At 44.1% G+C, this 101,350-nt stretch overlaps 1 protein-coding gene across 1 annotated transcript; it reads left to right on the forward strand.

Moving 5' to 3' along the window:
- The first annotated feature begins 10,877 nt into the window (after positions 1-10,877).
- On the forward strand, positions 10,878-98,255 carry GRHPR (glyoxylate and hydroxypyruvate reductase). The gene is made up of 9 exons (XM_030194366.1): positions 10,878-11,000; positions 29,450-29,580; positions 32,048-32,120; positions 43,555-43,671; positions 54,639-54,727; positions 60,795-60,899; positions 62,107-62,242; positions 78,871-79,001; positions 97,881-98,255. The coding sequence occupies exons 1-9, from the start codon at positions 10,921-10,923 to the stop codon at positions 98,000-98,002; spliced, it is 984 nt and encodes a 327-aa protein (XP_030050226.1). The 5' UTR covers positions 10,878-10,920; the 3' UTR covers positions 98,003-98,255.
- Positions 98,256-101,350: the final 3,095 nt, after the last annotated feature.

Consider the following 101,350-nt stretch of genomic DNA (forward strand, 5'->3'; position numbering starts at 1 on the left):
TATGGACTTTTTCCTCCAGGAACTTGTCCAAGCCTTTTTTAAACCAAGATATGTTAACCTCAAGTTAACCTCCCCAAGCCTCTCTCTCTCTGCCTCCTTCCCCCACAAGCCCTGACATCTTCCCACCTGTCTCAGCATCTCTTCCTTCTCTCCCTTCAGGTCCAGCATTGCTTCCTCTCTCCTTCCCCAGGCGGACCACCAACCTTGCCTCTGTGGCTGGCAGCATTAAAGACATGCTACCCCAACTGGTTTGAGCCCCTTCCCTCTACCATATCCCATCTGCTGGAAACAGAAGCTGTGTCACAGGAAGCGGGATGTTGGTAGAGGAAAGGGGCCTGCTTCAGCTGGAGGCAGTGTGTCTTCAACGCTGTCAACCATAGAGGCAAGATTGGCAGGCTGCTTGTGGGGGGGAGGAGATAGTGAGAGATGCCACACTATGGGAAGGGGAGAAGGAAAGGGAGAGAGAAAGTGATGCAAGACTGTTAGATAGGGAAGCAGCATACAGCCAATGTGTGTGAAGAGGACATTTAGGCATGTGAGCTGGAGAAGGACCCAAATGCATGTTACTTGGCATGTCTAAAAGTGAATTAGATAGTTCTGGAATACATGCGTTCCCCTGAACTGTGTGGGATTCCATGAAACTCTAATTTATATGAGTACACAACGAGGCTAATATTCAGTCAGTCTTCTCTGCATAGAATATTCAACCCAAATTCACATGAGCTGAATATCCAGTCAGAAGTTAAATAGAGAAAGTTGTAAAGTAAAGCACACAAAGTTGTTCAGTTAACTTTAGGCCTATGATTTGGTTAGCCTAAGTTACCTGGGTACCTTTGGTTGATTAGTGCTAAATATTAGCTCTAATCAGCCAATGTGAAACTGCACCCAAGAACTCTTCCAGGTAATATATGTGTAGGCAAGGATTTGCCTGGAGAAAATGTGGCCAGTGAGCAAGGGAGGTGATTAGAGTGGGAGGGGAGGAATTTAAAGGCTGGGGTTTATACAGAACTCCAGAAGTTAGCTGGGGAAACCTTTTGAATATGGGCATCAGTGTGATTCTTGCAATTGCTTATTTTTATGGAAGGCATTTTGTTTCCTAATGTCACTGCATTTTACCAGCCGAGAAAGATCAGCATTTGTTTCAGTGCTCTTTTACAGTGTGTATTTTATACCTGTTGACAGAAAAAAGAATCTTAGTCACTGTGTCTGCAGCTCAACATGATCATGTATATTGTTGAACATTGATGCCACAGACAGTATTTTATCTTTTTTAGAATGTGACCTTTTGCAGTTTTGTCATTTTCTTGGATGGGTTTATTCTGTTTTGATTTACTGTGCATTATACAGTGTAATTTTTTCACCAGCATCTCAACTTTGCATTTGTAAAAGAAACTGATGTCAAAGAAATAAAATGTGTACTCCTTTAATCAGCCCTATTTATTTTCAACTACCGCTGTTCTTCAAAAGGTGAAAGAATAAAGGCTAGGGCCCACAGTACACTGTACATCCTATATCAATAGATGAATTCAACAAGAAGTCTACAGTCAGAGCCTTTCAAAAAAATCACTGAGGTCTGGGACAGTGGAAATTAATAGGCCACAGAGCCCTAGAGCTCATAATTAAAAACAAAACAAAAGTAGCAGACATAGGGGCTCTTTTACTATAGGCCCCGCCCAGCACATCCCAGGATGCACTGGGCAGGGCAGGGCGCTGCCATTATGTAGGCAGCGCTGCAAGAGGAAGGAGTGCTACTCCCTCCTTCTTAGGTTCCGGGGAGGGTGGAGGGGACCGCTAGACCACCAGGACGGGTGTGTGTGGGGGGGGGGGGGGGGGTGTAGCCCACTGGGCCACCAGACCTCCAGCCCCCAGTGTTGCTGTCCTGGGAGGTTTTGGGGCTGGGGGGCACTAGGCCAACAGGGCAGGCCTGATGGTTGCAGCCCAGGCTGCCTGACTTGGATGAGTGGTGGAGGATTGGAACAAAGCCTTAACCCTAGCAACAGCTCTGAGCTGGTGTAGGGTTAAGGCGCTATTCTGCCCCTACGATCAGAGTACTAGTCCGGTGCTAGTGGCCTCTAGCACCATATTTACCTTTGATCATTGGGCCATAGAATCCGAGTTTAGTGTGTCTTAATGTGGGATCATTCTCACATGCTAAGCTCAGATTCAACGCAGCAGAATTTAAGGCCTTTTTATTTTTTGGAGGTCCCATGCTAATCTTTCCATTAGTACATGGGCCTTAAAAAACATGGGTGCTCCTATTTAGGCGGTGCTAAATGCTCCCTCTTTAACAAAACATTACACAGTTAGCTTGTGCTAATGCGAGTGCTCTGTCTAGCTGGTTAATGCTTCCAAACCCGTTCTCCACCCATGACATACTCCTCCTAAAAATATTTAAAAAATAAATAACACATGCAAAAAAAGGGGATATTACCACAAAATATTTTCACGTGTTCTGCAGTGTTTTCTCGCACATTATCAGGAGCATTTTCAAAAGAGAAGGGCGCCCATTTTCCGACACAAATCGGGAGATGGGCATCCTTCTCTCAGGGTCGCCCAAATCGGAAGCCGATTTTGAATGTCCTCAACTGCTTTCCATCGCGGGGACGACCAAATTTCCTGGGGGGGTGGGGGGGTGGGGGTGTCGGCAGCATACCGAAGGAGGGCGTGCTTAAGAGATGGGCGTCCTCGGACGATAATGGAAAAAAGAAGGGCGTCCCTGACGAGCATTTGGCCGACTTTACTTGGTCTTCTTTTTCATGACCAAGCCTTGAAAAGGTGCCCGAACTGACCAGATGACCACCGGAGGGAATCGGGTATGACCTCCCCTTACTCCCCCAGTGCTCACCAACCCCCTCCCACCCCCCAAAAAAATTTAAAAAACATTTTTTTCCAGCCTCTATGCCAGCCTCAAATGTCATACCCAGCTCCATCACAGCAGTATGCAGGTCCCTTGAGCAGTTTTTAGTGGGTGCAGTGCACTTCAGGCAGGCGGACCCAGGCCCATCCTCCCCTCACCAGTTACACGTGGTGGTAAATGTGAGCCCTCCAAAACTCACCAGAAATCCACTGTACCCACATGTAGGTGCCTCCCTTCATCCTTAAGGGCTATGGTAGTGGTGTACAGTTGTGAGGAGTGGGTTTTGGGAAGGTATTGGGGGGCTCAGCACCCAAGGTAAGGGAGCTATGCACCTGGGAGCAATTTGTGAAGTCCACTGCAGTGCCCCCTAGGGTGCCTGGTTGGTGTCCTGGCATGTGAGGTGGACCAGTGCACTACGAATGCTGGCTCCTCCCATGACCAAATAGCTTGGATTTGGTCGTTTTTGAGATGGGCGTCCTCGGTTTTCATTATCGTCGAAAACCGAGGTTGCCCATCTCTAAGGTCGACCATCTCAACATTTAGGTTGACCATCTCTTAGGTTGACCTAAATGTTGAAATTTGGGCGTTCCCAACATTATCGAAATGAAAGATGGACGCCCTTCTTGTTTTGATAATACGGGATGCCCCGCCCCTTCGCGGGGATGTCCTCAGAGATGGTCGTCCCCGTTCGATTATCCCCCTACATGTGTGACTTAGGGCTTATTGCCCTTTAGTAAAAGGGCCCAGTAGAAACTGTTGAGGCAGATTTTTAGCTGTAGAAGTATGCAGAAATTTAAGGAAAAATCAGGTAACCAAATTATGTATGTTCAGTTGAATCAAGACTGAGAGATACTGTGGAGTGTTAATCTAGTGACTTGCCCAGAGTCACAGGGAGCTGCAATGGGAATTAAACTAAATAAATAAACATACATTTAATCGAATGATTAATTGCAATTCAAATTTTAATTGAAATTCAGCAGTTTATTTTTATAGACTAGCAGGTTTCAGGATTGACTTACAGTATATATAAATCCCTATAAATATATTTATGTTGATATTTATAGGGCATCCAGGATGCTAAATATTAAAATGATTCAAGAGGAATGGAAAGTGAGTTTATGGTGGATTTATTACGGAATGGTGCAAAACCAGACAAGCATGCTCAATACTGTCCAGTGCTGTGATGAGGTTGATACCTGTCATGAGAACATAAACCCTGTTGCACTGAGGCAGACCAGTGCTTCAGTGATCCCAGCATTCCCGCTCTGATAGTGGCCAGTCTGCAATATAATCCAGCAGATGGCCTCCAAGGAGGGCCCGACGCCAGGCCTTCAGAGGGCACCGACAATCACCGCGAACACGGGAACAAACATTTTTACCGTCCCACAGAAAAGGTAAAAAGTTTTGTTTCCACAGTAAAAAATCTCTTCCTCCCCGCAGGTCTTAAATACAGGATCCTGTAGCCATCAGCAATCACAGTCAGAGGCCATCTCCATGGCCTTCCTTATGCTGCGACGCATCCCGTCCTCTCTACTGCAACTTCCTGTTTAGCATCAAAACAGGAAGTTGCAGTAGAAAGGAAGAAACTTTTTAAGGTACTAGGAATATTAGATTAATATAAAGAGCCTTAAGATTATATGGTATACTGTGTGATTTACTTAGTGTTTGCTTCTCAGATAATTAAATGTAATTAAAACTCTAATGAAAACTCCCCTCTTGTTATCCTAATTAGGATAACTAGTCTGACTATAAGTTACTACTATAAATGAAGATACTTGAACGTGCTGTTCACTGCCATTGCCTCGACTTTCTTTCATCTCAAGCTATTCTTGATCCACTTCAATCTGGCTTTCGCCCCCTTCATTCAACTGAAACAGCGCTTGCTAAAGTCTCCAATGATCTGTTCCTGGCCAGATCCAAAGGTCTCTATTCTATCCTCATCCTTCTCGATCTATCTGCTGCTTTTGACACTGTTGATCACAGCCTACTCCTTGATACGCTGTCCTCACTTGGTTTTCAGGGCTCTGTTCTTTCCTGGTTTTCTTCTTATCTCTCCCAGCGTACCTTTAGTGTATACTCTAGTGGATCCTCCTCTACTTCTATCCCACTGTCAGTTGGTGTACCTCAGGGATCTGTCCTGGGACCTCTTCTTATCTCCATCTATACTTCTTCCCTTGGTACTCTGATCTCATCCCATGGTTTTCAGTATCATCTTTACGCTGATGACTCCCAGATCTACCACTCCACACCAGAAATCTCAGCCGAAATCCAGGCCAAAGTATCAGCCTGCCTGTCTGACATTGCTGCCTGGATGTCTCAGCGCCATCTGAAACTAAACATGACCAAGACTGAGCTTCTTATCCTTCCCCCTAAACCAACCTCTCCTCCTCCCCCATTCTCTATTTCTGTGGATAACATCCTTCCTGTCTCGTCAGCTCGTAACCTTGAGGTCATCTTCGACTCCTCCCTCTCCTTCTCTGCACATATTCAACAGACTGCTAAAACCTGTCGTTTCTTTCTCTATAATATCACCAAAATTCGCCCTTTCCTTTCTGAGCACACTACGAGAACCCTCATCCACACTCTTATCACCTCTCACTTAGACTATTGCAACTTGCTTCTCACAGGTCTCCCACTTAGCCATCTATCTCCTCTTCAGTCTGTTCAAAATTCTGCTACACGACTAATATTAGGCCAGTGTCGTTATGCTCATATTAGCCCTCTCCTCAAGTCATTTCACTGGCTTCCTATCCGTTTCCTCATACAGTTCAAACTCCTCTTATTGACCTATAAGTGCATTCACTTGTCAGGCTTCTTCCCTGGAAGCACGGGTTTGTGAGCCCTTGGACCACTACCGTGGAGCGGCAGTGGCAGGCAAGATCACCTTCCAAGCACAGACGAGGCAAGGCTGGACTGGAACCCCGGACTGGAGTTCTGCACTGGAATACACAGGACTGGAACGCACCGGACGGGTGCGCACTGGACTGGAACCCACTGGACTGGTACACACTGGAGTGGAGCCCACTGGACTGGAACACATGGGACCGGAACCCGCTGGACAGGAACATACTGGACCTAGGCTTCACCTACGCTTAGCCACCGTTCCCCGAGGGTTGAGCCCTCAGGTTCGAGCAGCCGGCAGGGCTTACAGGAAAACCGGAACTAGCAAGCGGGAACAACAGGAATTAGGATACAGAAGTGCCCCCAGGCACCTAGGCGAAAGCAAGGCAGACAGGCAGGGAATGTCTGGGTTCCGGCAATAGTCAGGTCTGGCCACAGGCAGAGGATATCGGGGTTCAGGCAGAGAGTAGTCAGATACAGGCAATGGTCAGGTCAAGTAGCAAGACTATGGTTGGAGCTCCAGTAGCAAGGAGTACTGGCAGCGGACAGGACTAGGGCTAAAGCTCCAAAAGCAAAGGAAAACACACACGGGAAAACCAGAAAGCTAAACACAAGAAAACTAGTAAAGCTGTACACAAGCTAACAAGAAAGCTATGTCCAAGCTAACTAGTCACAAGCTAGAAACTCACACTAAGCAAAACACAGGAGAACTAGTAAAGCTGAACACAAGCCAACAAGAAAAGCTAAGCCCAAGCTACTAGTAACAAGCTAGAAACTCACACTGAAGTGGACCAGGTAGTAGTGCACAGAGCACTCTAACATACCAGGGACCTTAGACGATGCAAAGGCAAAGGCTGCAGTCTCTAAGTGATTAATAAAGCCCTTCAACAACCGAGGAGCAGCTGCAACCATCAGTAAGCAACTACGGAGGCTGTCCAGGCACAAACAAGAGAGACATGTCCGGCAGCTTGGAAGAACCGGACCGGACTGGGCTAAAGTCTGGAATGGGTAGGAACAGCAAGACAAACTATGGCAGCCACTGGCTCTGGCCACCAGCGGGTGAAAGGAGCACAAACCATGGAGCAGGAAGAGCGCACACAGAACAAAGACTTAGAATACCTAGGTGCAGCACAAAGGAGCAAATAGAGCCAGGCTGGAGACAGAGGTAGAGCTAACTCAGGCAGCACCCCCAGGTGCAGTAGAGTGGAGTAATTAGAGTCATGCTGGAAGCAGCCAGCACACAGAAGGAAAACTACTCCAGAAAGGATAGGCAGAAGCCAGCTTAGAAGCTGACCCCCAGAAATAAGGTAAGTCTGAGGGTGGTCACGGCCACAGACGTGACACACTCTGCAGCTCCTCAGTACCTCTCCACTCTCATCTCTCCCTACATTCCTCCCTGGGAACTCCATTCACTGGGTAAATCTCTCTTATCTGCACCCTTCTCCTCCACTGCTAACTCCAGACTCAGTTCCTTTTATCTTGCTGCACCATATGCCTGGAATAGACTTCCTGAGCCAGTAAGTCAAACTCCATCTCTGGCCGTCTTCAAATCTAGGCTAAAAGCTCACCTTTTTGATGCTGCTTTTAACTCCTTTACCTTATTCACATAGGCGCCCAGTATAAGAGGCTTGGGGAGGCTAAGCCTCCCCAGCCGCAGGATCGGATCATCAGCTGTTTCGGACCGACGCCGACACACCATCAGCCCAGTTCCGCCCACCCGGGGCTCGCCGCTCAGGCTCTCACACCGGTGCGCCGAATCGTCCCTCCTGTTTTCTTCCCATCGCCGCGGTCCAGCGGACATGCAGCTCATGACCTGAGTCCTGCCTGACCACCACAGAAAACTCACAATCGACTCATCCCTGCTTCACACCGGACACAGCCGCACCGATTCGCATTAAACCGTCTGGTCTGGCTTTACGTCGATTGTAAATTGGAATCGTGTGCTGTCACTGCTGTGCCTGTGCAGTGCTTCTTTCTTCGCCTCAGGCAGCCAATCAGCCTTCCCTACGAGCGCTCGCTCCTGTGACCCTGTCCCATCATGATGCACTTCCTGTTCCACATAGGCGGGAACGCACAGGAGGGGCCTCACTGAGTAAGGAAGGCTGGTTAAGAAGAGTGTCTGAGTGAGATGTTCCTTCCCACTTCCTTTCCAGACCCAGAAATTGGCACGCAGTGCACGTACGTTGTGTTAATATATGGCCTAGCTTTAAGGCTACCACTGGAATAGTGATGGCCAAAGCTATGCAGCCAAGAACAACTGGAAAAAATACTGACTAGGCCAAAGAACAAGCAAGTGAATTAATATTTGAGAATCTGCAAAGAGCAGGTCTGAATAATGACTTCTGACACAAATTGGTACAACTTTTAAATCAAATATAGCACCTGTAATGAAAGATCAGATGAATAAAATGGAGCTTATTAGTTTTGGTATACAATGATACAGAGGTAATACAGAGTTCATGAAATGGTATGAAAGGTATGAAAAGTATGAAAAGTATTGCAGCCGGAAGATGTGAAACTGTTATCTCAACGCTTCCCAAAACATGTTGATAATTAGCAGTAGCTGAGAACGGAAGGAGGTGGGCACATCAGATAGCAGATCGCGTGGGAAAGTATGATCTCAGAAAGTGAGAAAGATTAGGAGCAAGGTATCTCACCATTCACTTCTATGGAGAGGATAGAGTATAAAAGATGGGAGATTTTGGCTTAGTTTGAGAGTCTTCTCCGAAGCTTCTGTCAGACGGCGAAGCCCTGTGCGGCTGAAACCAGAATCTGATGTCTGTATTTGTATCAACTTGAAGACCTGTGTTTGGGTAAGAAATAAAATGTATCTATCTATCTAAACCTATCTCTGTCTTTATTTTTATTGATTCTATCTTCTCTTTACCTTACATTTAGCCTACAAGGTAGATCATATACAAGTGACACTCAGTCTTTGCAGAAACTTAGACAGATGTTTAATAAGATTTATGTGGGAACATAAATGGCCCAGAGTATATCTAGATCCAGAAAACAAACAGAAAGCAGTAATTATGGGAATTAGTTTTCAATTACGGCTCCTAATGCCACCCCAGAATAGACCTTGTGATTGGGTGACAATGGAGGTCAGAGAAACTATACAGAATCTGTTATATGAAATAAGTACCTTTAGTCCCCCGTATGACAGAGTCAGAAAGAGGTCTATAAGAAGAGGTAATTAAAAACAGTTGGAAGGTTTAAGACAAGTCAAAATAAAAAAATAAATATTTTGTTTCATGCAGATCTCTTTTGTTTAAACATAACTAAATGGGATATAAGCCCCTAATGTTTTTGGTTCCTATATTTTGTTTGTGATGACTTATACTGTGCCAAAATTGAAATTTGAAAACTGTTATCTCTATCTGGTCGTTAATAAAAGGAGCTCATTGTGAATTTCCACCCTAAAAGGATGTTTTGTGGCTGTACATGACATGAGAATTGTGATATGATCCCTTGTTTCATATTGTTGACGGTCTGTGATGTTGTCCGTTTGGGTGGTATATGGTGTATTAGGGTCTGCCCAGTCCCAGTGTAATATTTATGGTACAGTAAGGTTCTGAGTGTGTTTTTGCACAAAGTTGTGCATAGTGTTTTGCAGTTGAGCGATTGTGGTTAGTATATGCTTTGAGCAACCACTTTATTCTTTGACATATGATACATATCTAATATCTAAATTTAATAAAAGGTATTAATTATGACTTTTATTTTTATTTTTTTTTCTGTGTTAGACAATTATGGATTTAAGCTCCACCCCTAACCACGCCCCCTTTAGCCTCCCCAAACAGTTGGGCCACCCACTGCCTATGCTTATTCACTTGTCTAGAACCCTTATTTTATCATCCTCACATTAATATTCCCTTATACTACTACTACTACTATTTAGCATTTCTATAGCGCTACAAGGTGTACGCAGCGATGCACAAACATAGAAGAAAGACAGTCCCGGCTCAAAGAGCTTACAATCTAATAGACAAAAAATAAAGTAATCAAATCAATTAATGTGTACAGGAAGGAGGAGAGGAGGGTAGTGGAGGCGAGTGGTTACGAGTCAAAAGCAATGTTAAAGAGGTGGGCTTTCAGTCTAGATTTAAAGGTGGCCAAGGATGGGGCAAGACGTAGGGGCTCAGGAAGTTTATTCCAGGCGTAGGGTGCAGCGAGACAGAAGGCGCGAAGTCTGGAGTTGGCAGTAGTGGAGAAGGGAACAGATAAGAAGGATTTATCCATGGAGCGGAGTGCATGGGAAGGGGTGTAGGGAAGGACGAGTGTGAAGCGATACTGGGGAGCAGCAGAGTGAGTACATTTATAGGTTAGTAGAAGTAGTTTGAACAGGATGCGAAAACGAATAGGGAGCCAGTGAAGCAACTTGAAGAGAGGGGTAGTATGAGTAAAGCGATCCTGGAGGAAGACAAGATGGGCAGCAGAGTTTTGAACCGATTGGAGAGGGGAGGCCAGCAAGAAGCAGATTGCAGTAGTCTAAACTACTCGTTTGTCCTGTTTCTCTGTAAGCTCTGTGGAGCAGGGACTGTTTCTTCATGTTCAAGTGTACAGTGCTGCGTATGTCTAGTCGCGGCGCGCTATAGAAATGATAAGTAGTAGTAGTAAATAGGTGGGAAATGTGGGATACAAATGTAACAAATAAATGTATTTTAGAAACTTTGCTATATAGAATGAACTCGAATTACCACAGGACACTGGGGACTTTGCCTATAGGCCTAGTGTGCAATACATAGTAAAAAAAAAAAAAAAAAAAAATGTGTAAGGAGGAAACACGGAGTTCCTTTCCTCCTTCCTAGATCAATTTAGGCTCACCACCAGTCAGGTTTTCATGATATCCCTGACAGGCATGAATGAGACACATTTGCATATAGTCTCAAACGTATGCAAACACTTGCGTATTCTTTAGGGATATCCGGAAAGCCAGTGCAGTTTTATTTCAGAAATTTGTGGTTGTTAACATTTTGCCCTATTCTTGTTCAGATCAAAGCTATCATTCTAGTTATGATAAAGAGCCGCGCTTCTTGCTGCAACTGCAGATTAAAGAGAGACAGTGCAGGCTGGCTCGAAAGGATCGTATTGCAGTTGGAAGGCGGGTCCCGGGGGGGAGGCTGCTGTAGAGGCCTCTTATGAGCCCGCCGGTGTTGAAAGCGGCCAGAGCCGTCCTACTTGCTTCTCGGGCGACGATCGGTGGTGCAAGTGCAACAACTATGCAGCAGCAGCTGCGGAAAGTGTTCGTGACACGGCGGATCCCGCAGGAGGGGCTTCGGGTGCTGTCCCAGGCCGCAATGTAAGGAGCCTGCGCTTCCCTGCAACCCCGCATTGCGGGGGCAGTGGCTTTACTTTCTGCCCTGTAGTTGCTGTGACAGTTAATGGTTGTCGGTTCTACTGGCAGGCTCTGCTTATTCAGCGTTCTATAATATATACATATTTTATATGTGACTTTTCCTGGCTTAAAAAAGGGGATGTGTTGACTAGAATGCTAATCTGCACAGGTTGGAGAGGGAATGCGAGTTACTGGCCTGCCTCTCAAGAGTAGAGGCCTTTTGATGTATCCAGGAAGACTTGTTTCTGAAGTTGCGCTTGCACCTCATGCTTGCTTTCTTCTGGGAAAAAAAATATTTTATTTATTTGATATATTTGTTTTGTGTTTACTTACCGATGTCTTGAATGCTTCTTGGTTTAATCTGACCAAGAGCAATAGCTCTGGTAATGTTTCTGCAGTTCCTGCAAGTTGCAACAGTTCTCTGTCATTCTTAATTCAACCAATCCATAGTGTTTGCATTAGTTGATCCAGTCACTGACTATCGAGAGTCTAATTAGGGTTTAAATTTAGTAAGTGAGCTATTGTGTTAATGCACATTGTTAATAAATAGGGCCGTGCATGTTAATTCATAATAGTATGTGGTATCATGTTTGAATAAATCTAGCTCTTGGTTTTAAGAATTTCATTTTGCCTAAGTGTAGATTTTTTTTCCCTTTGACCTCTTGAGTTGCTGTAAGTGCTGTTTGTATGATTCATGCATAATGAAGGTCAGCTTGGTAATGTTTTCTGTGTAGGTTGGTCTTCGTTTTTTTTAACTGATTGTATGAAAGCCAAAAGGCAGAAGTGAACAAATATCTTGATTACTGTATTAATAATATATTTTGTCACTTTAATCTTTATTGCATTTAAATGAAACATCCAACCAACTTTTGCACAAACAGGCAGAGATAGTTCCAGACTCCCCTGTCCACAGTATATATCAAAGCAACCCTTCTTCTCTAACCCATAACTTACCTGGTTCTTTATTCTAAATAACAATAGCCTCCTAGCTCCTCCCCCAATCAACCAGCAATACTCCCCCCTGGCATATCTACTTTCTGTTCTGGATCTCTCTCTCACTTGATCTTCCCCTAACTCCATCTGCCGTCCGTCCGGGACAGTGACTTAAAAACTTCCATTCCCCTGCCACTGGAAACCAGATTTTATAAAATACTAAAGGTTTTCCTCTCTCATGGAACAGTTCTGCCATTACCGGTGCAACCTTTTCCCTAAGTGCCTCTTGCAGGAATCCATCTTCTCCCGCCATCTTCCCTCATGATAAGTCTTTTAATATATGATCTATATAAAGGCTAACATTCCAAATAACTGCTGGTGTACAATTGTTTACTTGTACACATTAACCCAATGACCACATTATCTACAACTGACAGTTGTTTTAATATCTTTTTGTTGCCTATCCCTTTCTCCCCTTCCCAGTCAACTTTCCACTGTTCATTCCTTAGTCATTTTCTAAGGTTGTTAAACTTTGTTATCTGTAGTATTTTGATTTTGCTGCATACTTTGCCAACAAAATTAAAAGTCTCTGCCAGGATTCACAGGCAATCCCACCCAGTTCCCAACCAGTCAACCAGTGGTGCCCAAACTCACACCCGTCTGACAGAAACAGATGGGACGTTTTTAACCCAGTGACAGAAGAGAGCCTTGACAAAATCCTAAGAGACCTTCGACCAACCACCTGCTCCCTCGATCCCTGTCCATCAAAGATAGTTTAGCAGGTAAGTATGGGCCTCATAGAAGGCGCCACAAAAATTGTGAACACCTCTTTTTCTAATGGACAGCTACGAACAGCATTAAAAAGGGCAGTAGTCCATCCTCTGCTGAAGAAAAACAACCTTGACCAGGACCCATCTGCGCCTCCCGGATCTGACCTTATGACAGAACCTGAAATACGCTTCCTCTTTTACCCCTTTTTGTTTTCATCCCTCTTCCAGCCATCATTATACATTCTTCCTTAATTACAACACACTATCCCAATTTACACCCTCTTCCCATTCCCTACCTCTACCACCTTCCTCCCTTACCCATCTTACTTACCTACTTTTTATTGTTCACCTTTTTTATATACTACGTTCTGCTGTTCTATCCATTTTGTATTCTTGTAAACCTGTTATATTTGTAAGCCGCATTGAACCTGCTAATAAGTGGGAAAGCGCGGGGTATAAATGTTACAATATAATACAAAACCTGAAAATTACAGGCCAGTATCCAAAATCCCGTTTCTACGGAAACTCATAGAACAAACAGTCTGTGTTCAACTTAATGACTGGTTAGAAAAGAGAAACTGGCTAGATCCATGTCAATCTGGATTCAGACCTGGTTATGGTACAGAAACGGTCCTTGTATCCCTACTAGATGATCTTCCCAGAAACTGAGACAAGGGATTCGCCTCGATGTTAGTACTGCTTGACTTCTCGGCAGCTTTTGACACTGTGGATCATGATATCATGCTAGCACGACTGACAGAAACAGGTATCAATGGAACAGTGCTTGCTTGGTTCAGATCCTACCTATCAGACAGGCAACAATCCATAATGTTTGGCAGCAACTCATCACCACCATGGACACTGACCTGCGGGGTACCACAAGGATCGATAGTGTCACCTATTCTGTTCATTATCTACCTCAAGCCACTAGCTGAGCTGATTCGGTCAGTGGACACTCAGTTCTACATTATGCGGATGATGTGCAGCTACTCATACCCACTGAACCTGACTTACCTACAGCCTTGAATAAACTGATTACCTGTCTAACATCAATTCAAGAATGGACTAAACACAAGAAACATTGCTTGAACCCAAGTAAAACCGAGCTTCTCTGGGTCCCTAACACAAGTGGATACATACTTGACATCAAAATCCCTTTTGGGAAGTATGAACTCTCCCTTAAATCACAAGTCAGGAACCTTGGAATACAGTTAGATTCAACACTTACACTGATTCCCCAAATCCAAGCAACCTTCAAGAGCTGCTTCTACTATTTGCGACAGCTACGCTGCCTCTGTCCTTACACCGAGAAGGTAAATCTTATCCCAGTTGTACATGCCATGATAACATCAAGACTGGATTACTGCAATGCACTATACAATGGTCTGACTACAAGGGCCTGCATCAGCTCCAGTTGATTCAGAATGCAGCAGCAAGACTCATAGAAGGTTGCAAGCGACGTGACCATATCACACCATTTTTTGAAAAACTTCATTGGCTACCAGTACAATACAGGGCTAAATTTAAAACTCTATGTCTGATCTTCAAGGCCCTGAAAGGAAATGGCCCTGAGTACTTGGAAAAAATAGGATGATCCTCCACACACCGCCAAGGACACTAAGGTCCTCCCAAGGACTTTCACTAACCACACATTAACAGGAGGCACTTAAGGGGCAACTGATTATCCTGGAGGTATTTTTTCACACTCGGGCCAAACACTTAATTCATCCACTCAATGAAAATTGGCCTCATGACAGTGGCGTAGCCAGACGGCCAATTTTGGGTGGGCCTGAGCCCAAAGTGGGTGGGCACAAAATTTTCTCTCTGTCTCTGCCCCCTTCCTCCCCGCACTCTCCTCATCTCCCCTGGCACCTCCCAATTCAAAATATAATTTAGCTCATAAAGATCCCCAAGCTCTGTCAGCTGAAAACTTCCTTCGAAGACAGCCACAAATCCCTTTTACCAAGTGTAAATTTTAAAGGCCCTCTTTGCGCCCTAGGAATACCCTTCTCCAGGGACAAAGGGTCTGTGCTTCCACAATCTGTTGGGCCGCCTGCCTAAATTCTTTTGATATTCCATCCCAGTGATATTTCTGTTGTGCAGGCACCAGAAGGTGTAACTCTAGGATAATGTCCATGACCATGGCCTTCTGTCTATCAGGATCTAAGTGAATCCTTGGTCATCTATGTACCCACATGTATTCTATTAAAATGCAACAGTAATTTATATACACACTAAGTGTCAGTTGTGTATGTGGCTTAGTTTGTAGTATCAATAACAGGTAAAGAATAGTTGAAAATAAAGACAGAGATAGATTTCAGAAAGAAGGCTTTATTCTTACCAAGTTTTCAAGTAAGTACAGACATCAAACAGATTCTGGGTTCAATCGCATAAAGCTCTGCCGTCCGAGAAGTGTTGGGGAAGGACTCCAACTCTCTCTCAAAATCTTATCTCTTTTATAGCCCCAGGTCCCAATACAAGTCAATTGTGAGGTACCTTTTTTTCTAATATTTCTCAATTTCTGAGATCATACTTTCGTATCCGGCCAGATGTTCATCTGTACCCATTTCTTTTCCGTTCTATCTATTTCTAGAGATTGCCACACTTCCGTAAATGTCAACATGTTTTTGGAACAAGTTGTTTTTCTCGTTTACTAAAATATCTTTATATTAAGATCTCAGTTTCACATCTTCCTTTTGTAATACCTTTCATAACATCTTATGATCTGTGTGCCATCTTATGGAAAATAAGTCCCATTTTAAGAACCTCATTTTATTCCTTTTACCCATTATTCTTTCATTATAGGTGCTATATTCAATTAGAAGGTTGTACCTGGTTGTGTTAAGACTCATTGTTCAGACCTGCTTTTTGCAGATTCTCAAATATGACATCATTAGCTTGTTATTTGGCCTAGTCAGTACTTTTTCAGTTGCTTTAGGCTGTGTAGCTTAGCCCACCACTATTCCAGTGGTAGGTCTGAAGCCAGGCCACATATTAACACAAGCTTGGCAGGCAGCAATAGCAACAATGCCTTGAGTCACCGATGCTGGCACCCCATGCATGCTTAGTTATCGGTGGCTCAAGGATGTTGCCGCCATCTGCCAAGCTTAGTAGAAGGGAGTTTTAGCTGCTTTTAGAGGAGGTCCTCAGCTGATGTAGGTTGGGGATCCCCACCAGCTACAGCAAGGGTCGGGACTAGTGTTAGACATGCTAGGGCCCAGACTCTCACTAAATACAGAACAGGGGATCACAAATTAGAAATAAAAATATGTAGACAAAAATTGAACTCGGAACCTCGGCATGTTACAGTGGAGAAATAAAATCAGAAATATATTTCTTTTTTCCTACTGAACACAATAAAATGATATCCGCTGTGCACATTTCTCAAGCTAACAAATTTCAGTTAATAAATTCAAAATAAAATGTCTTTCCTACCTTTGTTGTCTGGTCATTTTATTTTTCTATTATGTTGGTTCAAGTTTCTCTTTTCCACTTTCCTGTCTTTCTGTTAATTCTCCTTCAAGCAGCTGCTATTCATTTGTCTTTTCTCCACTCATTCCATTCCCTCACTACACTGACATATTGATGTTTGTTTCATTTTAGCTCTTTCCTATCTTTTTTTTTCTTTCCTGCTCTCTGTCTGTCCACTCAAATTTCATCTTCTAATCCTTTTCCTTTTTACTTTTCTGATACCTATCTGATTTCCATCTCATTCTTTCCAGGGCGTTTTCTGAGGGGGTACTTGGGGGTAATGAGTACCGGCACCTTTTCCATTGTCTGCTAAAATTGACCCATGGACCCCAAGATTTAATGAAAGAGCTCAGGCTCTACACACCAATTCTGCCTTGTCATAGATTCTGTGACTGGTTGCAGGGGACCTGGCTATTGTAGGGTGGGTCCCTCAGTGATCACCCCACCCCTGAAGGGTGGCTTAGCATTTGAGTACCGGCACCTTTTTTGCTAGAAAAAATGCACTGCTTCTTTCACCCACTAGCTCCCTATTCCCCATCTCACTCCTTCTCCAGCCTTCCATCTTCAATCTACTCCCCGTAATCACTATCATCCTCTCGTTCATTTCCTTACCACCCCCTTGGCCTTCCACATGGTTCCACCATCCCAGTGTCTGCCTCCTTCCAACCCTTCTAGCCCAGCATCTGCTCCCTCTTTCTCCTCTCTCCACCCTCTATCCCCTCCTAGCATCTTCCTGTCCTTTCTCTCTTTCCTCTTGCCCCTTCCCCCAGGGGCCAGCATTTCTCCCCCTCTTCCCTCCCACCCACATTCCAGCATTTCTCCCTCACTGTCTTCTACCCCTGGATCCTACATCTCCCTCCTTCTTCCCCCTCCTCCGCCCTCATGTTCAACATTGTTCCCTCTTTTCCTCTTCTCTCTCACCCTTGCATCCCAAGTCTAACATCTGTTTCCCCCCTTACAGCATCTCTTCCACCACCATGAAACATTTCTCCTTCATCCCTCTCTCCCCTGTGCAGTACATTTTCCTCCCCTCCCTCCCAGGTCCAACATTTCTCCTTCTTTTGTCATTCACCCCTCCTTCCCTCCCCACCCTACCCTACATCCAGCAATTATCCCTCTCTCTCCCCCCATATCCCAATAATGATCCCCTTTCTTCTACTCTCCCATGCATGTCTCCCTCTCCTACACCCCCCTGCATCTCTCCCTCCCCTCCCTAACAATTTCCCTCACTCCTACACCCCCTGTGTAGCATCTCTTTTCTTTCCCTCCCCTCCACTCCCATGCCCAAGCAGCCCAACAATTTTATCCTCTCTCCAACCCCCCCTCCATGCAGCATCAGGAGCATCACGGCACCGCAGCACGTTTCAAAGGGTTGCTGGCAGCATGTAAGAGAGAATTGCTGCAGTGCTGCTGATGACCCAGAAGCCTTCCCTCTGCTGCGCGGATTTCAGGTCAGACTCAGCCAGCAGCAGTGATTCTTACACGCTGCCAGCAACCCTTTGAACCGGCGCAGCAGAAGAAGGAAGGCAGCTTCGGTCCCTGCATTTTTTTCTTCGATCGTCGCCGGCAGCGCTGCCATTCACACAGGTAGCTTCGCTCCCTTCTGCCGCGTCCATCCGGCCCACTCTGATGCACTTCCTGTGTACGTAGGGCCAGATGGACGCAGCAAAGGGGGGCGGAGCTGCCTGTGTGAATGGCAGCGCTGCCGGCGACGATCGAAGAAAAGAATGCAGCGCTGGCGGGGAGGAGAACGAATTTCTGCGAGCAACGTGGGCGGGCGGGCCTGGACGGAAAGTGGGTGGGCCTGGGCCCATCACACACAATTTACTTTTAATCACGTTTCTGCTAAAATCTCTAGGAGTTTCTGAATGGTACACCAGTAAGGGCTTCACTTTACAATCACCACTAGCATTACCACACAACAAAAGAGTCAGCCTATCTTTCATAGGCTTATGTCCTGGCAGTGTCTTTTCCTCCTGTGTAATGAACGTCCTCTTTGGCATTTTTTTCCAAAACAGGCCAGTTTAATCACAGTTGAAGACTGGGGGATGAATCCTTCAGCCTCTACGTAATCTTTGAATTCGGACACAAATGTTTCAGCCCCAGACTTGTCCGAACTTGCACCTTCGTCGTGCCTAGTGACACTGTGTATACCAGTGTGCCTTTTGAGTTTTTCGAACCAGCCTCTGCTGGCCTTAAAATCACTAAGTAGACTAGCACTCGTCCCAGGCATTTTCTTAATGAGATCAGCATACAACAGTCTGGCCTTTTCACGTATTGCTACCTTTTTCGCCACAATGGAACTTATCGTGGATGACGACTTCTCGTACATGCGGCCGATTTCAGCAATCTTAACACCGTTCTTGTATTTTTCAGTGATTTCCTTCGTTAACTTGATCGTGTTCCTGGCCTTCTTCTTTGAAGGGCTGCTGGCTGTGGAAACTTTTTTTGGCCCCATGATGGAGCTAGGGGTGATGATCACACAACGAGAAAGAACGCCACAAGAGAACGCAAAATTAGAAGCGTGGGCACACCGACGAAATCCGAGGCAACGGACGAAAACCGAGACAAAATTTTCGAAGAAAAAACCAACGAAAACTGAAAATGACAATAACCAAAGTCAATGAAAACCAAGGTTTTACTGTACAAATTACTCCTCCTTGGATACAATGAAGGAGCTCGCTCAATATTGAGGTTGCTTAGCACTCACTGGCACCCACACATTTGACAGTGGTACATTCTCAGACAATTCCTTTATCACTTCCAGCCTCATTAGCTTAACTCTACTGCAGTGTTTCCCAAGTCAATCCTGGAGTACCCCCTTGCCAGTCAGGTTTTTAGGATATCCACAATGAATATGAATGAAAGAGATGTGCATATAATCAGTGTATGCAGATCAATGTCATGCATATTCATTGTGGACATCCTGAAAACCTGACTGGCAGGGGGGATATTCCAGGACCCAAATGGGAAACATTGCTCTACTCCATTTGGCCGCTAGCTGTATAAAATCATCAATTTCCACTTGTACCCAACTTGCTCTATAAGTCAGCCATACATGGATTGTCCATGTCTTCTAGGTACAAAAATTCATTCAGTTCGTCATCTTTTTCCTGTTAACTCCTTCACAGACCTGCCTTGGTTGCAATGTCTTTAATGAAACTATGCAAAAAAAAAAGTCATCTAAGAGTATCGTTGTCATGAAACGCCTAGCCGCCAGCTTGGGGCTACCCCGCGGCCACTTAGAGGGTCTATCCCCAGCACAGGTCAGATCAGCCTGCACCTAATGCTTGTGCTCTAGACTAGCACCCTCTTCCCACTGACTGGGTCACAACCACCTCTGGGTGAGTCTCCTGCTCTCAAATTATCCCTAGTGATTTCTATGTTACTGGGGCCACACTCCCAGTGGTCCCACAGTTCCCAGGAAACTTTTACAGACCCAACACACAAACCACCAGGATTCTTTATCAGTCCAGACAGTCAGAACGAACAAACAAATGTGTGTATTCTCACTCTGGAGCAATGAACAAAAAAATGTGCAATTAGCATACAAAATCAGGTAACTGAAATATGGATGAATTATAACACTAACTGAACATCTGTATACTTACTGTCTAAACAGTACCTGGGAAGGTCAGAACATATAATTGTTCACAGAGCCTTAGCAAAAAGATCTTTCTCTTTCTTTTTCCAGGCTAAGACTGAAGCAACAGTCATTACTACTAGGTAATTTTCAAAACTCCAGTCCAATCAGAGCCCAAAACAGTCAAGTTTCAAATAAAAACTGGTTACATTACTACAGACACTTCCTATTATCTGTGTGCCAAATAAAGAAAGACAAATCAGTCCTCTGTAACTGCTTTAAGCATAAGCATGCACCATCTGCTGGCCAAACAGGAGAAATAATCTTCAGAACATAATGCAGGACAATATCCAATACATTTTACATGCTTAAAGCACACTTTCTTCACAATCATATTCCGTGATCAGGTTCTTAAATGTCTTTAGCTTCGCCCTGCGACTCCAAGACTTGCTTTAGAACATGTACGTTCTCTCTTTATGCTGGCATCCGTCTTCAATCTTTTAAGTGCCTTCAGCTCATTCAGTCTACATAAGTCAAGATGCTCTACAATGCATGCTGTTTTGACCATGTTTACCCCTCTGCTTAAGCTTGAACACTAGCTTCCAGTTGCTGCACGTGTCACTTTTAAACTTCTCACTTTGGTTTACAAATCATGCTCGTCCTTTGCTCCTGACTATCTCAATAATCTTCTCATCCCTTACACAATCACAGATCTGGCTGCCATCACCCTTAAAACTTCATCTCTTCGCACTCTATTGCATTCCATTTATTGGCTTAGAACTGTGGAACGACCTCACACTTTACATCAGAAACCAATCAACTCTCAGCATTTAAGAGATTGCTCAGATCTCATCTGTTTACTTACGATTTTGGTCCAACTAGTTGTGTATCTTTTTTTTTCTTCTCCATTTCTCCCCTTTTCTTTTATTGCATTGTAAATCACTTTGAAGCCTAGGACAGGTCATATGGCGGTATATCAAGTGGAAATAAATACTTCCTGATTTGTCCAGTCTCTGAATTCCTGATTTTCCATCCCTAGAAGAATGCACTATTACTTTGAACTGACAGCAAAGATCTTACTCTGGGGTGACATTTAAGTATGGCAATAAACTCTGCCAGAAGTTTCTTGAAAGCTTAACCAGAGTATGTCCTTTGATTTTTATTGGCAGCTGACCTGAGGCTGCATACAACACCAAAAAAACTCGGAAACATTCAAAAATTAAGCATTCCATTGCTAGCAGGTAAAATGACTGGAATCAACCAGCCAGTCAGTATACCTCATGCTACTACCATATTATATTTCCTTATGTCTGATAATCTCAATTTCCATATTCTCCCATTGATTCATAAGGGTATTCATTCTAGCCGCCTTCTCCCTACCGTAAAACTTACTCAACAGCCAAAACAATACTTTATTTTTTTTTTCATAGAAACAGAGAAAAATGAAGGCAGAGGAAGACCATATGGCCTATCCAGTTTGCCCATCCATGTCATCTACTATCTTTTCCTTTCCCCTATTGATTCTACTTACCTGTCCCAGGCTTTCTTGAATTCAGCTAGTTTTCATCTCCACCACCTCCACAAGGAGGCCGTTCCACAAATTCACCAACCTTTACATTTTTTTCTGAGTTTGCCCCCTTTCACCTTCATCCTATGCTGCCTCATTCCAGAGCTTTCTTTCAGTTGGAAGAGACTTGCCTCCTGTTTATTTATGCCATGGATGTGTTTAAACATCTCTCACATCTCCTTTCATTTGCCTTTCTTCCAAAGTATACGTATTGAGATCTTTAACTCTGTCCCCATACACTTTAGTAGCTGCCCTCTGGACTGACTCCATCCTGTTCATATCTTTTTGAAGGTGTGATCTCCAGAATTGTACTGAATACTCTAAAATGAGTTCTCACCAGAGTCTTGTACCTTCACCTCCTTTTTCCTACTGGCCATTCCTTTCACTGTGCACCCAAGCATCCTTGTAGCTTTCACCATCACCTTTTCTACGTGTTGAACTTGGGTGACCAGTCACATATGATTACACCCGAATCACGCTCCTCTTTCCTGCACTAAAGTTCCTCGCTCCTTAAACTGTTGCGTTACTAGGGTTTTTGCATGACTCTGTATTTTTTAGCATTCAATCATAGCTGCCAAATTCTGGATCATTCTTCAAGCTTTGCTTACCCTATTTGCAGATTTTGGTATCATCGGCAAAGAGGCCCTTACCAGACAGCCTTTCAGCAATATCACTCACAAAAATGTTAAGGGGACATGGGACTTGATATACCACCTTTCTGAGGTTTTTGCAACTACATTCAAAGCAGTTTACATATATTCAGGTACTTATTTTGTACCAGGGGCAATGGAGGGTTAAGTGACTTGCCCAGAGTCACAAGGAGCTGCAGTGGGAATCAAACTCAGTTCCCCAGGATCAAAGTCCACTGCACTAACCACTAGGCTACTCCTCTACTTAAAATGAACTGGCCCAAGAACCCATACCTCAAATCCATGACCCTTTGCAGATCATAGCTTGATCTGATATCAGAATGGGGTAAATCTTCAGATTTTTAAAGCACTTCTTCCCTCCTCCTCGAATATGTATTTGTGTAAGAAACAAATATAATCTTGTTCGCTGTTCTCCACATATCCACCAGGTCAAACCACTGGAAACAACTTTGGAGTTCATTTCCTTTCCTTTCCCTTCCTACTCCTAAACTGTCCAGCTCGCTGAAACCATAATTCATATCCTTACCAACTACTGTCATCCCCTTTCTTCAACTCAAATTCAAGAAACCATTCTTTAAAAATTTCCCCCTTCTTCCCATTTTGGACATAGAGGTTAAGTACTGTAATTTCATCCTGGTCAATATGCCCAGGACCCAGATTCCCCTCCCCTCTATCAATATTGCCACCCTTGTTACTTTGAGCTAACGCAGAAAAATGCACCTCACCTACCCATCCTCTTTTAAGCTTCATCTGCTCCTCAACACTAAGGTGAGTCTTTCCTGCAGTAAGGCAAAGTCTGCATTACAGACACTCATTCCCCGATGCTCAGAATTAAGCACAGGGTGGGAGGAAGTGACGTCAGCGTTGCAAATGGTGGCTTGAAACGATAGCTCCCGAACCAGCAACCGCAAAGCTTTAATTATAGGTGCGATCTGCACCACGCTGTAAGGCGAACCCTGAAGGAAAAGCGGTGTGAAAGCGGAGCGCAGGGGACGATGACATCTGGAAGCGCCAAAACAGCTGATTTGCAGGCATTTGCGTTTAAACGCAAAGACGCCAAGACGATGCAGCAGCAGGAAGAAAATGGCGCGAGTCAGAGGACCGACCACGAAGTCTCGGCTCTCCTAGAGGGCGGAGTGGCGGACGCACCACAACAAGAAGTCTGGGCAAAGCTCTGCAACTAGTTCCAGGAGATCCGCACAGATTTAAAAGACCTAAAAGAGGTACGCCAAGATATAGCTGCTTTAGGTGCGGAGCTTCGGGGAGAAATGGCCGAACTAGGCAGCCGCGTGGTGGAGTTGGAGGCGGGCCTAGAAGAAAATGTGGAGACGCTACAGACACTAGAACAACGTGTGCAAGGCCAGCAGGCAGAGACTCAATACCTACTAGACAAAGTAGAAGATCTAGAGAATAGAAGCCGACGAGCTAACATTCGGGTGCGGGGCGTACCCGAATTACCGGATTATGTGAATTGCGAAGTGGTGGTACAACGCATAGCGGCCCAACTGCTCTCGGAGCCGGATAGCCCACTAGACACGGAATCCATACAGATTGAGAGAGCACATAGAGCGCTGGGCGGTCGCAAAAATAATGCGCCAAAAGACATAGTGGCCTGCTTTAAAGACTATAAAACAAAAGAAGCGGTGATGCGGAAAGCTAGGGCGGCTGAACCGATCGAGTGGGATAGCTATCCCATAGCAATTTATCATGATTTGTCATCCACCACCCTGAAGCGGCGCAGCGAACTCAAACCCCTAACAAACCAACTGAGAGAAGCAGGGATTAAATATAAATGGCAGCATCCGTTCGCCTTGATGTTTTACAAAGAAGGCAAACAATGCAGAGTGGGGTCGATTGAAGAAGCACAAGACTATTTGGCGGCTCATGGATCAGATGAGGCTACTACAGCTCCGCAGAAAGCAGGTCAACCAAGGAAAGAAAGGCCGAAATGGCAGCGAGTGTCCCAAGGAAGGGGGAGACTGAGACGCCAACTATCAGATAAGCGGATGACCCCATCGGCGAGCATGGGATGACCATTTGACTATAGCCCTATGGGATGATTGCTGTTAACAAAAGACTGGAGTTGTTTCACACTGAGGTTAACTAGCCCTGTGGTGCAGAGTGATGGTATGCTGAAGGTTGCTGAGTTATTGACGTGATTTCCTCTTTAATGGACATGCCAATATTAGGTAAATTGGCATGTCAAACACAGATGTGGGGGGCGGGAGGGGGGGTTGGGAGGGGAAAGGAGGGGAGGGAGAGCACTAGGTGGTGGATATATAGGTGGGGAAAAAAATAGAATGCCATGTCGGTATGCACGTATGTGACGATGAATGTGCGAGGCCTAAACACCCCCCAGAAAAGAAGGCAGGTGTTCAGAGAGATGCTGCGTCTGAAAGCAGACGTGGTGTTTCTTCAAGAAACCCACTTAAAGCGAAGCCATGAACACTTGATGAAGCATAAAAGCTTTCCAATTATACAGTATGCGTCGAGTCTAGATGGCAAAAAGACGCGGGGGGTGATGGTGGCAATGTCTGGTGCTCACCCATGGTATATACATAAAACAATAAGGGACAAATTAGGCAGATATGTATTGGTGGTGGCATCCCTATACAGTATATTCTATACCTTGGTATGTGTATATGCTCCAAATGAGGGACAGGGAGAATTTTGGGAGGAACTAGAGGAACTCATGCAAAAACACATACAGGGACAGCTTATGGTGGGAGGTGACCTGAATCTCACGATGGACCCAGCTAGATAATTCGGGGGGAAAGGTGACCTATGCCAAAAAGGATAGAGTGGCCCTTAAGGGGTGGATGATGAGATGGGGGCTAAAGGACCTATGGAGAGAGAGACATGGGCCAGTAAAAGACTTTACATATTATTCACCAAAATATAATTCATATTCTAGGATAGACTACTGGCTAGGTGAGGAAGCAATAAGGGATAGAGTGCGTGATGTGGAAATTGAACCAAGAACTTGGTCAGATCACTCCCCGGTAGTTCTAACCATGAGAGTAGTAAACGCGCCTAAAAGACAGTGGCAATGGAGGATGAATGAAGCTCTCCTATTAGACCCGCAAAATATAAGTACCATAGAAAACTATATAACAGAATACCTTAAATTTAATGACACGGGGGAGGTACAGCCTATCAGCATATGGGAGGGGCTTAAAGCAGTACTTAGGGGACAGCTGATATCACTTCAGGCCCACTGTAATAAAATCAGGGCGGAGCGGGAAACCACTCTCAGGAGAGCAGTAGCAGATCTGGAAAAAGCCCATAAAACTGACCCGGCAGATAAGAAAAAGGCGGCAGAGCTGCACGAGCTTAGGGCGCAATTAAATGAACTACAGTTGTCAGAAATAGCAGCGCAAATGCAGCAAACACAGCAAGAATACTTTGAGTTTGGGAATAGGGCTAGCAGACTACTCGCTTTTAAGCTTAAAAAGAGTGCGCAACGGAATGTCATTACTGGCATAAAGGATGCTTTGGGAGAACACCACACTCAAACAGAAAAAATACAGGAAATATTTTGGGAATTTTACACCAGGTTGTATCAGTCAGAACAGACAGCATCTGAGAATGAGATAGCTCAGTATCTGAAGGAAGCTGACCTACCTAAAATGGCCTATGAGGAACTGGAAACACTGTCAGGTCCTATGACACTAGAAGATATAGAAAGGGCAATCGCAGATCTACCCAATAACAAGGCCCCGGGTCCAGATGGGTTTCCTGTCAGGTTCTATAAAATGTATGCCAAATGGTTGGCCCCTGTGTTGCTGAGGGTGGTGACCTCCCTAGAAACGGCCAGAGAATTACCATACTCTTGGAGAATGGCAGAGATAGTACTGATCTTAAAACCTGGTAAGGACCCGCTTCATTGTGGATCATACCGACCGATTTCGCTCCTAAATACTGATTATAAGATATTCACTAAAGTGCTGGCTAAGAGATTACAGGGGGTAATGCCACGCTTGGTGCATGAGGACCAAGCGGGCTTTATCGAGGGACGGCAGACATTTGATAATATTAGATGTCTGCTCCATATTATTCAACAAGCGAGGGAAGAAGAAGCTCCAGTGATTGTGTTCTCGGTGGATGCAGAGAAAGCGTTTGACCGAGTAGAATGGCCATTTCTGTTTGCGGTCCTAAAACAGATAGGAATAGACGGAAGATTTCTGACTTGGCTTCGCCTGCTATACTCTAACCCACTGGCAATGATTAAGATAAATGGTACACGTACCAAGCCGCTGTCTTTGAGCAGAGGTACACGACAGGGGTGTGCGGTCTCACCACTGTTGTTTGCACTATCAATTGAGCCACTAGCCAGGATGGTTAGACGCCATCAAGAGGTACGGGGAGTGGTCAGAGGTAGACGTGAGCACAAGATCATGCTGTTTGCAGATGATATCTTATTAACCCTTACACACCCAAGACAATCACTGGAGCGGGCGATGGAGCTCATGGATCACTATGGGCGCATGTCAGGCTTTAAAATTAATGCAAACAAGTCAGAAATCTTAAACCTCACGACGCCTCCAGGCGAGGTAGAACAAATACAGAGGGCTCACCCATTCGTTTGGGCAGAGAAATCCATCAGATATTTAGGAATCCAAATTACTAATCAGGTAGAGACAATGTTTCAAGCAAACTATCCCAGAAAGATAAAGGAGTTATTTGAAGAGTTAGACAGATGGGAAGGTCTAAACATATCATGGATGGGCAGAGTTCATGCAATAAAAATGATGATACTCCCCAAACTACTATACCTGTTCTTGGCCCTTCCAATACCAATTTCCCGCTCATTTTTCCAACAATTAAATAGGAAAATGTTTGCGTACATTTGGCGGAAGAGGCCGCCCAGGGTGCGCAGGTCGGTGATGTTCCAACTCCCGGCCATGGGAGGCATGGGTGTACCAAATTTCTATCTATATTATCAGGCTGCACAGTTGAGGATTCTAGCGGAATGGTACCCTGAAAATAATAAGAAATGGTTACACTGGGAGAGAGCATGGCTAGGAACCCGATACTTAGGAGCTATACTATGGGCCCCGGGGAAAGACCTCTGGGCAGCTATCAGAAGGGCTCCGGAGGGGATAGGTCATCTCTTACATACCTGGTACCACATCCGAACGCAGACATTCCCAGACAGGAAATATTTCCTACAAATGGCTATCTGTGGAGCTCCAGGATTCCCACTGGGAAAATCAGAGAGTGTGTATCAAAGGTGGGCTAAGCAGGGACTCCATAAAATAGATCAGATATGGGATAAGGGGACAATACGGGAATTTCAGGATCTGCAGGTGGAGTATGGATTGGAGGAGAAGGATTTGGTATACTATCATTGCTTGAGAAATTATATACACAAGACGAGCGAGGGAAGAATTAGAGTTGGCTGAAACAGTGCTCGAGAGAGCGATCAGGGGGGGAGGAGGCAGGGGCGGTGTGACTAGGCTTTATAGGGCCCTGCTGCTGCTCTCAACTCCCCAGGAATATTATGTGAGGAGATGGGAGTCGGTGCTCCAAACTAGCTTTACGGATGAGAGATGGCGGAGTATGTATAGATATTTGTTAAAGCCATCTATAGCACAACCCCTAATTGAAAATGGGTATAAGATACTATACTGGTGGTACTACACGCCGGACAAACTCCAGAGAATTTACACGCACATGTCTGCAGACTGTTGGAGAGGCTGTGGGATAAAAGGGACGTTTATGCATATTTGGTGGGAATGTCCAAAAGTCAAGGTGTATTGGGCACAGGTGCTGGAGATGGTTCATACAATGGTTAAGGTGACATACCCTAGTCAGGCAGGATATTGCTTATTACACCTTCGGCCCCCGAAAGTCAGGATACCATGGCATAAATTAGCGATCCAGTGTTTTGTAGCAGCTAAAATTATGCTAGCGAAGGCCTGGAAGCAGGTCGAACTACCAGGCATGCAGCTGGTGGCACGTAAATTAGATTATATATACCAGATGTCCAAGTTGACGGCAATTAGAAAAGGCCATGTTAATTTGTTTCAGAAGATATGGCTCCCATACGAACAGAAGAGAGAAGTGCTTTTGTCACTACCATAGTGCGGGAGGGAGGGGGGGGGGGGGGGGGGAGGTTGCTTTATCTGTAACTGTTTTGAATTGTATGAGAAACCTTATGTCTGAGACTTGGCAAATGTTGCTGTTTTTTTTTTTGTTTGTTTGTTGAAATTGAAAGCAATAAAAATATTTGGAAAAAAAAAAAAAAATTAAGCACAGGGTGCTGGAGGCCATTAGCGCTCTACTAGCACTCGCATTTACCTACGCAGAATGTTTAGAGGCCCAGAACACAGGAACAAGCGCGCGTACAGTTGAACAGCCCAAGTAGCTTGCTAATGTAGTCAAGCTTATGTAAATGAAGTTATTTTGTATTCCTCCCCAATGCTCAGAAAAAAGTGCCTGAAGCAAAACTTCCTTACTGCTGCAAAAAAATAACGCCAGGTTGGAGCAGGGTGTTGGAAGAGAGGATTTCTCATGATTCTTTCTGCAAAATCTGCGAGTTTTGAATGCAGAGCCAAGCAAAAATACACATTTGGCATCTGTTTCCTACGTCTAAATATAAGCGTCCAAACTAAAAAAAAAAGTAAAAGTCTTATATTTAGGCCACAGAAAACGGACGCCAATGTGTGCTTCATGCTCAGGTTTTACCAGGTGCATGCGCACAGGAGTCGAGCTTCCCGCGGAACTCTTCTGCACATGCACCAAGTACAATCCTCCCGCCAAACTCCCTAATGCTTAATGCAGTGAGTGCACCTGTATTTGCATGTCATTTGCATTGAGCATTAGGGCATTGTTCTTCTGCACTGTTCCGGTGATAATTTTACAGAGCTATTCAGAACAGAGCAGGAGTTTTGAGCATCAGGTCCTCAGATGCTTAAGAATCTTTTTCCTTGTAATGAACCTGTTGATTCTTCCTCGTTTAATAAAACTTTTTAAACAATTTTCATCCTACCATATAGTACTCAACATCAAAGTCTTGTCCATCCCCTCTTGAGATATTCCTCTCTTCTTAGAGATCTAGAGAAAGGTACTTTCACAACCCCATCCAAACCACAACACACGGGAAACTTTTTTTTTTCTTTTGTACCATGACTGAGGGATAGTTAATGTCTACATTTAATGCAGTCTGTGCTGAAACCCTTTCTGCATTGCTATCCCATGGTAAAACTATATTACGCTCTCATTAACCACTTTGGAAGTTTTCTGCATGGGCCCCTCTGTTTCTATGGACGTTCAAAGGCTGATGGTTCTTGCAACAATTTCTGTTCCTAACCATCCTGCATACTTGATCCAAGTCTGACTTGTTTTGAAAGCACTTATATGGGCAAAGCATAGCAGCCTTGTGCTAGGGTCTCTGTTTTCTGCACAGTTTAATTGTGATTTCTTTGTCTCATTAGCTGTGATATTAAACAGTGGAATTCGGATGAGCCTATACCACGAGCAGAGCTACTGAAGGGAGCTGCCGGTGCACATGGACTTCTCTGTCTTTTGTCTGATAAAGTGGACAAGGAAGTTTTAGATGCAGCAGGTAAGTGTATATTTAGTGCAAGGCTATATTTTACCTTTTTTTTTATTTTTTCAACCTGTCCAAAATCTCTGCTTTCCCTGTATTTTCCCCACACACTCACACATTTATTCTACTTCTAGAACTCTTACTGCCTTCTTGGTTTGCCATTCTCAAGGAGGTTTAATAAGACAGGTGACAGCATGAGGTCAAAAAGTTGAAGCCGTCTCCCCCACACAGCCGCCTTATTGGTGTACCCTAAACAAAGTAACAAAAAACCACTGGAAGCCCACTGGCAAACAATAATATCAATCCAAGAAAACAAGTGGGTAAAAAAGTGGGATAACAACATTAACAGTGGCTACCACTACAGATGTAAGAGTTGTTAACAAAAATTGAGAAAAGATCTCAAATGCCTGTGCTTATTTAACGCTGAAGTATAATACAGCAAAATATAGTTACAGGACCATCAAGCCACATCAGAACCTAATTGAGCTCCCCTTGGTGCCATAAAGTAGCCATGGCCACATCCTGATATATTGATACAATATAGGAGTCCCACAAAATCTTCTCCTTAGTTCTAGCAGCCCTCAATACCGCCTCCTTTAGCTTATAATTCAGGAAGCATGCCACAGTGTCATGCGCTACATTGGACTGCTGTCTCCTAAGGGACCTGTGCGCTCGTACAATTTCCACTCGTTCAGATAAGAGATGCCTAGTTAACATTTGAACTACTTGCTCACAATAAATGTATTCCAGTCTTTCAGGTAAGCCATGGACTCTTATATTACAGCGGCAGGATCTGTTCTTCAGATCCTTTACTTGTAATGCCAGCTGCTGCATGCTTAAGTCACTTCTCCAACTAGTTTATCCAGTGACAGCAGGGCTTCGGAGTGGTCTTCCAAACATTGATCCATCTCCTCCATTCATCAACCCAGGTTGGCAATTTCCTTCTGCAAATTGACTCCCATTGAGAAGAGTTAAGTATGCACTGCCTTAATACTAATTTTGATTTCCCTCAGCCAAACTTTGATTTCCCCTGAGGAATTAATGATGACATCTTGATTTGATCCTGCAGTTCCTACCTATGCTATTTCTCCACTCACTGCAGGCAGGTCCTCCACCCTGCTGGTGATCTCCACACACAGGGCCTGCACCCCTGATGTGTAGGAGTTCTATCTCCTCGTAGGAGATGTCTCAGCAGATTGTAGAGGTAATTTTTGTGCAAGATTAAATCATTCACTCTGCCTGTTGCTTAAAATAGCCAGCCAAGTGGAGTTGGAGGGTGAAGAACTACAGGCTCAAGAGGCCATCTCTTATGGTGACATCATTTTCTCTTCCGGTGAGGGCTTTTTTAATTTTTTAATTTAATTTTAGTTTTTACACTTGTCGCCTTGGTTCAGGATGAAAGAGCTTTATGAGCCACTTGTCAACCAGGCATAGAAGCTCCCCTTATATCCAGGTGAGGGGTAAGAACGTTTGACACAGGGCTAGTGACGTGCTTATGATGAAATCACTGCATCAATGTGTTCTTTTTTAAAATTGTGCCAAGGATTCACAATAACCAAGAACTCATTTAAATCTGTAGCAAAATTTCAGACAAAATGGTTGTTAACCTGCAAAGTTTTCATGATTTAGTATGTTGGCCTTAATATCTAATTCAGGACCCCTTTTATGAAGCTTTGGCAAAAGGGAGCATGTTTTTGACGCACGTGGAGGCCCCCTTTTTACCTCAGCCATTTTTTGAGGAAATGGCTATGCGGCTAGTGAAGCACTTGCCTTGCAGCCATTTCAAGGGGGAGCCCTTAGGGTGGCAGTAAGGGCTCCAGTGCTAAGCAGGCAGTGCAGTGCAGGCAGTGCTGGATGTGATGGCATGCTGGGGGTGGGAACTACCGCTGGGCTGCTGCAATAGCCAGGCAGTACTTCCTTTTTAGTGAGTGGTAAGCCTGCGTTGGGCTTACCGCCACTTTGTAGGGACCCTCAGACATTGAATATATGGGGCAATGTCTCTCTTAATAGGTTAGTTTTGTGCATACCATGACAGTTAATGAGCCCCACCCTTAAGCCAGGATATATGGAGTATCTCATTCTCTCAGATTTACTCAGAATTATGCGGCGGGGGTACTTAGTATTTCAGACAGGTTCCTCTTTGCAGATGATCCAGTTTCCCATTACCAGGTCATCTATTCACTGATGTTTTAAAATGGAGATGTTGGAAACTTAGAAATATTTTAGCTAAAGAGCAAGTGTCTCTCTCCAACAACTCTGAACGATCCAAAGGTGTTTAAGAAAATACTATTATAAAAAAAGAAAAAAGAAAAACACGTCTTGACCACTGACGCACGTAGCACAGGAGAGTGAACTCTACTACCTTCAACTCAATGGAGAACATCAAAAAGCAACAGTAGATGTATTTACCTTACGTTCTCAGTTAAAATGTAACCTGTCATTCTCATTATTATTGGTAAAGGTCCTCATTTCTGTTTTGCAGGGCCAGATCTTAAAGTGATCAGTACTTTGTCTGTGGGGTTTGATCACCTTGCTTTGGAAGACATTAAGAGAAGGTGAGTTTGATTTTTTTTTTCTCTCAACTGCCTGACTGGGTGGCTGGGTTCACATGAGACTCTGCAAATAATACACTTTTTGCTTATTTACAACCCAAATTTTTAGTGACTTCTGCGCAGTCTGTATTGAGGCACCAGTCCTCAGTTTTACTTTGAACTTCTTTCTTTTATTTTGGCTGGAGAAAAGAACTTTAATCTTCCCTTCATATTGCAAATAACTCTCCTCATGCCCTGTGACCGGTACTGGATCTATAGTTACATCTAACCCTCCTCCTCCTGGACAACAAAGAAAAAGCCTATAGCAACCTGCTTCAATTGGGACCATCCAAGGATATCATAACCAGAAACTATAAAGTTCATACCTACAATCCGTGAGTTAAAGTTTTATTTTAACCACATAACTATTTCTAAAACTCTGAATCTGTTAGATTTCTTAAAACTAAAGTCAACCATCAGCCCCTACATTAAGTTTCCAAAGAAATTCACATAGAAGAGCTAAGTACAGTCATTTGTTCTCTATTGCTGGAAGCCTTTGATCTTTGACTCTCTTTACTTGTGAAATAAACTGGATTTACAACTACATAGTAACATAGTAGATGACGGCAGAAAAAGACCTGCACGGTCCATCCAGTCTACCCAACAAGATAAACTCTTATGTGCTACTTTTTGTGTATACCCTACCTTGATTTGCACCTGTCCTCTTCAGGGCACAGACCGTACAAGTCTGCCCAGCACTATCCCCGCCTCCCAACCACCAGCCCCGCCTCCCCACCACCAGCTCTGGCACAGACCGTATAAGTCTGCCCAGCACTGTCCCCGCCTCCCACCACTGGCTCTGCCACCCAATCTCAGCTAAGCTCCTGAGGATCCATTCCTTCTGAACAGGATTCCTTTATGTTTATCCCACTCATGTTTGAATTCCGTTACCGTTTTCATTTCCACCACCTCCCACGGGAGGGCATTCCAAGCATCCACCACTCTCTCCGTGAAGAAATACTTCCTGACATTTTTCTTGAGTCTGCACCCCTTCAATCTCATTTCATGTCCTCTCATTCTACCGCCTTCCCCTCTCCAGAAAAGGTTCGTTTGCGGATTAATACCTTTCAAATATTTAAACGTCTGTATCATATCACCGCTGTTTCTCCTTTCCTCCAGGGTATACATGTTCAGGTCAACAAGTCTCTCCTCATACATCTTGTAACGCAAATCCCATACCATTCTCGTAGCTTTTCTTTGCACCGCTTCCATTTTTTTAACATCCTTCGCAAGATACAGCCTCCAAAACTGAACACAATACTCCAGGTGGGGCCTCACTAACGTCTTATACAGGGGTATTAAAACCTCTTTTCTGGCCACACCTCTCTCTATACAGCCTAGCAATCTTCTAGCTACAGCCACCGCTTTGTCACACTGTTTCATCGCCTTCAGGTCCTCAGATACCATCACCCCAAGATCCCTCTCCCCATCCGTACCTATCAGACTCTCCCCGCCTAACACATACGTCTCCCCTGGATTTCTACTCCCCAAATGCATCACTTTGTGTTTCTTCGCATTGAATTTTAATTGCCAAACGTTAGACCATTCTTCTAGGTTCCGCAGATCTCTTCTCATGTTTTCCACTCCCTCCGGGGTGTCCACTCTGTTACAAATCTTGGTGTCATCCACAAAAAGGCAAACTTTACCTTGTAACCCTTCGGCAATGTCACTCACAAATACAGTGGGGGAAATAAGTATTTGATCCCTTGCTGATTTTGTAAGTTTGCCCACTGACAAAGACATGAGCAGCCCATAATTGAAGGGTAGGTTATTGGTAACAGTGAGAGATAGCACATCACAAATTAAATCCGGAAAATCACATTGTGGAAAGTATATGAATTTATTTGCATTCTGCAGAGGGAAATAAGTATTTAATCCCTCTGGCAAACAAGACCTAATACTTGGTGGCAAAACCCTTGTTGGCAAGCACAGCGGTCAGACGTCTTCTGTAGTTGATGATGAGGTTTGCACACATGTCAGGAGGAATTTTGGTCCACTCCTCTTTGCAGATCATCTCTAAATCATTAAGAGTTCTGGGCTGTCGCTTGGCAACTCGCAGCTTCAGCTCCCTCCATAAGTTTTCAATGGGATTAAGGTCTGGTGACTGGCTAGGCCACTCCATGACCCTAATGTGCTTCTTCCTGAGCCACTCCTTTGTTGCCTTGGCTGTATGTTTTGGGTCATTGTCGTGCTGGAAGACCCAGCCACGACCCATTTTTAAGGCCCTGGCGGAGGGAAGGAGGTTGTCACTCAGAATTGTACGGTACATGGCCCCATCCATTCTCCCATTGATGCGGTGAAGTAGTCCTGTGCCCTTAGCAGAGAAACACCCCCAAAACATAACATTTCCACCTCCATGCTTGACAGTGGGGACGGTGTTCTTTGGGTCATAGGCAGCATTTCTCTTCCTCCAAACACGGCGAGTTGAGTTCATGCCAAAGAGCTCAATTTTTGTCTCATCTGACCACAGCACCTTCTCCCAATCACTCTCGGCATCATCCAGGTGTTCACTGGCAAACTTCAGACGGGCCGTCACATGTGCCTTCCGGAGCAGGGGGACCTTGCGGGCACTGCAGGATTGCAATCCGTTATGTCGTAATGTGTTACCAATGGTTTTCGTGGTGACAGTGGTCCCAGCTGCCTTGAGATCATTGACAAGTTCCCCCCTTGTAGTTGTAGGCTGATTTCTAACCTTCCTCATGATCAAGGATACCCCACGAGGTGAGATTTTGCGTGGAGCCCCAGATCTTTGTCGATTGACAGTCATTTTGTACTTCTTCCATTTTCTTACTATGGCACCAACAGTTGTCTCCTTCTCGCCCAGCGTCTTACTGATGGTTTTGTAGCCCATTCCAGCCTTGTGCAGGTGTATGATCTTGTCCCTGACATCCTTAGACAGCTCCTTGCTCTTGGCCATTTTGTAGAGGTTAGAGTCTGACTGATTCACTGAGTCTGTGGACAGGTGTCTTTCATACAGGTGACCATTGCCGACAGCTGTCTGTCATGCAGGTAACGAGTTGATTTGGAGCATCTACCTGGTCTGTAGGGGCCAGATCTCTTACTGGTTGGTGGGGGATCAAATACTTATTTCCCTCTGCAGAATGCAAATAAATTCATATACTTTCCACAATGTGATTTTCCGGATTTAATTTGTGATGTGCTATCTCTCACTGTTACCAATAACCTACCCTTCAATTATGGGCTGCTCATGTCTTTGTCAGTGGGCAAACTTACAAAATCAGCAAGGGATCAAATACTTATTTCCCCCACTGTATATTGAATAGAATCGGCCCCAGCACCGATCCCTGAGGCACTCCACTACTCACCTTTCCCTCCGAGAGAACTCCATTTACCACCACCCTCTGGCGTCTGCCCGTTAACCAGTTCCTAATCCAGTTCACCACTTCGGGTCCTATCTTCAGCCTGTCTAGTTTATTCAAGAGCCTCCTGTGGGGAACCGTGTCAAAAGCTTTGCTGAAATCTAAGTAGATTACGTCCATAGCATGTCCTTGATTTAATTCTCCGGTCACCCAGTCAAAGAATTCAATGAGATTCGTTTGGCACGACTTCCCCTTGGTGAAACCATGTTGTCTCGGATCCTGCAACCTATTTGCTTCTAGGAAATTCACTATCCTTTCCTTCAGCATCGCTTCCATTACTTTTCCAATAATCGAAGTGAGGCTTACCAGCCTGTTCCCTATCACCACTTTTGTGAAGAGGGGCCACCTCCGCCGTTCTCCAATCCCACGGAACTTGTCCCGTCTCCAAGGATTTATTAAACAAATCTTTTAGAGGACCCGCCAGAACCTTTCTGAGCTCCCTCAATATCCTGGGGTGGATCCCGTCCGGTCCCACTGCTTTGTCCACCTTTAGATTTTTAAGTTGTTCATACACACTCTCTTCTGTGAACGGTGCTATATCCACTCCTTTCTCACATGTACTTTTGCCATTCCATCTCGGTCCTGCTCCTGGATTTTCTTCTGTGAAAACAGAACAAAAGTATCTATTTAGCAAATTAGCTTTTTCTTCATCATTATCTACATAGCGGTTCGCAGCGTCTTTCAGTCTCACAATTCCCTTTTTTGTCTTCCTCCTTTCACTAATATACCTGAAGAAATTTTTGTCACCCCTCCTTACATTTCTAGCCATTTGTTCTTCCGCATGCGCTTTCGCCAGACGTATCTCTCTCTTGGCTTCTTTCAGTTTCATCCGGTATTCCTCCCCGTGTTTCTCTTCTTGAGTTTTTCTGTATTTCAGGAACACCAACTCTTTAGCCTTTATTTTCCCAGCCACTTGTTTGGAGAACCGTATCGGTTTTCTTTTTCTCTTGTTTTTATTTACTCTCCTTACATAAAGGTTTGTGGCCTTATTTATAGCTTCTTTCAGCTTGGACCACTGTCCTTCCACTTCTCGTTCATCCTCCCATCCCATCAGTTCCTTCCTCAGGGGTTCCCCCATTTTACTAAAGTCAGCATGCTTGAAATCCAGGACTTTGATTTTTGAGTGGCCGCCCTCCACTTTAGCCGTCATATCAAACCAAACCGTTTGATGGTCACTGCTGCCCAGGTGGGCACCCACTCGGACATTTGACACACTGTCCCCATTTGTGGGCACCAGATCCAGCGTCGCTCCCTCCCTCTTGGGTTCCGTCACTGTTTGTCTGAGCAGTGCACTTTGAAAAGCATCCACGATCTCTCTACTTCTTTCCGATTCCGCAGATAGAACTTTCCAATCTACATCCGGCAGATTGAAATGTCCCAGCAACAGCACCTTTCCTAACTTATGGATATCTGCAACCAGATCTTTATCTAGATCATCCAATTGTGTCGGAGGTCTGTAGACAACACCCACGTGTACAGAGGTTTTATCATCTCTTTTTAAGGTGATCCATATTGCTTCTTCCTTTCCCCAGGTCCCTGACATTTCAGTTGCCTCGATGTCATTTCTCACATACAGAGCTACTCCTCCACCTTTTCAACCCTCTCTATCCTTCCTAAATAGATTATAGCCCGGTATGTTTGCATCCCATTCATGAATTTAGCCATGTCTCCGTGATTGCAACAATGTCTAAGTCTGCCTCCAACATCAGGGCTTGAAGGTCATGAACTTTATTGCTTAGACTGCGAGCATTTGTGGTCATCGCTTTCCATCTACATTTTCTGGTATGTGTTTCAACATTTGTGATTTGGGGGTGTTTTTTGTCTTTGAGTGCCTTCATATCTTTTTGTTCCACCTCAGTTCTATTTTGAGGAACATCATAGTGCTGTAATGGAGCAAAAGAATTCTGTAGGGGCAACACTTGTGAGGGTGGATGCCTCTGTGTCACATAACGAAGTCTGCCTGAGCCTACGGTGAACCATCTATTCTTAGGTGGTTTTATCCTTTGAGGCAGTGGTGTGAATTTGGCTTGATTCTGTGCATTATGATGTTGTGCAGTCTTAGAAGTTGCTTTTAAGTGCATCTAATTCCTGCTTTACTTTACTGAGCTCCTGTTTCAAAATAGTGAGCTGATGACAGATAGGACAAGCCTTAAGGCTTCAGATGACTGGCCTTGAAACTAAAGCGCCACAATTATTACAGTGGAGACTGAGAACTAATGACTGTGATAATCTTGTGCAATAGCTTGGCAAGCCAGTATTTCTCACTCTGCTAGGTGGTAGGTCTGACATCCTGTGCAGTCTGTTATAGTCTGGTAAGACTATCTGTTGCTTGCTCATTAAAAAAAAAAAAAGGAGCAATAATTATTAGACAGTGAAGCTTGAGGGGGGGATTCTTCTGGTTAAAAATGAGAGATCCTAATGACAGCTATTATTACGTTATATTCGGGCAAGCAATTATAATTTGAAACATCTTCCGGAATTTGGGGTGTAATTTTGGACACAGTTATCAATGAAGCATCAGATAAATCAATTATATAAGAGAATATTTTTGAAACTTCACTAATTAAGAACAATTAATTACCTGATCACTTAAGAATGAAAGTTCAAGCTGCTATTTTATCTCAATTAGATTATTGCAACACATTGTATGTTGGTTCACATTCTAATTTAGTTGATAGGCTGCAGCTTCTCCAGAATGTTGCAGCAAAATTGATGTTTAAGTGTAACTCCTTTATTGACAAACTTGCATTGATTGCCATTTCGAGCATGTGCTGTATTTAAGTTTGTATGGTATTTTCTTACGTGGTTATTGTTCGGTTTTTCATATTCCTCTATTAACATACCCAGTCTTCTGTGAAAATTCTTGTTTTTTTGTACTCTATCATTGGGTTTTCCGACAATTAAGAGTTTGATTTGAAAGGATTTTAGATGGTTCATTTGTATACCAATCTAGTAGGATTTGGAATTCAATTCATGCGCAAATTCATACACTTTCTGGATATTTTTTGTTTCAGAAGGCATTGAAAACCTATTTGACAAATATTTGAATATGTGATTTCTGATGTTGAACTTTTAGATCTTTTGGTTCTGTATTCTTATAATCTGTATATCTGATTTTTTTGCATTTTTGTTTTACTGTTTGTATATCTTTATCTTTTGTAACCCACTTAGATTTTTTTAATGATGGAAGCGGGATATAAATGCCAAGAATAGAATAGAAAAAAATTGTTGCCAAAATTTTCAGTTTTAAGCTGGCTGGTTCTTCCACTCTTGGGGTGTTTAACACCTGGCAGTTCCAAGTCCCTTCCTCCCTCCCCACCTCTTCCTAGCTACCTCTCTAAATTTGAGAGGGTAGATATCTTGTGTCTGTTTCTTTTTTGAGCAGGAAATTCCTAGAGAGCCTAGCCTGAACTAACTTAACTGATCAACAGACAAGTTGTTGCTGTACTCTGGAAATGCTTTTTTCTCACTAACAACTGCTGCAAAGAAGGAAGATCTAGCAACCTTAATTGCCCAGGTCTTATCTATTCTAAAGATTTTAGTGGATCGGCTTGCTAATCCCTCTACTTTTCATGATCCTTTGTTGGTAGGGATCAGGAAACACTCTAACTGTCTGATTATTCAGTACTATTTAACCAGCCAGGAACGGCTCTTGGCTGGTTAAAAAGCACTTAACTGGCTATCCGTGAATATTCAGCAGAGCATAGCCGGCTATCTCCTGCTGAATATTCACGGTCACATTCTAAAAAAAAAAGTCTGCTTTGTTGGCATATTTTAGAGTGTGGAGAGTTTTTGAAGCTTGGTGTGAACAGAAGAGGTTATTTCACTACAGTCTTCCGTTTCAGACATTTTCAGTGGATGATCTGGTTAAGGGTTTAGCTCTTGCCTCATTGAAGTTTCAACATGCAGCTTTATTATGCTATAGAGGACTAGTAAAAGATAAGAACTTGTCTTCTCATCAGGAAGTAGTACAATTTCCTACAGCACTTAGATCAGGGGTTCTCAACCCCGTTCTCAAGATACACCAAGCTAGCCAGGTTTTTAAGATACCCACAATTGGTTTGCATACAAGAGAGGCAGTACATGCAGATCTATCTCATTCATATTCATTGTGAGTATCTTGAAAACCAGCCTGGCCTAATGTATCCCAAGGATTGGGTAGAGATACTCTGTTAGATTGATTATTTCTCCTCGTTGTTCAGTATTCCCTCTTTGAATTTGGTTCTTCTCACTTTGGTACTAGCTCCCTTTCCAGCTTATAATCGAAAGAGAAAAACGCCTATATTGCGACCCAAATCGGGAGATGGGCGTCTTTCTCCCATGGGCGCCCAAATCGGTATAATCGAAAGCCGATTTTGGGCGTTTCCAACTGCAATCCGTCGCAGAAACGGGTAAAGTTGATGGGGGCGTGTTGGAGGCGTGGTGAAGGCGGAACTGGGGCGTGGTTATCGGCCGAGGAGAGATGGGCGTTTTTAGCTGATAATCGGGAAAAAAAAAGGCGTTTTTACTGCGATTTTGGGTCACTTTTTTGGACCCTTTTTTGTTCACGAACAGGTCCCAAAAAAGCCTCTATGCCAGCCTCAAATGCCGTACCCACCTCTATGACTGCAGAATGTGTGCTATCCTGTGACAGCCTTTCCCTGGTTCTGATGTGGCTCTCGGGTGAGTGTGACACCTTTTTCTTTTATGCGCACTGCAGAGTCACATCAGCAATGCATTGTGGTGGGTGTAGGGTATTGGGCTCCGTGATTCCACTAGTTTGTGGCAAATGCTCACCATGTTGGTGGTTGGTAGGCTCTACTCCCATGGTGCTTTTCCCCCTGCTTACTGGGTCAGAGTATGCCCTGTTTTGTTTCCGGTAGTCCATGAGGTAGTGGCCATTTTTGTAAGCCAGTTTTAGATCCCTTTCACGTGTTAGCCACGTTACAGAACTTAGTTCTTCCCTTGAATGTGGCTGAAAGAGGGCATTGTACACCATTCTGCCAGCTCTGAACTACTGCTCATCTCAGTACCAGGGAGACTCGTTGCCAGTGGGGCACAACCTCTGATCTGCAGTTAACTGTGAGTAAGCGTGCTTATTCCAATAAAGGACGTTTTCGGAGAGATTAGTCTTCAGGTGTCAACTGGTGTGCCAATGTTATATAGCAGCAACCAGTACTAGAGGCCTGCGTGTATGCAGGTCCCTGGAGCACTTTTAGTGGGTACCGCAGTGCACTTCAGCCATGCGGACCCAGGCCCATCCCCCCCCTACCTGTAACACTTGTGCTGGTAAATGGGAGGCCTGCAAAACCCACTGTACCCACATGTAGGTGCTCCTTCACCCCTAAGAGCTATGGTAGTGTTGTACATTTGTGGATAGTGGGTTTTGGGGGAGGGGGGTTGGGGGCTCAGCACCCGTGGTAAGGGAGCTATGCATGTGGGAGCGTTGTCTGAAGTCCACCACACTGACCTCTAGGGTGCCCAGTTGGTGTCCTGGCATGTCAGGGGGGCGAGTGTACTACAAATCGTGGCCCCTTCCACAACCAAGTGGCTCGGATTAGGATGTTTTTGAGCTGGGTGTTTTTAGTTTCCATTATTGCTAAAAAAAAAAAACGCCCAGCTGAAAAACGTCCATTTTATCGAAAATACGGTCTGTCCCGCCTCTTCACGTACCCGTTTTCGGACATAGACGCCCATGGAGATAGGCGTTCGATTATGCCCCTCCACGAACCCCTTCAATGGGCATCCTTGAAAGATCTTAGTTCTTGTCACTATTTGTTCAGCTTGACGGATTTTAGGGCTGCAAAAATGTTAGATCTCGGGGTCCCACCCAACATGATTACTACTTTGGTATGTACCAAGCATCTGAACTGGTTTGGTGGAAGATAAGGAAGGTTAAGTTATTTCTTACTTGCTAATTTTCTTCCCTTGAGTCCCTTTAGACCAGTCCAGAACACAACACACCCTTGGTAGGTATAATTTTTGTGCCAGATGTGCTAACATTTCATTTCAAATTTTTTTCCCTCTACTGCTGTATGTTAGTTGTGTGTATGTAAGTTTTTGGATTTAATAGTTGTCTATTGACAAGTTCTTAGTTCTTTGGGAAGTGTGTTATACCTGTTGACTACTTGTTTGCTTTTCCTATACTGGCTGGCCAAGCTGCTGTACAGGATTAAGGCATGACATCACAGCTCAATAGGTCTCAATCTCCACCTGCTGATAGGATGGTAAACCGAAGCTTCTAGACTAGTCTGGAGGGACTCAAGGAAAGAAAATTAGTAGGTAAGAGCTCATTTAACTTTTCAAACTGCCTTCCCCATTCATCCCCTCTCCTGATCACAGAAAGCACACACATGTATGCCAAACACACATGTAAAGACACACACTTACACCCCCCTCCACATGTGTGCATGCACACACACACGTTTACATGCGGCATGGTTGGAAGGAATTGCATGAGCTATGCTATACATATTTTTTCAGTCAAAGAATAGTTAAGCTCTGGAACTTGCTGCCAGAGGATGTGACAGCGGTTAGCATATCTGGGCTTAAAAAAGGTTTGGACGAGTTCCTGGAGGAATAGTCCATAGACTGTTATTGAGATGGACCTGGGATAAGCCACTGCTTGCCCCAGGATTGGTTAGCATAGAATGTTGCTACTAATTGGATTTCTTCCAGGTACTTGTGACCTGGATTGGCCACTGTTGGAAGCAGAATACTGGGCTAAGTGGACAATTGGTCTGACCCAGTATGACTATTCTTATGCTCTTATAATAGTTTCTACCGTTTGGCCCAGCACTGATATCAGGCTCACCAGACTTTAGTTTCTTGGATCACACAGAACCCTTTTATTCTTTCCAACAAAAATGGATTGAGAAAGTCTGTCCATCTAGGGGAATGGGGGGTTGAGGCCTATGAAAAATTAACGGGATAGGATGAAACGTGGCATGTGGGGAAACCCAGAAAACCCCACACACACATTGAGTTTGGAAATGGGCCAAATCAAACTGGGGGTTCTAGAGAAATGAGCCCCACAGAATATGGCCAGTGCATTTTTATGAGAAAAAGAATTACAGCTTCTGTAAAACAGATAGAATGAATGTATGTTTCTGTTTGTTTGTTGACTTGATGTACTGCTCTTATAGACAGGGTGGATAAGAGCGGTTTACAATACTACCAAGAAAATTTAGTTAGAAAGGAACACCAATTCAGTTAAGAACAGAGGAGAGAGAACATTCAGATCTTCACTCGTTCAATTAAAACAGCAATGTAAATGCAGTAATATTAAACAAAAAAATAACTACTTGAGGCAGGCAAAAAACTCCTAATCCCCAAAATTACTGTAGGAAAGATTGAAAAATGGGTTTTCAGCCCGGATTTAAATTTAGTGGCTGACAGCTCAATATGAAGATAAAAGGGAAGTTTGTTCTGTAATCTGGGGGCATGAAAACAATAAGCCGAGTTCCTGGTGGTTTCATAACTGGCCTGAGGGGAAGGAAGAAAAAGATGGTTAACATTAAAGCATGATTAGAAGTATACGAAATACAATAATTAATTGGTAAACAGTGTAGACTAAACAGAAGTGGAAAGGCATAGCCATATTTGTGAGTTCTACATAAACGCATGAGGCAGTAGTCTGTAAAATCTGGAGTTGTTTCAGTTGTGATTTAGGAATACCTACATAAACAGAATTGAGAGCGCGCATGAGGGTATGCAGAGCAGAAATATCTTTTTTTTTTTTTTTTTTTTAAACTTCTCAAAAAGCGTAGTTTGCGTAGAGAAAGAAAACCTAATTACAAAACACGAGCGATCTGAGCTTGAAACAAGAGCTTTGAGTCAAGGAATCTGCCTCGCTCTGTTCTGTAGCAATTACTGTGTTAATATGTGAGAACTTAAAACCTTAAATTTGAGGGACAGTTATAGTTGACCATAAAAATGTAGGAAAACCTCAAAGGAGCTTTTGCTAATGTAAGCAAAAGAATGACACCTTTTTAATGCAAATTGTTTTTAAAACCCTGAATTTTGTGTGTCTTTTACAGAGGAATTCGAGTAGGATACACTCCCGATGTACTGACTGATGCCACTGCAGAGCTTTCTGTAGCACTACTCCTAGCCACAAGCCGCAGGCTCCCTGAAGCAGTGCAGGAGGTCAAGAAGTAAGTATGTGAAAAATATTAGAGGTTTGTTTTAGCTCAGCACCTTTAGCTATACAGTAGGACGCCATTTATCTGGACTGTCCTCTGTGGAGAGTGGTCCGGATAATCATAAATCCGGATAATTGGACATAACTAATTTTTATCAAGAAAACACAATCACAGCATTGTATGTTGAACGCTTTTTTCTCTGCCACGTCCCTGCAAGCTTAAAGAGCAAGGTTTTTCTCTGCAGCATCCAAGCAAGATGAGAGCAACAGTTTTTTCTCTTTGCATCCCCACAAGCTTAAAGAGCAAGGTTTTTCCTCTGCAGCATCCCCGTAAACTTTTTTTTCTGCTGCGTATGAGTCAGGAGGAAAAGATAAAGGCCGGTAAAGGAAAGGTCAGGGCTTTTCTCTGCTGTGTACCCGCTCCCGTTCATATAATTTCCTGCAGCAGGCTGTGCGGATCGCGAGGATTGGCTGATAATCCAGCTTATTTTCGAAAGACAAAGACGCCCATATTTCGTCCCAAATCGGGAGATGGGCGTCTTTCTCCCGTGCGCGAACAAATTGGTATAATCGAAAGCCGATTTTGGTCGTCTTCAACTGCACTCCGTCGCAGGAACGAACAAAGTGGACGGGGGGGGGGGGGTGTCGGAGGCTTGGTGAAGGCGGGACTGGGGCGTGGTTATCGGCCAAGGAGAGATGGGCGTCTTTAGCTGATAATCGAAACAAGAAGGGCGTTTTTGATGAGAATTTGGTCCGCTTTATTTGGACCCTTTTTTTCAGGTCCAAGTCCCCAAAAAGTGCCCCAACTGACCAGATGACCACTGGAGGGAATCGGGGATGACCTCCCCTGACTCCCCCAGTGGTCACTAACCCCCTCCCACCAGAAAAAAAACACTTTACAAACTTTTTTTGCCAGCCTGTATGCCAGCCTCAAATGCCGTACCCACCTCCATGACAGCAGAATGTGTTCTATCCTCTGACAGCCTTTCCCTGGATCTGATGTGGCTCTCGGGTGAGTGTGACACCTTTTCTGTTAAGGGCACTGCAGAGTCACCTCAGCAATGCATTGTGGTGGGTGTAGGGTATTGGGCTCCGTGATTCCACTAGCTTGTGTTAAATGCTCACGATGTTGGTAGTTGGTAGGCTCTACTCCCATGGTGCTTTTCCCTCTGCTTACTGGGTCAGAGTGTGCCCTGTTTAGTTTCCGGTAGTCCATGAGGTAGTGGCCATTTTTGTAAGCCAGTTTTACCTCCCTTTCATGTGTTACCCACGTTACTGAAAGTGGGCATTGTACAGCATTTTGCCAGCTCTGACCTACTGCTAATCTTAGTATCAGGGAGACTCTTTGCCAGTGGGGCACAACCTCTGATCTGCAGTTAACTGTGAGTAAACGTGCTTATTTGAATAAAGGACGTTTTCGGAGACATTAGTCTTCAGGTGTCATCTGGTGTGCCAAGGTTCTACAGCAGCAACAAGTCCTAGAGGCCTGGAGCACCTTTAGTGGGTACCGCAGTGCACTTCAGGCAGGCGGACCCAGGCCCATCCCCCCTACCTGTAACACTTGTGCTAGTAAATGGGAGGCCTCCAAAACCCACTGTACCCACATGTAGGTGCCCCCTTCACCCCTAAGAGCTATGGTAGTGTTGTACATTTGTGGGTAGTGGGTTTTGGGGGAGGGGGTTGGGGGCTCAGCACCCGTGGTAGGGAGCTATGCATGTGGCAGCTGTTTCGGAAGTCCACCGCACTGACCTCTAGGGTGCCCATTTGGTGTCCTGGCATGTCAGGGGGGCCAGTGTACTACGAATCCTGGCCCCTCCCACGACCAAATGGCTCGGATTAGGACGTTTTTGAGCTGGCCGGTTTTAGTTTCCATTATTGCTAAAAAACAAACAAACGTCCAGCTCAGAAACAAACAAGTCCATGGGATTTGGTCCGTACAAACCGTATTATCGAAAAAAAGATGGACGCCCATTTTTTCTGAAAATACGGTCTGTCCCTCCTCTTCACGTACCCGTTTTTGGACATAGACACCCATGGAGACAGGCGTTCGCGTTCGATTATGCCTCTCCATGGGTCCGGATAATTGGACATCCGGATGATTGTTCAGATATTCGGCGTCGTACTGTACTACAGTTTTGGAAGAGAAGACATGCACACATTTGTAGTTAGAGATTAACTGCTACAAAAGTGAATATTAAGCCACGTGCTCTTTATCTGAATTATCCAGATCAGTGATTCCCCGGGTGTTGTTCCAGAGTCCTTGGAGTGATCCTATTTGGACTATATTTGGTGCCAGTCCAAACCCATAAGAAACTGAACTGCCTACCAGTGCACCAAAAGCTGTGACTGGAAAAGCTGCAACAGGTGGTCAGCTGCCCAGCTCCAAGTTTTGAGCAAGTTTTATTATGTCTGGTTACAAGGATGACAGGATTCTGTAAATATCAGGTTATGTGTGTCCATGAGTAGCAGCCATGTGCATCTGCATTCTCTAATCAAGCACCTAACTTTGGTTTCTAAGTGACAGGGAGAGCTGCAGAAAGGTGAGAGACAAGTGCAAAGGAGCCGTCGAGTATGCTGCGGTTCACCACCATATTGCTACTGCAGTCTCCCAAACATGGCTTGCACTGCCAATAATGCTGCTGCCTCTTATCTGTTGGGGGAGTTCTACATAAAGAAATATTAAAATTTTGCATATTTGAATAATAACTTTTGTTTGCATACTAACTCAACTGGGATGTCTGGTTACAGTTTATTTGGATTTTGCTCACACCTTTTTCAGTATTAGCTCAAGGTGAGTTACATTCAGGTACACTGGATAATTTTCTGTCCCAGGAGGGCTCACAATCTAAGTTAGCATGCAATGAACGCAAAAAAGCCCATTCAATTCTCATAAGCTTCTTCGCATTTCAGCACACACTAATTGGTAGTGTTTCTTTGTAAAAGGAGCACTAAGCTTTGGACCTGGAGCAATGGAGGCTTAAATAACTTGCCCAGGGTCACAAGGACCAGCAGGGGGAATCAAACCCAGTTTTCTAGGTTCTCGGCCTACTACTCTATTAGGCTACTCCTTCAATCTAGGAGACTTAAGGGGGAGATGCATTAACCCCCCCCCCCCCCCCCAAAAAAAAACCCATACCTTTTGAATCCTCATTAAAGCTGAGCGATTCTGAAATAGTGATCCATGCAGGAGGAAATCACATGAAAATGAGCTGCTTGCCAAAACAGTGAGGGAACAAGCCGGTTGGTAAGCTGCGAATGCGCAGAACAGTCAATCGCTAAGCGTAGTTCATGGAAAAGTTGACCACCTTAAGCAGCTCTCTGCCATTAATAAGATCAGGAGGTGGTAGCTCTATGCTTGTCAAGTTCCAAATAAGTTTATTTAAACCAGAAATTTCTGTGAGTGCTTGAAAATTCTCCCTTAAGACTTTTGATTGAACCTATATATAAGTTGTCAAATTTTCCATGACATGTAACTGGACACCCCACCAAAGTTGACAACATGGAAGGGGGAGCTTCCTTCTGTGTTGGAGGACCCAGGGAAGAGGGAGGGAGTCTACCAGTAAACTTGCTTGACAACTGGTAGGAACATATTGAAACTGTGTAAACTAGTGGGGGCAATTAAGATCTAAATTCTAGTAGCAAAACAACAAAACAATAGTTGCTCAGCTATGAATGCCCATAGTTAGAGGAGGAGGTTGATGGTCCTTTCCCAAAGTCCTCCGAGAGTTGTCTCCCCCCCCCCCCCCCCAACTCCTTCCCCTCTCATCCCTGCCAGGATCCCCCCTTATCTCATGATGCCCCCTTATCTCCTCCACTTTGTCTTAGACCATTACACAGGAGATCTAGCAACACTTCTTCAGTAAGTAACTGTCCAGCATAGGGCTTTCTAGCACTCCTAAGATGACAGGGGTTTCCATGGGTTTCCATGGTGACAGGAAGCTCATGCTGGAGGAGAAGTGGAGCATCACTGTTAACAACCAGTTGATATTCGGGATTTGGGATTTAGCTCACACCTTTCTTCAGTTGTAGCTAAAGGCAAGTTGCATTCAGTTATGGTAGGTATTTTCCTGTCACCAGAGGGCTTGCAATCTGTTTGTAGCTGAAGCAATGGAAGGTTAAGTGATTTGCCCGAGATCACAAGGGGGTTTGAACTGGACTTCCCTAGTCTCAATCTGCTGCTCTAAGCATTAGACTGCTGTTCCCTAAATAGCCTCTCTAATTAAACACTTTTTCTTTTCCTTTTGTGAAGGTTAGTTTAAACATCTGTTCCTTGAAATCAAAGAACTTCAGGTTTTGTTTCCATTATAAACTGTCTTGACTAATTTCCTTTCTCTCACTGGTAATCAATAGAAATAAAACAAAATAAAACATGGAAAAGAAAATAAGATGATTCCTTTTTTATTGGACATAACTTAATACATTTCTTGATTAGCTTTCGAAGGTTGCCCTTCGTCAGATCGGAAATAAGCAAATGTTGGTAGATGACAGTATACATAAGTGAAACATCAAAGCATTTCAGTGACAGTCTAACAGGATTGGGATGGATAGGTGAGGGACAGGGAGATATGCATGGAGATAGGAGGGTGACAAAGCAGTACAATTTTATGGTTTATAATGGGCTAGAAAACCCAGATCTTTGTTAAGTCCTGTCTCGTGGGTGTCAAAATATTTAATCATTCTGACTTCACAGGTCTTACGTTCCTGTATTGTTTTAAAGTTCCCTTTCAGGATTTTTACCATGAAATCACTGGTACAGTGTTCTGGTTTTGTAAAGTGCTGCCCCACAAGCATGACATCTTTATTGGTACTAGCATTTTTCATATAGTGTCTATGTAAATTAAATCTCTTCTTTAGTATCTGACTTGTTTCTCCAATGTAGCAGCCTCCGTTGCATTTTTTACACTGAATGATATATACCACATTGGAAGATGAGCACGTGAAAGATTCCTTAATGTTGATTTACAGTGAAATCCTATTTCTGCCACTGATACTGTTTGACCTTGGGTAAGTCGCTTCACCATCCTTTTCTCAGGTACAACTTACATTGTAAACCCACTGTGCCAGGTTAATAAATATAAATAAAACAGCTTTGGAAAATAGTGATACCTTTTATTGGACTAACATATTTCAAAATAATTGTATTAATATTCACCAGAAAAAAATTCCAAAATACGCACACATCAATCAATACAAAGTATGATAGAACAGAATAGAGCAAGATCAATTTCCAAATAATCAAGTTAAGCGCACCCAAAGAACCTTCCCTTAACTCCCAAACTCCAAACTATTTTGCTACAATCCAACAAAGGCAGAAAGTTTTTTTTTGTTTCTTTTAACTTCCTGCCCCTAATAGACATTGAGCTAGACCCCCCTTCCCTACTCTCCTCATTCATAAAGAACCCCCCACCTCAGTCCTCATTTGTCCCCCAGCAAAGTATATATAAGCACAGCTGGATGTTCATGCTATTCAGCTCAGAGAGTTCAATGTTAAATTTCTGAGACATGGTGATAAAGCTTGAAGATAAGGTTCCCAAACAGAGAGAGAGAATATTTTCCACTTGGGAGTCAAATTTGCCTTCTTCGCCTCCCAAGTCATTAAAGTATGGCATTGCCATGCCATCCCCAATATCATGGGGATTCTGAATGGGTCCAGAAAATTAATATACATTTCTTAGAAACATAGAAACATGATGGCCATGACGGCAGATAAAGGCCAAATGACCCATTCAGTCTGCCCATCCTCTGTAATCCCCAATTCTACCTGTTCCTAAGTGATCCCACATGCTTATCCCATGCCTTTTTAAATTCTGGAACAGTCCTTGACTCCACCACCTCCACCGGGAGGCCATTCCAAGCCTCCACCACCCTTTCTGTGAAATAATACTTCCTTAGGTTACTCCTAAGCCTATTCCCTTTTAACTTTGTCATATACCCCCTTATTCCAGAGCTCTCCTTCATTTGAAAAAGGCTCTCTTCCTGTACATAAATGCCCTTGAGATATTTAAATGTTTCTATCGTGTCTCCTCTCTCCCTCCTCTCTTCCAGCGTATACATGTTGAGGTTCATAAGCCTGTCCCTTTAATTTTTGCATTCAAGACCGTTTACTAATTTCGTAGCTGCCCTCTGAACCAACTCCATCCTGTTTATATCTTTCCGTAGGTGTGGTCTCCAGAACTGCATGCAGTACTCCAAATGGGGCCTCACCAGAGACTTATACAACGGCACTATTATCTCCTTTTTCCTGCTGGTCATGCCTCTTTTTATGAACCCAAGCATACTTCTGGCTTTGGCTGTCGCTTTTTCTACCTGTTTGAAAGCTTTAAGGTCATCAGACACAATCACCCCCAAGTCCTGCTCTTCCTTCGCACACTGAAGCACTTCACCCCCTATATTGTACCGTTCCCTCGGATTTTTGCGACCCAAGTGCATGACCCTGCATTTTTGGGGATTAAACCTTAGTTGCCAAATATCGCTCTATTCCTCTAACTTCGCTAGGTCCTTACTCGTGTCATTCACACCCTCCAGGGTGTCCACCCTGTTGCAGAGTTTAGTATCATCCGCAAAGAGACAAACCTTACCAGACAGCCTCTCCGCAATATCATTCACAAAGACGTTAAAAAGAGCCGGCCCTAGGACCGATCCCTGCAGTACTCCACTGACGACATCCTTTTCTTCAGAGCAAGCTCCATTTACCACTACCCTCTGTCTCCTACCAGTCAACCAATTTTTAACCCAATCCATTACTCTAGGTCCCACTGTACCTGCTTTCCTAACCGGTAACCTTCTCTGAGGCCTGTGATCCCCGATTTGTCAACCCCATCTAACAAAAACCCTCTGATGTCAACCTAATTTGCTGCTGGAGTAATAAACTGAGATAGTTCACCATTCACCACTAAAAGAGATGTATTACAAGACATTCCCAGAAAGCATGAATAAAAAAGAGTGGAGGAGTAGCCTAATGGTTAGTGCAGTGGGCTGTGATCCTGGGGAATTGGGTTCAGTTCCTACTGCAGCTTCCTGTGACCCTGGTCAAGTCACTTAACCCCCTGTTGTCCCAGGTTTAAAAAACAAAACAAAACCTTGGATCAGTGATTTTTCCATTTTTTTCATGTCAAGGCACACCATATTTTTTAAAGGATATATACGTTATCATTTAACAAACAAGTATTACGATTGCGTTTAAAGTTCAGTAATTACATTTGTAATCATTGTGTTATCTTTATAGTTATATTTTTATTGAAGACACTAGTTGGCAAAAGGGCAACAAAACACTTCAAAGATATCAAAATTAGCCACAAATAACATGCATTCAAAAACATGGAGGGCACCATTCAAGAAATATTATAATTCTCATGTCATCTGAGCCATAGCAAAATAAAACTCTCCACTACTAAGCACATTGTGAACAAATCAAAACCTGAAAAAATCCGTACATGTATATAAGTAATGCCACACTGGGAAAAGACCAAGGGTCCATCGAGCCCAGCATCCTGTCCACGACAGCGGCCAATCCAGGCCAAGGGCACCTGGCAAGCTTCCCAAACATACAAACATTTTTCCCAAGTCCATTTAGTAGCGGTTTATGGACTTGTCCTTTAGGAAACCGTCTAACCCCTTTTTAAACTCTGCCAAGCTAACCGCCTTCACCACGTTCTCCGGCAATGAATTCCAGAGTTTAATTACGCGTTGGGTGAAGAAACATTTTCTCCGATTTGTTTTAAATTTACTACACTGTAGTTTCATCGCATGCCCCCTAGTCCTAGTATTTTTGGAAAGCGTGAACAGACGCTTCACATCCACCTGCTCCACTGCACTCATTATTTTATATACCTCTATCATGTCTCCTCTCAGCCATCTCTTCTCCAAGCTGAAAAGCCCTAGCCTACTTAGTCTTTCTTCATAGGGAAGTCGTCCCATCCCCGCTATCATTTTAGTCGCCCTTCGCTGCACCTTTTCCAATTCCACTATATCTTTCTTGAGATGCGGCGACCAGAATTGAACACAATACTCAAGGTGCTGTCGCACCATGGAGCGATATAACGGCATTATAACATCCTCACACCTGTTTTCCATACCTTTCCTAATAATACCCAACATTCTATTCACTTTCCGAGCCACAGCAGCACACTGAGCAGAAGGTTTCAGTGTATTATCGACGATGACACCCAGATCCCTTTCTTGGTCTGTAACGCCTAACGTGGAACCTTGCATGACGTAGCTATAATTCGGGTTCTTTTTTCCCACATGCATCACCTTGCACTTGCTCACATTAAACGTCATCTTCCATTTAGCCACCCAGTCTCCCAGTCTTGTAAGGTCCTTCTGTAATTTTTCACAATCCTGTCACGAGTTAACGACTTTGAATAGCTTTGTGTCATCAGCAAATTTAATTACCTCGCGGGTTACTCCCATCTCTAAATCATTTATAAATATATTAAAAAGCAGCAGTCCTAGCACAGACCCCTGAGGAACCCCACTAACTACCCTTCTCCATTGTCAATACTGCCCATTCAACCCCACTCTCTGTTTCCTATCCTTCAACCAGTTTTTAATCCACAATAGGACTTTTCCTCCTATCCCATGACCTTCCAATTTCCTCTGTAGCCTTTCATAAGGTACCTTGTCAAACGCCTTTTGGAAATCCAGATACACAATATCAACCGGCTCCCCTTTGTCCACATGTTTGTTTACTCCTTCAAAGAATTGAAGTAAGTTGGTCAGGCAAGATTTCCCTACACAAAAGCCGTGCTGACTCAGTCTCAGTAATCCATGTCCTCAGATGTGTTCTGTAATTTTGTTTTTAATAATAGCCTCTACCATTTTCCCTGGCACCGACGTGAGACTCACCGGTCTATAATTTCCTGGATCTCCCCTGAACCTTTTTTTAAAATGGGCGTTACATTGGCCACCCTCCAATCTTCCGGTACCACGCTCGATTTTAAGGATAAATTGCATATCACTAGCAGTAGCTCCGTATGTACACATACGTCATACAACAGTAGCACTAATCCCTATGATTTAAATAGCAAGAATCCTACATATGAATAGTTCAGGGCCGCTTTTACCAATGGGCAAAGGAAGCAGATGCCCTGGGCCCCCAGCATATAGGGGGCCCAGCTGCCCCGTTGTACATTGGTAAATTTGTACTTGAGTCTGAGTATGTCTGTCTCCCTTCTCTGCCTCATCTTAGTCCTGCATCTCTCTCTCTCTTCCACCCGCTGTCTCCCATCCTGTGGTCGTCATACTTCTCTGGCACCGGTGATTAAGAAAGTCAGTCTTCTACTGGCGTCGGAGCCTTCTCGAAGCAAGTGTGGCATTTATGGGGGGATCGTTTTCTCTTGAAGTGGACAGGATGTCATTTTATATATTTGGGAGTTCGGTTGGCGATATATGTCTTTTCCCTCCACGCAATCAGTGTAGCTTGTTTGGTGAGATATACACAGACTTGTTTGGCAGGTTGGAGAGATCTGCCGCTGTCGTTAATGGGGCGTTTAAGTATTCTGCATATGGTCATTCTGTCCCGCTGGCTCTACCTTCTTCAGACATTGCCACTTCTCCTACATCGCAAAGATTATCGTACTTTAAACCAAATATTTACCAAATTTTGTTGAGCATCTAAAAAACCTAAATTAAAAGTGTGCATGTTGCTGGGAGCAAGGGGGGGTTGGGACTGCCATGTCTTCTTAGGTACCTCTTGGACTGATTGGATGGGAAATTGCGTTTTATGCCAGTAGACATAGAACATGCATACTATGCCCCCTACTCCTTTTTTTCATTATTGCACTGCGCCGGCTCCCAGGTGCCTTGACAGTTTCAGGGGGACTATTGCTACCCCCATTGCGGGCAGTTTGGCGGATTTTGGTGAAGGGTCTGGGCGATAATCCCACAGTGACAGACCAGATCCCGATTAGAGGCAATGTTTCCTTCCAGCTGGGGATGGACAGCATTGTTTTTCAGTCCTGGGAACGTAGGGGGGTGACAAGACTGGAACATTTATTGGGGGAGACAGGTTATCTTCTGTCTTATGAGATGCTTCAGAGGATCTTTGGGGTGGGCTGGGGGAATAGGTATGCAAACTGCCAGATCAAGCATTATGTAGCCTCTTTAGAGGTGAATCTGCTTTGCCTGCGCATGGGAATGAAATTAACAGCTTTTTTTTTATGCTGTCTCTGAGAGGTGGATTGGTGTTTTGGGAGCACATAAGGCCTTGCTTCAACTGGCCCCACCTAAAGATTTGAGAGACATACGAGAGCGATGGGCCCATGATTTGGGGAGAGACCTTATGGTTTGGGATCTGATTATTAATTTAAGGTGCATCCCAGCCCTGATGCAGCGTACATGGCTACAGGAAAGCTATTACAGAATCCTCTTTCGTGCATACTGTTCCAAAATGCAGTTGCATTATGCGGGGGCCGTCCACTCCCCCGTCTGTGCAAAATGTACCTCAGCGGATAATTCTTTCATTCATGGCCTTTGGAGCTGCCCATTGATACAAGGCTTTTGGATCCAGCTGGTGAATTATTGGCGCCTGCAGCGCTTTCACACGGAGGTGAGAGGCGCTGTCAGGTCAGTGCAGGGGGCCTGATACGGAGGAGGGCCAGAGCAGCAGCGGGGGTGGGGGGGAGGGTGGAGGTTGGTGCGCACGATGTTTGTTTCCAGGCGGCAGCGTCCGACAGTGACTCTGACTCTGTTTCCCTCTCTGTTCCGCCCTCTGACGTCATCATGTCTTGACGCGAGGGCGGGACAGAGAGGGAAGTCACTACTGCGCATTTGCAGGTGAGTCGGTCACTTGCCGTTTATATGTTTGATAGATAGATAGATATAGACTTTCAGTCATGGAGAAACAGTCATAAGTTGATTGTATAGCCTTTGCAATTATTTTGTATTTTAATCCTAAAAAGAAATTCTATAATTGTTTGCATTGTTTAAAAATATCCTGACAACGTTGTTTGTAATAATCCTTAATTATTTATTTTTCAGTGGTGGATGGAGGTCCTGGGCACCAGAATGGATGTGTGGACATGGACTTTCTGAAAGTACTATAGGAATTATTGGATTGGGTAGAATAGGTAACTAACTGCATATTTTGAGTACATGGTACTTGTAATAGAATGTAACATTTGTTCTTGGCTACTACTTGCTTGCAGCTCTGTTAGGGGCCCTTTTACTAAAATGTGCTAAAATACGGGCTTAGCAAGTTTTAACTTGGGACTTCCCTTGTTTGACGTGCCAGTATGCTCAAGATTTTTTTTTCTTCAGGTGCTATAATAATTTTATCCATTAGCGTGTGGAACTTGAAACAAAATAATGCAGTAGCACCCACCACCTTCTATTTAGGAGGCACTAAGTGCTCCCACATTTAGCGCACGCTAACTGGACAATGCAGACTTATCAGAACTCGCTAGCTGGATAACACTTCCTTGCCCATTCCCCACCCATGGCAGTGATAAAAGTCAGCACAAGATCTGGAAATGTGAAGATATCTTGGTGAGATTACCAGTGAAGTTCTGGGACTTTCTCTTTTGATATTGAGCACAACCCTAAAAGATAATACAGGAGACAGTTTGTTTGTTCATCCTTCTTTCATGATGATCAGGCAACAATGGGATTTATTTAATCATTCATTTATTTATATTTCACCATAATCTAGGCAGATTACATAACAACATAACTTTTTTTTTAAAAACCCATAAAACAACTGCTTTGAAAATATCAGTATAAACAGACATTACAACATTACAGGCACTTACCTCAAGCTTACTCAAAAGTTTACATTGTTGGTTAACATTTCCATTTTAGCTAAGTATATTATCCTAACTTGCTAAGCAAGATCTACTCAGCACCTCTTGTGAAAGAGAAGATTGTTATATTTCACTTTGGTTACCTGAAATGCTGCTGTAAACTCATGATTTTTTAAACAGTTTCTTAGAGACAGCATCTGATAATGTTGTTAGTCTTAGAGGAGGCAAGTACCAGCTTCCTAGGCTCAGCAATTGAGAAGACACCATTTCTAGTCTCTTCAAAGTACAGTAGAAGTCCAAAAATCCAGACTGCTCGGGAATTGGGTCAGTCTGGATTTTTGGATTTTCTGGATTCTCAGGCAGTACTTTTAAAATTGAAATTTAAGGAAGATTAAAGTGGAGGAGTGGCCTAGTGGTTAGGGTGGTGGACTCTGGTCCTGGGGAACTGAGGAACTGAGTTCAATTCCTACTTCAGGCACAGGCAGCTCCTTGTGACTCTGGGCAAGTCACTTAACCCTCCATTGCCCCATTTAAGCCACATTGAGCCTGCCATGAGTGGGAAAGCGTGGGGTACAATTGTAATTAAAAAAAAACTGAACAGGCAAATTCTGTTGATCTTGTTGATTTTATTCAGTAACAAATACAGAAAACAAGAAAAACTGTACTGTAAAATCTCAAAATAATGGATGCAGTATGCAGTGTTCATTTGCTCATTTACATGACTTCTGCTGCACTGCTTGTTGATGAAACACTAGTTTGATCAGCTTTTCATATATCAGCTTGTTTATGACTTTGTAATTTCTTTGTGATAGGATTATGCTGCACCATGTGCACATACATGATGTCTTGGAGACTAAAGTCATGGTTCTATTCCATAAATTTAATGACTGTTTCCACGCACTTTTCTGCAGTAGCCCAAGATATATTTTCTTTACTAGATTCTTCCGAATAATTTTCTTCTTTCTTGATCAGTGAAAGTGTGTGCAACTTCAACATCATCTTCAGTGTGTATCCACTCTTCTATGTCATGTTCATCAAGTTGACATACAGGGTTGCCTTCTGTAGCTAAGTTAACAGATTCCATCAATTCTTGCACTTCAGATGCCCTCTGCCTTATGAGGAAAGTTTCAAAATTTTTGTCTCATTCACACTCTTGATCTACAAACTTCTCACTCGGCAATAACTTTCGCCACGCTCTTAAAACAGTTACAGGCTTTACTGATTTCTATGCAGTTGTAAGTGAAAATATTGCATTTTTGATTGTAAAATTATGTTGAAATTCTGTAAGGTTGACCTAATTCAATATTTTCATCACAAAATCATTTTTATAATGACATTTAAAGTTCCTTATGACTCCTTGATCCATGGGTTGAATCTGTAATGTTACATTTGGTGGCAAGCAACATGCAGAAATGTTCCCACAATCCGAAAATAATTTTAACTTGTGGGTAGGCCTTACAGTTGTCGAGAAGTAGCAGGCACATTGCATTTGCAGACTTCCCCAAATTTCTTAAATTCTGACGACCTGAAGGAACAAACTCATGAGCATGAATCACATGGAGGAGTAGCCTAGTGGTTAGTGCAGTGGACTTTGATCCTGTGGAACTGAGTTTGATTCCCACTGCAGCTCCTTGTGACTCTGGTCAAGTCACTTAACCCTCCATTGCCCCTGGTACAAAATAAGTACCTGAATATATGTAAACCGTTTTGAATGTAGTTGCAAAAACCTCAGGCAGTATATCAAGTCCCATTTCCCTTTCCCTTCCCTTTCCATTTATAGGTTACAGGTAGGTGTACAATTCCTTTAAAGGCTCGTGGGCGCTGAAATGTATCAATCACCAAAAGCTTAAGAATATAAGAATAGCCATACTGGGTCAGACCAATGATCTATCTAATCTAGTATCCTGTTTCCAGCAGTGGCCAATCCAGGCCATAAGTACCTGGCAGAAACCCAATTAGTAGTAACATTCCATGCTACCAATCCCGGGGCAAGCAGTGACTTCCCCCATGTTCATCTGAATAACAGACTATGGACTTTTCCTCTGTGAATTTGTCCAAACCTTTTTTAAACCCAGATACACTAATTGCTGTTACCACATTACTGGCAGCGAGTTCCACAGCTTAACTATTCTTTGAGTGAAAAAAATATTTCTTCCTATTTGTTTTACAGATATTTCCATGTAATTTCATTGAGTGTCCCCTGGTCTTTGTACTTTTCGAAATAGTGAAAAATTGATTCACTTCTACCCATTCTACACCACTCAAGATTGCACTTCAAATACTGTGTGCAGTTCTGGTCACTGCATCTCAAAAAAAATATTGCGGAATTTGAAAAGGTATAAGGACCACCAAGTTGAAAAGGGGATAGAAAGATTCCATTATGAGGAAAGACGAGAGAGTCTGTGAGTTTTTTCTTGGAGAAAAAATGGCTGAGAGGAGATATGATAGTGATCTATAAAAACATGAATGGAGTGGAATGGGTAGGCGAGAATTGCTTGTTTACTCTTTCCAAAAGTAGAAGGTCTAGGGGGTACACAATGAAGTTACTAAGTAGGACATTTAGTACAAATTGGAGATAATATTTCTTCACTCAATGTGTAATTAAGCTCTGGAATTTGTTGCCAGAAAAAGTGATAAAAGTGGTTAGAAAAAGGTCCTTAACAAGTTCTTAAAAGAAGTCTATAAACATTTATTAAGGTGGACTTGGGGAAATCTACTACTTATTCCTGGAATAAGCAGCATGAAAGTTATTTTACTCTTGTGAGATTGCCAGGTACTTGTGACCTGGATTGGCTACTGTTTGAGACAGGATACTGGGCTTGATGGACCTTTGGTCTACCCCAGTACAGTGATGCTTATGTTCAGGTCATCGTGAGCATTTTGATTTCCTGGATCATGGGATGATTTTCCAAAGGCTGCTGGACAAAGATGATATCTACCTAACAAAGAAGGAGCAAAGTTTATTCTGCAACAGACTGGCTAATCTAATTAGGAGGACTTTAAATTGGGATTGCTGGGGTTGAGTGAACAAAGTCCTTGGGTAAGGAAAACATTATTTTTATAGGGCAGGGGAAAACGGCAACATGTGAAAGTTATGGACATGTATGGGAAATAAAGTTCTGATTTAGAGGTTTTAATGGAAGAGGCTGTCTTGGATTTATTAGTGACCAGACATGTGGTACATGGAAAACCAAGACTGTGCTATAGTTTCTTTTTAATACCAGGAAATTTAATAATTACGTGAAACAAAACTTGGGAATCTGCTGTTTCAGAGGAGTTGTTGCAAAATAGTCATCAAGTTTAATTGGATTACAAAGAACTTGGTGAAACATCTTTGACTTATATGAAAATATTGGGTTTGGAAAAATAATATAGACTATGAAGAAGTTGCCAATGATGGACATGGAAGTATATATTTAATCGATGCTTTACCATTTGCTTGAAGGTCTGTGTATTTTTGTATCGTACAATAATAAACAGCAGCATCAAAAGCAGCGAATGAAAGATATGAGTGAGGTCTGAGTGAGTATTTTTTTAAGGTACACACTATCTCTATATATAAAAGGCACCACCAACGTTCTAAATGAAGCCTCCAGCTGGAAGTGTGAAGGGGGAGAGATATCCGGTTTCCCCATGAGTGTCTGCCCCGCCCTTGCTCTCTCTGTAACACAAACAGTGAAGGAAAACACAGCAAAGCAGGAAATCAAATCGCTCTCTCTGTATCAGTGAAGGACTCAGAGGGGGGAGGGGAGAGAGGGCAGAAGCCCTTACTATCTCTGTAACACAAACACAGCAGGAAACTTAACACTGAAGGACTTGACTCCCAGGGGGGAGGGGACAGACAGCTCAGGGGAAGGGAGAGAGGGCAGAGGGCAGGGACACACACACTCCCACATGCACACAGAAGAAAACCTTGCTAGCTCCCGTTTCATTTGCATCAGAAACGGGGCTTTTTTACTAGTAATTATATGTATGATGAATAAACTTAATTCAAAATAGTTAATTTGATTTTCTGGAGTATACTTGAGTCACATTTGTGATATAGTTACACCAGCTATAATTTATTTAGGCAGGACAAGGTAGGAAATAAGGGAGAAGGAGTAGTGCTACATTTAAAAATGATAAAGCAACAGAACTATAGGGCTTAGGAGAATTAATCTATAAAAAAAACTTCTTTCTGTTGAAAGGGTGCTCTGAAACAAGGGGAGATGAGATAAAGGTGAAAGGAGTACATTCAGAAGCAGCCTAAGGAAATATTTCTTTATAGAAAGAGTGTTGAATGGTGTGGAGTGGAATGAATGGAAACAAAGAATTCAAGTAGGCAAGAGACAAGTATAGAGAATCTCTGAGGGAAAGGAATGGTGTAAAGGGATTTATAGGTGGTATCTACATTCCTCCTTAAAGGATATAAGCCTAGTTCATCTTAAGGGAAACTGAGGTGAAACCTGGTGAAACAGGCAGGGCCCAAGTAAAGAATTTAAAACGCCAGGCTCAGATTGAAGGGAGGAAGGTCCCAGGAATTCTATTTAAGCTGAAATATATATATATATATTTTTTTTTGCATGGAAAGTACTTTGTTGGAAACTTGGGGCCTCTTTTATCAAGCTGTGCTAGCGGTTCCCATATGACAATGCCGACAAAGCCCATTCAAAGTGAATGAGCTTTGTCGGCATTGCTGCACCGGGGACCACTAGTGCGGCTTCATAAGAGCCCTTGTTGAGCTACAAACTTTTTTTTTTTTTTTTTTGTTCTGCACCTGGACATGACTCACTTTATTTCTCTCCATAAGCCTTACTGCAAGCTCACTCACACCCATGCTATTACAAATGGATTTTAGAGCTTAGTAGATGGTGTACTTGAGCAGACTAGGTAGGCCATATGCTCTTATCTTCTGCCATTTTCATGTTTTGCGTATAAATTGTGCTAAAATACACAAATACTGAATACTGTGTCATCAATAGGAAGAGCATCTGGCACATCTGAAAACACTCGCAGGAATGCACAGAGGTTGGAAAGAATTCCATGAGCCATAGTATGCATGCTTTCTCCATTTGTTATATATGTTGGTAATTGTCAAGTTATTGTGGTGTATCCGGCTTTGGTGCTGTATCCAATCCCCATTTTTAATATTGTTCTTATGGAACAATATGTTTATTTTTATTTATTTATTTATTCTTATATCCCACAATTATGCAAAAACAAGTTTCGGTTCAATGTGGCTTACTGTTAACAGTTACTAGAAAGGACAAACTGTAGTATCTGTCTTAAATTAGAATTATCATGGAGCTAAGAGCAATACCCTAGAAAACTTTCTCTTCAGTGCCACAGCTGTGGTAATTTTGTGAAAATGTGGGCACAACAGATTCCCATGTACACACTGTGTTTTGTCTTTCAGGACAAGCTATTGGACGCCGCCTGAAGCCATTTGGTGTGAGGAGATTCTTGTACAGTGGACGTCAGCCTAGGCCAGAGTGTGCAGCTGAGCTTCAGGCTGAACATGGTAATACTTTAGAAATAAAATACATGGAAAGGCTCTCCTGTAGCTGACTGTTCTCTTCCAATTGTACAAAAGTAATGGAAATCAGAAAGTTCATGTTATTGTCCTGTATGCTTTGATCTTACTGTGTTTACTTATTTTGATCTGCTTGTTACTCTTACTTCATTAGATCATGTGGTCATTGAATGTGAAAGCATATGATATGTAATCGGCATCATATGATTTTAAGATGATCTCATGATATATCTATTTTTATTACCTGTTTATATACATTGTCCTGTAACCTGAATTTTGAGAGGAAAATCCAATAAGGCAGAGTATGGTGGATTTTGTTTCCAGTTAAAGGGTGGTTTTATTTTTGAGAGTGGAGGGGATTAGAAATTGTCCATGTGGGAGGGAACCATGACTGACAGACACGTGTTCCCAAAGCCATTGAGCCACTATTTGTTCCAGTTGAGTGAAAATAGCAGTTTCCTTTTGAAACTATACAAAACACAGTGCAAAAAAATGGTTTTATATCACATAGGAATAAAAGGTCCAAAATTTCCACAAAAGTTCAACACAAAAGGAAAACAGGTGGAAACACAACTTCAAGAGATCAATCCAGGACAAGAGGTGAGATGCTCCAAAAAAAACTTTATTGAGGACCCAACACGGTCCGTGTTTCGGTTTTTTTAAAAAACCTTCATCAGGGGTCAATCAGTAGTTGCACAGGAGATATACTGACAGACAAAGGAGCTCGTAAAAATGTAGTCTCTTGAATGAAATAGAAAGTGTTGCCTCGTACCAACAGATTCAATTTAAAATTTTAAATTGAATCTGTTGGTACGAGGCAACACTTTCTATTTCATTCAAGAGACTACATTTTTACGAGCTCCTTTGTCTGTCAGTATATCTCCTGTGCAACTACTGATTGACCCCTGATGAAGGTTTTTTAAAAAAACCGAAACACGGACCGTGTTGGGTCCTCAATAAAGTTTTTTTTGGAGCATCTCACCTCTTGTCCTGGATTGATCTCTTGAAGTTGTGTTTCCACCTGTTTTCCTTTTATATCACATAGAGCATTTTCTTGCAATGTGAACTCCTGACCAGTTTTTTTTCAAATAAATGATTCATATGTTGGGGGTTTGTGGTCTTGCTTGAATAAATAGGAAAGGCTAGTATAAACTTGTGTTTCCAAGTTCTTGTCTTTGTACCTTTCCTTTCACAGTACCTCTTGACAAGCTAGCAGAAGAGTCAGACTTTGTCATTGTGTCTTGTTCTCTAAATCCTGAGACTGAAGGAATCTGCAACAAGCATTTCTTCAGCAAGATGAAGACGACAGCAGTGTTTGTCAACACAAGCAGGTAAAACCTTGAGTTCACAGTCTGATGTGGTGTAGGCATCCCTGAGTTGTTGTATACCTCCATGTGATGAAACTAATGTTTGAAGTAAGCAGGATGGAGTTAAGTTGACAGGTGGATGATGACACTGAATGGTGCTGAGAAGGAACAATTCTCCCTAAACTTCGTAAGAAGTGTACAGTTATAGGCATGTGCTGCAGTCTTCTCACCCCTCTGTTATTTTTTCCACTCTGCCAAATGACACAAAAATGAAGCTCTGTCAGCTTGTATCTGTTCTCTATCATTTTTTTCCCTGAAAAAAACTTCAGTTACTTTCTTTCTTTTGTGTTTGATTTTTTTTGTGAAGAAAATAAACAGTTTTGTCTTTAGTATAGGAATAAAATCCAGAACTTTGACATCCGTTCCAGATACTTGATTGGTCTGGACTTAGAGCATAATCAGGCTGACTGTGGCAGTCTCCGTAAGTTTGAAAGGACTGTCTGAACTGAATCGGCAATCATAGAGTTATGTTTTGGAAAATTGAATTAGTCCAGTTTATTTGAGACTGCAGATTGGCAGAATGACCGTACCAATTGACGATTTGATTCAAAATTTAGTGGTAATATTAGCTCATGATGTCTTTTGTCTGCTCCAAATAACTAGTTATGTGGAGGGGCATTTTTGATATGATGTCTAAGTTGGACTTTGGATGTTTTTCACAAAACGTCCCAAATCCGAATAGGAAATATAGCCATTTTTGAAACAGCAAAATGTCTATCTTTTTCTTTCAAAAATGGCCATATGCAAAATGATTTTTTTTGTGTGCTCTGTTCATTTATCGTTTTGTACTATCTTCTTAAAACCCAACCATCCACTTGACATGACAACTATGTTGTATCAGAGGAAAAGCCTCAACAGACTCTGAATTTTTGGCTATACAGCTCAACAGTTTCAAGGAGTTCTCTCTGTCATCATTGGCAAAAACCTCTCAATTAAATAATCAGTCTATAAATAGCTTTAAATAGCATTTATCTTTTGGGTCCATTTTTTTGAAAAAAAAAAGTCCAAATGAAAAACAGAGAAAATCAAGCCATTGGGATGTAGGAGGAACCAGCATTATTAGTAGATTGACCACACAGACATCCCAGGAGAGCTATGGGGCATCCTAGGGGGGGGGGGGGGGGCACTGCTGTGGACTTCATACAAAAGCTCCCAGGTACACATCTCACCATTACTCCTTTATGTTTTCTGCTGAGCCCTCCAAAACCCACTGCCCCCAACAGTACACCACTACAATAGCCCTTATGGGTGAAGGGGGCACCTATATGTGGGTACAATAGGTTTCTGGTGAGTGTGGGAGGGCTTACACTTTCCACCACAAGTGTAACAGGTAGTGTGGGATATGGGGCTGAATTCTCCTGTCTACAGTGTACTGTACCAACCACTACACTATTCCAGGTAGCTGCTTGCTGCTCTAATAGAACTGGCTGTAACATCTGAAGCTGTCACAGGCTGGTATGTACTGTTTTTATTCACATCTTTGACGGGTGGGAGGGGTTATCCTTGATTCCCTCCAGTAGTCATCTGGCCATTTAGGGCACCTTTTTGTGCCTTATTCGTTCTAAAAACAGGTCTACACCAAAACATTGAAGTTGTAACCCTAGATGTTTTCATTTTGTTCCATTATGGCTGTAACGTCCAAGTGTTAGGGACGCCATAAGTCCACCCTAATCGTGCCCCCGACACAGCCCTGACACGCCCAATTGTGAATTGGATGCACTGCAGACGAATTGCATAGATAAACATCTGCAAAATAGGCTTTGAAAATACCAGTTTGGATGTTTTTAGAAGAAATTTGTCCAAATGCTGCTTTGACACTGTTTGGAAGTTTTTCTCTATTATAGCCTATTATATGCTATATCTAGTAAAGCAACACAAACCAAATTTGAAAGATGGGCATTATATTCATTTATTCCAGCATTAATTATTAAGTCTTCGTGTTGGGTTTCAGGTCAAAGCCTTATGTAAGCTACAGGTTGTACAGAACACAGTAGCCAGAATGTTAGCAGAAAGCTAAGCACCTGTCCTGCACTGGCTATGTTCCACTGGCTGCAGGGCCGTGCCAACACGGTAAGCGGGGTAAGCACCGCAGGGGGGTGCCTGCCTTCAAGGGCGCCGCTGCGGTGCTGCCCCGCCATACCGCTCCCGCTGCTCCGCCTCCTACCTACCTTAAAATTTTTTTGTGTGAATTCGGGTTGCAGGCAGCGTCTGCCCGGCTGCTTGTAAAACAAGGAAATCTCTTCTCCTCGTCATCGTCTGGCCTCACTGTGTCCCGCCCTCCTCTGAGGTAACTTCCTATTTCCGCGAGGGTGGGACACAGTGAGGCCCGACGATGACGAGGAGAAGAGATTTCCTTGTTTTACAAGCAGCCGGGCAGACGCTGCTGCCTGCAACTCGAATTCACAAAACATTTTGCAGCATATTTTAGCAGACAAAACGAAACGCCTTGATGATTTTCCGGATCTGTGGGGGACATATTGAACCGTGACTGCACCCTCAGGATCGATGATGCCTTGTAGAAGGATCATGGGAAATATTTCTTCAGGATACAGGGAGAGGATTTCAGTTACAGCTACAAAATGCCAAGCTCAACAAAACCATTTGTGAATGTAACAGGTGAGTACTGTTAAGTATTTTACGACTTTGTACCTGTTTGACTTTCTAGAATGATCGACAGCATTTCGATCAAATGAACCAGACAGACGTGATTCATGTTGCTAAAGTTGGGGTACAGTGTGGAGCATGTGGCTGGATTTCCCCGTACTTTCCCCTGGTACTGGCTGTTGTTTACTGCCGGGGTAATAACTGCGGGAGGTAACTGTGACAGTCTCTTCTGTGTCTCTTGTTTACATCTGTGGGAGCAGCCTGAGCTCTGTCCCTCTGCAGAGCTGGTTGCAGGGACTCCTATGAATATCACCTGCACAGCTTCAGGGAGATGCTCAGGAACCCCTCCCAGAATCACAGGAACTTTAAATACAGCTAATTCCACACTTATCACCCAATCTATGAACAGCGACTACCCTGCAGTAGGACAATCCACTGACACAACGCTCAGCTTAAATGTGCAGTGTAAGTAACTTTCCTGTTTAGCTACTCTAAAGAATCCTCAGCAAGTGGGATTTATCGATTCCTTGGATAGCAAAGAATCACACAGCAAAGTAGAAATTCGACACCGGGGGGGGGGGGGGGGGGGGGGGGGAGTGAATTAAAGCAGCGATTTTGCTCAGATCTAGCACAAAAATTCTGGGGAAACGAAAGTGCAGGCACGGTTAAATAAGGTAAAAATGATTATTGCCAAGGATTTTGTATTCTTTTTTTAATCATTCTTTTTTTTACTGGCACTAAAGCTACAGAGCAAACCAATCTTGTCTTTCATAACACAACCTCTAAGCCTAGCGTCATGTATCCCCGTTCTTCTCTACAGAAACTACAAATCCCAGTATATAATTAAAATAAATAATCAGAATTCCCTCTGAAGTAATCCACTCCCACACACAGAAACCTTAAAGGATATAACATGCTTGCCATGGATCCTGAGTTGTAAAGCCTTACTAAACCATCACTGTTCCTTATGCAATATTACCTTTTTCTCTCCCAGATATTATCTTAAAGGGTTTCCAAATCTTTTCAAACTGAATCACTGTTTTGTGATGAATTCTGTTACTATTTGCATGATATAAACCCTCCATATCTTTCAAAAACAATTTTAAATATTTGGGGGTTAAGGGGCCTTTTTACTTAAATGTGTTAAGCAACACACATTTAACACCTGGAAACCGGGTAAAAACCAGATGACCATGGGCAGGGAGAAGAAGCCTAATGGTTAGTGCAGTGGCCTGAGAACTAGGGTAACTGGGCTTGATTCTCACTACAGCTCCTTGTGACTGGGCAAGTTACCTAACCCTCCTTGCCCCAGGTACAAAATAAGTGCATGCCCCCCTCCCCCATCTTAAGGGATTTTGCATTAGTTTTCCTGTTTCCATCCATTGAACTGCCATTACATTGATCATTTTCTGTCAGGGGGGTGGGGGATGACACAGAAGCATTATTCAGGTAGCATGCTACACTTTCCACGTGCAAACTGGTAACTCACTATTAATATGGGCCACATACCGCCTCCTAATTTGGCACCATGCATTAATGGGAACATAAATGCATGACCTGCAATAAAGTGTGGGAATGCCCCCAAAAGTTGCAGAGCAAAATTTGCTGGCATCATGCAGTAAAATCCTGCATTATGCAGCAGCAACTGCAGATTTTACTGCGGTGTAGTAAAAGGGTCCCTAAACGCTCTCACATTGCCAAGCTCACATCTTGCAGTAATGAAAAGTTGGGTGATTAGTTTGTTTTTCCAAAAGCCTTTGGTGCAAAGAGCCTCAGTAGGAATATCTTGGAGGTCCATAGTAGCATATTCCCGGATATTTTCCAGATCCAGCCTGACACATTGTTCCCAAAAGGGTCAATTTTGGGCAGTCCCACCATGCATAAAGTATTAGCTGGATTCCATATTCTCACTGACATGTGTTCTTTATCCCTGTATAAATTTGCAGGGGATTATGTGTAATTAGATACTTTCTATAATAGATTTTATAGGACATTGAAATTCATCTTTCACTCATGCAACAAGACACATTTTATGGAGATTTTTGGCCAATGATGACATAATAACCTGTTGAGTGCTGTGAAGATGTCAGTGATAAGTTTGCTGCAGCACTGAGGTTGATTGAGGTCTTTTCCTCCATGTGTTATTGTTATGATTTTTATTTTTATCTTCATTTTTGCTCAGCACTTTTAGGAAGATCCTGAGCAATTACAATTTAGGTTCTAAAGTATTTTGTTGAAAGGAATTGGAGTCACGTTTTGGAAGGCATTCAACAGATTAGACACAGTTGATTGTAGAGTATGTGATGGTTGCTAGAGATACAAAGTAGATGATTTTGGTATTTATGGTATTTTATGCTGGGGGGGGGGGGGGGGCGCCAACTGATAGTCTGCAGGGGGGCACCAGAGACCCTAGGCACGGCCCTGACTGGCTGCCAGTAAGTTGATGGTTCTAACTTTTAAGATGCTCCATTATCAAAAACAAAGTATTTATCTGAAATGGTATGTGCCTCCACAAACTTTAGTCATCTCAAGTATGTATGTTAAATATTCTTTCTGTTAATGAGATGAGAGAGAAAGTTGATGTTGAGCAATGCTATGCTATGTAGTTCTTATAGATCGCTAAGTTCCAATAAAGATTCTAAGCGGGGTACAGTAAGAATACAGCCCTGTAGTCCAAGGGAATTACATCGAATTTAAACCTACATAGTAACAAGAGATACATTGGTACAGATGTATCACTACCTATTTGTAAAGAGATGAGTTTTTACAAGTTTTTGAAACAGTGCATATGACTGAGTTGATCAATTGTAAGCTATTCCACACTTTTACACCTTGATATAAAACAAAGATTTCAAATACAATTTTCTTTGCATTTTCCTAACAAATGGATAGTTAAGTTTTAAGTATCATTCTTTCTCAGCTGTATAGAAAAGGTGGAGAAATTCTAGATAACCAATCGTTTTGAGCTTCTTTTGAGATACATTCAGTATTAAACCTTTTCCTGTATAGTAGCTTGTGTTTCCGTCAGTGGAGGGGAGATGGGACTGGGCTGGGCTGTTTTTCTGATTATTGCAAATTTTTTTCTTTTCACTGATGCAGAGATGGGGTTGTTTTTTCTGACTATTACAGGCTCATCTGGCTTTGGTTTATACTTTTGTATTTTTTGTTTTTAATGTCTGTTGTATTTTTATAGTGTTTTAAGACATCCCTGTACAGTGACTTTAAGGGACTCATTTTCAAAACAGAAACACGTCCAAAAAGTGTCATAAAACAGCGCTTGGAAGGACTTTTTCTCTAAAAGTCCAAATCAGTATTTTCAAAACTTGTTTTCCAGACGTCTATCTATGCATTTCGTCTGCAGTGCGTCCAAATCACAAGGGGGCATGTTGGGGGCATTTCAAAGACGGGCTTAGGGCATGCCTAACATTTGTGCGTTTTACAGCCATAATGGAACAAAACAAAAATGTGTCGGGCGTAAACTTCAACGTTTTGGTCTAGACCTGTTTTCAGAATGAATAAGGCACAAAAGCTGCCCTAAATGACAAGATGACCACTGGAGGAATTGGGATGACACCCCCCCCCCCCAAAAGTGTTAATAAAAACAGTACTCACCAGCCTCTATGACAACTCAGATGTTATAGCCAGGTCCATTAGAGCAGCACGCAGGTCCCTGGAGTAGTGTATTGGGGGGTGCAGTGCACTGTAGATAGGTGGACCCAGGCCCATACCTCCCCCTACCTGTTACACTTGTGGTGGAAACTGAGCCCTCCAGAACTGACTAGAAATCCACTGTACCCACATATAGGTGCCCCCTTCACCCATAAGGGCTATTGTAGTGGTGTACCATTGGGGGTAGTGGGTTTTAGAGGGCTCAGCAGACAAGATAAAAGACAAACAGTGAGATATGTACCTGGGATGTCTGGGGGACCAGTCTACTAATAATGGTGGCCCCTCCTACATCGCAACGGCTTGATTTTCTACGTTTTCCACTTTTGCTTTTTTTTTTTTTTTTTAAATGGCCTGATAAATGCACAGAACACAAACCTTGTGAAAAAAAAGACGTTTTGCTTTTTCGGAAATGGTTACATTTGCTATTCAGATTTAGGACATTTAGAGCAAAATGTCCAAAGTCCGACTTGGAATCATATCGAAAATGCCCCTTTAAGAAGTTCAGCTGCAAAGAAGCAGTGCAAAAATGCAGACCTCCTCAGAGGCTCCAGGGCAGATGAGTCTCTCACAGGCACATTGGATTCTATGTAAAGCACCGAAGAAGCATGGAAACTTAGTGCAGATTTCCTTCACAGCTACGACCTGTAAGCAACAGCCTGCACAGCCATCTCCTGCGCTGTCGTTCCATCAAAAAGACTCTGGCTAGACATTAACACAAATCTTCATCTTACTTCATTAGTGCAGATATCATGTTAGCCTCTCAAAGCAGATAGGCCAGTCCTCGATACCAGCATAGATTTGAAAACATTGCATCAGCAGAACAGTCAGTGCACACTGACAATGTCTTGTTCACCTGTGTATTATTCCACTGTTCAGCTTCCAGCAGCATCTACTTTAGTCCTTATCATAGTATTGAAGATGGGTTAATAAGCTTGTCAAGGACTACTGTTAAGATTATCAACAGCCAACTATAACACCATCTCATTCCGCAGGCATTACTCCTGCACAGAGAGACAGATGTTCATCTCAAGATCTCATAGTCCCTGTGCTATATACTTTAGAGTTGCAGCAATTTTCTGTCACAGTCATTCCAGTGCTTCCTTACCTTGCGTTGGGGTATACGCGCCCCACTATTTTACGCACTGTTCCCTCCGGCCTGCCGACAGCTGTACGTATTTGTTTAGGGGAGGCTGGATTCGGATTGATGCTGCTTGGATCAGTCATCCGCTGACATCATCACCCTGGGTCGCCTTCTGCAGTCGCTGCTGTCTGCCTCTTTGCCTTGCAACAGATCATCCTGGTTCCAGTTTCTAGCACAAGGTTCAGCTTCCAGCCCTGGTTCCAGCTCCAGCACAGCTTCTACTTCAAGCACAGCTTCAGCTTCCAGTTCTGGGTACAGCTTCCTGCTTCCCTTGATGTCTCTACTGGAACAATCCCTTTGCAGGGACTTGCCCACCACTTGGTACAATCTGTCTGTCCCCTGACCAGGCAGGCAGTACTATTCCACTGCAGTCCAAGAGCTCACTCATCCTGAAATGTGACACTCTCCCTCTTCTCACCACTGTCTGTGCTTTCTTCAAGTGACCTAATGGATTATCCAAATCCAGACTGTTTGGAATGCTTTCCCATTGGTAGTGAGATTGAAAACTAATTGTATGCAGCTTAGAAAAAATTAAAACCTGTCAACCTGATATTCAAAATCAATTGGTTTTTCCTTGTCATCAACAGCAGATGAATCCATTAACTAAGTACATAAGTACATAAGTAGTGCCATACTGGGAAAGACCAAAGGTCCATCTAGCCCAGCATCCTGTCACCGACAGTGGCCAATCCAGGTCAAGGGCACCTGGCACGCTCCCCAAACGTAAAACATTCCAGACAAGTTATACCTAAAAATGCGGAATTTTTCCAAGTCCATTTAATAGCGGTCTATGGACTTGTCCTTTAGGAATCTATCTAACCCCTTTTTAAACTCCGTCAAGCTAACCGCCCGTACCACGTTCTCCGGCAACGAATTCCAGAGTCTAATTACACGTTGGGTGAAGAAAAATTTTCTCCGATTCGTTTTAAATTTACCACACTGTAGCTTCAACTCATGCCCTCTAGTCCTAGTATTTTTGGATAGCGTGAACAGTCGCTTCACATCCACCCGATCCATTCCACTCATTATTTTATACACTTCTATCATATCTCCCCCTCAGCCGTCTCTTCTCCAAGCTGAAAAGCCCTAGCCTTCTCAGCCTCTCTTCATAGGAAAGTCGTCCCATCCCCACTATCATTTTCGTCGCCCTTCGCTGTACCTTTTCCAATTCTACTATATCTTTTTTGAGATACGGAGACCAGTACTGAACACAATACTCCAGGTGCGGTCGCACCATGGAGCGATACAACGGCATTATAACATCCGCACACCTGGACTCCATACCCTTCCTAATAACACCCAACATTCTATTCGCTTCCTAGCCGCAGCAGCACACGAGCAGAAGGTTCAGCGTATCATCGACGACGGACACCCAGATCCCTTTCTTGATCCGTAACTCCTAACGCGGAACCTTGCAAGACGTAGCTATAATTCGGGTTCCTCTTACCCACATGCATCACTTTGCACTTGTCAACATTGAACTTCATCTGCCACCTTGCACGCCCATTCTCCCAGTCTCGCAAGGTCCTCCTGTAATCGTTCACATTCCTCCTGCGACTTGACGACCCTGAATAATTTTGTGTCATCGGCGAATTTAATTACCTCACTAGTTATTCCCATCTCTAGGTCATTTATAAATACATTAAAAAGCAACGGACCCAGCACAGACCCCTGCGGGACCCCACTAACTACCCTCCTCCACTGAGAATACTGGCCACGCAATCCTACTCTCTGCTTCCTATCTTTCAACCAGTTCTTAATCCATAATAATACCCTACCTCCGATTCCATGACTCAGCAATTTCTTCAGGAGTCTTTCGTGCGGCACTTTGTCAAACGCCTTCTGAAAATCCAGATATACAATATCAACCGGCTCCCCATTGTCCACATGTTTGCTTACCCCCTCAAAAAATGCATTAGATTGGTGAGGCAAGACTTCCCTTCACTAAATCCGTGCTGACTTTGTCTCATCAGTCCATGTTTTTGTATATGCTCTGCAATTTTATTCTTAATAATAGCCTCCACCATCTTGCCCGGCACCGACGTCAGACTCAACCGGTCTATAATTACCGGATCTCCTCTGGAACCCTTCTTAAAATCGGAGTAACATTGGCTACCCTCCAGTCTTCCGGTACTACACTCGATTTTAGGATAGATTGCATATTTCTAACAGTAGCTCCGCAAGTCATTTTTTTAGTTCTATTAATACTCTGGGATGAATCCCATCAGGTCCCGGTGATTTTACTACTCCTTCAGCTTGCTGAACCTGACCCATTACATCTCCAAGGTTACAGAGAATTTGTTTAGTTCTCAGACTCCCCCGCTTCAAATATTCTTTCGGCACCGGTGTCCCCCCCAAATCCTCCTCGGTGAAGACGAAGCAAAGAATTCATTTAATTCTCCGCTACGGCCTTTGTCCTCCTGATCGCCCCTTTAACACCATTTTCGTCCAGCGCCCAACCGACTCTTTGGCCGGTTTCCTGCTTTTAATGTCTCTAAAAAAATTTTTACTATGTATTTTTGCTTCCAACGCTAATTTCTTCTCAAAGTCCTTTTTTGCCCTCCTTATCTCCGCTTTGCATTTGGCTTGGCATTCCTTATGATCTATCCTGTTACTTTCAGTTGGTTCTCTTCTCCACTGTCTGAAGGATTGTTTTTTGGCTCTAATGATTTCCTTTATCTTACTGTTTAGCCACGCCAGCTGACGTTTAGTCTTTTTTCCCTTTTTTCTAATACGTGGAATATATTTGTCCTGAACCTCCAGGATGGTGTTTTTAAACAGCATCCACGCCTGATGCAAGTTTTTTACCTCTGCGAGCTGCTCCTTTCAGTCTTTTTTTTACCATTTTTTTCATTTTGTCGTATCACCTTTTCTATAGTTAAACGCTAGCGTACTTGATTTCCTAGTTTCACTTCTTCAATGCCAATATCAAAACCGATCATATTATGATCACTGTTATCAAGGCGGCCCTCGTATCGTTACCCCCTGCACTAGATCATGAGCACCACTAAGGACTAAGTCTAGTATTTTTCCTTCTCTTGTCGGCTCCTGAACTAGCTGTTCCATGAAGCTGTCCTTGATTTCATCAAGAAATCTTATGTCCCTTGCGTGTACAGAGTTACATTAACCCAGTCTATATGCGGGTAATTGAAATCCCCCATTATTATTGTGTTGCCCAGTTTGTTTGCGTCCCTGATTTCCTTTAACATTTCCGCATCCGGTCTGTTCGTCCTGGCCAGGCGGACGGTAGTACACTCCTATCACTATCCTTTTCCCCCTTTGCACATGGAATTTCAATCCACAGTGATTCCAAGGAGTGTTTTGTTTCCTGCAGAATTTTCAATCTATTTGATTCAAGGCTCTCGTTAATATACAATGCTACCCCTCCACCAATCCGATTCACCCTATCACTACGATATAATTTGTACCCCGGTATGACAGTGTCCCACTGGTTATCCTCCTTCCACCAGGTCTCAGAGATGCCTATTATATCTAATTTTTCATTTAGTGCAATATATTCCAACTCCCCCATCTTATTTCTTAGGCTCCGGCATTCGCATATAGACATTTCAAACTATGTTTGTTGTTCCTAAGTACATCATGCTTAGTACTTGACAGTATTAATTGGCAATCTTTTGTCTGATTTTTATTGTTATTTAAAGATACCCGATCTACTACAATCTCTTTTGCAACCTCACTATCAGGATACTCTATCTTCCCTGTTATGGTGATATCTTTGAAAGATACCTTATCCTGAACCATGCTCTTTTGAGCGACTGTCGGCCTTCCCCCCATTTCTAGTTTAAAAGCTGCTCTATCTCCTTCTTAAACGCCGATGCCAGCAGCCTGGTCCCACTCTGGTTAAGATGGAGCCCATCCTTTCGGAATAGGCTCCCCCTTCCCCAGAATGTTGCCCAGTTCCTAACAAATCTAAAGCCCTCCTCCCTGCACCATCGTCTCATCCACGCATTGAGACTCTGGAGCTCTGCCTGTCTCTTGGGCCCTGCGCGTGGCACAGGTAGCATTTCAGAAAATGCTACCCTGGAGGATCTGGATTTCAGCTTTCTACCTAAGAGCCTAAATTTTGCTTCCAGAACCTCTCCTCCCACATTTTCCTATGTCATTAGTACCCCATGTACCAAGACAGCCGTCTCCTCCCCAGCACTATCTAAAATCCTATCTAGGTGACGCGTGAGGTCCGCCACCTTCGCACCAGGCAGGCAAGTCACCAGGCGATCCTCACGTCCACCAGCCACCCAGCTATCTATATGCCTAATGATCGAATCACCCAGTACAACAGCTGTCCTAACCTTTCCCTCCCGGGCAACATTTGGAGATATATCCTCGGTGCGAAAGGATAATACATCCCCTGGTGGGCAGGTCCTGGCTACAGGAGTACTTCCTACTTCACCAGGGTGATGCTCTCCTTCTAGGAGACCTCCCTCCTCCAAGGTAGCACAGGGGCTACCTGACTGGAGGTGGGACTTCTCTACAACATCCCTGTAGGTCTCCTCTATGTACCTCTCTGTCTCCCTCAGCTCCATCAAGTCTGCTACTCTAGCCTCAAGAGAACGGACACGTTCTCTGAGAGCTAGGAGCTCTTTACATCGGGCACACACATATGACACCTCACTAATTGGGAGATAATCATACATATGACACTCAATGCAAAAGACTGGATAGCACCCCTCTCGCTGCTGGACTGCTGACTCCATCCTAGTGTTTTTTGAGTTTTTCCGTAATTTAAAACTTGCTAAAGTATCAAGGATATCAGCCTATCACTAACTTACAGTTCCTCCTTTAAACCCCAATCTTCAAGTTCCGAAAGCACAAGCAAAATTTGTTCACTTACCAGAGAAATATCCTCTTCTCCCAGAACTTATTAGAAGGAAAGCTTTCACGCGCCGTTAGGCGCGCGGCACCTTGAGCAGAGGCCCCGAGTGGATCGGAACGGACCTGGGAGTCACTCCGGCGAAGGCTCCGAGGATATGCAGATGGGTTGTATCCGCTTACCAGCAGATGGAGATAGAGAACACTGAAAGCACATGGTGTTCCTGGACGCCCAGCCCCCTCTGCCTTCAGTATATCTCTATCTTACAGCAGGTGTGGACGTCGCTTTCTCAGCTCCTGGATTTCTGCCTGGGGTGGCTTCTGTGCTTTGCCAGTAGAGCGGGGGGGGTGTTGTGGCTGGTGGTTCCCACTTTAAAGGCACACTTGGTTTTCCCTGTCCCTGCCTTACCACATTCCCCCTCCTCCCGGAGTTCCTCTGTGGCTGCCTGCCTCTAACTTTCCTCACAGTAAAAAAAAAAAAAAAAAAAGAGAGAGAGAGAGGCTCGCTTTCTCAGCGTGGTGATTTCTGAGGCTTTCTCCAGAGCTTCTGGTTCGGTGCAGCTTGACCGAAGCTCATTTGACTCGGTCTCCTGAGGTGAGAGTGGTGCCCAGCTCCTCCGGGGAGGTTCCCGCTGACAGCGCTCTGTGCGGGTTAAGTTTTGGTGCAAAGGCGCCATTTTCTTTTCTGTATTTAATGGCTGGCGAAGGGGTTAAGCGCTGCTCCCACTGTGGGAAACGCAGATCAGCAGCGGGGCTTTGCAGCTCATGCTGCCTAGATGCTAATGTTGGCACGAGAATGGCGGGTGGTGAGTCTTCCCGCCCAACAGAGTTAGCAGCGGGCGTCATCTTGGAGGCACCGCGTGACTCGACCCTCACGGTTGTGGAGGGGTCTGAGTGCAGGGGGGACGCCTCGTTTCGAGGTTTCTAGAGGAGCTATTGCCTCCGCTTCCCCCAATGTGGGGGCGGATTTACAGGGTGAGTTTTTCTCCCCTGAATTTGTGCTGCTGATGCATAAGGCTTTTATGTTAAAAAGAGCACTGCCTGAGGCTCCTGACAATTCCTTTTGGACTGGGTTGCCTCCAGTTCTTGTTAGCCCAGCGTCTGCTGGAGACTTTTATTTCTTCCCCTGAGCTTTTGGCTGACGCTAAGCGTAGACGAGTGAATACCCCGTCTGAGGAGGACTCTTCACCCTGTTCTCCCCCGTGGTCTAGCTTCGGGGAGTCTGAGGGGTCTGGCAGGCCATCACGGACTGATGATCCAGACGAGGGTGGCTGCTTGCCACGGACGTTGGATGACCCTAAAGCGGTTTGGATTTTCCACCACAATGAACTTCCAGCTCTCATTTCTGATGCCTTACAGGCCCTTTGTATTGAAGATCCTGACGAGGGTGCTGCCTCTTCTATTAATCCTAGGATGGCTAGTACTAACAAGCCTTCTCGGGCTTTTCCCATGCATGTTTCCATCCAAGCGCTTATTTCAGCTCAATGGTCTGACCCTGATGGTCCGACTTGGAACCTGGGGCTCGTTTTGAAGGCGCTCCAGCGATCTCCATTTGAGCCTCTTAAACGGGCTTCTGAGAAAGATGTGACTCTCAAGACAGTTTTTTTAGTGGCAATGACGTCGGCAAGAAGAGTGTCTGAGCTTCAGGCTCTTTCTTGTCGGGATCGTTTTCTACAGTTCTCGGAATCTGGGGTAACTGTTCATATGGTGCCTTCCTTTCTGCCTAAGGTGGTTTCAGCTTTTCACCTGAATCAGCCCATTTTTCTTCCTTCCTTTTGTAAGGAGGAGTTTCCGGACTCCTTTGGGCAATTGTGCCTTTTGGATGTCCACAGGGCTCTATGGCAGTATCTGCAGATGTCAAATGAGTTTAGGAATTCTGATCATTTATTTGTTCTGTTGGCAGGTCCCCAACGGGGGTTTCCGGCATCTAAGGCCACTATAGCACGCTGGCTTAAGGAACTCATTTTTTCTGCTTATCTGCTTTCAGGGCGGTCACCGCCTGAAGCGTTTAAAGCGCACTGTACAAGGGCAATGTCCTCTTTGTGGGCTGAAATGGGTGTCTTTTCAAGAGATCTGTTGTGCTGCTACCTGGGCTTCTCAGCTCTCTTTCGTGCGGCATTACAGGCTGGATGTGGCAGCACGGCAGGATGCGCATTTTGGAGCGCAAGTGCTTGCTCGCGGAGTTGCCTGTTCCCACCCTACTTAGGAAGTGCTTTGGTACATCCCATCAGTTAATGGATTCATCTGCTGTTGATGACAATGAAGGGAAAATTAGGTTCTTACCTTGATAATTTTCTTTCCTTTAGTCACAGCAGATGAATCCATGATTCCTCCCTGTCTGACTTTAGTTTTTGTACAGATATTGCATACAGACATTGTGCCTCATCAGTATGGCTGTTCTTATGTTCTTAAGCAGTAAGTACATACTACCTATGTGAGCCCTGAGGTGTGGAGGAGGGTTACTTCTGGAACAGTTATTTAGCAATGTCATATCTCAGAGATTGCTAGAACAGATTACAGTGTATCACTTAAAATTCTGATGTTGAACCTTTGTAGTAGAAGTTACAGATAAGGATCTGCAACCAGCTGGATTTCAACCTGGTTCATATTTAACAAGAAAATTTGGATTTTCCCTTGATTATGTTGTGAAAATGGCAGATAGATATTTTCCATTGGTCTTGGAGAAAATAGGAAGCAGTTCACTGAGGCAATGAAATCTGTTGTGAATTTTCTGAAGATCCAAACTCTATTAGCAAAAAAGTGACACAAATCCCAAACCATCCAATGAAATATTTGTTCAGAAGCAAAAATATATGATTTATAAATTTGTCTAGGATTAGTGGACTGATTTCTGAAGTATATGATAGAGATTTTGGATATACCAGCATACTCTGCCTAAACTGGTTAGACTATATTATAGTCCCATCTCAAAGACTGGAAACTGACCATTCAGAAGAATTAGAAGTATTGTTGGGCAGTTTGAATTCACCTAGAACTAGTGGAGAATTTGGTTTCTGCTGCTGCGTTGATTGTTACATTTGCTTGGAAATACAAGAGAGATTTATAATATTGAATCTGTTTTTTAGACAAAGGAAACAGCACTTTTTAAAACCATCAGTTGTGGGTGTCTAAAGACATGGCCAAGGCTATGCAGAAAAGGAGAAAATAATCTTTATTTCTATGATCAAGGATCCAGCAAATTGAGGCCCCTTTTCTTTTGAAATGTTTCTGTAGGTGTACTGTTTAGTATAAAAGCATGATGTATTTCTTTTTTTTCATCCGTTGCAATTGCCTTTTTTTTTGTGAGTGGCAAGTGTCCTGTAACCTCAACCTATCCTAGATTCTTGTCTGTTCAAACCTATCTGAAGTCTGCTTTTGTTTTAATGTTGGATACAAGTCAAGTATGGACTGCGTTAAATTGCTCATGGAATCTTTTAGGACACTTTTACTAAGCTGCATTAGATGCTAGGTGGCTTTAAGTGCTCATGCAGTACATTTTTTTAATGGCCGCATGCTAATAGCAACATTAGCACACAGCCATTAATACAAAAAGGCCATTTTTTCAGCTGCAGGAAAACTTGCCTTAGCGCATGGGAAACCCCCATGTAAGGCCACTTTTTACTGCAGCTTAGTAAACAAGCTCCTTGATTTCTTTTTGTTTATCAGTTTATTATTTCAGTCAAGTGTTATTCTTTTGTAATTGCATAAAAATAAGTTTAAAAAATATATAATAATCTCAAACCATTTACCCACAATTTGAACTGCCTAGCAAGTCTTAAATCCATCCAGACTTGCATAATAAATTTGAAAGTCTGAAAATTTGGCTACAAATTTTCTGTCAAAAAAACTGACTGGCCTGATACTTAAAGGCACTTATTAGGTAGCAGCACCTGCTATCTGAGTAAATGCTGCTTGCTAGAGCAAGGCAGTGATTTTCAGAGGCATTATGCAGATAATGCCATTGAAAATCATTGCAGACCGCCCCAACACTATCCAGATTGAGGCCATATTCAGCATAATTTAGACTACAAAAAAGCTTCCCTGAGTTATTGGGATAGCTTTAGGGATAGCGGCACTGAACATCGTCATTATCTAGATGACATCAGCAGTCCTTGCCATGCCCAGATATTCAAAGCTGATATCCAGATATCAGCCATCACTAAAAATTGAGGTATATATTTAAATCCTGTGGCTGGCATTTAAAAGAAACACTAACCACCAAATTTAATTATTGAGCCAGATATCTTTATGTGTGACCTCTGAGCAGATTTGCAAGTTGTACTGATGTAATGGTCCATAGTTCAGGTCTTGTTTTGGCACTGTGCTGACTTACTGTGATGCTTCTTAGGGGTGCTGTGGTGAATCAGGAGGATCTGTACCAGGCCTTGGCCAGCAGTCAGATTGCAGCTGCTGGTCTAGATGTCACAGTCCCAGAGCCCTTGCCAATGGACCATGCACTCCTCACACTCAAAAACTGTGGTGAGCTTATTTTTATTTTTATTGGACAAAGAATGGATGATTTAATATAGACTACTATTTGACATTTTCTGTCTTTTTGTTCAAGTCCAAGTAAGGATTATGGCAGTCTGTTGATTCCCTAGACTTTTAGCAGAACAGTCTTCTGTTTGTTCACATTCTCTATAGTCAAATGGCATGCACTTATTTTGTATGTCAGGTTTCCTGCCTCATTCTGGCAGGACCATTGTTCCTGGATCTCCTCTCTGTCCCTTCTCCCTACCTCTTGCCAATTCCACTTCTGAGAAGGAAGACAACAGTGGCAGTGCAGTGGCTCAGGGTGAATCCTACTCTGCTGCCAAGTCAGTGTGTAATCCCTGAACTGTGGAATACTAAGATGTCCCAGCCCCAGGCAGCAGAGAAGCATGCATCTTGAAGTATAGCACTGTCAGTGTAATCCTCACACACAGCATAGAGCATGAGTAAGAAGATCAGAGGAAAAGGAGCAAAATGGTGAGTGAAGAGATTATGGGGAGAGGGACTGGATTTGGGGGGGGGGGGGGAGTAGAGAGGGGTGCAGAGAAAGATTGATGGGATAAGAGGGGTTCCTCCTTACGTTCCCTTTCCTCTGCTTCTTCATTCTGTTTTCTCATCCCTCCTGCCTGAGAACCCTTTCTTTTCCCTTAACACACCCCCACCATGTCCCCTCTTGGCCACACAGTCTCCAACAGCAGTTTGAGGCTTCAGAGAATACCTTTTTTTACCTTATCAGGGGTAAGGTGGTATCTGTAAAGAAGCTTATAAAAGTTTACTTTATCAGTGAATAAATCCTAATAAGGTCCTCTCCAGCAAATACCAAGCCGGTCTCTCCACAGCAGGCATATTCAACAACCAGAGTGTTCCTTCCTGAGATATGCCCAATGATAGTTGTAAAAAATGGGGTAAATTTACTCCTCCCTGGTCTTTAGGAAGTTGGAGTTTCCTCAGTGCAATTCTAGGTTGCTTTCCATACCAAATGAAACGAGCAATGAGCTGATCAAGTGATTTGTAGATGGATGAGAGAAAAAAAACAAGAATCATGTTCAAGTAATACAAGATTACTGAAGCAATAGACATTTTGACAGTCTCAATGCTGCCCCGCAAGACAACCGTTTGGGGGTCCACGCATCACATAAATATTTTACTTTAGCGAGCATAGCAGTAGCATTAGCATCCGATGTGTCATCCAACGTAGGCCGAAGCTGAATATCAAGATATTTAAGACAAACCGGTTGCCATTTGAAGGGATAGGAGACTATGAGACCCCCTTAGTACAATGCAAATTTAGCGGGAGTAGTTCAGACTTCGTGCAATTGATCTTGTTGCCAGAAAACTGCCGAAATGAAATAATGAGCTCCAACAGCACTGGTATTGTTTGAGCAGGCTTAGTTAAGTATAACAGGACAAGGTCAAATAATAGTGGTGACAGTGGGCACCCTTGATGAGTACCATACTCTAGGTAGAAGTAATCAGCTAAATGATTATTAATGTATACGTGGAGGGGCATTATCGAACGGGGACGACCATCTCTAAGGGCGCCCATCTCTAAGGATGTCCCGGCAAAGGGGCGGGGAAATCGCTATTATCGAAACAAGATGGGCGTCCATCTTTTGTTTCGATAATACGGTCGGGGACGCCCAAATCTCAACATTTAGGTCGACCTTAGAGATGGTCGTCCCCGGTTTTCGGTGATAATGGAAACCGAGGATGTCCATCTCAAAAATGACCAAATCCAAGGCATTTGGTCATAGGAGGAGCCAGCATTCGTAGTGCACTGGTCCCCCTGACATGCCAGGACACCAACCGGGCACCCTAGGGGGCACTGCAGTGGACTTCACAAATTGCCCCCAGGTGCATAGCTCCCCCTACCTTCTGTGCTGAGCCCCCCAACGCCCCCCCCCCCAAAACCCACTCCCCACATCTGAACACCACTACCATAGCCCTAAGGGGTGAAGGGGGGCACCTACATGTGGGTACAGTGGGTTTCAAGTGTCGCATTGTTTCTTCACCTTTAGATCCTCAGAAACCAACATCCCAAGGTCTCTCTCCTGAATCGAGCTTACTAATCTCTCCCCTCCTATTCGGTATCTCTCTTTCGGGTTTCTGCACCACAAGTGCATCACTCTACACAATTTGGGATTACATTTTAACTGTATAAATTTACTAGAAACCGTTTTTTTCTTTTTACTCTATCTTTTTATGTATTTTTTAATTTGCTGTGGAACACTCTAACTACTATATATGTGCTATGTTTAAGTGCAATCTATGAAGTGCTCAGTAAAACACATATCACTCCGGAGAACTAAGAATTGAGAACTAACTATTTGAGAGTAAGAAGAGAGAGCCAAACATCGTGGATTTGCAATTCGGCATATTTTAATTCACTGCACGATCACATCAATCCATCCATAGAACTCCGGTTACCTACTGTGAGGCACTCTATACGATTGCGAAGAACAAGTGGCACCAGCTCTAAGCTAAGTACTATTCGATAAAAGTTGTGTTGGTTGTGTCTGTCACACCTTAACAACACACTTGATATATTTATAAGGAGAGAGGGAGGGCTGAAGTGCAATGATGTTGTAGTACCATATATTACTGATCAGTCGACTAGCCAGAGTGATATGTGTTTTACTGAGCACTTCATAGTCTGCACTTAAACATAACACATATATAGTAGTTAGAGTGTTCCATAATAAATTAAAAAGTATATAAAAAGATAGAGTAAAAAGAAAAAAACGATTTCTGGTAAATTTATACAATAATATAACATTGAAACCAGGACAGCAGGTTACCCCAGGGTTAACGTATTAAATTTTAACTGCCAGACCCTCGACAATTCTTCTAAGGTTCGGAGATCCCTTCTTATCGGTTGTACTCCCTCCAGGTATCCACTCTATTGGCTATTTTCGTGTCATCCGCAAAAAGGCACACCTTTCCTTCCAACCCTTCAGCAATATCTCCCATAAATATATTAAACAGAATAGGCCCCAGCATCGACCCCTGAGGAACTCCACTGCTCACCTTCCTTTCCTCCGAGCGGATTCCATTTACCACCACCGTCTGCCACCTGTTGGTCAACCAGTTTCTTATCCAGTTTCGGTCCTAAGTTCAACCCTTTCAGCTTATTCACAAGTCTTCTGTGGGGGACCATATCAAAGGCTTTGCTGAAGTCCAAGTAGATTACATCTAGCGCACATCCTTCATCCAGTTCTTTGGTCACCCAGTCAAAGAAGTCAATAAGATTTGTTTGGCAGGATTTTCCTTCGGTAAAGCCATGTTGCCTCGAGCCCATGCCCCCGTTGCCCCACGTAGCTACGCCCCTGCCATACGGTGTGATGATCACTATTATATAGGTGGATATTGGAAACACTACCCCCATTCGTGAGCACTAGATCCAGCATCGACCCTTCCCTCGTGGGTTCCGTCACCATTTGTCTGAGCAAGGCACTTTGACAGGCATCTACAATCTCCTTACTTCTTTCCGATTCCACAGACGGGACATTCCAATCCACGCCAGACAAATTGAAATCTCCCAACAGTAGCACCTCCCCTTTCCTACCAATCTTTTGAATATCTTCTATCAGATCCTTGTCTAACTTCTCCATTTGCACAGGAGATCTGTAGATAACCCCCATGTGGATACAGCTTCCATCTTCTCTTTCCAAGGCGATCCATAAAGCTTCTTTCTCTCCCCAGGTTCCCCGCATTTCAGCTGCTCTGATATAGTCTCTCACATACAGAGCCACTCCTCCACCTCTTTGGCCCGCTCTATCCTTCCTAAAAAGATTGTAGCCCGGTACAGTCACATCCCATTCATGGGAATCGTTGAACCACGTCTCTGTAATAGCAACAATATCCAAGTTTTCTTCAAACATCAGGGCTTGCAAGTCTTGAATCTTTTTACTTAGACTACGAGCATTTGTGCACATAGCTTTCCATGTGCTTAGTGAGTGTAGGTGGTTTACTATATTTGCATGACCTTTCCCTCTGCCATCATGTTTATTCTGGGGGTGACTTTCCAAAATCCCTTGTTTCCTTTTGTCATCCCCACCCTCTAGTTTAAATGTCTAAAAACATATTGTCTGAATTTCTCCCCGAGGATCCTTTTTCCCATCACAGAAAGATGTAGCCCATCATTACAGTACAGCCTGTTATTTTTCCACGTATTACCCCACACTCCTATATATCTAAAACCTTCTTCTTTACACCAAGACTCAAGCCACTTAATGAATTCCTTTGTTTTGTATAGTCTTTCCTCTCCCCTCCCCCACATAGGAATTACTGCAGAAAAAGCCACAGTCCAAACAAAAGATTTCAGTCCCTCCCCAAGCTTCTGGCAGCTCTCTGTGCTGTAAACTTGCTATTGTTGGCCAGGTCATTTGTCCCCAGGTGAATTACAACATTGAGAGGCGGGGCTAGTGCTGGGCAGACTTATACGGTCTGTGCCAGGGCTGGTGGTTGGGAGGCGGGGATAGTGCTGGGTAGACTTATACGGTCTGTGCCAGAGCCGGTGGTGGGAGGCGGGGCTGGTGGTTGGGAGGCGGGGATAGTACTGGGCGGACTTATACAGTCTGTGCCCTGAAAAAGACAGGTACAAATCAAGGTAAGGTATACACAAAAAACTAGCACATATGAGTTTATCTTGTTGGGCAGACTGGATGGAACATGCAGGTCTTTTTCTGCCGTCATCTACTATGTTACTATGCATTTAAAGCCTCGCTCGCTTCTCGGATCACTTTCAGTATTTGGTCTGTACATCTTGTAGCTGAAGATCCTGAACTGTGTTCCTAAGTTAATGCCTCTGATAATGGGGTCTCTGAGCAGTAAGAATTTTCTGCTTTTCACCATTCTGTCATTATTTGGGGGATGTTTCTTGGGTTGTGTTACTTTCATTGCCTCTGGTTCCACCACAGTATTTCATTTTGCACCATCGTAATGATTTTATGCCTTTGCACTTCCCTAAGTGCAAAGGCATAAAATACAAAGTACTGCATGCATCAACCTTCTCCTATATGAGCACGCAATTCTGGAATACACTACCACGCAACCTGAAAATGACCTACGAATTAACCGACTTCCGCAAATGATTGAAGACTTATCTCTTTGAGAAAATTTATTGCAAGGATCAAAACATATGAAGTCCAAACACACTAATAGAAATGCATCAATACACTCTCTTCTGAATTCTCTTACCCCATATTTTCACAACACTTAAAACTCCACCCACAGATAAAAATGTTATACCCTACGTTCTCTTACTATTGTTCTATCGCCCTATCTTTTCCCCATTGTAACATTCCATGGTTTCTACGCCCCAAACGATTTTGACTTGTCTTCCCATAACTCCTCATAATGTAACCCATAATTGTACTGTAACACATTGTACTTCCATCATTCACTAAGTATTGTAAGCCACACTGAACCCGCAAATACGTGGGAAAGTGTGGGATACAAATGCAATAAATAAATAAAATGCAATGCTGCAAAAGAATTTGAGAGGGACAAAGCTTGGGAGGGCAAGTGTTTCTGTGTCACAGATCTTAGTCTACCAGAGCCTACTGTGACCCATCTCCTCTGATATTTCATTCTCTGAGGCAGTGGTGGTGGTAAATTAGCTCGAAAATGAGTAATCCTGGATGCTTCTTTAATTGTAGCTAATTCCTTCTTGAGTTTGTTGATCTCTTCTTTCAAGGCTGACATTTGGAGACAGATAGGACAGGCTCTAAGGTTCCAGATAGTTTGCCTTAGGATTAAAGCAGAACATGTATTGCACTGAATGAAGGTCATAATGATGTGATTCACAAGTGAGAAAAGGTGAAGTATGACAAGGAGTAACAAGAATTAGGATTGACCAACTAAGTGTAATGAAGATATTTGTCCCTAGGACACAAGTAACCTCAGTTACCAATCAAACCAAGTCTGAAGATGCCCAGCGTAGCTCACAAGGTAAACTTAATAAGCTCTGTGTTTTTTTCCTCTTACCAAAACAGATCTATACAAACTCCCCTGCCCTCTCCTCCATCCACCCATATCCAGCAAATTTCCTCTCTCCCCTGCCCCCTCCATTCATCCATCCATGTTCAGCAATTCTCCTCTCTCCCCTGCTCTCCCCTCCCCTCCATCCATGTCCAGGAACTGTCCATTCTCCCCTGCCCTCTCCTCCATCCACCCATATCCAGCAAATTTCCTCATTCCCCTGTCCCCATTCATCCATCCATGTCCAGCAACTCTCCATTCTCCCCTGCCCTCTCCTCCATCCATCCATATCCAGCAAATTTGCTCTCTCCCCTGCCTCCTCCATCCATCCATGTCCAGCAATTCTTTCTCCCCTGCCCTCCCCTTCATCCATCCATGTCCAGCAATTCTTCTCTCTCCCCTGCCCTCCCCTCCTGTCCTGTCCAGTGATCTCCTCTCTCCCCTGCCCTCCCCTCCTCTCCTGTCCAGCGATCTCTTCTCCCCCTGCCCTCCTCTCCAATTCCAGCCATCTCTTCTCTCCCCCTGCCCTCCCATCCATGTCCAGCGATTCTCCCTGCCCTTCCTCAGCAACCTGACAGCCCTCTTCTCCGTTTCCCCCCCCCCTCACGCGTTTAACCCTTTTACTTTCAGTTGCAGCGACAGCAGTGAAGAGGACAACACAGCTTCTCCCTTCCCTCACACAGTGTCCCGCCCTCGCGGAAACAGGAAATCCATCATCACAGAAGGCGGGACACTGTGTGAGGGAAGGGAGAAGCTGGAGGTGAGCCCGCTGTGTTGTCCTCTTCACTGCCGTCGCTGTGCCTGAAAGTAAAGGGTTAAACACACGCAAGGGGGGGGGGAGGAACGGAGAGGAGGGCTGTTGATCGGGGAGCTGAGGGCAGGAAGGAGCAGAGGGGACCGTCCGAGAGCTGCCTGGCTGCAGCACTGCTGCACCAGGCAGCCGTGCGTTTGGGGGGCAGCAGCCAGGGGAAAAGTCACGGTTGGGCTAGCCTCCCCAGGCCTCTTATACGGGGCGCATATGACTGTCTTCCCATCCCATCCATGTTCATCAATTCTCCTCTGCCCTGCCCATCCTCCCTCCCCTCGATGTCCCGCGATTCTCTCCTCCTGACATCATCTCGCCTCCAGCGTTCCCTTCCCCCTCATTGTTCCGCCCTCTGACGTCATTACGTTTTGAGGCGAGGGCGGGGCAACGAGTGGGAATGGATGTTACGAACCCAGGCATCCAGACATAGAATGTTGGAGGTGCAAATTATTATATGTGGAGGAGTGGCCTAGTGGTTAGGGTGGTGGACTTCAGGCACAGGCAGCTCCTTGTGACTCTGGGCAAGTCACTTAACCCTCCATTGCCCCAGGTGCAAATAAGTACCTGTATACAATATGTAAGCCGCATTGAGCCTGCCATGAGTGGGAAAGCGCGGGGTACAAATGTAACAAAAATAAAAAAATATAGGATATTGGAAAAACACTATTTCTCTTGGTACAGCGAAGGTTCTTACCTGAGGACAGCAGGCTGGATATTCTCACATGTGGGTGACGTCACGTCGGCCCCGAAGGATTTTCAAGCAAAAATCGCCAAAAGTCTCTTCTAGAGTGTTTCGTCGCGCGAGATAATCACACCGCGCATGCACGCACACGATTTCCCACCCACCGCGCAGACACGCTCCTCAGTTGAATCCAAAAGATAAAAGAAAAACAACTCCAAAGGGGAGGTGGGAGGGTTTGTGAGAATATCCAGCCTGCTGTCCTCGGAGAATACCTGCTTCAGGTAAGAAACTTCGCTTTCTCCAAGGACAAGCAGGCTGATATTCTCACATGTGGGGTATCCCTAGCCCCCAGGCTCACTCAACACAACAAACAATGGTCAATTGGACCTCGCAACGGCGAGGGCATAACAAGGATTGACCTGAAACAAGAAACATCTAACTGAGAGTGCAGCCTGGAACAGAATAAAAATGGGCCTAGGAGGGTTGGAGTTGGATTCTAAACCCCAAACAGATTCTGCAGCACTGACTGCCCAAACCGACTGTCACGTCGACTGTCCTGCTGAAGGCAGTAATGAGATGTGAATGCGTGGACTGATGACCACGTCGCAGCCTTGCAGATCTCATCAATAGTGGCTGACCTGAGATGAGCACTGACGCAGCCATGGCTCTAACATTATGAGTCGTGACATGGCCCTCTAAAGTCAGTCCAGCTTGGGCGTAAGTGAAGAAAATGCAATCTGCTAGCCAATTAGATATGGTGTGTTTCCCGACAGCAACTCCCCTCTTGTTGGGATTAAAAGAAATAAACAACTGGGCGGACTGTCTGTGGGGGCTTGTCCGCTCCACTTAAAAGGCTAATGCTCTTTTGCAGTCTAAAGTGTGCAGCTTGCTTTCGCCAGGGCTTGTATGAGGGCGAGGAAAAAATGTTAGCAAGACAATTGACTGGTTCAGATGGAACTCCGACACCACCTTTGGCAAGAACGTAGGGTGCGTGCGGAGGACTACTCTGTTATGATGACATTTAAGGTAAGGAGCATGAACCACTAGAGCCTGAAGCTCACTGACCCTACAAGCTGAAGTAACAGCCACCAAGAAAATGACCTTCCAGGTCAAGTACTTCAGATGGCAGGAATTCAGTGGCTCGAAAGGGGGTTTCATCAGCTGGGTGAGAACGACATTGAGATCTCATGACACAGGAGGAGATTTGACAGGGGGCTTTGACAAAAAGCAAACCTCTCATGAAGCGAACAACTAAAGGCTGTCCAGAGATAGGCTGACCTTCTACACGTTGATGGTAAGCACTAATCGCACTAAGGTGAACTCTTACGGAGTTGGTCTTGAGACCAGACTCTGATAAATGCAGAAGGTACTCAAGCTAGGTCTGTGTAGGACAAGAGCGAGGATCTAGGGCCCTGCTGTCACACCAGACGGCAAACCTCTTCCATTTAAAAGAGTAACATCTTTTAGTGGAATCTTTCCTGGAAGCAAGCAAGACTCGGGAGACACCCTCAGAAAGACCCAAGGAGGCTAATTCTAAGCTCTCAACATCCAGGCCGTGAGAGCCAGAGACTGGAGGTTGGGATGTAGAAGCGCCCCCTCGTTCTGAGTAATGAGAGTTGGAAAACACTCCAATCTCCACGGTTCTTCGGAGGACAACTCCAGAAGAAGAGGGAACCAGATCTGACGCGGCCAGAAGGGAGCGATTAGAATCATGGTTCCACGATCTTGCTTGAGTTTCAGCAAAGTCTTCCCCACCAGAGGTATGGGAGGATACGCATACAGAAGGCCTGTCCCCCGATGAAGGAGGAAGGCATCCGACGCTAGCCTGCCGTGGGCCTGAAGTCTGGGACAGAACTGATGGACCTTGTGATTGAATTGAGTGGCAAAAAGATCCGCTGAGGGAGTGCCCCACGCTCGGAAGATCTTTCTGGCTACAGCCATGTTCAGCGACCACTCGTGAGGTTGCATTATCCTGCTCAACCTGTCGGCCAGACTGTTGTTTACGCCGGCCAGATAAACGGCTTGGAAAGACATGCCATGTTGGCGAGCCCAAAGCCACATCTGTACAGCTTCCTGATACAGAGGGCGAGATCCGGTGCCCCCTGCTTGTTTGTGTAGTACATCGCAACCTGATTGTCTGTTTGAATCAGAATAATTTGGTTGGATAGCCGATCTCTGAAAGCCTTTAGAGCGTTCCAGATTGCTCGTAACTCCAGGAGATTGATCTGAAGACGCTTTTCCTGAAGGGACCAAGCTCCTTGAGTATGAAGCCCATCTACATGCGCTCCCAACCCTAGGAGGGATGCATCCGTCATCAGCACTTTTTGTGGCTGAGGAATTTGGAATGGGTGCCCCAAAACCAGATTGGATCGAATTGTCCACCACTGAAGGGAATTCCGAAAGTCGGTGGACAGCTGGATCACATCCTCTAGATCCCCTGTAGCTTGATACCACTGGGAAGCTAAGGTCCACTGAGCTGATCTCATGTGAAGACGTGCCATGGGAGTTACATGAACTGTGGAAGACATGTGCCCCAGAAGTCTCAACATCTGCCGAGCTGTGATCCATTGAGACGCTTGAACCTTGGAGACCAGAGACAGAAGGTTGTCTGCTCTTGGCTCGGGAAGATAGGCACAAGCTGTCTTCGTGCACAACAGAGCCCCTATGAATTCCAATTTTTGAACAGGGTGGAGATGGGACTTTGGGTAATTGATGACAAACCCTAGTAGCTCCAGCACTTGAATAGTCATCCGCATGGACTGCAAAGCTCCTTCCTGAGAGGTGCTCTTCACCAGCCAATCGTTGAGATAAGGGAACACATGCACTCCCAGTCTGCGTAGAGATGCTGCAACAACTGCAGGCACTTGGTAAATACCCTGGGCACAGACGCCAAGCCAAAAGGCAGCACACAATACTGAAAATGCTGCGTTCCCAGCCGAAACCGCAGATACTTCCTGTGAGCTGGAAGTATCGAGATATGGGTATAAGCATCCTATAAGTCCAGAGAGCATAGCCAATCGTTTTCCTGAATCATGGGAAGAAGGGTGCCCAAGGAAAGCATCCTGAACTTTTCTCGAACCAGATATTTGTTCAGGCCCCTTAGGTCTAGGATGGGACGCATCCCCCCATCTTCTTTTCCACAAGGAAGTACCTGGAATAGAATCCCAGCCCTTCTTGCCCTGGTGGAACGGGCTCGACCGCATTGGCGCTGAGAAGGGCGGAGAGTTCCTCTGCAAGTACCTGCTTGTGTTGGGAGCTGAAGGACTGAGCTCCCGGTGGGCAATTTGGAGGCTTGGTTTCCAGATTGAGGGTGTATCCTAACCAAACTATTTGAAGAACCCACTGGTCGGAGGTTATCAGAGGCCACCTTTGGTGAAAAAATTTTAACCTCCCCCCGACAGGCAGATCGCCTGGCACGGACACATTTATGGTGGCTATGCTCAACTGGAGCCAGTCAAAAACCCGTCCTGGTTTTTGCTGGGGAGCTGCAGGGGCCTGTTTGGGCTCTCGCTGTTGACGAGAACGAGCGTGCTGTGGCAGAGCCTGAACCGGCTGTCGAGAAGTAGGAGTGTACTTATGGCCCCTAGAGGTGTAAGGCGCACTTCTCTTCCCTTTAAAAAACTTCCTAGAAGAGGAAGCGGATGCAGAGGGCGCCCGGCAGGAGGGAGAGTCCATAGCGTTATCACCCTGATAGAGATGATCAATCAACTCTTCGACCTTCTCACCGAAAAGATGATTCCCCCCTGGCAAGGGATATCCGCAATTTTCTGCTGAGTTCTCTCCTCCAGGTTAGAGGCACGCAGCCATGAGAGTCTGCGCATCACTATACCCATAGCAGAAAATCTGGATGTCACATCGCAAGTATCGTAAATGCCCCTGGACAGGAACTTGCGACACACCTTCTGCTGCCTGACCACTTGGCGAAAAGGCTCGGCCTGCTCCGGTGGGAGTGCATCAACCAAGCTCTCAAGCTGCCGCACTGAGTTCCACAAATGAATGCTCGTAAAGAGCTGGTAGGACTGAATTTTGGAAGCGAGCATGCCAGCCTGATATGCCTTCCTCCCAAAAGAATCCAAGGTTCTATGTTCTCGCCCCGGGGGTGCCGAGGCAAAGTTCCTAGAACTCTTAGCTCTTCTGAGAGCGGAATCCACCACTGCAGAGTCATGAGGCAACTGAGGCCGGACAAAACTGGGTTACCCATGGATCCGATACTGGGATTCAGCCTTTTGGGGGGTAGTTGGACAAGAAAGAGGCTTCTCCCAGTTCCTCATCAGCACTTCCCTGCGTGTATCGTGAAAAGGAGCTGTGGTAGAAGACTTAGGTGGAGATGGATAATCCAGGACCTCGAGCATCTTGGCCCTGGGCTCATCCACAGTCTCCACAGGGAAGGGAATGGCCTCAGACATTTCCCGCACAAAAGATGAAAAAGACAAGCTCTCCGGAGGGGAGAGCTGTCTCTGAGAATTCTCGGCAGAGAAAACTTCATGACCCCCATCTTCATCAGATGAGCCATCATCGGATGGGGCTAACAACTCAGAAAGAGCAGCCCGGATCCGAGCCCGTCTCAACATGGAGGTGCGGTGACTTCGATGATGGTGTCAAGAAGTCGACTCACCAGGAGACTCCGGTGAAGCTTCCTCCATCGAAGGCAATGGAGAGTCGACTCGGGAGGCTGCCGACCCCGATACCGGAAGCGGTACCGGAGAAGGAGACCTCACCACCGGCGAAAGGCACGATGCCACAGGAGCCTCCGGCACCATCAGTACCGGTACCTCCGGTGCCGGACACAAATGGTGCAGCACCGCTTCCATGAAATCAGGAAAAATAGCCTTGATGCGCTCATCTACAGAAGCTGTCGGGGAAGGCTGCGGTGCCGGTGTGGGCTTCAGAGGCAGAATCTGCAGAGGCTGGGAAGCCGGTACCGGGCTGCCAGACAACCTATGCGTCGATACCTCCATAACAGAGGGAGAGCGATCCTCTCGGCATCGACGCTTCTCGGGTACCGAATGCTTCGATGACCCGGAGCTTGCGGTACCATGTCAAGAAGGAGAACGATGACGGTGCTTCTTGGCCTTCACCCGACGCCCGTCATCGAGATTCCTCAGTACCGGTGAGGAAGACGTGGAATCCACACGCTTCCTCGGGGCCGGGTCCGATAGAGGTCGGTCCCGGGGGGCCTGCAACGCAGGAGGCGCCGAGGCAGGTGGAGACCCGCTCGATGCATCACTGCTCCCAGCGCGCATCGGTCTCTTGGCAGCCTGTACCCGGTCTCCCGATGCCAACGCTGCCCTCGACGTCGACGGTACCGATGCCAACGTCGAGGGACCGGACCCAAACAGCTTTTCTCTTTGGGCCTCTCTAGAAAGCTGAGTGCGCTTTTTAATTTTGAGGCACAGCTTTCCTGCAGATGGTCGGGCCCAAGGCACTGAAGGCACCAGGAGTGCGGATCAGTGCCAGAGATGGTCCGGTTGCAGCGAGCGCAAGGCTTGAAGCCACTGGGCGTCTTCGATGACATCGCAGGAAAAATGGCCTCCGCAAAATCAAAGGACGCGATCGTGTCTGAAAAAAGGACACAAAACAGGGAAAAACCCGACCGAGCAACCTAAGAACGGTCGCAAACGAAAAAGAAAGGAAACTTTAAAACGAAGAAAAATTAAGGAAATAAAGGAAATTTCTTTTTTTTTTTTTTAAAAACAAGCAAAGTCAATTTGAAGAAACTTTTACTCCATAGGATCCGAAGAAACGCGAAGCGCGTGAAGCAAAACTCCGTGTCTTCTCAGACGCGGAAAGAAAACAACTGAGGAGCGTGTTCGTGCGGCGGGTGGGAAATCGTGCGCACGCATGGCGGTGTGATCGTCTCGCGCGACGGAACGCTCTAAAAGAGACTTTTGGCGATTTTTGCTTGAAAATCCTCCGGGGCCGACGTGACATCACCCACGTGTGATAATATATGAGCCTGCTTGTCCTCGGAGAATCCATCTTACCTGCTTTGGTGGATCCTCCATCCTATTTTTGTGTCTTTTCAATGCTGATGGCTCTACATCTTTATAAACAGAAACACAGAAACATGAAAGTGATAGCAGAAGGCTATATGGCCCATCTATATCATCCACTATCTCTTCCTTCCCCTAAGAGATCCTTCATGCCTGTCCCACACTTTCTTGAATTCAGATGCAGTCCTTATCTCCTCCACCGGGAGGTCGTTCAACGCATCTACCTCCCTTTCCATAAAGAAGTATTTCCTGAGATTACTTTTGGGTATCTCCTTTTAACTTCATTGTATGCCATCTCGTTCCAGAGCTTCCTTTCAGTTGAAAGACACCTGCCTCCTGTTCACTTATGCTGCGGAGATATTTAAATGTCTCAGTCATATCTCCTCTCTCTCATTTTTCTTCCAAAGTATACATATTGAGGTCTATGAATCTGTCTCTATATGCTATATGATGAAGACCACTGACCATTTTAGTAGTTACCCTCTGAACCAACTCCATCCTGTTTATATCTTTCTTAAGGTGCGGTCTCCAGAATTGTACACAGTACTCTAAATGGGGCCTCACCAGAGACTTATACAAAAGCATTATAACCTTCTTTTTCTTGCTGGCCATCCCTTTTTCTATGCATCCAAACATCTTTCTGGCTTTGGCCATCGCCCTTTCTACCTGTATGGCCACCTTAATATCATTAGGAATAAAAGTAAAGTCACTGCTGTGAAATATATTAATTTATTATATAGGTAAGAAAATAGAATAATACACCCTACACTACAGCTCAGCTGTACAATTGTAGCTCCCTTATGCTGATAAGCAACTGTAGAATGTATTGTGTAACTAAAGCACTGATATCACTGGTTACTAGGTTATTACACAATCCTGATTAGTGATACTGACTAGGTCATGAAGTAATACAGTTAGCAGCACATCTTCCTGATCACAAAGTTCTGACTAACCCGCCTTTGCTGAGGTAAGAACCCACTAGCTAATCCCCGACTACAGGAAATAAATCCCCGTAATTCTCACCGAGCTGACTCTAGGTGGTCTCTCAGATGAAGTGGACACAGGTTTTTCCCTTTAGACTCCAGCTGTATTCCACAGCGAGTCCCCGTCTTAGGAAACAGCACAGGCTCTCTGTAGCATGCAGGATTACAGTCTCTCTGGCCGGTAAGCTGAACCAACAGGTACTTTCTTCAGATGGTCAGATCACAAGGTTGTGGACCACTTCAGGCCTCGCTGGTCTTCTTTTCAGCTACCCTTCTTCCAGTAGAACCAGACAAATTCTCCCTTTCTTCTTTTCTTTCTTCTTCTGTCTGTACTCTTTGTACTTCTCTTTCTGGTCTCCCCGCTCTTTGGCCCCTGATTCCCAGGTGACCAGACAGCAACCAATCAGGATCTTGTCCAGCTCCTTCCCTGAGCAAGAAAAAAAAACCCTTTTTTTTTCTTCCAGTTGTTACATTGTGTTATGCATTCCTGTCTCTCATCAGACTCGCTGGCACCATGGCCTTACCCCCTGTAGCTCATCAGGGAGGTGCAAGGGTCAGGTAGCCCACTGCATATCCTTGAGTTTTTTTTTCAGACCTGCCAGTTATTTACCACAAGCAGAGCTCTGGTACAAACAGAAAGTTGAATCTGCTTGGTCACTGAAGTGCAGGGTCTTAGTTCACAGACTCCATCTTGACATAGTTGTATACACAGGCTGAGATCAGCAGAGTGAGGCTCACAGGGAAATAGCCCTACAGTACCTAAATAATAATGACCAGTTACTGATTGAAAGCGCATCTAAAGTTTTAGGGTTTGTATTCTCTGTATTTTGAACCCCAAATCAATAATTTGTATAAAAAGTGCCTTTACAAATTGAAGTAGTTAAGTGTTATTTCTATGAACATCAATTTTCTGTATTGGCACAATCAAGTATACTGTCCCAGTTGGACTCTTGCTATTCTATTTATGCAGGTACCACGAGTATACTTTAGAAAAAGCTTCAATTCTTGTGAAATACTGTTGCCAGATTAATTTTAAAAAAAGTGACCATTTTTTCTCCATTACTGATTATTTTCATTGGCTTCCAATTAAAGCCTGAATTATCTTTAAACTTGCTTGCTTTATCATTAAATTCATGAATGGGCATTTCCCTTCTTTGATTTCTTCCCCTGGTAGCAGAGATACCTGTAGATTAAGAAGTGATCAGTTGTTGGATTTTCCTGCTTTTAAATTGATTTGCTATAGAAAAATCTTAGAATCATATTTTTCTTATCATGTAGTCATAGCTTGGAATAATATACCACTGTAGATTAAACAGTCATCTTCCTTTAATGCAATTTTTTAAAATTATTTAAAAACCTGCTTGTTTCAAAAATTCATGATTAATTATTATTATTGCTGAAATTATGACTTCATATTTGATCAGGTTTTTTTTTATTTTTTTTTTTGTACTGTAAACTATTTTGGACTCTAATTACTGTGGAGTAAACAGTCTATAAATGCTGAGATTAGACTTAGATATACATGGTGACATCCAGGAGGTCATCAGAGTACAGGCTTCTTGCTTCCAGATTGACTGCTAAAGATGTAGGGTGAAAGATGGTGCATGGGGGTGAGGAGGGAGGGGGAAGATAATGTTGGAAAAGTTGTTGACCATTTGTTTATCTTTTGTACGATAATATTTTCACTGTCTTGATCTCAATAAAAATGATTTAAGTATAGATTAGATATACATTTGCTTCAGATGGTGGAAAGGTATTTGGCAATAGTTTCTTTTCCACCAAAAAAATCTATAAACATTGGACCCAATATTTAAATCCATTTACCCAAATAACGGCCACCATTATCTGACTTGGGCTTATCCATTGATATTCAACGTCAGTGAATATCATCTTAGCCCACTTCAGCATTATCCAAATTGGGATGGCATACTACGGGGTGGGGTGGGGGAGGGAGGAGGAACAGGAAGTTAAATTTGGATTTGATTCTTGCCTTTTCAGTTGTAACTCAAGATGAGTTACATTCAGGTACAGTACATATTTCCTGTTCTAACTTTATTTGGTTAGCTAGCCACATAGCAGGCTGAATATCACCATTATCCAGATAATGGCTCTGGTCACTGCTAAATCTGGGTATTCAGCGTGGGCCACTATCCAGATACCTACTACTACTACTTATCATTTCTATAGCGCTACTAGACGTACGCAGCTCTGTACACTTGAAGATGAAGAGACAGTCCCTGCTCGACAGAGCTAATCTAATTACCAGCAGTGAACATTTAGATGGTTTATTGTTGCGGTGCTGTTTTAAAAAAAATGTATTTGTCAGGGTTGAATATCAGTTTGTGATTTTTCCTACCCTAAAAGAACCCCTAATTAACTGGAAAATAAACACTATAATTTGCAATTTATAAATACCTTTCAAAATAAAATCAGTTAATCCTTGCAGTAGAGGGAAAGAGGTTGGGATGATGACTTCATGTATCAGGTATGTTTATTTAAACTTGCTTTACCACTTTCCCTGATAGACAAATTAAAGTAGTTGACAGTGCTAAAATATGAGGTAGCAAAGGGAGGGGGGCAGAGAATTAATTTTAGAAGAAGGATCATCATAACAGCAGCCTACCACTGCCAGGGCTAATTGTCTGGGAATGCCAATGAAAAAAGTGTGTTTTCAGCCCCATCTTTTTTGAACTTTATGCAAAGAGTCAACTGAAGGATGTTCCACAAGCCAGAGAAAGATAGGAAAAAAAAAAAGGTTGCCATGTGGAATCTAATCTGGAAGGGGCCAAAAGGGGGGAACTGCAAATCAATTTTGGTCTGAAAATATAAACATCTTATAAAAGAGTAGGGAGTTAAAAGATTGTAAAAATAAGCATGGAAATCCGCTGTAAAAAGCTTTGTGGTTCATGGTCAGTACCTTGAATAGCATATCATTCTGGGAACACTGGGCAGTGAAATGAGAGGGTAAGCTCTTGCCTGTATGTACTCTCTTAGAAAGCAAGTTCATTTTTAAAATGAAAACAGTGTCCATCTACTTGGCCTTCCCCATAAAATTCCTTTAATGCAGGGAGCAGTTTGACAGTGAACTCTGTGCGAGAAATAAAACCTTAGAGTTAAAAACTGCTTTTAGTACAAGAGACTAGATGGTCCAGATATATGCAAAGATGTAAGCAAAGCAGGCAACCATTTCACAGATATCAAAACATTTGTATACATCAAGCTGCCAAGGTATGCAGTGATCATCAAAGTCATGCATTGCTGAACTTTATTGAAAGAGACTTTCCACCTTATAATTGAAAGAGAAAAACGCCTAGATTTCGACCCAAATCGGGAGATAGACGTTTATCTCACAAAAATGAATAAATCGGTATAATGGAAAGCCGATTTTGGACGTTTTCAACTGCACTCCATCGCGGAAGCGTACAAAGTTGACGGGGGCGTGTCGGAGGCGTGGCGAAGGTGGAACTGGGGCGTGGTTATCGGCTGAGGAGAGATGGGCGCCTTTCGCCGATAATGGAAAAAAAGTATGCGTTTGTAGCTAGAATTTAGGGCACTTTTCCTGGACCCTGTTTTTTCCACGAATAAGGCCCCAAAAAGTGCCCTAAATGACCAGATTACCCCCAGAGGGAATCGGGGATGACCTCCCCTGACTCCCCCAGTGGTCACTTACCCCCTCCCACCACAAAAATGATGTTTATTTTCACCCTCAAATGTCATACCCACCTCCCTGGCAGCAGTATGCAGGTCCCTGGAGCAGTTGTTAGGGGGTGCAGTGGACTTCAGGCAGGTGGACCCAGGCCCATCCCCCCCCTACCTGTTACAATTGTGCTGCTTAATGCTTAGTCGTCCAACCCCCCCAAACCCACTGTACCCACATGTAGGTGCCCCCCCTTCACCCCTTAGGGCTATAGTAATGGTGTAGACTTGTGGGCAGTGGGTTTTGAGGAGGATTTGGGGGCTCAACACACAAGGGAAGGGTGCTATGCACCTGGGAGCTCTTTTACCTTTTTTTTTTATTTTGTAAAAGTGCCCCCTAGGGTGCCCGGTTGGTGTCCTGGCATGTGAGGGGGACCAGTGCACTACGAATCCTGGCCCCTCCCACGAACAAATGCCTTGGATTTATTCGTTTTTGAGCTGGGCGCTTTCATTTTCCATTATCACTGAAAAACAAAAACGCCCAGCTCACAAATTGTCGAATAAAACATGGACGTCTATTTTTTTCGAAAATACGGTTCGGTCCGCCCCTTCACAGACCCGTTCTCGGAGATAAACGCCCATGGAGATAGACGTTTTCGTTCAATTATGCCCCTCCACGTGTCTTTTTAATAATGGTATTACAGCTATTTGTTGGCATGGGAAGAGTTTCTATGACCATTAAATGTCATCATCTCTAAACCAATTTTTTTTTCTTTTTCTTATTAGTTATTTTACCTCACATTGGAAGTGCCACCTACGCCACCAGAAACACGATGTCTGTGCTGGCAGCTAACAACCTTCTAGCTGGTTTGAGAGGAGAGCCAATGCCAAGCGAACTCCAGCTGTGACATGGAGCACAGGGGCTTGATTGGGTAGAATGTAGACAGCAGATAAAATGAATATGCTTCATAACAAGAGGGGACAGCATGCAGAACATGGCTTATAGAATTATTTCCACCTCCTCTGCATATGTGATTGTATATTTTCATTGAGGCAGTTGTGATGGGGATAGTTTCTGTAGATGGGGGCTTTGTACTTCCACTCTGAAAAACTACACTCACTGCCACTACCATGCAGTTTGTGGGATGGTGGAGCAGTTGCAAAGAGGAGTTTTGGGGGGTGATGGGGCAGTTGGGGGGGATAGTTTCTAAGGCTGGGGCAATTGCAAAGTGGTGGGTTGGCTGTGGTGGGACAGTTTTTTGAAGTGGGGGCAGCAGGGTGGTAGATTTTGGGAGTAGAGTAGTTTATTGGAGGCAGAGGCTGTTGCAGGGGGGTTTGGGGGATGGGACAGTTTGCATGGTGGTTAAACATATGCAAGGAAGAATAATTCTTGGGAGTGGGGATAGTATACAAGGAGGTGTTTTGGGCAGGTGGTATTGCAAATGAAAGGGATAGTTTTGGGCAGTGAGGGCACTTGCTGGTTGGGAGAGTAGAGAGCATGGCGAGACAATTTGAAAGGAGAAATTCTCTATCTGCTATATTTCACTTTTTTAATAAGTTTCTATGCTACAAAATGTAGCTCATCTTCCCCCATATTGGGACATTTGGAGGAAAGGAGGGGGACAAGAACAACATATATATTAGTGCATTTTATTAGTGGTTAGGGTGGTGGACTTTGGTCCTGAGGAACTGAGTTCAATTCCCACTTCAGGCACAGGCAGCTCCTTGTGACTCTGGGCAAGTCAGTTAACCCTCCATTGCCCCATGTAAGCCACATTGAGCCTGCCATGAGTGGGGAAAACGCGGGGTACAAATGTAACAAAAAAATGCAGGTTGGGGAGGGGGAGAAGGGGCAGTTAGTTTCTTCATGTTCCTTTTTCAGTTTCCATTTTGGTCAGTACTAAGGCTGGGATTCAGTACTGAGCCTTCATTTGTAAATACTTGGGGATTTTTTCCCTCCTATTTTACACCCCTCCCCCCTTTTTTTGCAACTTATTTAATTCAATCATTGCAGTGTCAATCATCAGGCCAGTACAAAATCTCCTTCTTGGGAATTCCCTGCAATTCTGGGTCCTAAAGCCACTGTTCAGTACCTGGGAATCCCTCTCTCTGGTGAAAAGGAGGGAGGGAGGTTGTGAATACTGCCTCTGCATCATCCTCAGCCCTAACTGGCCTGGGGAAGTAGAAGGCCTGATAGAGGAAATCAGGAGCGGCCCAAGGCAATCTGCCGCCTGAGGGGAGGGCTGAGATGGTGCCCCTCCCGCAGCCATGGTCTGGCATCTCCCTTTTCTTTCTTCAACCCCCTTCCCCAAGCTTACCTTTGTTTTTCAAAGGACGGTGGTGGCAGCGATTTCCATGGGCTGCCCTGCCACCGGCACCAACCTCTTCTCTCTACTACAGCCTGGTTCTGAGGAAACAGGAAGTTATGTCAGAGCGGCCCACAGTAGAGAGAAGAGGCCTGTGCCTGCGGCAGGGCAGCCCATGGGAATTGCTCTCACCACTGACTTTCAATTAACAAAGATAGGCTCAGGGAAGGGGGGAGATGCTACTCCCTGAGGAGTGTTGCCTGAGGCCCCCACCTCAGATGGCCTAATGATAGGGCTGCCACCACAGGAAATTAACTCTGGCCCTGCACATATCAGTGTACAGCATTGCCATTGGGCTAGTGAAGGAGTAACCTAACAGTTACTGCAAAGGCCTAAGAACCTGGGGAACTGATTTCAAATCTCACTGCAGCTCCTTGTGACTCTGGGCAAGTCACTTAACCCTCTGTTGCCCCAGGTGCAAAATAAGTTCCAGGATACAATATGTAAAGTGCTCTGATTATAGCCACAGAAAGGTAGTATATCAAATCCCATCCTTTTTCCCAGTGTAACCTGACATACTTTCAGTGTATGAGTGCAACATGTATGTATTTCAAACATTTTACATAAGAAGATAAGAATAGCCATGCTGAGTCAGACCAATGGTCCATCTAGCCCAGTATCTTGTTTCCAAAAGTGGTCAGGTCACAAGTACCTATCAGAAACCCTAATCGTGACATCTCATGCTACAAATCCCAGGGCAAGCAGCTGCTTCCCCATGTCTGTCTCAATAGCAGACTATGGACTTTTCCTCCAGAAACGTGCCCAAACCTTTTTTTAAACGAAGATACACTAACTGCTGTTACCACATCCTCCAGCAAAGAGTTCCAGAGCCTAACTATTCATTGAGTGAAAAAGTATTTCCTCCTATTTGTTTTTAAATTTCCGTGTAACTTCTTTAGTGTCCCCTAGTCTTTGTACTTTTAGAACTAATAAAACATTGATTTACTTCTACTTGTTCCACACCACTCAGGATTTTGTAGACCTCAATCATATCACCCCTCATCCGTCTTTTTTCCACGCTGAAGAGCCCTAACCTCTTTAGCCTTTCCTCATACGAAAGGAGTTCCATCCCTTTTATCATTTTGGTCGCTCTTCTTTAACCTTTCCTAATTCCGCTATATCTTTTTTGAGATACAGCGACCAGAACTGAATGCAATACTCAAGGTGCAGTCGCACCATGGAGCAGTACAGAGTGTTTATAGTGTTTTGGTCTTATTCACCATCCTTGATAATTCCTAGCATTTTGTTTGCTTTTTTGGGTGCCGCCACACACTAAGCAGAAGATTTCAGCATATTATCTACAACAATACCTAGATCTTTTTCTTGAGTGCTGACCCCCAAGGTGGACCCTAGCATCAGGTAACTATGATTTGGATTATTCTTTCCAAAGTGCATCACCTTGCATTTGTCCACATTAAATTTCTTCTGCCATTTGGATGCCCAGTCTTCCAATTTCTTAAGGTCTTCCTGCAATATTTCACAGTCCTCACGTGTTTTATGTTTCAATGCTTTTATTGATGATTCTGCATGAATCACAGTCAACAGATTCCATTTACATGAAATTGAGAGCAAAACCAGAACATCTGTCTCTAACAAATGATACTCTCATCATCAACTTTTTAACCTTTTCTCCCTCCCCATCCCAATCCCATACCTCCCCCCCATCCCATCCTGCTCGAGAATACAAATATTCCTAAAAGCTAATTCTTCAGTAGGTTCTCCCATTCATAAAACATTGAGAATAAGACTTCTACTCCTTTGAGTCAAGGTATCCAGAAAATAACCTCAAGTTTTAAGAAAACTTGTTTTACGTCGACGTGAACCTCTTGCCTCCCTTGCCTCCCAAGTCATTAATTGATGTATTTGATTACGCCAATGCCAAAACTCAGG

This window comes from Microcaecilia unicolor, chromosome 2, assembly GCF_901765095.1.
Source record: "Microcaecilia unicolor chromosome 2, aMicUni1.1, whole genome shotgun sequence".
NCBI classification, from domain to species: domain Eukaryota; kingdom Metazoa; phylum Chordata; class Amphibia; order Gymnophiona; family Siphonopidae; genus Microcaecilia; species Microcaecilia unicolor.

Coding starts and splice junctions, on each gene's coding strand:
- GRHPR (XM_030194366.1), top strand. CDS start 10,921: ATGCAGCAGCAGCTGCGGAAAGTGTTCGTGACACGGCGGATCCCGCAG. Junction 29,581..32,047: donor GGAAGTTTTAGATGCAGCAG/GTAAGTGTATAT, acceptor TCTGTTTTGCAG/GGCCAGATCTTAAAGTGATC. Junction 60,900..62,106: donor TGAGCTTCAGGCTGAACATG/GTAATACTTTAG, acceptor TTCCTTTCACAG/TACCTCTTGACAAGCTAGCA.